The sequence below is a fragment of the Amblyomma mixtum genome, chromosome 3, assembly GCF_055824585.1.
Source record: "Amblyomma mixtum isolate Tamu chromosome 3, ASM5582458v1, whole genome shotgun sequence".
Classification (NCBI taxonomy): domain Eukaryota; kingdom Metazoa; phylum Arthropoda; class Arachnida; order Ixodida; family Ixodidae; genus Amblyomma; species Amblyomma mixtum.
In genome coordinates this window covers 250,644,927-250,789,105 of record NC_143014.1, presented here as the reverse complement: position 1 = coordinate 250,789,105, position 144,179 = coordinate 250,644,927, and the positions used below count along the sequence as shown (strand labels likewise).

The window sequence follows — 144,179 nt, the reverse complement described above, 5'->3', positions numbered from 1 at the left end:
GTGCTCCAGTAAAGCACTCCGGTTGGTCTTCTGTCATTGTAGATGCCTGCATTACAGAAATTCCAATAAACATCACATTTTTCATTTGTGTGAAACTCCAATACGTATAATTCATCACTAGAGAAAAAGAAAGATCTTATATCAATTAGGCTTGATTCCAAAGGTGCAATTTCATTAGCTTGTTGTGCGGAGTAATCAATGGCCGGGACAGGCGAATGCAGGCGTGGGGCAGGATCCTGATGACTTCCTGCAGCTTTCTTCTTTTGCCTTTCCATTTGCCTACGAACAGCATGCAAGAATAAAATCACAATGACCATTCACAGCCTGTCTTTAACTGGAAGGCACTTAACACTCTACGGTTTAGAGGCACACGCGTGTAGCTTTCAAATCGTCCGCTTGAGCCAGGAGTTTCTTCTTGTAAACTGACGGGAAGATTATTGGATGATATGAAGGAAAATGCTTAATGCATATCCTTGAGTTTTTCGTTGGAAGCCAACCCGTCCCATCTTCACTGCGCCGTACAAATGAAAAAAAAAAAACTGAGTAGAAAGGCGCAATGAAGGAGTTCATGCTAGCACAGCAGCACGCTGACAGTGCCTAAAAAGCAATAAACGCAGTTTCCAGAGCCCATAATATAACCTACAAACAAGTGCAGTAAGAACCCGAGTAACATGCAAATGCTGCCGCCGAAGCGTTTAACACGACATCTTCAAACGTTTAATGAGGTTAGGAATTTACGACAGAACAAGATCAACAGCATTTTAAAGATAATCGCTTTAAAAGGTCATAGTGGCGTGGAAACACGCATACAGTTCGCGATGCTAGCGTCGTTGTCAGAGCGCCGCGGTTTCCTGTAAACGACAAACGTGAATATCGTACTCGACCGCCTTGGTCTACTCGTGCGGGCACTTCTACATTTACGTTAGAGCTCGTTCACAGCACGACAATAGCAATCTGAGCTTCTTTCTTCATGCAGTTGCTTCAAAACGATATATAAAAACACCTCTGAGTGCCGACTTCTTAACTATATTGTCACTGATATTAAGAAGAAACGGAATCTTACTTTTGACGACGAACTAGCTGTATCCAACGCTGGGTAGGATTTCGTGAGTCGTACCCGTCGTCTGCTATGCCAGTGTTGCCAGACTGCGCAACTCCCAGTGTTGCCAGATTGTGAACTAAAACCCAGTGTGGCCAGACTATTTATACCCCTCTCCCATTTACGTTCTTCTCCGCCTACCACAACGCTATCGCGCCGGAACCGCCCAGCTCGTGAGAGCAGGCCTGCTCAGAGTGGCTGTCGCCTGTTCGCCAAGCGAAAGAGCACGCCCGTGGTGGTTGTGAAATTGGTTTTTATGCGAAGCATACTAGCCGCACAACCGAGCTCTTCCTTGCTGCGCCGCGCGCGGCCGCGTAGCTACCACTTGACCTACATCGGCGCACCACGTGATATGACGTCACAACAGATGTGAAAGCTGGGACTCAACTCGTGCGCTCGCTTGCGGACGCGCAGCCTCCACCGGCGGCCTAACTCCCGCTCCTTCCGCTAGGGGCGCTGACGTCACAACAGCTGTGACAGCTGGGGCTCAACTCGCGCGCTCGCTGGCGGACGCGCAGCCTAGAGCTGTGCACGGGCCGCAAATTTCAGCCCGCGCTTGGCCCGAGCCCTACACTACTGACGGAGGCCCGGCCCGGCCCGACACTGAAGAAACCTAAGCCCGCCCGGGCCCGGCCCGGGCCCGGCCCCACCTGCAAAACTGAAATTGAAGTGACGACGAAACAGAAAGAGATAATTTAAGGAAAATCAGTTTATTTCAATGCTTTTAAAATGCTCGGCTCTCATGGTCTAGATGAAAATTAGTGAGTATATGCAAACACGGCGCATGTAGAGAGTTATCACTCCAAGTTATTATGTAAACACAACAAATCGTCCATTGATGACGGCTTGAGGCAAGTGCGGCGCTCCTGCATAATGAACCCGGCAGCGCTGAAATTTCTCTCGCTGCTTGAACTGGTAGCCGGAATGGCTAACACTTTCTTGGCAAGAAGAGAAAGCTTTGGGTACGTCGCTGCCTTGCTTCTCCAAAACTGTGATAGCTCAAACTCTGAGGAAGGGGGCTGGAGCCACGCAGGAGCGATCGCGAAGCCCGGCCGGCCCGTCCGAGACAAATATACCGTGGCCCGAGCCCGGCCCGGGCCCGGGTGAATAGACTTCCGCAAGGCCCGAGCCCGGCCCGCGGGCCGGGCCGGGTACGGGCTTTCGGGCCGGCCCGAGCCCGTGCACAGCTCTAGCGCAGCCTCCGCCGGCGGTATGCTTCGCATCCTAGGCTTAAAGGGAAGCTGAAGAGTTTTTCGAATTCATTAAAATGCTCACGTGGGGATGTGGGAACTTTATAAATCATGCGGGTGAAATTTTTTTTACAGATTTTTAACTTAGGAGCGACATAATCGCCGTTTAAAATTACGCGGTAGCTCCGCCCCCCGCGGTCCGCCGAGCGCTGCTGATGACCCTGACGATGCGAGCCAAAACCGGAAACCGCGGAGTGGTGACGTAAACACTGACGATCCGTCGCTCCACAGACTGCGCGGCCGTGCTTGTTTCTGCGTGCGTGTCATCATAAGCTGCTTCGAGCTGCCGTGTGTTTATTTATTTGTGCGTTTTTATGTTTGTGGTGAGCTACAGAAAGGTGTGCAGCATCGAATGAAGCACTGGACCCATCATGCCGGCGTTCTGCGCAGCCCTCGGCTGCACGAACATCCGCGGCCGCGACGATGTGGTCTTTCATTATTTCCCTCAAAAAAAAAAGCTCTCCGCGAAGTGAGTCGCTGCTGTGAAGCGAAGGGATTTCAAACCGTCAAAGGCAACAGTGCTATGCTCTGGCCATTTTCGTGATTAGAACTATAACCAGAGCCTGTCGACAATGCATTCACTGGGCCTGTCAACAGTCAGCTCGACTGAAACCCGGTGCAATACCGTCTGTTTTCTGATAATTTCGTTAATTTCTTGGCAGCACAAGCAGTCTTCTTCATTCCCCTCTGGAATGCAGCGGACGGAGGAACACCTATTTTGGAAGTAGAGTGTTTACAATGACATCACTCAACTGCCAGGAATACATTTCTAATAACGCATGTAGTCGTAAAGAATTGCCGACTGCCGCATGGATTCATACATTAATAATAATATTATATAATTGTGCGCCAAGTGTGCTACAGCCAGCCTTGCGATTCGTCCTGCTCGGTTGCAGCACGAGTCCATCTAGTTATTGAAAAAAATCCCTTGCCGCTAGATCTGAGAACAAGCACGATAAAGGCGGCGCAAACGGATGAAAGTATTCTTACAAGGACTTGTAGCATGAACCAACTCGCCTAAACAAGGATTTTAATTTACTGCTAGCTCACATCTTGGCACGCAAAACGGAAGGCGCACGTTTGTCACCTAGACGAGTTTTGTCGCAAAGCGCTGCGAACTTGTATGTTATGAATCGAGCCGGCATGCAGCTACTATGAAGTGGTGCAAGCATAAAATTTGCGTGCAAAAAGAGCCTGATAACTTCTTGCTCATGCCAATGATCTTTGTGGATTACAAGCAGATTTGCGGCAGCACTGACAAGCGGCAAGACGAAAATGCCGACGTTCGCATCCCGCTTGCATTGCATTAGGAAAATTACGTCGGGCAGTGCTATACTGCATTTGCTCGCCTCAAAATTCATCCATTGTATCTCTGAATATAGTCTGGCAAGAAAAGTATGCTTACCAAAGTCATTTCCAACACGTGGAGATGCTGACACTTCGCTTTCGTTCGAGTCAAAATCACGGCTTGCGCCAGCATCGTTTCTTTCTTGGAGAGGTTTGCTCTTTGCAATCGGTTCTAACATGAAGGGGATGACGCCAAGATACTCCGGGTAATCTTCGATGTGTTCCATCGTCGTATAAGCAAAATAACAACCTCGAACCGCCGAGCGCCGCGGTTCATGTGCAGCGGCGGCGGCCGAGCCGACCGAGCCAGCGCCATTGTTGACGTCACGAGGCGCCCAACCAATCACAGGCGGCAACGAGGCGCGCGAGCTCGCCCGAGGCTGCTGCTGCACTTCTCGCCAAAATAAAATAGGTTTGCGCTTTCCTTTGCTTAATTTCGACAAGAAATTCGAATTCCGAGGGTGGAAAACTGTAGAGTGCATCTCTCCACTCAATTTTTCTGGGAAACCTTTCAGCATCCCTTTAACCATAAGCTAAGCCAGGCCATTTTTTTTGGCAACCGATGTCTCGCGCAGATGGGTACCACAGGCGAAATGTGCCGCTGCGTGGCCCCAGCGAGCGTATTAAGCCGAGCCAGACGCGTGCTATTCTTTAAATAAGCGTGTTTATGCACAAATTCACACAACTCAGTTGTCGTGTTAGAAAATGGAGTCTCGCGCAGATGGGTACCACAGGCGAAATCTGCTGCTGCGTGGCCCCTGCGAGCGTATTAATCCGAGACATGTAGACGCGTGCTATTCTTGAAGTTAGCGTGTTATGCACAGATTCACGCCACTGTGGAGGAAGAGGACAACACCGAGAACATTTATTTGAAATTTCAACAATTAATATATTTTCTATTTTCAGTCATTCTACTATTTTACTTTGTTTTTTTTTTTATCGCACATATACTTCCTTGGCATTCACCACCATAACTTCGGCAATCCCTCCGCGTGGGTATGTGCCATGTTTACTGAGGAGAAGAAGAAGAAGAAGAACATGGACCCTGACGAGGTGTACAGCTCACTGGTGCGCCGAACCACAGCCCAGATCCATCGGCTGGCGCTGGACCCTGTTCGGGGAGAGCTTGGCATGGACCTGGACTCCAGCCCCTCAGGCAGGGGTGCAGAGCTGCAGCTCCCACCACTGGGCAGTGGAGGCCTGAGGCAACAGCTGGCACCTCATAACCTGGAGGAACCCTGCAGCTATGAGCAGCAGCAGCGCCTGACGGGCAGCAGCGAGGCTTCGCCTGACAAGCGCATGGCCAGCTGGGAATACGAAAGGGAGACTAGTCTTCATCGGATCAGAACATCTCTAGACGGTGGTGTTGGCAAAAATGAAGACACCCTCAACAACGTCTTTGCCATCCTTCAAAACCCGAACAGCAGGACGGAGCATCGCAAGCAAGCATTGTCAGAGCTCATGCCTCTCACCAAGGATGGCTCACCAGAGCTCTGGGATGAGAACTTCAGAAATGTGCTGCGTTGCCTCGTGGAAAACCTCGAAGAGCAAGTGGTCCCTGTAAAAGTGACTGCTCTGCGAGCTTTGGCAGAGTTGCTGAAGAGGCAGCCTCAGCACTTCTACAACTATGCTGAGCTCACCTTGGTCAAGATCTTTGAAACACTGAAGCAACCTGAGAGAGAGGTGTGCCGTGCTGCTGAGATGTGCTCCATGGAGGCTGCTGCCGCACTGCCTCCCGAGCAGACAATGCGCTTGCTGCACTCGCTCATTGGGGAGTTTGATGAGCAAGAAGTAGTCATTGCTGCTATCAAGGTGATGTCCAGGCTTGCGGAGGTGCATCCGAAAAGGATAACTGTAGAGCTTTTGCCTCAGATGATGCCAGTTTTGCTGAAGGCGTACGATCACAATGAAAGTTCTGTTCGGAAGGCGGCAGTATTCTGCATGGTGACGCTGCATGGCGTGGTTGGCTCTGAATTGATGAGGCCACACTTGGCTTCCCTTACGGGATGCAAGTTGAGGCTTCTGAACTTGTACATCCAGAGAGCACAGGGCAACAGCAGCGGAAGCACCCTATGCTCCCCTTCGAACACGGCGTCTTCCTCAAGCAATCCCTGATGACATGAAACATCGCCTAACAAACCCACGCTCCCTGCTTTGCTGATTAACTATCGTGGCTGTGACCCTGTGACAAGTATGACTTGCTCTGTCGGTGGAAATTAACTTTCTGTCCATGGCCTCAGGCGCCTACTTTTTTTCTGTCTTTAGCAGACTCTGGCATTTGTTTTGTCTTTGCTGCAGTGTGCGTCTTCTTCATGACACAGTGCTCCACTTCCAGGTCTCATTGGCTAATTTCAGGGATTTCATTGTTGTCCTTCGTGTGTGCGTGCATGCGTGTACCTTCATCACTTCCAGCACCTGTGAAAGCTCGCTGGCCGATAACAGAAGTATTGATTTGCACGAGTAAGTGGGACAACGATCCAGGCTATGACGACAGCTCGCAACAAAACTGCGTGCTCGTATGCGAGATGTGCTCCAGCTGATTATGCTTGCACTCATGCCTTCCGTTATTGACTTAGGTGTTAAAAAGTGCAATATATTGTAATTTCTTCAAAAGAGATATTGGTAAAGGTGCTCCTTTGCTGGTTAACAAATAAGTTTTGCAATTTTACTGCTTGAATCTGCATAAACAAGCCTATTTCAAGAAGCACGCGTCTGTCTCGTCTTTATACGCTCGCTGGGGCCACGCAGCGGCACATTTCGCCTGTGGTACTCGCCTGCGCGAGACATTGGTTACTAAAAAACCAATTTCACAACCGCCAGGACGTGCTCTTTCGCTTGGCGAACAGGCGATGGCCACTCCGGGCAGGGCTGCTGTAATGAGCTGGGTGGTTCCGGCGCGATAGCGTAGCGGTAGGCGGAGGAGAATGTAAAAGGGAGAGGGGTATAATTAGTATGGCCACACTGGGTTTTAGTTCACAATCTGGCTACACTGGGAGTTGCGCAGTGTGGCAACACTGTATTATGGCAACACTGGCATAGCAGACGACGGGTACGACTCACGAAATCCGACTCAACGCTGGCGCCGTTGTCTCTCCCTGGGTCGTGATGGGAAGGAGAGAAACTTGATACCTGGTGAGTTGCTGTACTTGCTGTTACATCCTACAACACAGCGATTTTTGTTTTTGGTACGCGGACCCATGACACAAAAGCGCAAAAACAAAGCGTCTCGACAAAAGAGCGGCGTCTACGTCGCTCGGTCTGCGGGGCTTGCTCGGCTGCAGCCCCCCAGCGGACGCTCGGGCCGCCGTTAGGGGCGCCCTCGTCGGCGCCGGAGTTACATCTGCAGGGTAACAGCGGAAGTGACGCACTGCCCACACCACTGCTAGGCACTCTTGCTCTGTTGCGCCGCAATTTTTTTCAGCTGCATTCAGCTGCCTGCTCGCGTTAGCGACCGGGCATTCTACCATGAAGGAAAAAAAACTGAAGAGGGAGCGTCCGGCGACAACTTTGAAGCTCAGTCTTAACAAGTAAAGATATAGTAAAAAAAAAAGAGAGTTTGTCCCCCGTGATCACGCCACGTGATAGCGTGCGGTAAAATCTAGCCCCGCTGCGCGTGCGCATGCACCATGGAGGAAGGAAAAAGAGAGGAGAGGCCGTCACGTGACATTTTGTGAAGCCGCCCCGCAACCGGAAGTTGGCTTGGCTCTCCTCACTATCTGCTTTCTCCACCGAGCTACGGGGCGGGGATCGCGCGCGGCTCGCAAGCGCTTCGTAAAAGAAAGGTATAAAAAAAAAACCGCGCCGCTCGCCGCTACACTCCTACACCTCCCTCCCCGTAAACACGCACTTAGACACAGACCGGCGCACAGGTGCGGTGAACCTTTTCCGACGCCAGGCGAAGAAAGACGACATTGCGCGCCGCTCACCATCCTCCTCGGGCTACCGTACACCCGCCATGTGGCCTTCGAAACGCAGCTCAGCGTCGCCGAGAGCGGCTTCATGTTTCTCTGCTGTTTGGTGAGGTGCGAAAGTTCGCTGATCAAAACAATCAACGCTTCTTCGCGTGTCGAAGCGCTGTTCCGGAGTGCCACCTTTTCGCGAGATTCATTTCAATGCATCGATCGCTCCGCGTAACGACACCAAGTTTGACGAACAAAATATCAAATTAGCGGTTATTTGCTGCATTAAAAAGCAACCTTAGATGCGTGCGTAACGTCACGACGCCAGGCATGTAGACTTTAAAACGCAAGGCCGAACACACCGTGCCGAAAGCCCGTCCACCGCCACCGAGAAACACTCGGGCCCCTAGCAACAACGACGCTAACGACGCCGTACGCCGTTGCTAGTGGCCCGAGTTTTCTTAGCAACAACGACAACGTTGCTAGTGGCCCGACTTTTTAAGCCTAAATTTTGACGTCACTTCCGCCACATTCTCGCCAATGCATTGGGAATACGAAGGGCCTCTCTTAGTTTTCCTTCCTCCATGGCATGCACGGATTAGCACGGCAGACTGACTGTAGATCAACGTCCTTCCTTAGACGCTCCGCGCCACAAGCCGCGCATACGCGCGCAGTAAAACATACCAGAATCAAAACATAAAGGACTGACTGGGAGAGCGAAAACCTGAGGGAGAAAACGGCTTCATAAACACTCGGCTTGCGAACGCTGGCCGCGTGACGTCACGCTCCCTCCTTAGTTTTTTTCCTCCATGCATTCTACCCTGTCGTGGATCTGGGACAAGATGGTTCCGACTGCGTGCTTAGAAGCATCGGTCGCAACTGTGAAAGGTTGACCAAAGTCGGGGAACCGCAAAATGGGAGCTTCCGTTAGCTTTCTCTTCAACGCTTTGAAAGCGGCCTCTGCCTCTGGCGTCCATTCAAAGGGTACCTTGCTCGTTAGCCTTGTCAATGGTTTAGCTATCTCAGCGAAGTATGAGTTGTGGCGGCGGTAGTAAGTGATCAGCCCTAGAAATTGGCTGACTTCAGTTTTACTGGTAGGGGTTGGGAATTCCTCCACGCACTTTATCTTTCCGGGGTCGGTGGGCACACCGTTAGCTGAGACAATGTGTCCCAGGTATTTGACTTCCGGCTTCAGAAATTGGCATTTCGCTGGTTTTAACTTCAGGCAGGCTCCCCCTACTATCTTCAACACTCGTTCAATGTCCTGCAAGTGCTCCACGAAAGACTCGCTGTATATAATAGACACAGCTTTCCGAAGCAACCCTGCCGGTATTGCATCGGCTGTCTTTTGCCAGAACGCCGCGCTGTTCACGAGCCCCATTGGCATCCTGTTCCTCTCATAGTGGCCCGTGGTTAAACGCGGTTTTTCTTTATCTTTAGCGCCCATGTCTATCTTCCAATATCCACTAGGTGGTGGTGGTGGAAACTTTTATTGCCAATGATGTAAATAGTGGGGGCGAAGCCCCCTACATGGCACTTGGATGCCTCCTCAATGTGAGGAGGAGGCACCCTTACAACGCGAAGGATAACCCCTGGAGCGCAATCCTACTGTGAGCGCTGGAGATGATCCGGCGCTGGTCTTGAGCGGACGAGCTGGTCAGAAGAGACTCCCAGTAAGACTCCGCCGCGGTTGGTGATGGGGGATGAGGGAAGGTGGGGCATGTGAGGAGGGTGTGTAAGAAGTCTCCTGGTTTGCCGCAAAGTTTGCATGATGACGGGAATTGGTCTGGGTATCGGGCATGCAGCAGTATTGGGTATGGAGCAGTTCGGGTTTGTAGTTGTCGCCAATGTGCAGCCTGTGGTATGGTGAGGGATGGAGCTGGGGGTGCGTATTCCCTTCGTTTGTCTCGGTAGTACGAGAGAATATCACGGAAGGAGAGCAGGCGCTCCGAGGCTCGTAGAGGGGGCTCGACTCCTGCCCGGAATGTGAGACCTCGGGCTAGGGAATGAGCCTCCTCGTTGCCAGGGAGGACAGCATGTGCTGGCGTCCAGATGAGGGTGATGAGGCGCCGGGGCTGCCAGAAACGTAGTAAACGAGCAGCGGTGCTGGATATGTAGCCCTTCGCATAATTTAAAATTGCAGATTTGGAATCGGAGATAATTTTTGTGGCAGATGTAGAAATGAGAGCAAGCGCGATGGCTGCCTCTTCTGCCTCTGTGGTCGAATTGGTAATGACTGAGCTGGAGGTTAGAAGCTTTGCATTATTGTCGGCTACCGCCAGGGCCATACGGGAGCCTGTCGTATATTCCGCTGCGTCCACGTAGACCACCTCATGGTCCTCGCTATACTGTTTGTGAAGGGCCCGAGCCCTTGCTACTCTGCGTTTCCTGTCTCGCTCAGGGTGCATGTTCTTGGGGATGGGGGTTACGTTGAGGTTAGAGCGGAGGGTAGCAGAAAGGGGGACCCCCTCAACTGGGACAATAAAGTACGACCAGCCTCTGAGCTGGATAGACGGGATAGTTGTGCCTATAGTGAACTAGTTCACTATAGTTGTGCCATAAAGGTAGCTTCTTTTAGTTCCTCAAAGGTGTTGTGTACACCTAGTTTGAGAAGTCGGTCGTTGGATGTGCTGGGGGGAAGACGTAGAGCCGTTCTCGTGCAACTACGTAGGAGCGCATTAACTCGGTCTCTCTCCTTCTGTTTGAGGGGTAAGTATGGAAGGGCATATGTTGTGCGGCTTATGATGTAAGCCTGGGTGAGGCGAGTCGTGTTTCGCTCGCGTAGGCCAGCCCTGCGGTTCGCTATGCGGCGAATCAGTCGAGTGGTGTGTTGAGCGTGTGTTTGAAGTGTCTTTATGACTTCTCCGTGCGCACCGTGGGAGTGGAGAACCAGTCCTAGCACGCGGATTTTGTGTACTAGTGGGATGGGATGGGTACCTAGGGCGAGGGAGATGGGTGCATTGACTGAATCGTGTTGCTTGGGCCGGTAGAGAAAAAGCTCCGATTTTGAAGGGGAGCAGGTCAGGCCACGCTCCCGTACATATGCGTCAATGGTGGTTAGTGCCAATTGTAGGTGTTCTTCTATTTCGGCATCGCTGCCATGGTTTGCCCAGACAGTGATGTCGTCGGCGTAGAGGCTGAAATGGATGTCGGGAATTTGAGCTAGCTGTTGTGAAGTGCTATGTTGAATAAAATAGGGGAGAGGACGGCTCCCTGGGGCGTACCTCGTGCTCCAAGTGTGATCCCTGGTAGGCTGTGGTCGCCGAAGGTAAGCGTGGCTGTGCGGTGGCTGAGGAAGTCTCGGATGTAGTTGTACATCCTGGCGCCGACTCCCAGGGTCGTAAGGTTTTCTAGGATAGCTGAGTGTGTAACTGTCGTGTCCGGCAGCGAAAGACGCACACGGTACTTTTAGACTTCGTTTATTTAAAGCCGATGAGGGTGCGACCAGCGTCGACCGAGGCAGGAGCCGAACTGGCCGCCCGAAGAAAGGAGGGAGCTGAGAAGCGTCCACGGGAGGGAGTGGCTTCCCAGAACAGGAGGAGGGTGCGGGGGCGCACCGTGGGGGGGCCTCCGGCGACAGCGTGCGACGAGGGGCAAGCGGTCGTTGGTCGTTAGGAGGAGGATTGAGTGGTCGTTAGGAGGAGGATGCGAACTGTCGTTAGGAGGGGAATGCGAGTGGTCGTTAGGAGGGGGCGCACACACACAAAAGCAATATGGGAACACAACACTTCCTTCCCCCTTAGAAAGTTGCCTGGTATCGTGCAGGGGGTCGGCGCTCACGCGTGGAGGCGCGCTGGCTTTGTGCGCTCGGGGGAGAAACACTTGTAGGCTGGCTGTTGTTCGCTGTGTCTCCTGGGTCTGTCCTGGGCGAAGTCTCTTCTTCCGGGAAGAGGTGCCAGGCTATGTGGGAAAATGGTGCACGTGTTCTCTCCGCTGGCGGACAGCTCTCAGACGGCGTCGTAAATCTACGCAGCTGGTTGAGATGTCGGCGTGCTACTGTGCCATGTATGTTGACGAGCCAAGAGCGCAGGCCTATGCGTCTGACAATTGTAGCTTCCTCCCAGCGTGGCTTTTTCAGAAACTGTCGGGCGAGGACGCGCTGCCCCTCATTAAGCGTGCCGCAGCGCGGAATTGCTTTTTCTTCCCGGAACGTCTCTGCCTTTGGCTCGGGGAGGATGGCTGTGAGCTGGGTTCGCATTTCACGCTCGAACATCATTTTCGAGGGGGTCTCGCCTGTTGTGCTCTGAACCGTCGTGTGCTGCTTGAAGAGAAAGCGCGCAAGGCGGCGCTGCAGCGAGCCTGTCTGATCTCTTTCAAGGGCGCGTTTTAGCTCGGCTACGTAGCGCTCGGCGTGTCCGTTTGTCGCTGGGTGGTAGGGGGCCGATGTAACTGATGAGATCCCGTTGTCGCGATAAAACTTGAGGATCTCCGCAGACACAAACGGTGTTCCGTTGTCCGACACTACCTTGCACGGCAGGCCGAACGTTGCAAATAGTGATCGGAGGTTGTCAATGACTGCTGCCGAAGTCGTCTGTCCCATTTGCCTTATCTCAAGCCACTTTGTGTAGGCATCTACGACCACAAGGAAAGTGCAGCCCTCAATTGGTCCTGCAAAATCAATGTGCAGTGTGTGCCATGGTGTGTCTGGCTTTTCCCATTCTGGGACAGGAGCTTTCGGCGGGGCGCTCCGGCTGCTCTGGCAAGGCTTGCATTCTCGCACCACTGTTTCGATGTCGTTGTCAATGCCAGGCCACCACATGTAGCTTCTGGCACACTTTTTCATTGCAACGATGCCCCGATGTCCGGCGTGGATGAGAGACATAGCTTGTGCGCGTAGTTCTCTCGGCATCACAACTCGGGACCCAAATATGATGCAGCCGCGATGGGTGCTCAACTCTGTAGCTCGCCTGCGGTAAGCGTCGAAGTTGTCCCCTTTGAGTTTATGCACGTTGCCTTGTTGAACAGCTGTGTAAACTAGCCGGAGAGCTGCGCACTTCTGCGTAGATGCTGCAACTGTGCCTGCTGTAAGCGGAGGTTCTGGCAGTGCTTCGAACATCAGAACGTCTCCTGGTGGAAATGGTTCGTCAACAGTTGCGTCTAGTGGCAGACGGCTTAGCGCATCGGCGTTTTGATGTTTACTCCATTTCATCACGCCTAGTGGAGAAAACCAATTTCTCCCTAGAAGGCTTGATCCTGTGCCCTTCACAACAAGCAGAGGTAGCGTATGGGTCTGGCCGTTGTAGTTAACCTGCACGTTGGCAGAGCCCAATAGTGGCAGATTCTGTCCTGACCACGTTCGCAGGTGCGTGTCGTCTTGTTGCAGGGCGGGTGCGTCAGATGGCCATGAAGTTCGGAACGTGTCCTCACTGATCAGAGTACAGGCTGCGCCGGAGTCCACCTCGAACTTAATCAGCTGGTGATGTACGCTTACTTCTGTAAAAATCTTCGGTCGCGTGCCGAGATTCATGGTGTTCAGGTCGTACAACACAGATGGTGTTGCTGATGTTGTTCCATGGAGATCAGATAGCGGCGTATTCTCTGAGGCGTTGACGCTGTGATTAGGCTGGGAAGGTGACTTTATCTTGGCAAGTCTCCGTTTCGTAATGCATGCTCTTTCGATATGCCCTCGCTTGTGGCAAAAATTACACGTGGCTGACTGGAATCGACATCCCTGGGGGTTGTGTTGGTCGTCACACCGCCAGCAGCGTTGTGCCTTTTTGACCGATTTTACAACAACAGAAGGCTTGCGCACCTGGTTGCTTGTCTGGTGTACCGGCTCGGTGTTCCGGCGAATCCCTCTCTGCTGGTGACCGGCGCTCTCCGCTCGAACGGCGATGTCGTAAGCTTTGCTGAATGTGAGGTCCTTCTCAGCGAACAGGCGCTGCTGCAGTGACTCGTCACTCAGTCCGCACACAAATCTGTCGCGTAACATCACGTCCAAGGGAAGCATGGTGGTGTTAGCAGAAGAAGCTGCGTCTCCCTCCTGCCCGGTAGCTGTTGTCGACAGCGTTCCAAAATTGCAGTCGGCAGCGAGCTTCTTGAGCGCGGCTACGTAGGCGCTCACAGTTTCTCCTCCCAGTTGATCTCGTCGTTGGAAGCGAGCCCGGCTGTAGACCTCGGATGACCTTGGGTCGTAGTGCTTTTGCAGCGCTTTTACGATGTCGTCGTAAGACACTGCCGCTGGTGTGCTTGGCTGAATAAGGGCGCAGACAGTATCGTAGGTCTGCTCCCCGCACAGCGTCAGCAGGTTGGCCCTCTTCAAGGCTGGGTCTGTGATGTTGTTAGCTTCAAAGTAGAACTGAAGGCGTCCAACCCACGATGACCACGATGAGCCGTTGAATTCTGGTATCTGATTGGGAAACCCTCGCGTAGCCATGGCTTGTCAATAGCGTTGCGTAGCGCGGGTCGAATCCACTTTCTCGTCGCCACTGTCGTGGCCGGTCGCTGTGTTGAATGCAGCGAAAGACGCACACGGTACTTTTAGACTTCGTTTATTTAAAGCCGATGAGGGTGCGACCAGCGTCGACCGAGGCAGGAGCCGAACTGGCCGCCCGAAGAAAGGAGGGAGCTGAGAAGCGTCCACGGGAGGGAGTGGCTTCCCAGAACAGGAGGAGGGTGCGGGGGCGCACCGTGGGGGGGCCTCCGGCGACAGCGTGCGACGAGGGGCAAGCGGTCGTTGGTCGTTAGGAGGAGGATTGAGTGGTCGTTAGGAGGAGGATGCGAACTGTCGTTAGGAGGGGAATGCGAGTGGTCGTTAGGAGGGGGCGCACACACACAAAAGCAATATGGGAACACAACAGTAACGTTATCAAATGCCTTAGTGAGATCCACCCCCAGGATAGCTTTAGTGTCGGAGGTCTGCGAGTCGAGAATGTGATGTTTTAGCTGCAAGAAGACGTCCTGTGTGGAAAGCCCTGGTCGAAATCCAAACATGCTAGTGGGCATGAGATTGTTGCTTTCTAGGTATTGGCAAAGCCTGCGCTGGAGTACATGCTCCATGAGTTTGCCAACAGAAGATGTGAGGGAGATGGGTCTGAGGTTAGAAGTAAGCAGAGGTTTGCCAGGTTTGGGTATGAAAATGACTCTTGCCTCTTTCCATTGTGGTGGGAGGGTGCCCAGTCGCCAGCACTCATTAAAGTATTCTGTTAGTGCCGCAATGGATTGTGCGTCGAGATTCCTGAGAGCCTTGTTATGTACCCCGTCTGGGCCGGGGGCTGAGGACGTGTTAAGCGTCTGGAGTTCAGCCTGGACCTCTGCTTCTGTAATGGGTTGGTCAAGCTGGTCGTTAGGGGGGCCTGCATAATCAGGGTGGTGTGCAGGAGGGTATGTGGGGAAGTATTGATTTCGAAGGTCTTGGAGGAGGTCTGGTGGAGGTATATCTGAAGTATGTATGAGTTTGGTGAGGGCGTGTCTCTGGGCAGTCTTAGAGTGAGTGGAGTCTATTAAGTGCCGAAAAAGGTTCCAGGTCTGAGGCACACTCATATTGCCATCAAGCTTGTTGCAGATAGATTCCCAGTTCTGACGTGAAAGATTCGCTGCGTGTGTTTCTATCTCTTTGTTAAGGCGGGCGAGGCGACGCTTAAGTGTCCGGTTCCATCGCTGCCTTTGCCAGCGGCGCTCTAGGCCTGTTTTAGCCTCCCATAAATGTAGGAGGCGGGAGTCAATTGTGTCGCTTGGGCAGTCTTCGGGTAGAGTACAAGTTACGCATCGGACATCGCTTTTTAGCTGCTCGGTCCATGCAGTGATGTCCGTGATGGGGACGAAAGTGCGTGCTGTTCTACATGAGCGGAAAGAGTCCCACTTTGTAAGAGTGGAGCCTCTGAGAGGCCTGCGATGTAGTTGAATGTGTAAGAGAATCTCGATGATGAAATGGTCACTACCAAGATTCTCTTGTGTGTTGCACCATGTGGCGTGAGGGAGGCGATGTGCGAACGTGAGGTCTGGCGTAGTGTCTTTACAGACACTGTTTCCCGTGCGTGTAGGAGAGGTGGGGTCTGTGAGAAGGGAGAGACCGGCTTGTTGCGCGGCTAACCATACCCGACGTCCTTTCGGTGTGTCATGTGGGTAACCCCAGGCTGTATGTGGGGCGTTAAAGTCTCCCACGACGAGTAAGGGGCACTATCCACTAGCCATGTCTACAATCGTAAAGTACTTAGCTTTCCCAAGCTGGGTGAGGGTATCGTGGATATTGGGCAGGGGGTAAGGATCTACTCTTGTGACCTTGTTTAGGTCTCTGTAGTCCACCACTAACCGGTAGCTGCCGTCGGGCTTCTCTACTAATAAGGCCGGCGCTCCCCAAGACGAGGTTGAATGTTTAATGACACCCGCTTTCAGGAGGTCGCCGACCTGGTTTTCCATTTCTTCCCTCTTAGCAAAGGGGATCGGATATGCCCGGCGGTAGACAGGAGGGGCGTCTCCAATGTGTCTTGTGTTTAATGGCCTGACATTGCTCGAGATCGGTCCTGTGTGCAGAAAACACTGTGCTATTCCTCGCATGAGGGTTTCAATTCTGTACCTCTGCTCTCCGCTCACATGAGATAGGTCGAACATCTCAAGCAAGATTTCGGTGCTTACCCCGAGGGCAGCCGTGTCTACCTTTCTAACTGGTTCTGAAAGCTCTGCGTCACTCAGAGTGCCAATGACTTTGTTCTTGCCGTGAGGGATATCTTGCAGGGTTACGTGTGGCACCTTTGCGCATTGTTACCAATGTCGGTGCGCCTACCAGGCCGTTTGTTTCGAGGCGGTTCCCTTCCACTAGTTTATAGTTCGCCCAGATGTCAGATCTCGCAGTGACTTACACCACAGAACGCACTCACTCATTGCAGGGACTGTTGTTTCTTTGGTTAATGGACCAACACAGGACTGTTGCTCTCTGGATCGGGTACTGTGCTCTCTTTGTGGCACCAATTTATCCATTTATTATTTATTTATTTATTCAAATATCTCACGGGCTCCGACTGAAGTATTATGTGAGGGGGGTTACATAACTGGGGTGGGAAAAAGAAGCAAGAAGAAGATGGTTATTTTAACATCGTTATACAATAGCAAGAAACCAACCAGAAAAATAGAACTAAATTGAAAAACTAGATTTGAAAAACACATTATGGAACACACTTCTGAAAAAAACACACTTCAGAACAAAATGCTGCTTATTTTTTCTTTGAAATAACATAATCTGAGATGTGAACAATGTTATCAGGAAGACTATTCCAATAAATGATTGCACGGGGCAGGGCTGATGAGTTGAATGCAGTGGTCCTTCCCGAAAGGCGTTTAAAACTGAGGTATTTATGCAATCGGTGAGATGTGCGGGCCGGTTTTGTAAGGAATAGTGTGAAGGAATGATGGCTGTAAACAATTTTATGGAAGAGGAAGTTTATAGGCACGCAGTCATCGCCCATCCTCAGTATTCCCTGCGTTAGTATTAGGTCCACCCGCTCCCGCTCTAAGATATTCTGACCGATCAAGCAGTCAACCGGCAGCATTAGATCGTCCTCGCGCACAAAGAATCCCGCCACAAGTTCGCGTCTCCCAAGCACCAGTGGAATCTGAAATCGGCCTAGAGTGCGTAACGGGCTCCCGGTGATGCCCACCACTCTCGCGCCTCTTGAACGTCCGCTCCCACTCACTGCTCATCCGCGACAAAGCATCCAACCTGAAAAGGCTCACCTTGGACCCTGTATCTACCATACACTGCACCTTCACGCTTGCCAATCCGCCCTCCACAATGGGGCTTGTTTCTCTTCGTAGTCTTAGTACAGCCGTTGAAGGCCCCCTATCGCAGTGGTTCTCGACGGAGGCCACCTCTAGTTGCCCAAATTTAGGATACTCCTTGTTCTCAGCTGGAGTGCGGTCGCGTGGGCTATTCTCCGCATGGGGATTTCGGCTGGGCGCCTGCCGAAAGCGACATGCACGGGCGTAGTGACCCGACTTCCCGCACTGCTCGGCAATCTTTAAATTCTCCTCTAGCAGCCTCTCGAGGCGGTCCAGTCGCGTCCTCAACTCGTTTGCTTCGTCTGTTTCCACCTGTCTGACAGCCATGCCCCGAGGCCGCGGGACCTTTTCGATCTCCTCCTCTTTAGCTGCTACGACTACGGCCCCCTCGAACGTCTTGGGATCGCGTGAAAGGGTGAAACGCCTAACGGGATCGCACAGGCCGTTTAGAAAACGCGAAAGGAGCTGTTCTTTGAGGATTTCGCTTCTCGCTGCTTTCTTTGAGGCGTCCTCAGTGGCATTATTAAGGCGAAAGCCTTTAATGCCTCATCGTTGTCGACAGAAGGCTGTCAGCAGACGTGTCACTCTTTTGACGGGAGTCCACCAAGATATGTGAGACAGTGATGCGTAATTTCCTTTCCTCAAATACAATTTTCATTTTCTTCATTGCGGCCCCTCTTTCTGTTTCTCCTTTCACTCCCACTTCCTCCCTTCCTGTACGGTGCGGTTCAGGTGTCCACCGAGATGACAGAGAATTACTGCGCCATTTCCTTTCCTCAAAAAGCATTGCGTTCAAAGGGCAAGGCATCGCGCCGAATGGGTGGTGGCGTTCCGTGGACTCCCTGGCAGCGCTACAACATGCTGTCGCGTTCCACTCCTAAAGGCGAAGCTTAAAGGGGCATTGCGATATTTTCCTCCGTACCGATTGATATCATTAAATCGATTTATCATGCGTTCCTGAGACCAGTGCAAAAAAGAATTATTGAAATCGGAGCATGCAAACGAAAGTTATTGCACTTTGAAAATTCGAAATGAAAAGATGAAACGAAAACGCGTTTCACTCACCCATTTCACTCATTCGGTACTTACATTGGGCGCCACCAATCAGAACCGCGCCTAGCGCACACGCATAGGAAGCTTGCATGCAATAGACCTCTCCCTGATGTAAACAGTGTGACGTCAAAAAGGTGTGCCCCGATGGGCAAAATCGTCGGCTTTCGGTTCTGAACCGGTTTTTCTGGTGCTGAGCGCTCCCCCATCCCCTTTGTTCCCCGATTCGAAACGCCTCGCAGCCTTTCTTCTCCCGGTGTGAGCCTTCTCGGTACGGCACATGTTTTGCCCCTCGAACCAGAAACGCGTGCGTCTCCCCCTCCCCGTGTATGCGGCGCCGTAGGGCCGTAGACAGGGTAGGGGCAAGGGAAGCTCCCCGACGTTTCTTTGCTGTCCCCCCCTACCCACAAAACTCGTCTCCCTTCTCCTGTTCGGCCTTTCTCTTCACGTTTTTGGGCAAGCTATGTCGACTGCCTTTTTTTTCGCTGCCTCCTTGGTGTGGTTTGAACAGCCCTCGCCCCCACGAAGGTTTGAAGCAGAACGGAAAGTGTGGCCCCTAGCGTTATTCATATCAGTTTTCGTTCGCTGTCACTGCTTCTTTCTAGTTTTTATGGCATGCAAAAAGCTTCGAGTACTCTTGAGGCATAATATTTTGTGGATTCATATCGTGAGTATAAAGGAACAATACGCAGTTGGACGCACAACCAATCAGAGAGGCAGCGCCCAATCTGGATGCCACTTTATTTCCGCTTTATTTCTGCTTTAGGGACCGCGACGGCGTTTGTTAGCCGGGTCGAGCGTTTCTTCGAGACCGGTGGTGGGATCCACTGCCGCCGGAGGCAAGAGTACACCGCGTCAGCCATAGTGCGCGCACATACAATCTTAAAAAGCAACAAATAATGTTCATGGTGCATCAGAAAGGTTAGTTTAACGTTCTCGAAAATCATTATTTTAATGGCCTTCTAAAAATTATTGCATTGTTTGAGTTATGACCATGGGCGTCCGGAAGAAAGTGGTGGTTGCCCCCCCCCCCCCCGCCCCCCCCCCCCCCCCGTTCTCCAAGCCTAGCATGAATTTTCTGCTTCTAATTTCTTTCATGTGCGCAGTTTAGACCACAAATAGTTCCTTTTTGGTGCTAATCTACCATCGCCCCCATACCCGGCCATCGGGTGCACCCCCCTGGAAAAACTTCTGCGGACGCCCTTGGTTATGACTATGAAACAACATTTCAAATATATTTCAAGGACTTGTTCCTAAACATTTTACTACTGTTCTTAAAGTAAAGATGTTTTTAAACTAGCAGTACTTCGCATTACATCTCTTAGGTAGTACTCGTCATAGGCTGCATGCACAGATTCATTACTTTGTTATAAAACTGGTTATTACCCATTTGCCACTATCACTCATAGGCACCGGAATCGAACCCATATTTTTACTCGGAACCGGAATTGAATCGAACCCATATTTTTTTCGCCATCTTGGAACTGAACCCGAACAGGAACGATTCAAAGGAACCGTTCCGAACCGGTTGGGGACTCGGTTCAGCCCCTTTTTTCACAGCCCGGCATACTTTTTTTTTTTCAGACATACTCACCAAAAGATGTCCGCGCTTGACAGCTCAAAAATGCATATACGACAACAAAACTGAAGGGAGTTTGTTGTCTGGGAAGAAACTTAATTGTTGCTTCTGTAACGTGCTTTCGACAATTCTGAAGCATTGTACTCTAGATTGATGTGGAATCTTTAGTATTTTAGAGTGTCCCCCTATTGCGTGCTTGCGTATGGTTTATTCGAATTGTTAGCACTGTTAGCCTTTCTTTCTTTGTGTCATGTACCGTTAATATACACAACGACCCAACCATGTTGTGCAACATCTACTTTCGGAGACATTCGTTGTCTCAGACAGCAGATACAACAAGACCTCTAACGATGGCTCAGTGGCTGTGGCGGTTGGCTGCTGATCCGAAGGTCGAGGCTTCAAACCTGGCCGCACGGGCCGCATTTCGATGGCGGCGAAACGCAAAAACGCGCTTGTGCTGTACTGGCCTAAGTTGATCTGGAGTGCCCCACTACAGCGTCCCTGGTGTTCCCCCTCGTGTCGCTTCGACAAGGGAAAGCCCAGTATTGCTGCTGTTATTACAAAATAAAGTAAAAATTGGTGAGTCTTTTTTTTCAGAATCCGAACATTCTTTGTTGCACGTGACGGAAAAAAAAGCAAGGAAATGCAGGCTTGTAGCAGCGGTAGAGATGCTTAAGAAGAAAAAAAAAACAATTACGCAAAGGGGCAATGCGGAAATGCATGCACTCGCTGGCATGCGATAATTATTATTCTACTCCACTTAAATGTAACTGTGAGAGAATGGTTTTATACTATGCCGATGCGCTGGAATTCTCATTAAAAGAAAATAAATGCCAATCGTTAGCCGCAGGCTTCGTCACGCTGTTCGCGGACTGCTGGATTTTGAATTTTCCGACGGGTGGCTTATATCGCCTCTCTCTCGCTGTCGCACTTAGGGTTGTTGGTGTCTGAGACGAAGGACTTTTGCTTGTTGGCGTTCTTTCGCAGGATGCTTTGCGACGGCGTACATGAGGCATTCACAGCAATCCGAGTCGGCTACATCGGGGAGAGGTGAAGATGGATTTTTACCAGTGAGTGTCCGCATGCGCGTCCAGCGGAGTGGGCAGTGTACATCGAGGGATGAATCTGCGCGCGCACACACACACACGCGCACACGCACGCACACAGAGACACACGCACGCACGCACCCGCACACACGCTCACGCACACACACGCACGCACACAGAGACACACGCACGCACCCGCACACACGCTCACGCACACACACACACGCGCGCACGCACACGCACGCACGCACACACAGCATATACCTATACACACACAGCATATAGCATATACCTCCTGCGTTCACTGTTCTCTGAACAGTGACCTCGTTGAACGCGGCGGTTTGGCGTGTTTATTCATCATACGGCTGTTACACACTCTAAATAGTCCTATTAACACGAAAGCTTCACATGGAATTTCGGAGTCTTTCATCACAGGCAGAAATCTTGTGTAAGACGTGATCTCAATGTCTTTTCACTTTCTATACCTCGCCGTAGGCCATCGCCCATATAGTATGACCGACGTTTTGAACCTGCCGCCAAAAGTTCAAAACGGCGCTCTCGGACAAGCTACGTCTCTAGTTTGTTTCTACATCATTTCCTTGCCTTGGTTTCAGTTTTAAAGTGAAACTTTTACCGGACATAGTCCGCCGGTCGCCGGTCATGGCATCCGTTTCGCCGCGCGCTCCTCAAAGGAGCGTTGGTACGAGATGGCGGAGCGTTGGTACGAAATGCGTGTGAGCACACGCTCATGTTCCGGGCCTCTGAGACGAAGTCTCGCAGTCGAAACTGAAATCCGACCATTCGACGTGGTTGTGTAGCTCACCAGTACTACTCTAAAAAAAAAAAGACAGCATTGTAAACGACAGAATGGCGCTACAGGCACCACTGCTGAGAAGCCTTTCGGTTTTGGTTCCCCGTCGCCGCAGACGATGGGGATTTCCAAATAATTCTGACCGAATCAGGCAAGTACCCCACCTAAATGTGTTATAAAACAAAACTGACCGCCAAATGCAACCTCTGTGCGAAATTTGAGCCCAAAACAACATGCGGTTAGGCCGAGATAATTTTTTTTTCGATTTTCTCTGATTTACGCAACACGCGATAGTTAGCAAACTGCCCATCGCGGCAGGTGGCAGCTAAATTAATGATTGGTCGCTCGGGAAGAGCAACCTGGGTTGCCCTTAAGGCAGGGCTTAAGTGTCGCCTCTAATTTTTCGAAATGTTTCGCACACACAAAATCTGGCGTTTATTTTTTTGTTCGGAAGTATAATCAATAAGCTACAGTTTGATGTATTACGATGCGCAGTGCATTTACACTTATTGAAGAAATATTTTTTATTTTAAAATCTCAAAATCGGTCCTTTTTTCATGGTAAGGAAAGAGTTAAGAGACAGCTGTCCTATACGAACATACCATCACAACACAAATACTACTCAATGGTTTCTCGTTGCTCGAACAGGTAGCAGTTCACCGACTGGCACATACGTCCCCTTGGCGCGAAGGCATGTCCTCATGCGTAAGGACCGTCTACGTTTGAAGTCCGGAAAAGGTTTTTGCGACGCACTGAATGTACAGTCTTTGCCAAAAGTAATCGGGCACAGGTGGTTTGTTTCTTAGCCGCGTAGCGAAGCACTCATGGCAGCCCTTAAGCTCCGATTCTGTGTAAAGGGAAGGTGAGACCTTGTACTCATATTATGGCACCGTTCGGTCTTTAGGGCTGCTGTAAATGCTCCGTTATACGTTTGAGAAGCAAGAACCCGTTGCTCGGTTACTTTTGGCAAAGACTGTGCATCTGAACTCGCTTTACCATACCGTTGTCAAGAGAGGCTAGGTAAGGCCGCAGGTATATGGGTAGACTGAGTAATGACCGATCAGAAATTTTGTCATGTGCCTTCTGGACAGGCAGTACAGGTGTTTTAAGGAAAAGCGAAGAGTCAGGAAACCGAATGTATCAGCACAAAATTATACCACACCTATGTCCAGAAGACAGATGAGCACTCAGTCGCCTAATAAGCACAGCCGCCAAGAAGGGGTGGTTTGTGTTTTGAAAAATCAAAACCCTGAAACAAGTTGGAGGACAAAAAGTGCACGACACATTCAGCAGACTCCATATCAAGGTAGCGAAAAATTCGTTCGGCTGATAGGCTCCCTTTGATAGCGCCCCAGAAAAGCGCATTACGAGTGTCACAACGCAACGTCGAAACGAAGATGTCGCAAATTTGCGGTCATACATACACTATATGCTCCCAACCCATTCAAGCCGGCTTTTTTACCATACTCTTTTTATCAGAACACAAGATGGCGACGACATCATCATAGGCCAACATCTTAATTTTGCACTGTACTAGCGAGAAGCCACAATTAGCTGGGTTTTTCAAGATACTAAACTATAGTAGGTCAAGATATATAACGCGAGTTTTAAAGGTGATGCCGAACAGGTGATTTAAAAAATATATGTTTGGTAAGCTCTTGAGATGCATGTCGGAGGTGTGCCGGGGGGGAGGGGGGGGCGGGAGGTGACGTATCTGGGGCGACGGAAAGATGCCTTGTCTGTATGTACGTGCCGACACAGGACAGCTTCCTCTCTCAGTAGTGTGCGGCGCCCCTGATGGTGCCCGCGTAAGTCTCTGCGTAGAATATATTCCCAACCGTCACGAGCTTTAGGGAAGACCTATTACTCGCGCGACGGGGTCTCCGAAACTGCTGAAGCTGAATGATTTTGTAGATGCAAAATCCACCAGCTTTTTCTCCTTATGTACCTCATTAGATGGATTCTAACGTGTACACGACAGATATAGTAGAGTAATTTCGAGTTCACTGGATTGCACGGCTCTTCCCGTGAATTCCTATTATTTTTACCGCGGACAGTAAATTAAAGTGGGTAAAGTGGAAACATCTCGCACAGAGCAAATTTTGCTTTTTTTATTTTGTATGCTAGTGTCACATAGAAAAGTAAACAGTACAATAAAGTTGATTAAAACGCATCTAAGTTCGAAATTTTTTTCGGTCTGAACCCGTTTGAACCAGCTCGGTCCCTTCCGAACCGGTTCCAATCGGAACGGAATGTCGCTCTGGAGATGAACCCGGAGCTGAACCTGAAAGGCGTGAACCCGAACCGAATCCGAACCGAACCCGAAAAAATTCCCCTGCTCATGGGACATCCCTGAATAAAGGGTATATAAGTTGACAGCAAACATTATTCTAATGTCGCCTTTAAATGTTATTATAATTTTAAAATTAACAAATAATGCTTTATTTGTAACAAAGATTGTTTAATGTTGTATATAAACATGTTTCAATAGTCTTCTAAATGTTATTGCAATGTTTGAATTATAACTATAAAATAATATTTAAAATACATTTCAAGCACTGGTCCCCAAACCTTTTCCCATTGTTACAACTGTAAATATGTTTTTCAACTAGGACTACTTTGCAGTAACATCTCTTAGATAGTGGTCGCCACAGATTGCATGCATAGGCCCATTATTAGTGCGAAAGCATTATTCCTATGGGTGAACCCCGAGAAAGATCTTGCGATGTTTGCATGTTTGTGGTGTTTGTGGGTTTTTGCCTAATGAAAGAAATAAATGAAAATGAATATCCGCGACTGAGATTCGAACCCATGGCGGCGCAAACAGATCAGCTTCGCTGGCCACTTTTAAGAGCACTAGGCTATCGCCGCATTTTTTTCTTTATTGCATGGAAATCAAACCCGCTCAGCTACTAAATGGTTTACGTACACAAGTACTACTTCGCGATGCAGGCACACATTCCCATGTCTTCGTGCACTGCACTCCACCTGCCCATCGAAATTGCGGGAGGCATAGACGTGTGTCAAGAACCGGCAGCCATTGAGGCGGCCGATCCTGCGCGCCATAAACCCTCCGCACCAAGGCACACTGTTCACTGAACAGAGACTTAGATGAACGATGCGGTTGTGGTCCATCATGCGGCTCTTCCACAGGCTAAAAAGTCCAATCAGCATTAACAGATCGCACGGAATTCAGGAGTCTTTCAGGACAGGCAAGAACCTAATAGTGTAAGGCGTTATCTCAATGTCCTTTTGGATTGTCCGCTGAAGTATGTCCCAGAAAAACATTGTATCACAGCACCACACAAAGCAGTGATCGATCGTCTCGGGTTGGCCGCGCAGATGACAGTTCTCCGGCCATGGCACAAAAGTCCCCTTGGCGTGAAGCCAGGCCTAGACGGGTAGAGTTGAAGTATGGAGTTTAAAAAGAAAGATTTTGCAGCAGATTGAATATACATTCGCTGAACTCGCTTTAATACACTAAAATACATAAAACCTATTGGTAAGGTTGCAGAAGCGTAGCTTGTTGGTCCAGTTGGTGCATGGTACCGGGTAGAGAAACCAGAAGAACAGGACACTCCAGCGTCGTCCGTGTGAATTCCTTCTCTTGTATAAGCGTCTTGTTCTGCTCGTTTCTCTACACGGTACTATATAGGTAAAGCTGCCGATATACGGGCACAGTGATTAGAGATTCTATTAATACATTTGTCATTTGCCTTCTTGATAGGTCGAATAAATATTTTAACGAGAAGCGAACAGTCAGGAAATCAAAGGTATCAGCAACCCCCTTCAGGAAACCCCACAAAGCTCCCTCATGGCCATGACCAGTCGAAGCAAAAAGATAAAACAGACGAGAACTCACTCGTCTTCTAAGCAGCGCTAGCAGAAAGGGGTGGCTTGCAGCTTTGAAGAAGAAAAACCGTGAAACCAGCTGATAAGCAAACAAGTGAACAAGGCCAACTCCTAGGACTAGACTCAAGAGGAAGAAACAAATTGTCTCTACGCATACACTCCCATTGAGAGCGTCAAAGGTCGTGAATAGTTGTGCAGCTCTCGTACCTTCTTCCTCGCACACTGCACCACTTGCAAAGCATAGACAAGCTTTGCAACCGAGAAGATGTTGAAAACTTCTGCCCAAGCAAAAATCTAGAACTCCCGACCCATCCGCTCCTACATTTGGCGCCTTACTTCCAATAAGACCCATTATTCCGGACCTGATGAAGGTGTACCCCAATATATTGTAAGGAATCAGAGTCCCAGCTTATGCCACCAAAACGGTTAGGTCTCGTATGCCAGTAACAAAACCAGAATCCTTTACAGTTTACCAAATTTAAAGCCCCATCAAAGAGTCACAGAGCTACGTTGTTAAATGCAAAGATTCAAGCACACTCTTTGTATTAGAATAGAAAAGGTCCACGTCATCAGCATAGGCTAAAATCCTAATTTCCGATTGACCAAGTGAGAATGCTCGAGTAGCTTGGGACCTGATGATACTAAGGCACAAGGGTCGAGATATAAAGCAAATAGCTGAGGTGATGATGGACAACGCTGCCGGACAGACGAGATTAGTGGAATTGGTTTGGTAAGTTCATGATTTACGGTCAACCTTTTATGGGACTCTTTGTAGCATAGCCTAATGCCCTTAAGCAATATTTCCCCAATGTTTGCACGTTCCAAGACTGCAAACATCACTACGCACCTTATCGAAGGCCTTCTCAATATAAATCTGAATTACAGCAACCTGACTGGCCCCATCTGTTATCGACTTCTACACCGAACGTGCAATATGTATATGAGTTTGGATACTGCAGCCTCGAATGCCACATGCTTGACGTGAGCCAGTTAAACGCAGCCCCACAAGCTACAAGCTGGAAGAAAGGATTTCTGCAAATATTTTATAGTTTACATTACACAATGAAATGGGGCGGTACCTTCCGGTAGTCCTCAACCGGCTCTTATATATCCTTTTCGGAATGAGTATGGTATGACCAGCAAAAAAAGTGGGAGGCAAAAAGCCAAGATCGTAAGCAACTCTGAAGACTTCCAACAAGACAGGCGCCAAGCAAGGCGAAAACATTCTGTAAATTCGCTACTCGAGTCATCCGGGTCAGGAGATTTCTGCCCCTGCAGATCGGAAATAGCCACTTTGACTTCATCCAAGCAAAGAGGGCCCTCGATTACACATCGCTGCTCTTCGCCAAGTCGAGGAAACGCATCATAGAAGCAACTGAAGTCTCAACAAGTATGGCTACAACCGCCTCCAAAAATACGCACATAATAGTCTTAAAAAGCCGCGAGAATATTCGGGGTGTCACTGAATGCATTTCCCTCATGCTGCACCTCTAATACCTCCTTTGCAAGAGCGCCCTGCTGTTTATGACTTAATGCCCGTCGAGATGGTTGCTCTTTAAAGAACCTACGCGTCAGTTAGGCCCCTGATATTTTTTTCTGCGATAAACTGTTGTAACTGTGCTTTAATACGGTGAGGCCCCTTCCACGTGTTGGGGTTCTGGCCAGGTGTTTTTTTTTTATTGCTGAACCGACAGTTAGGTTTAATGTACCCTTAGGTCTCGAGCAATGTCTTGATATCTTCCCCGGAGTCCCCCCGGGGAGTCTTCTCCGAGGGTCCGGCTCCCTGGTTCGCCAGCCTGCCGGTCCAAAGTTTGCCCTTGGATTCTTTCAGATAGAATGGCGTCAGTGACTTCCAGTGGCGCTTGTACCCATCAGAGACGGGGCCCTAAAATTGAAAAATTCTAAAATGACCCAGGAGCAGCTGAAGGCTGCTACCGGCCGCCACCTGGAGGTCTCTTAAGTGCGCCCTTTCGGCCGTAGGGGCATTCTGGGCCGATCCTCACATGTGCAGTGCATGTCGGAGTTGCTGCATTGCACATCCTTCGCATTATTTCCAGTTAAGCCTTTCATTCCAGAGCAACTCGCCTGTTCAAAAGGTATCATCCGCGGCGTGGAATCATCGGCCTCTCCTCAGGAACTACTTGGCGGCTTTCAGGACGCCGGCGTTGGCTTGTTAACAGTTTACCGCTGTACCAGAGATGCTAATGGCTCACGCGTGCCGACAGTCTGTGACTGCAACATTTTCAGGATCTTCTTGCCCGTCTGAGCTTAAGGTTTGGACCATAGTGCACCGCGTCGACCCGCTACAACCTCGTCCTTTGCAATGCAGGAATTTCTGGCGCTTTGGTCATAGCAGCAAAACTTGCAAATCTGCGACGCGTTGCCGAATATGTGGAGAGAACCACTCCGCAGACCTCTGCACATCTGAGGGGCCCACTTGCAGTCCCTGTGGCGGCGTTCATCTGGCTGATGACGCTGGCTGTCTTAAATGTTGTGATGAGCAGAATGTTCGGGGCATCATCCAGCAGAGAAGCTGCTCTAGAGCTGATGCTTATGCACAATTAGACCGGAAGCGGCATTCTTATGCAGGTCTTGCTAGGTCATCTGGGTCTGAGGTAGAGGCGTTGCTGACAAAGAATGTGGTCTCAGCGGTCGAGAAGGCGCTTGCAGGCGTTGTGGACCGTATGTTGTCTACCTTCAGTGAAGCTTTATTCCAGGCCATTTCCAGTCAGGTTGCTCCTTCAACTGTTTGTCTCCTCCGTTCCATCACCTAGTCCATCCCATAGCCTCTCTGGTGTCTCTCCCCTGACTGACTCCTATTCCTGCTGCGTCCTCGTTTGTGCCTGTACATGGTGCGCCGAGGATACTAGCCTCTCTAACGTTTGCACTACGGAAGTCGAGTTGGCGAACCCTTCACACAAGCGTCGAGCTCCTTCCTCTGCGTCGAAGTCTGCCCTCCCAAACAACAAAAGCAAGAAAGGTTTCCCCCAGTAATCCGCATAAAACCGATGTGTTAAAAGAGGCTGTCACAGCCTCTCTGCTTTTACAGTAACCATGGCGGGGTTGAAAGTACCACAGTGGAATTGCGCTTCAGTTGCATCTTCTTTTCACGATTTACAGAACCTTGTTTCACAGTCCAACCCAGATGTAATTTTACTTCAAGAAACTTGGCTTAGTCCTATTAGGTCATTCTCTCTAAAAAATTCCCGGGTATTCCGAGTCGATCGCAACTGCGGCCGGGGTGCCGGCTTGTTAACATTAATTTCATCTAATTTTTTTTTCATCGGGCGCATGTGTCACACCAAATTCAAAGATCTGACTGCGAATTGTTGGCTGTTGATATCGCAATTCCACAGTGTGCTTCCCTTACCGTTGCTAATGTCTACTTTCCTTCAGGTGTTTACAGAACAGATTATTTAAATGTTCTTTTGAGTTCTAACAACAGAGTGGTGATTGCTGGTGATTTAAATTCTCATCACGTAATTTGGGGTTTTCGTATAGATGCATGTGGCCAGCTTCTGTGGTCATGGATATGGGCAAGTAACGTGCATTGCTGCAACAGTTCAGGAGTTACTTACATGCGTTCTGATTCTCGGTCTGCCCATGACTTAACGTTTGCAGCGAACGGGGTGCAGGTCTCTTCAAGGTCTACAGTGGGTTGTGATACATCCAGTGATCCCTTTCTGATAACTTTCAACACAGTATCGTGTCCCCTAAGGGTGACTACTTCTCCACAGAAATTCATCAACAACATACGCATAAAAAAAACGTGTGCATTCATCTTTCTCCTTCATTGCATCATCTGATAACTCGGACCGTACTCAACAAGTTCTCTTTTCCTTGTTATGTGCCACTGAGCATTCCGTGTTCACGGTGCATGCAATCTACGGTCAGTAACACACAGCCCTCCCAGCGGTGGAATGATGAGTGTGAGAGAGCTTATCGACTTAGAAAAGCTGCCTGGAAAAGTTCTCGTAACCCCTGCCCGCGGTTTTGGTTAAATTCCAAATTTTTCGCGGTTTCATTTAAAAGGACCATTGGTAAGGCGAAGGAGGAGCACAATGCGAATTTGAACAGTTATCAAGCCCCAATAACCGCAAAGCTTTGTACCGATTCATGGAACGCGGCCATAATTCGCTGTCCTTGTATGTTACACAGTCAGTGGTTTTACCCCAGGACACACAAAAAAAAAACTTGACCAGATAGCACAAGGCCTTGCTCTGCGCATTCAATCGCGGTTGGTGGTTCCATTCGTCCTACACCCTCCGCGCGCAGACTTCATGGCGGTTACACCCTATGAATTATTTTCCATAGTTACTGGCCTCAAACCTGAAGCTCCTGGATGCAATGGGGTCTCTATCGATATGTTGAATTCTCTTGTGGAAGACTTTACCTTTGATGTATTGCATATTGTGAATATGTCGCTTGAGACAGCTTGGCTCCCTCCTGAATAGAAAATTGCGAAAATAGCCTCCCTACTAAAAGATCCTAGGAAGGGTTTTGTAGTCGATAATATTCGGCCGATTTCCCTCTTGTCTAATTTAGTAAAACTTCTTGAACGCATAGTTCACAGCCCCCTTACAGATCACGTTGTCATCACAAGCCCTCTGTGCTTCTCAGATATGGTTTCGTCGTGGGCGCTCGATCTGGACTGCTCATTTAGCTTTGGAAAGAAGAATTAGGGTTGCAATGAAGAAGAAAGAGGTCGCGGTTTTAGTCACTTCGGATATCGCTAAAGCATATGACAGCGTAGTGAATTCTATACTACTGAACAAGCTTGACGAAATTCCGCCGCCTTTTTACATTCTTGCATGGGTGCAGGGTGTTACTTATGCGGCTTTCTGCCTTTGTGGACCGCAGATCTATTCTCAGCCCGTGTCAACTCGGCTTCCGGCCGCGATGTTCGATATGGCATGCACATGTAGATCTTGAGAGTCGTATTCTTCTAGCTCGTCGTCAACGCCTGTATGCTGCTTTGGTTACGCTCGACGTCTCTAAAGCTTATGACAGTGTAGAGCATTCCATCCTAATACATAGGCTACAGTCCCTCCAGTTTCCGGAATATTTAGTTGCTTGGATATCTGCGTTTCTCTATAACAGGGAATTCTGCGTCCATAATGGGGTAAAATCCGAGAGGTACAAACAGACGAGAGGTGTTCCGCAGGGAGCTGTCCTTTCGCCTGTGCTGTTCAATATTCTTCTGAGCTCCATTCCTCTCCACCACCATGTTCGCACTTACGTCTATGCGGACGACATAGCATTTTTTGCGGCTGCGCCTGATACATATTCCCTCTATGATCAGTTGCAATCATATTTGAGTTGTCTTGATCTCTGGTTGAGCAGCTTACACCTCACATTAAATGTTAACAAGTGTGCCGTCCTTGTTTTTCCTCTACAGGATCCTGTAGTGCTCTCTCTTTCAAGCAAATTTCAACCAATTCCTCAAGTTCAATCCCTAAAATACCTGGGCGTCATTTATGACGACAAACTCACCTGGCGGCCTCACATTGACCATGTTGCTGTAAAAGGGACTCGTGCCGCAGGCATGTTACGGAGGTTATGTAGTCACAGGTACGGCATGCGCAGGGATACGCTCCTAATGATTTACGTATTGTATGTTAGGCCAATTTTAGAATTTGGCTCTGTGTTGTTTTCAGGCTCGGCTTCATACAAACTTCGTCCTCTCATCCTTTTGGAGAGGGAGGTGCTTCGGATGTGCCTTGGCGTCCCCAAATTCGTGGCTACCATTGTGCTGTACCTTGAGGCCTGCATTCCTCCTCTGTTAACCCGATTTCACTTTCTAACTGTGCAGACTTTCCTCAAAACCTTTGAATCCCATTTTCACCGTTCGCAAAGCATTTTCTGTTGCCAGCCGACCTCCTTTTTTGGTGTCCACTGGCCTCGTTTTCATACCCCACAGGTTGTGTTCGTGCAAAGGCTGCTTGAGCCTTTAAACGTGCAGATTTACAACATCCTTCCAGCATTAAGCAGTGGGTCCTCTGTCCACATTGTTTTCGACAACATTTTTCCTCAAAACGCGAAACTTTTACCACCCCGTATTTTAAATGGTCTATTAGAGGATCATTTAAGGTCCCTACCTACAAAAATTGCAATAGCAACCGATGCCTCTCCGTGCAACGAAAAGGCAGGGACGGGGAATTTACTGTCCGAGTTTAGACTGGTCCTTTTCGCTGCGCCTTCCGGATTACACCCCTATTTTTCAAGCTGAGTTTCTGGCAGTAGTTCTTGCTCTGCGCAAGCTTGATCCTTCTATTTCTGCAGTGGCAGTCATTACCGATTCTTTATCTTTGTGTTCGTCCCTCGCGTCGCATGTTGACTGTCCCACTTTAAGCACTTTTTTATCGCTTCTTCCTTCGCATTTGAGCCTTGTTCACTTGATATGGGTACCCGGCCACAGCAGCGTGACTGTCAATGAGATTGCGGATAACCTTGCAAAGGCTTCACTAAGCGGCCCTGTGTTGCCCATCATCCCGGCTACAGCGTATATCACAGCATCTAGGTTCCGGCGACGAGCGTTATTAAGCGTGCAAGACACAACACTTTTTACATCGGTGGAATATCAGCATCTGAAATATTCATGGAGCAGGAAAATTTGTCCATCTCGGCAGCTAGAAGTATCTCTGACGAGGTTGCGCTGCCGCATCCCCCCTCTAAATTTCTATCTGCACAGATCTGGTTTGGCGGTATCTCCCCTCTGTGCATTTTGCCGTGAGCCTGAATCTATCGATCATTTTGGCTCCATTGTCGTCGTTTCACCTCTTTGAGGAGAAGACTGCTGGAGTTGCCCTTACAGCAACTTGGCCTCAGTTTGAGCAGCCCACACTTGCTATCATTTGGTGCCACCACACTTGGGTTCAGCCACAGGTCTGTTTGTGACGCTGTTCAAAATTTCTTGCTGGAATCTCATCGACTACCTTGCTAAAGCTTTCCGTATTTTCTTTTTATGCTTCATTTTTTTTTCGAATTATTCTCTTTTCTCTCTTTCTCTCTCTCTCCAATCCAAACTCCTTTATATATATATACATATTTTATGATTATTATTATTATTATTTGTTTTTAGTTTAGTTTTTTTTCATCCTCTCCGTGCCCTTCTTGTGGTAGACTCCCCCGGTGTTCCTCTCCCGTGTGCTTTCCTTTTGCCTTTACTACGTACAGGTGAATACCAACCTTTACCACCCGATTCTTGGCCGATCCCCCAGAGTGGGTATGTGCCATTCTGTCGTAGGCTACAACAACAACAACTTCCGAAACCTTTTCTCAGAATAGAGGTTTGCCTCAGGGATCGGTTCTGTCTCCTTTTCTGTTTAACATACTTATGTGGGACATTCCTATTCAGGGTGACATCAAAATGTATGTGTATACGGACGACATAGCCTTTTTTTTTGCTTCTGCTAGTGACATTTATTCACTTTACCAGCTATTGCAGGCCTACCTCAATGCCCTGGAAGTATGGCTGGGTAAGATACATTTAATTCTCAACGTGAACAAATCTTCCGTTCTCGTTTTTCCTCCAGCGTCCTCTCTTTATATCTGTCTACTGTATCGTGGCGCCCAAATATCACAAGTTGAGTCCTTTAAGTACCTAGGTGCAATATACGACCCCCATCTAGACTGGCGACCACATATCAGAAGTATAGTCCTCAAAGGTGAGCGAGCTTGACGCGAATCAGCAATAAGAAGTTTGGTATGCGCAGAGGCACTCTCTTATTTCTTATGACTTACGTAAGACCAATTTTGGAGTTCGGTTGTGTTTTGTACTCCGGTTTTCCTAGATACAAGATTCAACCTCTGGTTCTTTTGGAGAGGCACGCTCTACGGCTTTGTCTGGGTTTGCCAAAATCAGTGGCAAATTGTGTCCTCTTTCCGGAAGCTCGCGTACGGGACTTGAACTCTCGCGTCCAGCTTCTAACAGTGCGCACCTTCTTACGGGGACTTGAACCTATGCCTGGAGTGGCTCCTCCAATTTTTTTGACTAACCCAGCTTTGTTTCTATAAAAACATTGGCCGCTTTAGAAACTGCCTCAATTTGTGTTTACAGAGCATATGTTGTCAAGAGCTGCAGTCTCGCTTAGGTCCGTGCAATGTGCTAGCAATGTGCAGGCTACAGTAGCTGTTCTTAGACCACACGTTAGCGCTATATGCAAAGCACTTATCTGCCAACGTGCTAAACGGTCTGCTGGAGGAACATGTGTTCTAGTATCCGATCCATGCTGTTATTTTCACAGATGCCTCTCAACAAGGCGAAAAAGCAGCAGTAGGTGTTTATTCCCACACACTAGATCGGTGTTATTCTATCCGGGTCCCTGATTATACACTAATTTTCGCTGCTGAATTTCTCGCTATTGGTTTGGCCCTTCAAAAAGTTCCCCGCAATATTTCTCAAGTAATCATACTATCGGACTGTCTCTCAATCTTGGCAGCGCTTGAAAGTTCGGGAACTAGTCGCTTGTACCGATCCCTAATGTACTTTGGGCCACTTCATGTGCAAGAAGTGCGTTTTCAGTGGATCCCAGGGCACTGTGGCATTTTCTTCAAATTCGATGGCCGATTTCTTAGCGAAATCAGCCATCAATGGGCCTGTTGCCCATGTTGTTCCGAACCTCACCCTGCTAACCACGACCCGTTATGAACGTTACCAAATACACCAGTACCTGAACCATGAGCCCATCCTTGGTACAGCGGATTTCAAACATTTAAAATTCCCATAGAACATACGCTCTTGCGCATCAAGGCAATGTGAGATTTCCATGACGCTGTTGCGCTGCAGGATTCCTCGCCTTAATCTATATTTATGCCGTTCTGGGTTCACGCCGTCGAATCTATGTGCGTCATGCGGGGACATTGAAACGATTGACCATTTCATCCTCTACTTCCGGCGGTTTGCACGGCAGAGAATTCAGTTTTTACAAAATCCTCTCGCTCAATTGGGGCTGCTGTTTACTCTTCCCGTCCTCCTCTCCTTCGGTGCAACCGTCAAAGGGCATGCCCTTAAGCAGATGTGTCAGCTTCTTGACAAGCCGGGAGATTTTTGTGTTAACTTCTCGATGCCTTTACTTTCCTCTCAAAATTAATTTATTTCTTATTACTGCTTTAAAAGTTAGTTATTCAACCCACACCGCTTTGTTTCCTTGATTTTTATTCGGATTTCCTCAAGATCTGCACAGAACCCTGGCCAATCACCCAGCTTGGGTATGTGCCATCGTTTTAGAAGCAAGAACAGCAAGTCGCAGGTCTTCGGCGATTGGTGCTACCACATCTCATCTCTTTCCTTTACGCGTTGGAATCGCCATCTCATGCTTCTGTGGTTGTACAGCTTCTACGGTCCGCTACACCGCCATGGCGTTGATAGCAACTGTTATGGAACATCACACCTATGTATATGTGTCGCATTTCAGGACAAAAATTTCAGTTGCTAGTCGCGGCCTAGTCGCATCTCTTGCTGCTCCGTCCAATTTTTTTTTCTCTCTATGATAAAGTCCTCGGTTTGTTAAAGGCTAAATCTTTGTTGGGGCTCGCTATTAGAGGGTGGTGGTGTAAACTTAATTGGCCATGACAAATTACAGGTGGGGGGCAGAGCCCCCCTCATGGCCTGCGGGAGTGGCCCACACAGTGGGTTCCTCCCTTACAAATGGTGTGCCAGAACCTGGAGGGCCAGCCTGTTAGAGGCACTGGTGATGGCGAGTCGTTGGTCTTGGAGTGCTGAACTGGACATCAGCTGTTCCCAGTAAGTGAGTGCCACCTCTGGGGGAGGGGGGTGCGGGTAAGTGGAACAGGTGAGCAGAACATGCACAAAGTCGCCTGATTTGCCACATAGTCGACAGGAGGAGGAGAATAGGTCAGGGAAGCGTCCGTGCATGACTATCGGGTATGGGAGTGTGCGAGTTTGAAGCCTGCGCCAGAAAGTTGATTGCGTGGTTGATAGCGAAGGGTGAGGAGGTGCGTATATCTGTCTGTTGGAACGATAGTGTTGTAGGATGTCACTGAAATTTAACAGGCACTCCCCTTCGACGGAGGAGGCGGTGTGCTCACCCGCCCGGAGGGTAAGATCTCGGGCGAGGGCATGTGCCTCCTCGTTTCCGGGTAGTCCGGCATGTGCTGGCGCCCAGATGAGCGTCATGGTTCTGGAGGGATTCCAGCGTCGGAGTATGCTGCTGGCTTGCCGAGAGATACGACCAGTGCTATAATTTAGGATTGCTGTTTGCGAATCGGATATAATTTTGGTAGCGGCTGAAGAAGAGATGGCTAGAGCGATAGCCTCTTCCTCTGCCGTAGTTATGGATGAGGTAAGAATGGTTCCTGCCGTGATGGGGCGGCCGTCACTGCGAACAGCCACTATAGCTGCCTGTGCGCCTGATGCGTAGAGCGAGGCATCAGTATATGCTACATTGGGATCCTCTCCGTAAGCTCTGTGTAGTGCTAAGGCCCGGGCCTCTCTGCGCTTTTTATCGCGCTCCGGGTGCATGTGTTTAGGGAGGGGGGTATCGGAACTGCAGTTCTTATGGGAGTGGGGATTGTGTCAGTGCCGGGTATAACGCCGACAGGCGATATGCGAAGAGACTGCAGCAGAGCTCGTCCTGCAGGGGTGCGTGTGAGTCTGGCTAGTTGTGCCGTTTTGGTGGCCTCACAGAGTTCCTCGAAAATGTTATGTATTCCTAGTCGAAGAAGGCGCTCTGTGGAAGTGCATGGGGGAAGGCGTAAAGCTGTGCGCGTACTGCTCCGAATGAGGCCGTCTAGGCGTTCTCTATCTTTCGCTAAGAGGGGCAGATACGGTAGTGCATATGTTATTCTACTGGTGATGTAAGCCGCCCTAGTAGCACAGATTGCTGCTGGAACATTGCAGCAATGTTACCTATTTAGGCTGCATTAACGTGGCTAGTGTCCTCCTTTGGCAATATCAAGACAACATACGTGAAAAACATGGCTGCTACATTTCCCACGATGTTGTGTCCACATATGTACAACATTGCTGCAACGTTGCCACAATTTAACATCATATGTAACATGCTTGAAAATTTTAGCAACCCTGCACAAGCATGCAGGCCTGCGAATTGGTAATCTTCACAACATATCATAACGCTTTTCGAGGACCAACGAGAGCGACCGGCACTTGAGCTCCACAATACAGTACTCATACACTTACCTCCGAGCGGATAACATAGAGTCAAGCTTATATAGCCGTTCCTGAAGGGTGTCCCAAGGGTGACAGTGGCGAATAGGTAATAAACAAAGCTTTGCGACATATTAATCGAACTGTGCATGCAATTTATAGCAGGCGCAACAGAAGAGGTTCAGTTGCAAAGTACTGCTAGTTGAAAAAAATGTTTACTGTAGCAACAGTCGGAAAACTTCTGGAACTCTGTGCTTGAAATATATTTGTAATGTTGCTTTATTGTTATGATTCAGCATTATAATAACGTTCATCAGGCTGTATTGCCTCAACGTTGCTTCTCGGTGTTGTTCCAAAGATGGCAGATGGTATGTTATCCTAACGAATTTCTGAACATTTGGCTGCAATGTTAGCAGAGAGTGTCATCCTGACCGACTTATGGGCATGTTGCTGTAACGTTGGAGTATGTTGCACAACATTATAAAACATTGGCGACATTGTCATAACGTTCTGGCGACATTTTGTGTTACTAGGGCCTGTGTTAGTCGAAGCGTGTTTGGTTCCCGTAGGCCCGATTTTCTGTGTGCCACACGTTTGATGAGCCTAGTGGCTTGTTGTGTGTGCGTTTGTAGCGCTTGGATCGTGTCAGTGTGAGAGCCAGAAGTAGTGAGAAACATTCCCAGTATGCGAACCTTTGGCACTGTGGGAATCGGTTCCTTGCCCAAAACGAGCTGAATATTCGGTGGTGTGCCAGACATTCGGTGGGGTTTGTATATGAAAAGTTGCGATTTCGTGGGGGAGCATGAGAGCCCTCTATCATGGACGTACGTGCAAATGATATTTAGTGCTGTTTGTAAGCGGTGTTCTATCTCCGCGTCGCTACCTCGGCATGTCCATAGTGTAATGTCATCGGCATAGAAGGTGAAGTGTAGGTTGGGTATCGACTTGAGTAATTTAGGTAATCCCATCATGGCTATGTTAAAGAGAGTCGGGGAGAGGACTGCTCCCTGTGGGGTGCCTCGTGCTCCGATGTTGATGTCGTTTAAGGAATGCGGTCCGAATGAGAGATGGGCCGTGCGATTACTGAGGAAATCGCGAATGCAGTTGTACATGCGTTGTCCAACGTCGAGGGATTGTAGGTTCGTTAGGATAGCCGCGTGGGTAACGTGATCAAAGGCCTTATTGGGGTCTACTCCTAATATGGCTTTCGTATCCTTTGTTTTGGGTTCCAGTATGTGATGTTGTAGTTGGAGGAATACATCCTGCGCTGACAATCCTGGTCTAAAACCATGCTGTTAGGGAGGAGCTCATTATCCTCCAAGTAGTTGCTGAGTCGCGTCTGAATGACATGCTCGAAGAGCTTGCCTACACATGAAGTAAGAGAGATGGGTCGGAGATTAGTATGGTGAAGCGGCTTGCCTGGCTTGGGCAGAAATACAACTTTCGCTGTTTTCCACTGAGGAGGTAGGGAACCGTTTTGCCAGCACTCGTTGAAATATGCTGTTAAGACTTCGATAGAGGGGATGTCCAGATTTCGTAGTGCCCTGTTCGTGATCCCATCCGGTCCCGGAGCGGAGGATGTGTTCAGTTTGTGGAGTTCTGCCCTTACCTGCAGCTTCTGTAATAGGCTGGTCTAAGAGTGCGTTTGGGGCGCCTTCGTAGTCGGGGTGAGTTTGGGCAGGGAATGGTGGAAGGTAGAGGTCTTTAAGCTGTTGTAAGAGGTCCTGTGGTTGAACTGTGCTGCCATGAATGAGTTTAGTGAGGTTATGATTCTGGGTCGTTTTGGACTGCGTTGGGTCTAGAAGATGCCTAAATAGGCGCCATGTCTAAGAGAGACTCATGTTTCCATTGAGACGAGTGCATAAGGTCTCCCAATTTTGCCTCATCAGAGTGGTTGCGTGCTTCTCTATTTCTGCATTTAGTCTACAAAGTCTTCTTTTAAGAGTTCGGTTCCACCGTTGTTTATGCCAGCGGCGCTCAAGGCCCGTTTTTGCCTCCCACAAACGCAAGAGGCGTGTGTCTACCGCCTCACTGGGGCAATCCGGGGGGGTAGTGTGAGTAACTGCTCGTATATCCTGTTGTAGTTTTGTGGTCCACGCCTCTATGTCCGTTATGGACGTGTGCGTTCGATTGCTTCGGCATTTTCTGAGAGATTCCCAGTTCGTGATAGTTGGGTGTTTAGGGGAGGGTTTGCCAATTTGGCTATGGAGCGTAATCTCTATAATGTAGTGATCGCTGCCTACATTTTCATTAGTGTTGCACCATTTTGCATCAGGAATGGAGTGTGTGAATGTGAGATCTGGTGTGGTGTCCCTGCTCACACTTGTTCCCACACGAGTGGGGTGATCGGAATCAGTAAGAAGTGTGAAGCCTTCCTGCTGTGCGGACAGCCAGACTCGGCGGCCCTTTGGAGTGTCTGTAGGGTACCCCCATGCTGTGTGTGGGGCATTGAAGTCCCCTACAATTAGCAAGGGTCGCTTATGCGCAAGTTGTTTGGCAAGTGAGAAAAGCCGGTCGAAGTTTGGGAGAGCCCTTTTAGGGGGGCTATAAATGTTGAGAATAAAGAGACTGTGGAATTTTGGGTTATTGGGTACAAGCTCAATGCAGATATGGTCAATGTCGCAAACGGGGAGGCTGTGCACCAATACGGGACACGTACGTTTAACAAGAAATGCTACGTTGTGTGGTGCCTCCGATGAGGGTAAATAAGGCGTATATCCCGGCAGGGTAATGCGATTAATCGGTTCCTGTAGCGCCAAGACATCCGGGCCTGAAGCACGTTGTAGAAGTTGTTGGAGGATCCCTCTTTTTCTCCCAAAACCCCGGCAGTTCCACTGCCAGACCGTGCATAAAGGTTTAAAGGGCGCCATCATGTGGCAGCGATGGGAGTGCCTGTTGCGTTAAAGTGGGAGGAGTATGACTTATGTTCGGGGTAGTGGGGTCCTGATGCTCTGGTGTCTTTGGTTTGCGCTTACGATAGCGGTGACTGTCAAATCCAGCCAGATGCTCTTCTATTTCTTGAAATCTGCGGGCTGTGCGTTCTGCATGCTCTTCCAGCGCTTTATGGAAGGTTGTAGAGATTTGGACGAACATTTGATCGATTTTTTGCGAAAGCGCTGCTTCTAGCTTAGTTACTATGGTGTGTTCAATACGTTCGACCAGGCGAGCTTCTAGCCGAGCACAGAGAATGTTTTCAAGGCGATCTGCCACTGCTTGGAGGTCTGCATCCGAGAGAGCTACGCTTGTTCTAGCGCTATTGCTCGGGGAGGGTAGCGGTTCGAGATCTGGCTCTGGGTCCTCATGCATGGGTGCGGTGGGGGGATGGTCATTTCTTTGAGGGTTAGTGTCTTGTTGATTTGGTGAGACAGGATCGTGAGTGGGGTTAGAAGTGGGGGAAGGAAGTGAGGAAGAAGGGGATGGTCCCCCAGAGGTAGCACTTAGCTTGGCTTCCAGTAATGCGATGCGTTGGAGGAGCATGGCATTTTCTTCTTGCAGCCGCCGTTGTGCTGCATTCTCCGGCGTTGAGGTTGGCTGTATTGTGCTGTGCGCCGGCGGTGTAGAGCCTCGCGGTGAGTGCGCCACTTTCTGCGCCCATGTATCCTGCTTGCTTGCGGCGGACCCCGTGAGGTCTTGCTGCGGCTGGGTAAGTGCAGGCCAAGACGACGGATGCTGGTCTAGTTGTTGGAAGGCTTGCTTCGCAGGGTACTGAAGCCGTTTTGTGCCTGGGTTCCGTGCTTTGCAGGGTCCTGTGCCCGTGAGGTGCGGGCCGTTGCAGTGGATACATTTAGGTATGCACTGTGGGTCAGTACTGGGATGTTGTGTCCCACATCTGGGGCATAGATGAGTCTTTGGTAAGGGACAGACGTCGTAACGGTGGCCCGGTTGCCTACAGTTCGTGCAGGCGTCTGGGCTACCTCTGTAAGGCATGCATCTGTAGATGGTGCCCATATAGTTGATGGCGTAGGGGACCTTGTCCGCGTCGAATGTAATGAGGATTGAGTTGGTCTTCCCCATTCTGCGTGCAGCCAAGATGGTGTGGTCTGGATTCCCTTGCACGATATATTTGTAGATTTCCTCGGGCGTCTCTTGATAGTAGGCGTTCGTCAGTACTCCTCTAGTGGCGCCCGGGGGCGGTGCCGCATAAGCTGTGCACTCGTACCGTGTGTCGTCGATGGACAGATGGGTGACTCCTATCAGGTGTTGAACGGTTTTGGTGTGCGTTGTGGCTATGGTAAATGTATTGTTGGTTGGGTGGATACGGAGCACAGCGTCGGCTGGCAGAGGCTTTGTTAGTTGGGCTTGAACTGCAGCTCGTATTTTCATTCCGGGCATGGTAGAGAGCAGGAGCTCACCTCGCGGCCGGAAGACAACCCTGATTGCCTCTAACGGCAGGGGCGGTATTCGTCTGTTGCGCTGGGAGACGAGGAGTGAAGCACGTGTGATCGGCGGCGCCCGTTGCGGCGCCGCAACGGCGTTTGTCGCGGCGGAGAGCTGGGCGTTCCTGCCGTTTGGGTGAGCGTTGCCGGCGGTGCCAGGCGTTTGAAGCGGTTGATGGGTAATTGCTGCAATCGCTTGCCTTTCTGCCCGAGTCTTGTACGAACGGCCCAACGCGGTGATCCAGTCGCCGGACTGAAGTTCGTGTTCTGGGACGGTGCGTCCCTCCACCTGGGGAGGCCGGGCTCGCCGGCTTCGCGCGTTGGTGAGGCTGCCGTCAGGCTTATCTAGGTGGCGTTCCGCGGCTGCACAAAACCGGGCCGGAATCCAGGAAAGGAAGAGTTCAAATCACACACCTGGACTTGCGAATCCCTGGAGATGTTTGGCGCTTGCTTGGACAGTTGGTTGGCCGCTGTGATGAAAATTTCCGGAGAAACACACACATTTAGCCGGAGCCCATGTGCAGAGTGTCCGACCCGCATTGCCCCCTGGCGGCGATCTCGCTATTAGAGCGCATCTGTCCAGGAAGATAGCAGGACCTCGATTTTCCGGACTTCATTTGAGTAGTCTGTAAGACTGCCCGAGTGATGTAATTCGGAGTCGATAAGTTCACCAACGTCGTCCCTATAGGGTGGAGTGTCGGGGCCGGGAGATAGCACCGTTGCAGGTGCCCCAGGTAATTTTCGCCGTTCATGCCCGTTTGACTTAGTCGGAGATGAACGTCTGTAGAGCGATCTGCTGAGCACGAGTGTTCGGTCTGAATGAAATGACGCAGGAGGCCCCAAGTTCATGCAGAGCCAAGGTAGCTGCGAAGCTCGGCCCACATGGTATACTAGTCGTCACTAGTTGGTGTACGTGGGGTTTAACGTCCAGAAGATGCACATTACTTATGGGAGGCGCTGTAGAGGACGGTCTTCGATTAATTTCAACCCCCTCGGATTCTTTAACGTGCACTCACATGGTACACTGCACAGGCATTCCGCCTCCATCGAAATGCGGCCGCCGCGGCTAAGATTCGATCCCGCAACCATGCGGCCAGCAGGAGAACACAGCAGGAGAACGCCGGATAACCACTGGTTTTCCAATGGGTACAACCTCTTCCTATGCCATGGTGCTCAGCTTTTCTGGCGTGAAATGCTTGAGAAAAGGGTCTCGGACTGAACTGTTGCTCTGATGGGTCGGTTTTTCGTTCCGCCGTCACACTAAGTAAATCCGCTTCGTGCAGTACAGCCCACCGGTGCCCCGATGCGCAACACTGGCCGGGATTTGTCTCTCGCATCTTCGTTACCTTTATTATTGCAGCGGCCGCCCGTCGAAGTCATCAGGCAGGACCGCCGGCGAACGTGCTTGACATTGTCTGTGTGTTTTGACCTGTTATGATGATTCTCCCTTCTCACCCTTTGCCAATAACTCGTTTCGTTTCTTTCGAACGAAAACAAGAAGCAAATAAAGAGCATCACCTCGTGTTATATGATCAGGGCAGTTTGAGTCTCCAGCAAGCTTCAAACGAAAAACTTCCCGCTGTCTACAGCGCAGAAGCCTAATTAGGCTCTGCCGACGGTTATAAACGATGAGAACAGTTACGGCATGTCACAGGCAAGATGGACAAAGAAGTATGAAGGACGCCTGACGCGGAGTCTGCGCTGAGAAAAGCATGTGGCTACGACGCCCGCATGCGTACATCTGTGCGCGCGTGCGGGCTACCAGTGAAGACGGGTATCATCATCATCATCAGCAGCAGCAGCAGCAGCCCGATTACGCCCAATGCCCGACAAAGGCCTCTCCAATTAATCCTCCCTGTTCCAGCTGCAGCCGCCTTATCCCCGCAAACTTCTTAGCCTCAACCGCCCACCTAACTCTGCCGCCTCCTGCTACGCTTGCCTTCACTCGGAATCCATTCTGTTACCCTGCACAGCATGCCCTGCCCAAGCCAATTTATTCATGATTTCGTCTACGTAACGTCAACCCGCATTTGTTCCTTGATCCACTCTGCCCTCTTCCCGTCTCTTAACGTTACAGCAATCATTTTCCTTTCCATAGCTCGCTGCGTTGTCCTGTTTATGTAGAACCCTCTTCTTTAGCCTCCACGTTTCTTCCCTATAGGTGAGTACCTGTCAAGATATACTTTCCTCTTGAGGGATATTGGTAAACTGCCATTCTATAACGTTGTCCTATCGGAGAAGGGTATAGAAGCCACGAATTCTTTGCCTCGTCCACCAAGCAGCTCTGCAGCAGCGCTGCTGTTCTACGGGGCAAGCGAACGGGCATACTATAGGCTGCGCTCTCAAGTGCGTGCGTCTACGCAAGCGCCCTGCGTCTCTCGCTCCGACGACATGCGCGCGCTATGCGAGTGTGGCGTTGTGTGGCGACGAGGTCAAGAAGACAGTGAGGACAGCCGTGCGCGTAAGCCAAAGCTCCCAGGAAAGAGTAGTCTGAGCTGTCACATGTTAGCTCAGTTATGTCTCCTCAGTGTACACGCTGACGAACAGTTGTCGCTGGTATTCGAGTTACGAAGTGGTAACCAGCAGGGCAGGGCATGATACTTGAATAAAGTATGTTCGTTAGCGATGCCCTCAAAAAATGTATTTCCGATACCGATACAAGACACCGAACCAAAACTGATTTTCGATACAGGTACTCGATACTGTATCGTCTATACGTTGATACACCACTGAAATTGCCGATATTAAAAAACTTGGAGAGCACTGTAGTACTATAGTCTGATGCATTGGAGAAATGCGAAAGCATTTGCGTTTAAACGTCAGCAACTTTTTTTTGCAAGTCATCGTTGTCTAACATTAGTATCCATCCCCAACACGCTTTACAATCATACACACCACAACGCGTTGACTTCTTGCCCCCCAACAAGCTTGAACCAGTGACCTGTGTGTACGTCAAGCACTTGGTAGCTCAGCGGACTTGATTTCCATGCGACGAAGAAGAAGAGACCCTTCGTGGCATATGCGTTGCGTGCCCGCCTGTCATGCGAAGGGCCCAGGTTCGAACACCAATGCCGCCGATTTTCTTCTTTCAAATGTGGTCACTTGAGAGGTACGTAAACACATTTTGTGGACACGGTTAAATTTGCGGAAAACTTCGGAAAACATACGGTGGCGGGTTTTCCTGCGCGAGAGGCATGTAATGTTTCCGCCTTTATAAAGCCAGTAATATGATTTACTAAGTTAAGAAATTTCTCCGTGGTTTCTGTCATTTTTGGTGCATTTGATACAGCGCACTGTATTTGAAAGGGTGCGAATTCGGCTGCACGGATTTCTCCAAAGCTGCATTGTCGGTGCAGCTGGTTTCCTTAAAGCATTGGAATGAAGCCATGGTGACGTTAAAACGACCACTTCCACAAGCAGCCTGGCGAAACCTCTGTTTGAAGCTAATGTCCTTCATGCGAACCTGTCTCTCAGCGGTTGGCTGCATACAATAAACTTGAAACTGTTTCTGATGCTCTTCCGTTTGTTACCGCAGTGTTTACCAGTTGCCTCTGCTTGTGCACTGTGCTAAATGTGCAACTTTTCATGCCCTTGGGAAGGCTGAACAGTTATTTCCATAGCACTGTTTTTGAAGTTGGAACATTCTTTGTTAGTGGCTAGAAGGAAACAACGAAGAATAAAAAGGCTAAAAGTTTTTATTAGGCAAGACTTGTCTTTCTAATCTCTGTTGTTTAGAGCACATTTCCGAGTTGTATTTTACGAAGGTGCCCTTCAACGCGTTAGCCTTGAGGATACCTTCACCAGAGAAACCACCGTAGTGGGGTTGTCGAGAAAACCGGGACTGGTCGAGAGGCTCGTGAGATCACAACCACATGACCTCGTTTGGGTAATTAAAACAATCCACAACGATCACAAACTCAGTGATGCTACTGGTAAAATGCAATTTGGAGCAATTTTTAGAGCATTAAAAGTTTCAATTTGGAGCACTTTTGAGCAGAGTAACATCGATTTAGGAGCAGTCTGGAGCACTTGCCCAAAGTATTGGTTTCAAAGAACTCTGGAGTATGTGGCATTCAGTTTCTAAATCTGTTAGGTTGGCAAACAACGCTAGAAAAGTTTGAGTGCAACGTTATGATGCGCTTCTAGTAAGATTGTAATTATTGGCCCGTAGTCACACCTTAGAGGTCCTCAGTTCTAAGTTTTACGCTGCATTATTGAATAGACACATTTGTGAAATATGCCATGCAATGTTTAGTTGAACAGCCCATACATACAGTGCTCATACTTTCGAGCACAGCACGTAGTTCATCGCAACTTGAAATAACCGTGAAGGGGCGTTGTTTCTACCATAACTTTGAGCCTGTCTCCTCCTCCCTTCTGTGACCGAGTGTGCAGAAGCGCAACATATATGCTGTCTGCCTGCCCACATATATGCTAACATATATGCTGTCGCCCACTCGTCTTCTTTAAAGGTGAACTCGTCTGGAAGTAGTTCCGAAAGCCAAATGAAAAGGGTTGTCTATAAGCACAATTAACTACTTTGCATCACCTCTAGATTTTTATAGACTTTTACGGCCTGCGAAGTATTAAAACGACCGCACTGCAGCAGCAATTCCACGTTTACTTTTTTTAATGAACACAATTTCGCACCTTGAAGTCATGGTGCAATGGCCGCATTTTAATCAAGAAAAAAAGCAAAAGCGTCTGTTTATTGCGTAGTTTGTGTTAAAAGGTCCGAAGTAATCTAAACAAATATGCTCTTCACCAACGTCGTTATGCACAGCATACAGCTGTGCTTTTGGGAGGTGAAGGTACACAATAAAAGACTATCTTGGGACAAATGGCGACCCACTGAGCAGTCGAATGAAGGTCCTTCTCTAGCGGTTTCTGATGCTTCAAATGTCCAGCCACGAGCGGCAACACAAAACCGAGCAGACGTACCCGCAGCGTCTTTTGGTAGAATCAACGGCATATGCTAGCCACTAGCCGGAACAGGCAGTTTCAGCGGTGTTCTGTGCTTTAGGTGCATGCAATTGCACAAATGCGCCGTGTTAGGAGTTACAACTCTCTACTAAGAACACCGCAGTAGTGCAGCCCGCTGCTGGATTTTTGCGCTTCAGAACCAGCGATAGTGGACTTTCGCCACTGCTCTTAAATCACTAAAAAGTGCAGTTTAACTTATCTTGTAGTGTTCAATGTGACTGGACGTGTGCATCCAAAGTTACTTATAGACTGTACTGAGCGACACTAACTCTGTCTGCAAATAGTTAAGCCTCTTGTGCCCCGTCAATGAAGAACTTTACGGGGAGATTAATGCGTTGAGATTCCTTCATCTCCGAGATGTTCCAGACAGCAGGTCATTACAATTTTCCTTCCACGAGAAATACAAAAAAGTCAGCAAATAAGTGCTACCTTATTTCTCAGCTCACACCATGGCCGTTTCATCAGTGCCGCTGGCACAACGGCCGAGGTGTACTTCACCTTGTAATAACGAATCAAAAGCAGGACACACGTCCCTCTATGTGGGCCTGAGCCCGACCCTGCAACATCAAGCCCGAGCTTGGACCAGGCCCAACGTAGCAATGAATCTTCCGTCCTGGCCCGAGCCTGTGCAGTGCTGCAGAAAAGACCCATCAGCCACTTATGCTGTGGCACAAGCCGATGTAACAGCAACAACTTTGGGTTCATTGTGCAATTTTCCATTGAAATGATCGCTGCATTTTGCCAAGGGTCTGGACAAATTTACGACTGCTTTTAGTGTAGCAGTACTATCACTGTTCTGCTACTCTCTGAACGGTGCTCTCACTTCTGTTTACCTACTAGCTGGAGCGCGACTGCTATTGTGGTAGTGTATTCAAGTGCTCCTAGGAGTTTGCCCAGTGGTATGCACCACAATACTGCAACTCTCCGAGGAAGCAGTGGTGCAAGAACATGGTGGAATCTGAAGACACACAACTTTATAATATAGTGACGGAACTGTTTATTTGGATGCTGCCTGGGTACTTTGAAACTCGAGGCCAAGCAGGAACGATAATTTTGAAACAGTTCAGTAATGCTGCTTAGCACGGAACAGTGCTCTGCACTGCACTGCAGTCAAGAACAAAAAAAAACCTACAGTATGGCCGCTGCAGGAACAATAACATCAATACGAACCAATTTGAAGACGTGAACTACAGTGCTCAAAATAAGGGATTCCACACTTTGCTTAATGAAAAAAATAAAAAGCTCTCAACTATGTGATCACATGAGAGAAATGTGTAGAACAAAAAATTACAAGTACAACTTGCCTTACAACCTTCAGGACTGAACTGTAGAGCTTGTGCACACCTGCAAAGCTCACTAAGAATAATGCGCACCTTTTACATATAGGCAACACAATGCCCAAATAAACTAGGCAGAGACAAATAACACACAGTACAGAAGCCTGCTGACCAGACAACAAGGATTTTGCAAACAAGGCTGTTCCTACAGCGATGCTGCTTGTACAGAATAAATTGCAGTATGTCTGTACGTGCATGTGTGAAGGATCTCTCTGACCCAGTTCGAAAAAGAATGCAAACACCAAGTCTAAAAACAAACAAACAAAAAAACCAGCAAGTGCATGGAGATATGGCACAAAAACAATTTGCTGTTTGGCATACAAGATGTTTCCCTATATCTTCACTGAACCATGCCACTGTGCTTAAATGGCAAAGAATAGGGATGGAGACAGCACACCTGCTCCGTCAATTATGCTGCATGACAAGTGTTTCAATACACATGTATGCATAAAAAGTTCTAAGAAATGCAAAATCTACTTGCAGGAGACTCTTAGTGAACAAACCAAAGGGTGTGTCAGACATCTTGTTACAAAACCAGGCTTGCATTTTGCAAGCAATCATTTTTGGGAATGCTATTTTTTTTTTCATGACACAGCATCCCCTTAGGAGGGCATTCTGTGATACTGCCATGTTTCGCTCGAAATGTTCTATCCAACACAATGTGTCCAGTGTGCTTGATCAAACATTCCCAACACAACGTGTCCAGCCAGTTTAATCAAACACATGAAGTAGTCACTCCTGCATCAATAGTGGCATCACAGTGCTCTTCTAAGCGTGTCAAATGGGTTGCAGTTCCACTGGGAGAAACATTTTTGTCAATGGGGCCAAACACAAGTGCAACGAGTTGGCAGAAAGGCAGCCATTGGACAATTTTCGAAACTAGTTACAAGGGGCAGCTTTGTCCTCCAAACTGCCGATATGCCTGACAACTACACAACATTAACGTGATGCACACAGAATGTTAGAATATTTGCCCACCAACAGATTTTCTCCACCACATCTGGTCTAGCGCTTCCAGCCAATCAGCGTACAATAAAGGTGACAGCCCCGAAAACGATTGTTTCAGCATACAGTACTCCTTGCTCTCGTTTCCCTCCAGTGTTTCAAGTGAAAAAGACAGAGCTTCATAGTGGTGAGATTTGTACTGCTACGACAGCTGAACTGGCCTGCAGAAGCAAGCAGCAGTTGTTGCAGACCACAGGTTTACGTCGTAACCATTTCTCAGAGCAGCAGCTGTGCTCTGTCATGGAAGATTTTCACCTCCCTTCCTGCTTACCGTTTCTGCAGCCACAAATGGCGCGGGTCATAGAAATAATGAAAAGTACAGACAAAGCAGGACAAGGAAAGGGTGATGTGCTTACAACCAGTGGTGGTCCAGGTAGTTTGTGCTTTTCACCAAATTTCGGAAAAAGAAAAGGAATGTCTAAACAAGAACAAGTCCTATCAAACCCCATCTAGGGAAAAAAAAGCTGAATCGCCTGAAGCAGCAACAGTGGAAGTTAGCACTCCAAGCTAACAGTAAAAGTAATATCTAAAATAAAAACAGCCATGGTTACTTGGCATAAAATAAAACTAGCTTTCACAGCGTAAACTTAAAAACTTCCATAACCTGAGTACACTATAAAAAGCAAATGGAAGTGAGCAACTTAAACGACTGAAAGAGCGGTTTGCCCTTTGATCAGATAAAAAATAAAAAAGAAAAGGAAGCACCAAAAAAACTTGCAAATGGCAGGCTCAGCAGTCATTTCAAGTAGAGAGGTGGCTATGCTGCCACTGATTATAACACCATAAAAAGATTAGGAAACATTGCCAGATATTTCAAGTATTTCACAGTGACAACTACTTCTGAAACACAGCAAATTTAAATGTTGTGGACCTATTCCTTAGAAAAGAGCTTCTTTGTTTTGTAATATAGTAATGTGGCATACTGGCCGAACGCTTTCTTTTACTGCTAGAAAACGCTTTCGGTTACGTAGTTAACAAAGAACTACTGACAAACTAGCAAGCCATGGTGTGGATCCAGATCAAGGACCTGAATGGCCAACATGAGAACAACAGGCAAATACCTGATATAGTGAAGCAGGAGTAAGTCACTAAGGTGGAAATTAATTGTGTTCACACTTCCAGAGTTTCTATTTCCTTACAGATGCATCAGCAGAAAAGCTAGGGTGGCCAAAATTGCAAACCGAATTCAACTGAGCAAGCAAAATGATTCAGAACTAATGAGCTCTGCACAAAGCACACCGACTAAGAGGATCATGTGCAAGCACTAGTTTTTCTCCCAAGCTGCTCGTAGCCTCTAAATGTACAGTCACAAAAAGAAAAAGGGAACACTCAACCATCTTTAAAACTGCCAGAAAAAAAACCTGGCGTAATGAAGAGAGGCCCGTCTGAAGGAACTTAGCTGGAGCTGAAATATGTGGGATATCAGAATAGCATATCCCCAGCATTTTTACATTAACACTGCTGGGCCACAACTAGCAAGCAAGTCAGAAACAGAAAAGGCACAAATGAGACCAGGACCAGAAAGAACGTAAAGCAACAGGACAGGCACCAACTCGTGACTGGCAGGTGGATAAGCAATAAGGTTAGCACATATGATGACAGGGTTGGTGTGGAATCTTTGAAACAGAAAAGGGCCCAATGCAGAAGAAATAATATCACAAGTTGGCACCTGTCCTGTTGCTTATTTCTTCTGCATTGGGCCCTTTCCTGTCCTCGTATTCCCTGTCATCGTATGTGCTAACTTATTGCTGTATCCACCTGCCAGTCACGAGTTGGCACCTGTCCTGTTGCTTTACTTTCCTTCTTGTCCCCGTCCCATTCGTGTCTTTTCTGTTTCAAACATGGCCATGAACCAACTATCCCCAACCAAACGAAGTCAGACTGGCACTTCAGAACACACCCCAGTGCACCACTGCATGAAAAATGCCAACCTGCTCAAGAGGCTGTCTGAAAATGTGCACAGCCATGACCAGTTTGCCATCTTAGCACATCCAGGATGGGCTGGCAGGGTTCTTTGATACCAGCCTTTAACAGCGCAACTGGACCACCACTGCTGAAGCATAGTGCGAGACAAGATGACAACGAGCACAAACCACGTAAATTTCCTGCCATTTACGCATGTAGTTTTGGTGTCAACTGTGTTTTCAACTCTTCCCAGCACCCATGGGAATGTAAAATTTGAAAAAGGATATAGGAAAAAAGAAACCTAACAAACAAAACAAAAAATTAGAAATACCCATATCTCTCTTTCATTTGCGTGAGTAGCAGGCATTCTCCAGCACAAGAGCTGATGTTTAAGGAGCTACCCATGGGCCATGTTGCACGTGTACAAGCTTTTCGGGGAAGGGACAGAAACCCCAACAGAGCAACCATGACTGCTCCAGCTGGCCAGGAAGAACGCCCATCACTTGGAGCCAAACTTTCTCCCTGACCACTCTGCCTTGTACTTGATTGATTGAGAAGCATGTAGTGATCATAGCTGGCACGCTCCAGCCAGGCTCTGCTGAATCAGGTCAAGCCTGGACATCGTCCCCGCAAGCCGCCAAGGCTTTTTTTTTTTTTTTCCCGCAGCCAGGGGGACAGGTGTCTCAACGCTTGCTCAACGCCAGCCAGTGACTTTGTTCGCCACACTCTAAGGGCAAGTCAACATGCTGGAGACTCCAGTCAGCATGAGACTTGTCTCAAGTACGTGATCTGCTCCCCAGTTGGAAGGGGCGGAAAAGGAGCTTTCACTGTGCGGCACCATCTCTCCACAGCTTCTGCTGTTCAAGCAAACGCTCCAGCGGTGAGGGGCCGGGTCCTGACCACAGAGACTGCGTAAAACAAAAAGAAAACAATTTCAGCGCTTCAAATTGAAACTTGCCGAGATGCACAGCAGTGAATACAGGCCATAAACTATTGGCAGCTCTGCCTTCCAACATCTTGCCTACAAAAGCACTGTCCACATTTGAAGAAGTAGGGGCAACAAACTTTTGGATGAGTTTTCGTTTTTGGAATAGTTTGTAGGACAGTATACACCTTTGCAATAAGGGCTCCCTGGGCGCTGCCATATTGTTCACTGGACTGTCGTGAGCAACCCTCGCTAGCACGGTGGAAGCGGCAGCGGAACCGGTTTCCGACAGTCCAGAGAGGAGGCTTTTCGACAACTCCCTCGCCCGATGCAAAGGTCTATACATGGATCATCATCAGAAATTCGTCTAAGTCAGCTAAAAAACTTATACCGTGTAAATGCATGTAAGGCCCGCACTTTTTTTTCCAGATTCTAGGGCTAATTTTCGGGGTATGGCCCATACATGCAATGTGTGAAAATTTTTTTTTTTTTAAAGTAAAAAACACCGATCAGGCAATGAGCAGCATTTATTCTGCGTCCAATTGTCACTCGCGGAGTATTTCAACTCTCAGCTGGTGCTGTGCTCTGGTGCATGCTCATCCCAAAAGAAGCCGCGCAGCATATAAGCTGTCAATGTGTAGCCGTCGTTCTGCACTTACATCAAATAAAAGAGCAGCTCTTCCAGTTCAGGAAACTAGCATGGCTCGCCTCGGAAAGCAAGCTTGTGTTTCTCAATGCATCCTTTTGGTTGCACCATCATCGGAAGCACTCCTCGGCTACGTCGAATTTCCTGCCCGCCGCACGAGTGACATGTTCGAGAGCTAACTCCCAGCCGTATAGCTTTTAAGGTGCTTGTCCATCGTGCTAAAACTGCTATGCTCGGCGGCAGCACGCGGAAGCCACAATCACTACAACTACGGCGAACACGCTACAAAAGCAACAAAAGGCTGGAGCTGGCGATACTGATGCCAATGGGGATAGCGGGAGGTCGCGGCGGAGGGAAAAGTTGACAATGATGATGACTACAACCTCGGGTGCCATCCATGGACAGCACTTGGAAGCTCCTGTGCATGTGCGTGACCTCCGCGATCAAGCGCACCGTTGCTCGCAGCCGGAGCCGATCGCGGAGGCCACAGCGTGTGCATTTAGAAAGCTATTCCCGCCTGGGTCGTGCAAAGTTCGGGTGCGGCCTTTACACGGATTTATTTATTTAAAACATTTCCTTTGGGAAAACAGGGTGCGGCCCATACACGCGTTTATACGGTAATTAATTTTTTTCTCTCATTTATTTCAGCTTCAACAGCTGAATGATGGCTGTGACATCACAGGTGGGAACACTGAGGTCACTTGAGGCACACAAAAACTGCAATATAACTGTTCCTTCATCTTTTCATTTCACAGCAAAATTTCCCAGCATGCCCACGAAATGGACAAGTTTCAGTCAATACTGTTTTTGCATGCCTCACATCACCTCAAAGTTGTGTCAACTGGTCTGTGACAATATAGCCACTATTCGGCTGTTGAAAATGAAACCAAAAATTTGAGGGACACTTAAGGCTCGCCTTAAGGGTATGATGCAACAGTGTTCATGGGTGGAGTGCGCTCCCACTGCTCCTCACTGCCAGTGGCTGGTAGCGAAATGGCGACCTCACAGCCACGTAACAGTGACATCACGGCCATGCTACGTCATATGACCAGTCACGTGACAACTCCACTCAATAATTCCGCTTAATAAAAATCGATTCTGTGGCTCTTTCTGGGTATGCTGTTGCTTGCCTGGCAGAAAAAGATGCATCTACTGCTGAAAAAACACTTCATTTAAAACTTTTCCCGCCACTCAATTCAAATTCGTGATGACTACGCCGAAAAGGACTCAGTAATTGCTGCTTGAAGCGAATGGCCACATAGCCTAGCCTCTGGGATCTGGGCCTGAAAAAACCTGTCACTGCAACACCGTTTACCTGCGAAATCTGCAAAAATTACACCCCTGCTAACCATTCTCCGAGGCTCCTAGGATGTGAAAAGTGACCAGGATAGCAAGCGATGTATAGCCTGCCTCTAAAGTGAAGGTTTGGTTTGGTTTATTGGGGTTTAACGTCCCAAAGCAGCTCAGGCTATGAGAGACGCCATAGTGAAGGACTCCGGAAATTTAGGGAACACTTTCTTTCTCTCTGAGGGACCTGTGCTAGGCAGGTGAGCATGAGAATGTCCACCTGCTTGGCACAGTTCCCTCAGAGAGAAAAAAAAAGAAAATATTTACAATGCTTACCCACCTGACAAATCTATCCTAAAAGGACTGCTTGACCTCAAAATGGTGACATCATTAACTGATATATATGACCTGGTAACGGTGACGCGACTGAGTTTACCGTCGTCAAATACTACTACTAATATTGTCGCCATACTACTGCAAACCCCAGAAAACCTCCCTGCTAGGGCTATTTCTACAGAATCTGATGAAGCGTACACGACTGCAAGGTAGTTTGAAAAGGCCAGGCCTGCACAAAGGTCATTCCTCCCAGAAGTTGGGATGGACCCTCAACCCACTGCCTCACCTGGATCCTGGAATGCATCACCATGGGGTCAATTGCTCCAGCTGGTGACTTGCCACCTGCGAGAAGACACAAACCCCCTGAAAACAGCACACACAAGGGCCAGCACAGCACTTCATATTTTAAAGGCAGCCAAGCATTTGTCGCAAGCTTGGGAAGTAGCACCTCTGTATTCAGCTACGGTGTGCACAACACGGCAATCCACTCAGCTGCTGAAACGAACAGCAACGAGTCACGTGTCGAGACACGTTTTCAAATCATTAGATCAACTAAAAAAAAGCAAACAAAGAGTCCTACAAGTCAAGCAGTGACAAAGCTTAGGGTGAATAACGTTGCGGTTAGTTGTGAGAAATGCCATGCTAAAGTGCTCTTTACTGTTCATTTCTCCAGAGTAAATGAAAGTACCAAATCTTCCCACAGCGAGTTCACTCAGGCTTCAAACAGTGTGCAACCAAATCCCGGCCAAACACTGGCAATACATTTCTTATTTGCCACTGTTTGAAATGATAGCTGGCCTCACCATGGTTGCAAGTGCTTGCAGAAAATTGTCCACAAGCTCCCTGTGTAGCTCTTCCCCATCCTGTTTCCACACACTTAATGTGTTGTGTCATCTCTGCTCAGTCGATGGTGTGTGCTAACAGAATGCTTGAGAAATCGGCACCTCATCAACCAAAGTTGCGGTTTCTATGCGATGCATGCCAACTATACCCGAAATCTATTAATCTGGGAGATTACTTCTGCCAGTCTCCCGGAAACATCTCAGTGGTTTCATTTTTCTTTGCAATGAGCTATCCTCTCTCAATAAAGCATTTATTCACTTCTTCCTTCCTTTCACAATTGTCTCCGTGTTTGCTACTTTCCTGCAGTTTATCCTTCTAACAGCCAATTTTGAGGGCTTGCGACTGACAGTGTACATACAAGCAAGTGTAATTTGCTGGCTCACGTGCTACAGCTTGTATCAGGCACAGCAAGTTCCTAAAAATGGCATTTTCCAGAATCTTGAGAACTAGATTTCTTCAGTCCTTATTAACAACTGCTGTAAGCACAGAACTCATTACTGATCTTTATAATAAAACTGTGCTCACAAAGAAGCACTGAGACCAAGGCTGACCACAAAAACTTTTCAAGAACCTTGCTATCTTGTTTTAGCTGCATTCCTTCACTCTGTATCACACTTGCTGGCTGTAATATTTACATGCTCTACCTTTGATAATGCCTCAGTCAGGAGCATGCCATCTCATTATTCAAACCAATACTAGGCAATTATCAGAAAACATTCATACCTGTTCACTGCACTGCTGCACTACAATCAAATGCACATGCACAACTGAAAAATGAGTTGCGTGTACCCAAGGATTGCAACATGCAACATGGTGACTGCCAATCCTCAGGGTTGAATCTAGGGAGCTTCATTGGTAGCTTTCTAGCAGATCAGATGGTACTTCCCATGCCACTTATCTTCGAATGTATGATAGTTCTCCATAGCATCCTGCTTCTATTTCACATGTTACAAAATGATGCTGCATGCTTTTCTTCATTCAGTGACTTCATGTGAGCTTGTGTTTACTACCTTTAGAACCACCTGAAATAGCAAGCCACCAAGCCAGACATCTGGATGCCATGAGATAAATCAGAGGATATCCTTATGGCTTGCATTAGGCACTTGTGCAGAGGTTTGTGCAAGAGTTCATACACTACAGTTCTGGACATGTGTTGACTATAAAAGCTGGACAAGTGTACAGTGGTGTGCACAGACTTGTGCTCAGACCTATTCACAGGTGCTAACACTCCAGGGCCCGGTTACTTTGGCTTTCAGGCCTAGCAATGGTACTTTGGTTCCAGCAATTATTTTCAAGAACAGTGCAGATGACTCCAATAGGTGCCTTCAAACAGTGTTGAGACTATTTGTAGATGAAAGTTAACCTAGAGCTCAAAGTATGTGACAAATTAAAGAAAATGTGTGATTAATGGCTGACAATCACTCTGGAAAATTTAAAATTGAAAACAGGTTTTTGAGGAAAGGAAATGGTGCAGTAATTGTCTCACATCTCGGTGGACACCTGAACTGCACCGTGAGTGAAGGGAAGTGGATCTTTAACGTGCACTGACATTGCACAGCACATGGGAACCCTTTGCATTCCGCCTCCATGGAAACACAGCCGCCGCAGCCGGGCTCGAGCCCGGGAACTCTGGCTCAGTAGCCGAGCACCCTAACCACTGAGCCACCATGCTGGGTCCTCTGGAGGACCCCAACTTGGCCTTTCAGGGGCCATATATGAAATGGTAGGCTAGATTACCACGCTATCCGAGGTAAATCAGCCAGGCACTCCAAATGTTCCGATAAGGAATATGGGCTGAAGACTGAATAATCTGTTTTTTCCCTTCTGTGAGCAACACATCGTGCTTCTTAGTTTAGGCAATATTTGTTAGAAACTTTTCAGCTATCACTGCATGAAGTATTGCACATCTGGGAAACAGCTTGCTGCACAGGTTCTGGAGAGTGGCTTCAACCGTCAATAGTCTCTTGCTTTGTGTGTATCGCATGTGTGCACCTCATGACTTCTGTCTGCAATTCCTTGTGATGGCTGTGGCTAAATTGTCACAGACAATGCGTAGTAAAGTGTGGCCACAACCAATTAAGTGACCACAAAAAGCACTGACTGCACACGCTGGAAGCATCCCCTGGCTGAGCTTGAGCTGTCACTGTTGAGCAAAGAAGGCACCCGGAACAACAAAGTTCTGTGTGCATCAGAATGGCCTATTTAGTGTGCAAGTATTATGAAAATAGCCATCCTCTGCACTGTACCTGGGAATGAATTCTACAACCAAGTACCAATGCTGAGCCTGAAAGCCAATGTAATTGGGTCCTGGAGGGTTTGCACCTGTGAATATGTCTATGCATGCCACTGTGCACTTATCGAGCTTTTATAGTCAACACATGCTGCAGTCTGTGTGAAAAGTCTGCCAAGCTGAGGCCAAAGTACCATTCGTGAGTGAACCATGTGTGGGAAACTTACGTCTCAATTCACAGCAATGTCAAACTTGTGGGCAAATCAAAACATATGCCATGATACAGCAATTTGCAGCAGCAGAAGCAGGTGGTGCAGCTTGCATATGGTGTCGTATAGCATCTTTTTCAGCAAAACCATTCCTTCTTATTTCCAATAAAGATAATGCTGGAACTGCCTAATTTGGCTACTGGTTGAGTTTCCAAGCGCAATGCTCCTGGAATTAAAAGCTATTCCCTCTAGAGTTTCTTTACTGCATAACACACTGCAAGTCGCTTATATTCCAGTAAGCCAATAGCAGAAAAAAAAAAAAAAAAATGGACATTTGGAGTGAAATGTGTGGACCATGACTATCGACACACCTATCTTAGCATTGTGCGCAACTTTCAGCTTTCAAACTCAACTTATTTTCCACTAAGTGACACTGATTCAATTTGGTTCAAGCTAATGTGTCAGTACGTGCACAATGCCACAAGAGTTTTATAATACTCTATACAATTTTGTTACAAGGTTAAAAACCAATAACAGAAGATGTTCCATTCGGGGTTTATTTTTACAGTGATGTTCATGAAAGAGAATGGTTCTCTGCTCTGGAGATAAGCAAGTAGCGCCTTTTCAACATGCAGCACCCATCATGCACATGCACACACACACACGAAATAAAGAGTGCTAGTTTTGAAGAAACAAAGTGAGAATGGGTACTTCCTTTGCAAGAAATAAGCGGCTGGACTGCCTCCTCGGTGTCCCGAAAGAGTGAGCCATGACAGCCTGAAGTGCCTATGGAGCTTGCTTAGCATAAAGGGCAGCGACAGGAGACCTTTTCCTCCAGAAGTTCCGACATTTGTGAAGCCAACCTGTTTAGGTTTCTTGGCACACATCCGAGCCGCATGTCAAATGCTCAGTCATAGGTGGTGACTGGACAGCCGCAGCCTGTCAGGATCACTCTGTTTTTGAGGTGCCTTGGTGTGAAGTGTTACCCTCCTCGCGCAAATGCACTGAAAAGTGATAGAGCACAGCTTCCTCTGAGTGCACAGCTGCATGACTTGAGATGAAGCAGACACGGGTGACGGAACTGTGTCCCATGAGATTCCAGCAGAAATCTGCTGATTCCAGCCGAGCACGGCTCGTCGCTCAGCGGAGTGAAGTGGAACAAGCACCCTCTTCCGACATGCCATTGGAACCCAATTTGCATTCCCGGCATGTCATAGATGACAAAGCTACAAATATAGAGCAGTATAATTTGTCTTAACTGTAAACTCCAATAGTGTTTGCTTCTGCCTAAAAGCAGATGCCAAGAGTCTGCTGACTTAATATGTGCTAACAATTTGAAATTAGCAGTCTCTCTGGCCCCCAGAGTGCATTTGCAAAGCTAAGTGTCAAAGAGAAACTTTGAGGCTTGTTGAAATACCTAGCAAATTACTTGGCATATGGAAGTTTCACGTCATCAAAGTAGTGTAAACGTGTTGTACCCGTATAGCCCGTGCAGAAATGTTGTAAAATGAACACCAAAGATGTTTTCCTGCACTGTCCATGAAGATCAGAGTCTGCTGACCAAGCTGTCTGCTTTTCATGTGCGTTCGATACCTTCGTTCAAGGGAAAAGCGTTCTCAGTGTGGCAATCTGTATTTGCAGCACGCTTAATACAATCTGGTTTCAGCTGGTAGTCACAGTGATAGAAGCCATTAGCTTCATGACCTTGCTTGCCTTCTCTGAAGAATCACTGGCTAGACAAGCATACTCAAGCCATTAGGATGGTGATGAATTCTTATGGAGCAAGGGCAGCTTTGGCCAAAGAGTGTCAAGGCACAAGGCATAGTTTTTTACATGGGGTGAGGTAAAAACCCCAAATAAGCCGAGCAGCAAGCCAGGGGAAAGCTTGGACTCATTGTGTCACTGCTGGGTACTGGGCGGCACTGGAGTTCAAACTCGGCTTTTCCTGCATTGAGACAGATGCTCAAACCATCCCTGCAGTTCAAGCCAAAAGGACCAAAACAATATGCATGTTATCATTATGTCCAGCCCAGCAAAGTACTAGTTCATCAGTGACCAAACTGTCCCCAAGTGTTTTTTCAATTTCTGAGTTTTATGTAGCTTTGGAACCTGGCCAGAGGGTTTGAATGTGTCTCACACGGCTAATTCTATCACATATGCAATATCACAAACGAAACTAATTTTGGGGACTTATTTCCGTCAATGTGTGACAGCCCCAATTTTCATAGATTTCTTGGGAAAAAGGTGTGTCCACTAGGCGAGTACATAAGAGTAGTCTTTTAGTTCATCATTCGTACTGTTCAATGTTGCGTTACTTTGCTCTGTGCCCCAGCACTTATCCTTTGTCTAGCCTTTGAGAGCGTGTGCACACTGATGTGTCAAGCGCTAGCAATTATGTTACTGAGGCTAGAAACCTTCCACTTCGAGAGCACACCAGAAGCATAACCATCTGGATATAGAACAGAGAACTAGGTAGTGCTGGAGCACACTCCCTCAGGTACTTACTGGATATGTGACTCTTTTAACATGCTGGAAAGTATGCTTAGGCTCTCTTTCAGTATGGAAAGACCATATTAAAGCCCCGCTCAGTTTGTGCCCTTGTCTGGTTCGCTCTACGGTGTGATATCTGGGGTTCAACATACTAAAGCTGTACGTGGGAAGACACTGTAATGGAGGGCTCCAGATTAATTTTTAATCCACTGTGGTCTTTTGATGTGAGCTGACATCACAACACACAGGTGTTTTTGTAGTTTGCCTCTATCGTAATGCAGCTTCCACCGCTGGGATTAGGGTTAAAGAAGAGCAGCCTCTAACAACTGCATAGCATAAATAGCCAAAGCTTCTGAACAAGCAAAGTGCAAGCAAGGTGTAAACAAGGTGCAAGCAAGGTGAATGCGAAGTGCAATCATGCACAGCAGTAGGTGGTGTTTTGCAACACTAGAGAAGCCGTCATAGGAGCCATTGTTGTACCTTATCCATTTCAAATGCAGCATGTTTCCGATGCTCTGCTCATAAACACAGGACATAAGCGTGTGCCGAACAGGCATCCATCGTGCAGTGAAAGAAAAAGAAACAGGCAGGAGACAGGATAGGGTGTCAAAACTGTTGATGATCGGAAGGGAAAGGCATCAGCGGCATGACGATGCCACACTGCAACGGATAAGAAAGCGGTGCCGATTCAAGCAGACCTTCTTTGGACATGTGGTGCAGACCGGAGGGCCAAGGGGAGTTGAACAGCGAGTAAGTGTTCGTGGGCAAGTCGGACCCCGAGGGCTGAGCTGCACCACCGGGGGGCACCACTTGGCAGCCGTTGACCTGCACCAGCAAAGGGCCATTCCACTCAGCATCCCGGGGAGCTCCCTCCTGCAGATAAGCCTCTTTCATTAATGTTTTTTTTTTATATAATTTAATTAGCAACAAGTTCCTAGAAAGCGCTTTTATACTCAACTAGTAAGACTGAAACATTTTAAAGAGCAATCTTTACTGCTTTATCGCTACCAGTTTAGTAGTGGTAGAATAATGAGTGCTCAATAAAGTTTCAGAATTTTCTCAGAGGTGCAACTTCAGCCCATGAACCAGATATATATTTTTGCCTAAACAGAGGAGTTCACTAATAATTGTAACATATGTGCAACGTAACAGCAACTTGAGCCCATGAACCAGATATATATTTTTGCCTAAACAGAGGAGTTCACTAATAACTGTAACATATGTACAACGTAACAACCACTCTCAGGCTTGGTTTTGGAACAAGATCATAAGAGCTAGTTCACACATCAGTGAGTGCGGGTCATTTCTACGCATTTTGGAAATGGGCTTTTGTCTCACATGCAGGGTCACGTACACAAGCCCTTCCTCTACATTTGCATGGGCAGGTTGGGAAAAGGTATAACACCCAGGAACTCATACTTTTTTCCCCATTTCCTCACTTCATGAATATACTTAACACACGCATCCACTGAGCTGTGAAATGAGTCATTCAGTACACAAAACATTTCAAGGCACTCCTGACATCTGCACAAAGGTTCTGAATAGTTCTTTTTTCTGTTAATAAAGAGCTTTCACGACTGTTTACAGGAGATACCCTGCTTATTTCTTAGCTGGAAGGCTTTCTTTCTTTCTCAAACTTCTGTCGGTGCTGCACTTGTGCAATTTTCCTCTTTTTTTTTTACCAAGCACGATAATATCATTCTCTACACTCAACTCCAAACAGCTTCTCACATTAAACACTAAGCAATATGAAACTGCCATTAACTCTTTCCTTACCACGCCCACTGAGCACCGTTAGCCTGATAACGATGATTTCACGCACCGATTTCGGAATCTGCGCTGCTTGCGGGCACACTGCACATCTGACTTCGTTTCCGAAGTAGTTTTCTTTTTTCCCATGCGCCTTTCGGAGTCAGCAGGTAGGGTTCATGATACAACTTTCTCTTCAGTTGCTACCCTTTTCTTGACGCTTGAGCCATCCACCATACCCCAGTCACAAGCTCGGATTGACCAGTTCGCCGCTTCCGTTGATGCCCTTTGGACGTCCCGTCATGGCCAGCGCGGATCCTCCCCACGCCCTAGCTGCCATTCCTGTTCCCAGAGCGGCACCCGCACACGCTATCTCACAACTTTCCTCTCTGCCGGTATCACCACACCTTCCAGCACTGCGCTCACAAGTGCACTTCACCATGCAGCTAGCCGGGAAACACGACGTGAGGTCACTGACGGCGCCATGTGACCTCGTTCCTCAACCCGGCCTCCTTTTCTTGGTCACGGACCGCATTTCTAGCCTACACTTAACACAGGTGCCGAGGCCAGCGTGCTATCGTCCACCAAGGCTGACTGCAGTTCCAGGTCACCATGACCTACGCTCCGTGTGGCGAATTCCACCACCATCACCACATATAGTCTTCGTTCCCTCACTCTTGACCTAAGACTGTGGCACACCTTCCGGTGGATTCTCCTCATTGCCAACGTCCATCAGCCGATCTTTGGCTCAGACTTTCTGACCCACTTCGACCTGGACGTTAGCATGCGGCGACATTGCCTCACTGACGTCTTGACGCGCCTTTCCATCAATGGCGTGATGTCGGCTGTTGGCTCCACTGAAATCCACACTTTGATTCTGCCCTGCCTGTATGCCAATGTCCTAGAGGACTTTCCAGAGGTCCCAAAGCCCTGCAAGTTCAGCCAGCAACCTTGTTGTATGACCCACCACATTGTCGTGTCTGGTCCACCCACTGCAGCTCATCGGCGCCACCTCTTCGATGAGCGTCTGGCGAATGCGAAGTGCACATTCAACCACATAGTACTTCAGGTGAGTGTCATACGTGCTGCCTCCAGCACAAGGGCCTCACCTCTGCATCTTGTGCCCAAGAAATAACCGGGTGACTGGTGGCTGCATGGTGACTACCGGGTACTCAATGCTCACATGGTCCACAACAGTTATCCCCTTCCCCTAATCCAAGATTTCACCGCTAACTTGAAAGGCTGCAATATCTTTAGTAAAGTGGACCTTGTGAAGGCGTACCATCAAATCCCCATCAAGCCTGGAGATATCCCGAAGATGGCCATCACTACGCCATTTGGACTGTGAGTATGTGCGAATGCCTTTCGGGCTACTCAACAAAGCTCAGACTTTCCAAAGATTTATCGCAGGGGTAACGCACGGACTCCCGGCTGTTTTTGCCTACATCGACGACTTCCATGTCGCGAGTCCTACTCCGCAATATCACGACCGTTCCTTCTGGGAACTGTTCTAGCACCTTCAACAATTCAGCCTGGTTTCTCGGCTACCACATCTGGGCATTGGAAATTCGTCCTTTGTCTTCACACATACAGGCCGTAAAAGAATTCCCGGCACCCACTACCCTACGCAAGCTTCGAGAGTTCCTGGGCCAAGTGAATTTCTCCCGCACTGTGCCGAGCTCTTGCACCCGTTAACCGACCTTCTCCACACGACAAAGAGCTCGTCACCCACATCTGCCTGATCTCCTGAAGCACAAGCCGCTTTCTCGGCTGCTAAACAAGTCACTGCACATGCGGTCCTCCTCATCCATCCGAGGACTTATGTGCGAACTCGCATCTAGGTGGATGCCTCCAGTGTGGCCACTGGTGCGGTTCTCTAGCAGCAAGTCGACTCCTGAGTGGCACCCACTGGGTTTCTACTCATGGAAACTCCAACCTGCCGAGACCTGCATAGCGTTTTTGGCAATCTACTCCACTATCCAGCACTTCCGGCAATTCTTGGAGGGCCAGCAATTTTACGCCCTCACAGATCACAAGCCAAATGCGTATGTGTTCTACACGAACTCTTCCAAGTACATCGCAGGAGAGCTGCGTCGCACAGATATCTGCCATGTCAAAGGCCCCAACAATGAGGCTGCTGATGACCTTTCTCGAATTGCCACCACCGGCACTTCTCCATCTGCCGCAGACCGAATATGTCCGGCCCAAGTGCAGCTTGAAAACCCTCAGCTGCAAGTGCTGTGCGACCATCCCCATTCCCTCTGTCTGCAGCTTGTGCCTCACTCGTTTGTGTCTGGATCACTCAGGTATAACACATCAATGGCTTTACCTGGCCCCTTCATTTTGGATGCTTTTCGTCGTGCTATTTTCCACTCCCTTTACAACATCTGCCATTCCAGCATCCAAGTCACGCAGCACCTCATTACGCAATGATATGTTTCGCCGAGCACTAACACCGATGTTCACCAGTAGACCTGCTCGTGCCTTGCTTGCCAATCAACCAAAGTGACCCGCCACACGAAGACTCCCGCAGAGCTTTCCTGCCACCTAGCTGTGACTTTGACCACGTCCATCTCGACCTGGATGGGCCACTTCTGCCGTCCCATGACTGCCGGTACAGCCTTACCATAACTGACCACTTCACCCGTTGGCCCAAAGCCGTGCCCATTCCAGACATCAATGCGGAAACAGTTGCACAGGCCTACGTCTCAACATGGGTTTCGTGCTTCGGCTGCCCTTGAATAGCCACAATGCACTGCGGCTGGCAGTTTGAGTGTGCCCTCTTCACCACCCTCAGTCATCTGCTTGGCACCAAGCACTCCCATACCACTGCATACCATCCATGTGCCAATGGAATGGTCAAGCGCCCCCATCGCCAGTTCAAAGCTGCCCTCCCTGCATGACTAGACAGAGAGCACTACATCAACCACCTTCCTATGCTGGTTCTTGGTCTACGAGCCATCCTGCGTTGAGACCTTGGCTGTTCCACAGCTGAACTTGTCTTCGGAGCACCCCTACGGCTTCTGGGAGACTCGCTCCTTACTTCAGCTCCGTCACCCCAGCTCCAGCAGTAACTCCATCGCCTACACAGCAAATACAGCACCTCTCTCTGGTCCCACTTCAAACTTCTGACCAGTGCATTTTCGAGCATCCTGACCTTGCACCTTTGACGCACATTCGTCTAGGGCGAGATGCTGTAGAAGCACCTCTTACACAAGCCTATGATGGCCCGTACTGTGTACTCCCCAAGACGACCAAGTCTGCGACCATAACCCTTAATGGCCGCAAAGAGGTTGTCACAGTGGACCTTCTCAAACCGGCACACCTTGAGATGCCTCCCAAGGAGCTCCCCATGTATGTCACTGGAGTATCGGTTATCTGTCTACCTCCAAGGCCTCTTCGGCATGCCCACTTTGTCGTTCCATCTGGGCGGGGGACACTGTAGTGCCCACTTACACCACACCGCAGAGGCACTGAGACCAGCACTCATAGCAAAAAGACTCGCATAAAGATGAGTGGTGCATGCTGTGTGCGCAAGCGTGGCACGGACAATTCAGTTCCGAATGACTGCCATGCTGGTTCCCTTTTCCTCGTGCTCTGCAGCGACAATTTTATCGATGACCTGAGCAGCAGCGAGTCTGAAGATGCTGCCTTTTCGTAGGGATTCAGTTGCGACATCGGCGACGACGCAAACCAGCCTGGAAGACAGGTGCCCGCACTCCAGCGCAGAACTGTAGCGTTACTGTTTTGCACATAGAAGTTCGATTTCTTCAAAGACAGTGGCCAATAGAATGCGAAACATTTTGCATATTTCAGAAAATTCGTAACATTTTTTTTTTTCATTTTCAGATACAAGCGCGTCTTTACAAGCTTTGCTCAATTTTTTCCTAAAATCGTTTTTGGCAAATAAGATTATCTGTTGCAATGTGCAATCTATTACTCAACCTTATATTCGTAAAAGGCACATTTACTTAGATTTGCTTTCGTGTAATAGATTAAATCTTAAGTGCATTAGTTTTTACAGAACAAAAAAAAAAAAGCTACAGAAACCTACAAAAAGTCATTTTCCCCACAGTAAGGAAAGGGTTAAAAATGATGCAAGTGCCTCTAAATTTCATTGCAAATGCCACACTTTGATGCAGGGATCTACGAATGTAAAATGGAGAATGACCAATTCTGCATATATATGGGCATTAACTCATTTTGGAATCTTAACTAAACTTTCAACTTCAACGCTATCGCATCATACCCTTAAGGCAAAGCTTAAGTGCCCCTTCCAATTCTTGTTTATTTCAGTAGCTAAGACCATACACTATTTAAACAAAATAAGAGCAATAACTTTTGCCAATTTATCCTTTTCTAAGTTTCTTTTGATACTGAACATATATTCAATACTCAAAATTTTTCCTTCATAGTTATATTTGGTTTGTATACCATAATTTGAGTATCCGCACACCCCTAGTATTTTCACTTTTCACCGCCACCAAAATGCAGTCTCCGTGGCCACAAGTCTAGCCTACAGCTTCCCTACAGAGGAGCAGAATGCATCAGCCGTTGAATGAATGTGCCAGTGCTTTTGATTTCCATCCCACAGGGGGTCGAACTCTTTCAGAGGACTGAAACCCCCATGAGCACTGCGTAATTAGGTGTGCCCACCTCCATCATGTGCGGTGGCGCCCATGGGGGCTGTGAAGATGGTGCAGCCATGGCTGAGACCGAGTTGCCCTGGAAGAGGTCTGGGCCACTCGCCACATTGTTGGATTCCAGACTGGCCTGCTGCTCCTGCAGCTGCTGCTGCTCCTGCAGCTCCTGCAGCTGCTGCAACTGCTGCTGCTGCTGCAACTGCTGCTGCTGCTGCAGCTGTTGTTGTTGCTGCAGCTGTTGCTGCTGCTGCTGAAGCTGCTGTTGTTGCTGCAGCTGCTGCTGCTGCTGCTGTTGCTGCTGCTGGCGCAGTAGGTTTTCCAGCTGGTGGCTGGCCATTGACTGGCCAGTGCCCAAGTACAGCAGGGGTGGAGGCTGAGGGGCCCCTGGTGTAGCCATGGGCTGGGGCATATAGTAGTTCCACAGGTAGGATGGCCCCACAGCAGGTGCAGCCAGGCCTGCCAGCCCACCGGGCACAAAGGACAGGTTCTGCTGGCCAGCTGCCTGCTGGCCACCCCCTTCAATCTGCTGCTGGGGACAAAGGAGCACTGCTCAGTGGCTGCCCTGGCAGCAGCACAAGCAGGGACTAGAATGAACAGCTCAACCTGAGAGGTGTGCATCCCAGGCTGTTCTGTTGTACACCAGACGGGCCCAACACAGCACTGTCCTAGCCTATGCTGTTAAATCGTGAAAAATGGCACAGCAGCTGTGGCAAAAATGAGCAGCAAATAAAAAAAATCATGCAGTCGCACACAAAGACATGTTTTGGCATTACTGATGCAAGCAGATGGAGGTCCTGCACATGACAGAGTGCCACCTACACCACAACACATTACTACCACAATCATTATTACCCACGAGGTTACTCTTTTTCTACTTGGTTACAATAGCCCAAGGCTGAAGTATGCAATCGCTAGCATTTTTTTTATGCCGCCTGCACTTTCAGAGCCAGCAGGTTGCACATTTTGGTCAGTATCACAGGAATACTAAAGATGATTCATTTTTATGGCCCAAGGGCCACTTAGCCGAAGAGAGCCAGGGCACAAGGGGTTTGCCATGGGATGAAATGCGCGGAAAAGGTGTTTGATTTTGTGTGAAATGCTTGGCAAACAGGTCTCTTACCACTCCACAAAGTCGCAGAACAATTTCCCAAACATTTCGCCTCTACAAAGACGAGCACCAGAGCAGGGGAAAGCTTCCATCCATTGGAAAACCAGTGGGTGCCCTGCAGCACTGGAGATAATAGCCAAGTGATTTCTGACATGCAACTCACAAGGTGCCGATATCCAACAGTAAACTTGCCCAAAAATTCAGAGCCACTGCTAACTACTGCTCAGTCACCCACCGGCTCACCATGGAATGAGAGTGTATGCCTCATAAAGGCATAGATGTTGGTGCCTACTGGCAGTCTCGTATCTATAGCTTATTACAGTAGCAACTGAAATCGCCCCCATATGATGTGCACTGTCATGATGGTCAAATTGACCGTTGGTAAACTCAAATTAGGGCTGCTATCAACCATTTTCAATGATTCAAACTCTGTTTGAATATTTCACAACTTCTGTGTTTCCCTGGCTATACTAACGGAGTTCTAGACCATTCATGCGAATGTTAGCATGCTTCTGCTGAGTGGTAGCCCCTCACAGGTTCCTTTGTCTATTATATTAAACTAACATAAACACACTATGAAGCCTGAAGAAGCAAAGAAAGTAAAGACGTCAATCTTGTGAGAATGATTTAAATTTTGTTACTGAACCCATCCATTGTGCACATGTATTTATAGGTCACAGGCCATGAGTCAGTTACTGAAAAGCGGACCATCTCACATTTACAGAGTACCTACAGTCGAACCTCGTTACAGTAAACTCTCAGTTGTACGAACGCCGGTTTATCGAATATTTCAGAATAACGAACTTTTTAAAAATCCCCGGCAGTTTTCTTATAGATTCTATGCACAAATGTTTCACTTAAACGAATTTCGGAATAGTGAATATTTCAGTTTAACGAACTTGCTCAGAGGACCCAGGCTTATTTTTCCGATCAGTTCAATGAAGTTTTGAGCCCTCCACTGCAGGCGCAACCGATGCCCGCCCTCATCGAACCGCCGCTTCTGCGGCAGTGTAACGTCGCTCGTGCTACAGCGCCCATGGGGCAAAGCGGCGGTGCGGAAGAAAAACGGCAAGGAGGCATGGCCTCCGAGATTAATAGTAAAACGTGTAAGTGATCTCAGAGGCAATGAACAAAATAACATCGCTGGCGTTTACAGCGCCGCCGAAGCAACGCGGCAATGTGTCACACCACAAACCACGTGGTGTGCCTGTTCTTTTCCGATCAGCTAGTCGTGAACATCGCTTTTTTCTTTCCGGTCTCGTCGCTTCCGCGTGTCCACACAAACGACTCACGTGGTGTGTGTTTTTCATCGGCTCCGTTCAGCCTAAACATTGACTCTTTCGACAGTTTTGTTACTTCCTGTGCTTTAAATGTACAAGTGCAGAAGAAAATTACTGAATTTTTTAAGTGAGAAAGGCAGCGTTTTAACTGCTATGCACCTTGTATAAGGTGATATGTATAAATTTCACACTTTTGACACTATGGATGCCATGTCTTATGCTCCTTGAATTGCACTTCAAACTTTTGACTCTGTATGCCATGTCTTATGTTAGTCTAGTGAATATTCAGTTTAGTGAACTTTCAGTTAAGTGAACTATTTCCTTCGGTCTCTCGAAGTTCACTCAAGTGAGAGTTCACTGTATTACAAAATGGCTTATAACGAAATAATGGATATAACGAAGAAATGACCATCCCCCAAGGAAGCTCAGTCAACACGAACTAAAACGAAGCTACGGCTATAACTAGCTAATCGCCGGGCCCGTTCGATTTTGTTATAACAAGGTTCAACTGTAGTAGAATATTATAAAATGAGATTAGGACACAACAGGATAACCTGGCCCCAATTTTGTAATACTAGCTGCCAGAAGCGGCAATTCTTTAGCAGACTCCATGCAGCAACTACAGCTAGGGGTACCCTATCTGCTTAAAGATAATTAAGTACTGCTTTTTTTTTTTCTTTTGCAGGGTTGTGCATTAGAAAAAAAAAATCCACTGAAATGTGACATTCCTTGTGCACCCAGAAAAGCAACTAAAAAAGGCACCAGCTATGTGCTCACTGTACACTTATCTGGCACTTGAAAGAGATGTCGGCACTTTCCCCAAGGCAGCAGCATGCCTGAGCATAGTGGTGACGTGATGGGAATCACCGGAACACCATGGCACATGCTCGAACCATATTCACAAGCACTGAACACAACTGCATCATTTATCTGGGGCTTGACAAGTTTATTACCCAAAGTGAGAAGCACGGATTATGTAAACACAATAAAATTTCCTCACAAGGGATGTGAAAAGATGAAGCCTGATTTAATGCAGCTTGTAACTTTATGCCTTGCATGATTATATGACAGCGTAGTATTCTGGATCTCACAGAATACACTTTTAAATTAATAATTGCTGCAAAGAAATGCAGACGTGTGCACTGTAGTTCCATGTCCCTGAAGTGCAAATATGGAACAATATTACACTGATGAATGCATGACAGCTGGGTAAACTGCTTTTAATGACGCCACAGCATAAAAGTGTTATCCCTCTTCATCCTGGTGCATTTTGTTATTCCCACTGCTGATGAGCTACAACTTTACCGATATACTACAACCCCATTTTATAAAATGGTGTGACCACCAGGGATGGTGCACCAGAGGTTCGTTACAAAACACTAAGTTTAGCAGTTGGTAAGCCAAGTATGCTGCCAAAGAATCTTTGCAAAACCCATGTGACCAACAGCCTTTGTGTCAGATCTAGATGAACAGAGGACAAACGAGCTACCTTGGACGTATAAAACTGTTTGCTGCAGAAAGTTTGCAAAATTCTCGCAAATAAACTGACAATATATCATATAGTCAGTCACTAACAGTCAGTCACTTCCACCTTCAATACTTCACCATAACTTCAGGCACCCAAATTACTCAACAGTCAATGTTTAGAGGTCCAGTTATTAATGCGAAAACATTATATAGCTCATGAGGCGGAAAACAGGCCTTGTTGTTGTCCACACTAGACTGCCCGAAAAATCATGTGACCTCATGACATCATCGGCACTGCTTACGTCATCAGAAAAGAAAGAAAAAACTTCTCCCAAAGCGTGAACAAATCAGCTTCGCTGGCCACTTCATTAGGGCACAAAGACATCACTGCATTACAGCACCCTGCACATTAAACTGCTAGTCGTGTGCGCTGGGTTTGGGTATCGTCGTCTTCATCAACTTCCATATGGGCAGCGCGAAGAGATCACCTTCCCCGGCCACTGGATTAGAGCAGTAAGCCATCGCCACAGCCAAACACCTTGTGTGTGTGCTTTCACATTCACAGCATGTAAATAGTCTAGTAAGTGCCCTGCACAATTTTAGTCTTTTTACAGGTTGCATATACAGCACTTTTCTTTTCAAAGCATGCACACATAGAACATGCTGGTCTATTTTTCTTGTTTAGCAAATGCTTTCACATTACAGATAAAGAAAACAATATGTTAACTGCATCAGGAAGGTTTCCTGGCAGGTCTCTAACACAAGAACGTTCACACTTGCCCTCAACACAGAAGTTTGATGAGTTCAGTAGCTCTGACCGACTTGAAATACTCCTCGAATCTGTTCCTTTTCTTTTTTTCTTTCGTGTTCAAAGGCACTAAAGAAAAAAACTCCTGCTTCTGAACACGCAACACAACCTTAGCAACTTGATAACTGTGGAACAAGAACTACAAACCCCCTGATCAAATCATGCCTACCAGCCCGAAGTGCTGCTGCTGTGATTGTGGAGGTGGCATCGGAGCCACTCCAGGGTCGAAGGTCAGGGGAGCTGTGGGCCCATTCAGGGGCTGCTGCCCATTGGTCGGGTGGGGAAGGCGGAAGTTCCCTCGGCTGCTGCTGCTGCTGCTGCTGCTGGCCATGCTGTGGCTGCAGGGGAGAAAGAACACTCGAGATAAGCAGGCTCCACACACGAGGTTAAGTCAGAGCCCAGACTCAAAGAGACACAGTTGGCATATCAGCGAATCCAAAAACAAAAATGGGCGATGGAGGATAGACAATTTCAAAAAACTGCTAATGTGCTTGTAACAAAAAAAGGACCAGTCCGCAAGCTGACCACTGAAAAAAAGCTTCCAACAATCCTCAGCCAGAGTTCCAACTCACTACAGTGCTATCTGGTGCACACAAAAGGTACTGACACAGTTAACAGATTGTTTTCTGCCACAAAGTTGCCTGTGACAGCACTGCAAGGTTAAACGAGTCATTTGTAAATGTCTTTTGCGGACATGCTACACATGTTTCAAAATAAACCCGGATCTCTATCTACTGGGCACGGGAAAAATGGTAGTATAGAACATGCTAAAGTTACAGAATGAGAGTTTGCTCCATGCAGCACGTTCAAAAGCCTCAAACTGGGCGCACGAGACACATGTACACCAATTCTGCATTGAACGAAAAACCAGGAGTACTAACAGCTTCAAAGCAGAGCAACAGAAATGAAGAACAGACGAGACACGGGACAAGTGCTCCGCTCACAACACAAATTCTCATGGGGAAAATGATGGAATGATGAGATCACATGCACTATTACAGCTGGTCACTGTAAGGTGTGTCACACCCAACTTGAGCCAAGCTTTAAAAATACACCAGGAATTTTATAGGAGAATGCAAAACTGAAGCATATACTCGCGCCTGAGAAGTGCTGGGGCAGCAACGAAAGCGCTGGTGGGATCTATGCCAGCCATCGGCTGCAATCCCACCATAGCTCTTAGACATTATGAGACTGCTTATAGTTACTGCAACTGCAAACTGCCACGTCTGCTGATCCAGTTAGTGCATGTGATGACAGGCGTGAATTTCGCTGCCAGCTTAACTGTCACTGCTCTGTCACCATACAATGCCTGGAGTGGACTTCATTCACAAGTTGCTTCTCTGTAAGCATTGGTACCATAGCATGCGTTAGCTGAAAACAGGATGCTAATCCATTTTAAATTCTTCCTTCTCCAACGAGGACGGCAGCTGGCAACCCTGTGGCTGCAGCTCACAACCTAAATCAACACGGCATACCCTCAGAGACTGCACCCCCATAATGGTAAATCAGTTCATAAGGTGCCAGAAGCTCTCAGCCACCTTCATAAACTTCTCCACGACTGGCTGACCTTTAATTGATATTCATTTCATCAACATAGCATACATTAATGTGATAAAACTATAAAATAATAATATTTTATCTTTCAGGAGTTTCCTGAACGTTTAGTTACAAGGGTTTTGCCATTTTATAATGGCAGGTGTACTCTTATGCAATTGCTTCCTTTGGCGAGTAATGGCACTTGCGTGCTTTAAGTAATGTTATGCTCAACATCCGAGTGCCTTTTTTACGCAGTGTTGCTGTCCTTCATGAAGTAGCTTGATGCAGCAAGCTAGTGCAGGTTTGCATGCAATCTACAAAAAAATGTGCGTCTACGAATGTCTAACACACACACACACATGTCTGCATGCACCTTTGCGATGTGATATTAATTTACAGCGCAAATAACGCCTGCTGAAATAAGCAAAAGCATTTGCTGAACAGAATGTCCTTTGTACTTTACGAGGTCTGTTGTTAGGTGCTACATCTACGTGCCATACTGCCAGTTGGACCACCAAAGAAAAGAACTCACTGCGTGTTTTCTAATGCCATACGTAGCAAGTGAATTTGCTACACATGCCACATATACATCGAGCACACACTAAGCGTCGTTAGCTCTGAATTGCTATTTCCACTTTCCCAGCAACTGGAGATGCAGATAGTATCCAACACTATTTCCAGGCAGCTGCCTGGAACTCACGTCAACACGGCTCCAATGAAAATGCAAGCTACACTGCAGGCATCTAATAAAGGTGACGCTGGCTTAACTAAATAATTTGTTCAAGCAATGTCTGACAAAGTGCTACTCGCTCAGTGACGCCACTAAACCTAAATGTCAAGACAGGAGAGCAGAGCACAAGCATGTGTAAAATAAATCTGCCCCGCAACGACGACAAAAAGTAAAAGTTGAATCTCACGCAAGCAGCTGTGGCTGGTGATACCAAGGTTTTTCGTCAGGCTTGTGGTTGCCCCGCGAATGCATCTGCAACGGCATAGAAACAGGATGGTGAGTAAGGTTAGTGTTATACAAGCGAATTTTTGCACACTTTCTTCACAGTGATTATGATCAAGGCAGGGCGATAGGTGGAACCACACATGCAAGAAGAAACTGAAACCATGATTTAATTAAAGAGTAGTTTGAAACAGACACTTTGGCCACCTGCAGATGAGTTGCGCTGAGCAAGCGCAACAGGCACACAGAAGGGCACACGTGCAGCGAATGCCACAGCAGACAGGCAACCAGCGTAGGCAGAAAAAAGCATCCAATTTTAAATCCGAGAGAAGCAGCAGAAATATATTGGTTTTGCGCAAATGTGCGCATGCTCACACTGGACAGCCATAAAGCAGAAGAGAAGGCACAAGGAAGCAAATGAAATCTTGGACAGAAATCTTGCACAGCCAGGCAACAGTTGTGCACACACAACCCACTTCTGCACGAGCATCTTCATTTTGCCATGCGATGACAGGCAGGGGCAGGCTTGAGTAGCCCCTTGGCAAGGTGCTCAAAATCACACCACTACTTGACCGTTTCTTGCACTCATGCAAGCCTTGTAGCACTATCCGAGATTCCTTTGATAATGGGAAGCTTAAAAATATTAAAATAAACATTGCAAACTTCCGAACTCCATTCCGAATTCAAATCAAGGAGAACGTTTCGATATTTCAATATGAACTCTTAGTGAGGAATCCAATGATCAGTTTGAATTTGTAGATGAGAATGCATGGTACAACATTATATACTGAGAAAATGAAGAGAACATCGTTCACGGTACACAGAATAAAACAAAGATATTTAAAGCAATAGTGCAAGTAATCACGCAATTTACGATACTGCTAACCTTGGCAAAATACAGTCGGGGGTTGAGAAATAAAAGTTTTTTCCGTTTGTTTGCAACAATCACTACGTATCGCTTTTTTCTTTTCTTCCAGCCACAATGCATACTTCTTCATGCATTATGCATGCAATTATTTTTCACTGTCACATATTCTCAGGTGGCCAGAAAGAAAATACAAATAATATAATCACAATAAATGAGAGACTTCTACTTTTGCTCGATGATTTGAAGCCAAAATGTATGCAGACCTAATAAAACCACAGTGGCTATGCTTTTCTTACTACCCCCTGTTGCATACAAAAATAGCTAAGATATACGCATAAGCACATACACTGTTCATACATTCAACGTAACTACCACACTGCCTTGTAGTTTCTGACTAGTCCAGGCCACCAGTGTCCTAACTTGAACCAACCAAGTGACAATTATTAAGATAAAAACAGTGTGCAGGGAGCATGCCGAGGTTTGAGTGAAAAGTGTTTGCAAAGCAGAAGTAAGGAATGTTCACAGCCAAGCCATGTGTTCACTTGTTAAAGTGCGTACGAAAAAGAAGGATTGTGTCAAAAGCAACTTCGTTCACAAGCATGACAGGGCCAAAACTGGCAAGCCATGCACACATGAAGGCATTGTCTCACCAAGACTCAGCTTGCTGCAAATCTCAGGATCATCTGGCGAGCGGCAGAGCTATGGCAAGTGACTATATGACGAGCGCTACTTAGCCTATTTCCTGTGCAGCTCTCAGTGACAACAAATACACAGCACTGACTTGCAAATAGGCGCCCATGCAAAAAAAGCTTGAAAGTACTTTGAATAAATCTACTTGGCAAGAGCAAGATAAAAACTTGTTCCAGTTGCCTTAGCCTTCTTTATTTTACTAGAACTATAGATGGGTATTACAGTAAAAGCTCGTTAATTTTACCCACGTTAATTCGAAAACCTGAATAATCCGAACTGCTGGATTGGTCCTGGCCAACACCCATGCAAGTCTACAGCATCAAGACGCTTGCTAATATGGACGCTGCAGGTCTCGCATCATTTAATTTGAACGGACTGCCGAGGGGAAGCCGTGTCCAGGTATGACCGGCGTGGCAAAAGATGGTGAAAATAAGCCTGCTCAAAACCTGAGCTCCTTGCTGCAGAGTTGCCCGCACTCATCTGATGTGCGCGCGACGGCAGGTGTCACGATGAACGGACAGCCCCATCTCCCGGGAACTACGACCACTTAGTCTCAGTTTCGCTTTTACGGGCTTAGCGAGCGCCTGCAGTGATGGTGGCTTGACCAGCCAACCTAACCTAGCAGAACACCGTTTTGGACGGCAACTGGCGTGTTGCTGGTGTTTTCTCCCCTCCTTTTCTTGACGCTTTAGTGCCGCTATTCCTTCCACATCACTCTGTTCTTCAAGTACGCCAAAACTGCACTCGTCATGTGCCGTTCACTGTTTGTGGGGTGAAGCTTCCTCACACGAGACAGGGACACTTATGATGGCCGCGGGGCATCTTGACTGCATTGCATCGTGAAGGATGTGGGAGGCACTAACCTAATGAAGCAGATCTGCTTCGATGCTCCCAACAGTAAGCATGCAATAAAGCACTGACGAAAACGTGCAAAACCGTCACTGCCAGGCTGTTCTCACCTCGAAATCAAGTAACTGTTCCCTAGTCTTTCACCAAAAAAACTTACCATTATGCAAGCACTTCTAGATAGTTTTTGCGGAGTCATTTCATAATTTGAACTTTTGGATAATTATAGTCCAATAAAATGCCCCTCAAAGCCAATGGCATCGATAGATTTTTATGACTCCATATTTAATCCGATTAAGCCGTGGTTAGCGGATCAGTCAAGGGGGAGAGGGGGAAAGTCGGTCAACGCCACTGGCTGGAGGGGCTCCTTTGAGGGGCATTCGCCACTTCTTTCTCAAGTTGTATCTGGCTAGAGAATTTTTTTTCGGACCCTTAAGTTCCAATTAACGAGCTTTTACTGTACTAAGAACTCATTAGGAGATGTTAAAGATGTCCATATAATTAATACATGTACGCATTGTACCACAAATGACACAAAGAAGAAAAACAACACTACCAACTGTCACAGTGCAGACAATAGTGAACATATTGTTGAAATCACCCCATTCTCTTCATGTATGTCTGTTCTGTGGCACTTATAATGCAGTAATACCAACTTAACGTAACAAACCACTGTTCTCAATTTGGATGTCGATTTGTACTCAAGTCAAATGGTATAACATACAGTGGACTCCCTTTCAAGCAAACCCTGTAATCCAAATTCTCTGATAAGCTCAGCCGTTCAGGTTCTATTCCGATGGATAGACGAGAGAGAGAGAAAAAAAAGGAGCACACAAACGATTACACTCATTCACATTGGTTAACACGAAATCTTGTGTCACGCTTTCTAGTATCCCACAGCACCAACAGCCAATTGGTTCATGTCACTGTTGCACTGTGCGAGGAACGGGGACACAACTAAGACAACAATAATGCAATGAAAGCTGGGGGTGTGGCTGAATAGGCCTGTAGGCTACTCTTCCAGCTGGCAAGAGTAACAGCAAATAGAAACTTATGTAGCATAACCAAAAACTATCTGCTCTTGAACACATCAAGTTTTTCCCCCAGCATGAAAGTGGTCCCCAGCAAACATATAGCTGATGTCACATGTGACAAAAGGAAAACATGTAGAAAAAAAAAAAACAGACTGAAAACTCACAACTAATGTTTGAATGCAGGAGCTCTGAGATTCTTTAAAATACTGACAGTACTCAATCTGTTTTCCTCGAAAGCCCCTCCTCATTTGTGCTGGTCTCATCCCCAATTAACCAAGAGCACCTGTGTGCTCCAATGCTAAAGAACGTTTAACAAACTTCTGCTAACTTCAGTTTCCAACAAGTTAAATGCATTTAAAAGGACCTGTCATGTTTGCCTTAAAGGGAGCCTACTGTATATCTTATAAGTGTGTGGTTCATTGCGAAACTTATACTGACCTTTCTATAAAACGAAATTGGTTAGAACTGAAAATATTTCTTGCACCTCTCAACATCATGTCAGAGTAAAACTATACCATGGAATCCATTATAATCACAAATTGTACGCATGTGCAACAACATTTACCAGAAACCAGACTTTACTAACTGAAATTTGCGGTTTATAGCTAGAGGTTGGGGTTTTCACCCGGGAAAAAAAAAAGTTAAACGAATGCTGAATTCATTTTTTGAAATTCAGCTGTAACGAAAAACGGTCAGTATCCTTCAGAGGTACGCCACAGCTTGCTGGACATTGAGTACTGGTTACAATCAGTTGCACGAGAGAATTAACAAAGTGTAGAAGCGATGAGAGCGGTACTGCCCTGCTAATTAAGACACGCCAAGTGCATACTGAGAGGCTCCACCACTTCATCAAGCTTCTTCTACTAGCGTAATCCCTTTTGCTCATATACTGTCGTCACCTCATCAGGGCCGTTACTTGTTTACGGAATTTTTTTTCACAGCATGTAAAGACACTGATAATGTTTGTAACCACAAGAAGCCATTGTCAACGTGACACCATGCATAAGCGTCTCAAAAAAGTGTGATGTTCTGACTTCCACGACCATTCAGTGGCTCTTCAATCACTGCCGTCATCACACAAACTAAGTGATTCGAGACCACATGGCTATTTCTGAATCTCTGCTGCAATCACTTTATCTTTCTTTCAATTCAGAAGCTTTGTTCTTGTGAAGCGTTATCTACTTTCACAGTGAGTGAATGTAGAAAACTCCCCCAACACAGCCAGGTAGTTATTCCAAAATGAAGGTGACTAGACAGAAAGCCCTGGCTCCACTTTTTGCTTAAAAGCAAGACTTATTGGTTTAAGCAGCAGTGTCTCATAACTATGCTGCTTAATCTAATAATACCACCATCACACCTCGACCCTGGACTCTGCACTTTGATAATTTTCTCCGGCGGCCAAGTGCAACTCCTACTAAATAGCCAGCTAGCTGCAGCAAGCTTGTCAACTCAATGACACTGACCGTATCCGTAATAGAAGTGAGAATCGAACTGCGAAAAATGGATCTGGCATACCTGTATATACCTTTTCTTACCTGAACTGAAAAATCCAACCTCTAATTATATCAGTTAGATTTAAACTAGCACATAAAAATAACCAGAACGCATTAATTCTAAGAAAGTAAAAACTTTTGAGCTGCAAGACTGTCAACAGTTTGTAAGTTTTCATACATTGTTTAAAAGTAAAAGTAATAAACATAATACAGAACTGGGCCTGCTGAGTCTTATTTTGCTGTCCTATTTTTTTCTTTAAATACACATTACACAATACACAACATTTGGGCATTTTGAGTTGGCATCACCAAGTTTCATACACACTGAACACGCTTACCCATAAGTTTCCACTCAACAGTCAATGTAAGTACCAGTCTGTTGTCTCCCTGCTTGTTCTACTCCTTGCAGACCTCGTAGCACATTCCCTCACCCCCCCTCCCTTTGTTTTTTCAAAGCAGTGGCTTGTTCCCCTCGAGTTTAGGTGTGGTTTCACAGTAGTGGCACAAAGGTGACCCCTCACATTATGCACAGTGGATGTTGGCACAGCATCAGCAGACGCATCCCTCCGCCCAATATGGCTGTCAGCCAGGCTTGCACTGCGCTGCTCCCGCTGCTGAAAGATGGCCTGACGACGGGAATGGTTTGCAGAGGGATGGGATGGAGCCAAGAAGTTTACACTGACAGCAATAATGGCAATGCACGCAAAATTAAAAAAAAAAAAGCGCATGAAACAACAGCTCCAATGAAGAAGAGCCAAATTCATTGGTTTTGCACTCAACAACATGCACTGCTCTTCAATCAAAAACAGCACCTAGAGAGTTACCAGACGGTGCTCCAACAGTGTGTTCAAGTGCCCCTTGATGGCAGCTGAAGTAGACTTCAGTGCCATACAACAGTGATCAATCACAACAGCTCTTTGCTCACTGATGCTCACTTGTATGGTCAAGTACACTCAGGCACATTTACTGGCTATGGCCCATTCTTAAGTCTTGGCATGTACAGGCGCGGACATAAGTAAACGGAGCACGCTATTCCGTTCAAAGTGCAATCACGCCTTCTCCATTGGAAATGAAGAAGCGCTGTTTGTCTACAAGGAAGCCCACCAACCTCCGCTACCAGCATGCGCATACCACTGCTGGAAGTTTCGATTTGGTGACGCATGGAAAATATTCAAAGACAGTTCCGTGCTCCGTTTACTTTTGTCCGCATCTGTACACCATTGTTTCATCTTCCTTGGCAGATATACCGAGAAAAGTACTGCACCCTTAGTGTGCCAAGCTTGATTGACTGGCAGACAGCAAGCCCAACCTACCTAGCATTCCTGTGTATGTGAGCTTGCCGAGCCTTCAATACCAACATGCTGCAAGTAAGACTGCTTATCATCCCTCGGCACAATTCTGGGCACACATTCTCTGCTTGTATTTGTTCTAAAGAAGCAACTCTTGTCAAACTGTCCCCTCTGAGTTCTTAAGGCTGGCTCTCTCAACTCAGCATTGCTGCCAAACTGGAAGCTACAGAAGTACGCCTGACGAAGCATGTGCAATGCTACAAGTGTGCCATGTGCAATGCTTCCAATGCTCAGCCACTCTTCACACAACTCTAGACGAGACACGTGGTAATACCTTTGCAAGCTGCACCGTGCACCACTGCCTTTAACTCATTGGTCTTATATATAAAATACACACGGTCACCACATGAGTGACATCACCTCATGATCAATGTCGGTCTTGCCCCTTTCTCCTTCAACCCTCCCTGCCTTCTCTCCTCAACCACCACAGCTGAGGCAGCAACCATGTCGGCAACTTGTAGTGTACACTGACTTATTGGCTCATGATGAAGTACAGTATTAAAAAGTGCTATACAAAGGCATCAACCCTGTAAAACCTTATCTGGGGCACTCAATTCCCAGAATATGAAGTGAATTTTGTGTGGTTCATTATACATTCAAAACAAGTTTGATTACTTACTTGTACGCACTCTCCTTCCTAAACTATTTATCGACTAGTCACCATAAAGTAGCTTTATAAGAGTTTACAAAGCCAGTCAACTGCAGTGATGTGCCACCTATTGTTAACGCTAACCTTTACAGGGTCCTTCGCAGCGTGGCAAGACAGGCAGTGATCATGCAACTTGCCCATGACTGCTTGGAATTAAAGTAAGGTGAAAAGGTTTTCAGTACGTTTTAAACCGTGGGTACAAAAATCAAGAACCCGCACACAAAAGTAGAAAAGAAACTGAATTAAGCTATCAGTCCAGAGTAATCTTTTAAATCCGCAATATCCAAACGACAGATGGAAGCCTTATCACTCCAACTGAAATCCCAGCATGACAGTGTGCTCACCTCCATGTTTACACAAAAAAAAAACCTTATGAGGCTGGAACCCAATGCCTAAACTTTTGCAAAACTGAAAACATGGACATGTCTCCAATGAAGTAGGAAGTTGTTTTGTAGTGAATAAGTCAGTTATTAGGCTTATGTGCAGCTCACAAGCAAGAACAAGCAACTGCACACGCTATGCACACTATACAGCAATGACATTTTTTGCTACTCCTCCTTGGCAGACCAAATTGCTTTGGGAAAGTGGAAGAGGACATCCCTGACTCAGTACCAACTCTGGTGTTGTGCCTCAGGAGGTGGACAGCATCACCACTTTGCTAGCTGTCAGCAAAAATTTAAGGCGCCATCCAAATAGTCATCTTCTGACGCCTGTCCCTCAGTGGAAACAAGTTTCAGAACGTTTCCACCATCACCAAAGTTCATAGCACCTGATGGGGCTACATAAGTCAGCAAAGCGGCTGCCGCTGCATGGAAGCAGCTTATCCAGGCTACAGAAGTCCTAGTTTCATCATGTAAAGCTCCGCGCCAGACATGTTTGCAGAAATCCCCGACAACCAATTCCTTCATTTCTTTGTGCACTCCAGCCACCACCTTGATAGCTACGATAGTCTTGGTTGGATGTACCATCAGTTGCAAAAGTTTACAATCCACCCCAGCGTTCATTTCAATGGCACGATGGACTGTATACTTTTGCAACAGACGGTACATCTGCATGTACGAGTCTCAGGCTGGTGACCATGCATGGCTGTAAACATTTAAGCTAGCAAACTGGGCTAGCCATGATCCGATTCTGTTTGACTTTAGCAAGCCCGCATGTTTATTTTCTTTGGAAAAGTGTCATAAAATTAGGTTTGGTGGACAAATATCTTTAGTTCATAACGATGAGACTACAAATACAATAAATCAAAAGACCAAGAATCAGGGAATCAAAATTTGAATATAATTTGGTTTCAACACACTGCAAGCATCAATATAACACTACCTCTATGAAAATCAAGAATTCTTCACACCCTGATCAATCAGAATCAAGTGTAGCACCATCTGGCACACCATTTAATTGAGTGGCACGATGCCTGAAGATGCAGGACAATTATATGAACTCATCATGCGTGCACAATAGCTCAAAACTAGCACACACGGTTCGAATATAGCCAGTTTATTTTCCCCTTTCAAATAGTACCCACAGGTGTATTTGCTGCCTTACTAGTATCTCCTGCTCTTTGACATGTGCTTGCTGCTTCTGTTCGTTCATGTTTGTTTAGACTGCAGTTTACCTTCGCAGTTCCAGGCATAAACTGCAGTCTAAACAAACATGGGGCACAGATACAACAAACCGAAGGAGACAATAAGGCAGCAAACAACACACCTGCAAATACTAGTCGAAAGGAGAAAATAAACTGACTATTTCTGAACCAGGAGACACAAAACAGTGCAGCCACCCCATCCCTACAATCACAAGGGAGGTCCTGCATTAGCTACATGGCCACTGCGCAACTGATACGCCCTGTAGACACACTCTTCTCCCAGATTACATGCTCGATGCCCATACCAGTCAGAAGCATTCCTCTGTTATTGGGGCATACATAATGTACAATGAAAGGTTGGAAAGTAGTGTGTGCTTTTGTAACCAACCCACAAATTGCTCCCATCACTGGCACCATCTAAGCTGCACTTGTCATTTCCATGCAGCTGCACTGTTAGGTGCTTTTTCTCTCAGTACACCAGAGGACAGGTCTCCTGCTCATTACAGCCATTTCCCTGCTACACTCTTATGGAAGCTGTCATACCTGCATGGCCACGTTGCGGCCTGGACGTCTCTCCTTCCCTGCTGCCAGTCCCTTCGGGCCCCTCTTGTCGGGCTCCCCAGTCTTGTCGCCATCCAACTTGAACCGCACCTCCAGTGCAGGCCCCTCTGACGAGCCACCCTTGTCTGGGGTGATGCCAACGATGGCAGTTGAGCAAAACCAATTCACAAACAAGCACACTCCTTTTCCAATCAGAATGACAGAAGCGACATGCACAACACAAAAATTCCCATTATTATGCACATGGCTCAACCGAGCAGTAAATCCTACAAGGCCGTTTTTCTCTACATGCTATATAGATAAAAATCCTGCATATATAATGCTACTGCAAGGAACCCAGCAGGCAAAAGAAAAGCCTGCTCAATCAAAGCCGCTAGACGGTCTTAAAGGCCAACTGAAATGATAATTCACTCTGGTTTGGTTTGTTTCATGGGGTTTTAACGTCCCAAAGCGATTCAGGCTATCAGGGATTGAGGGTTTTCACGACGACGAGAAACGAAGTGCTGTCACTTTGAAGGTGCCTCTTTGCAGTGTGGCTGATTCAAGCAACTAGCATTCCTATCACTCACAGTACAGGTGCCCAAAAAAGTTTTCGGGACATGAAAATTGCAACAAAGCCTAACTACCAGGCAGCCTAAGCAAGCAGCCTAAGCATGTGCTTTGTAGTTCCCAGCGTGACCTGCACAATGCACCCCACAGTGCCAGGTTGTGCTTATAGTCAGCGAGGAAATTGATCTCCTTCGTGATTTCGGTATTCCGAAAACTTTTGTGGTCACCTGTACAGGCAACATGTGCCCCCTAACAGTGGCTGCTTGAGTTGCTGAACCGACACAACTACGGGGTGGAGTGCTTTCGAATGTTTTCCGTTGCTTCCAGTGCTTGGCAATAGCTGTCTTATTCTAGTTTTGGTTTGAAAAACGATTCTGTTCAGGCGATCCTTGACACACTCACTTCAACTGTAAATGCCGCCCCTTGTTTTTAGCACTCTCTCTTGATATGCTACTAGAGAATAGCCTTCTTTAACAGGGTGCAATATTTCGCTTCAGTTGGCCTCCAAGTCACCTGGTAGCTTAAAAATAATGTTTCACTAGAACTCGTTATTTTAACGGAAAAAAAAAAATAAAAAGGAAAAGAAGGAAACGCCACCTGAGCCCTGGCTCTTGTAGACTGCTCCCATGCTTTTACAAGATGTCAATTGATCAAGGTAACAGCCACATCCTAATACACCACCAGCAACATACACAAAACAAACACACACAAACACACACACACACACAACCAAAAAACATAAAAGTCCACCACTTCGGCATGCATACGTAAAAGGAGGCTGATGCAAGCACACACAAAGCAAAGCAACCAGCACATTTCACAGATATTTTTACCCAGCCCTCTATGTTGCCCTGGCTTCTGGGCTATGTTGATGCAGCGACAAGAGAACTGGGTGCCCGGCCCCTTACCAACTCCAGGTTCCTCACTTTTGTGACCTGCAGTAACTCAAGAAAAGCATCCTCCTCTGCCCCACTCAACTTACTCGCTTCCAAGTACTATGTGCCCCTTGTAAAAGTCAGATACTAATCCAGTATATTACACCACCTGCCGATAGTTCTGGCATCGAAACAGCTAAAAACAGAACTGCCTCTCACGTCCCCTAGAAAAAGATTAACAACGTAGACAACATAAAAAAAAGCACGGTGCAGTGAATTTACACAAATCTGAGGTGAATTTTTAACTGAATACTTTTAAGCAGTGGCAGAAACAAAAATGTCGAAACTGTGAATTTAACATGAATGCAAAAACTTTACCATGGTTGCACAGGTGTAAACAAAGTAAGTGTTTGTGCTAGCAGTGCAAAAGAATGCTTACTCATGTCCCTTTTCTGCAGAGCACCACGTCTTAGATCGATTGCTGCAAACAATGATGGATGTCCAGAATTAATACGTGAGCAACTGGACTGAGCTTCTCTTGATACGAAACCTAAGAAATGATGGGGCATGACACTGCAACTGTTAACTGCCTCAGCTTGGGCACACTTCTGTGGTTACCTGCAGCATGTGCTCAATAGATCTCAGTAACTTGCCTGCAAAATGGTCTCAGTAAAGACGAGGCGCAAACTGCAATGTTGGAAGCTATAAAATGTTATGCAGAAGCCTTGAACTATCAGCAATCAAACATTTATCTTAGTGACCACAAAGAGAACAGTACAGTCTAATACAGTAGAGCCCTGCTATAGTAAAGTGAAACTGCAGAGCCATTTTGCCGTCCATAGACGACTATCTTTTTTTCATTTAAAGTGAAGATTTTTTTACAAGAAACGGCTATAGTAACGATGTCTAGTCATGGCGACATACTTCCTCTGGAATGATGACATTGCGGCACATGCGAAGTCTAGGATCACGAGGCCAGCATTTAGAGGCAAGTGGATACCAAAGATGATAAAGCAGCGCTTTTTTTTAGACTGCTTCACCACCATGCTCGAGAGAGCGAGGAGAAGCCAATTTTTCGGCCTTGGTGCGATGAGGCAAAGCGCGCAGCGCGGACAAAAAAAAAAAGTAAAGCTGGCTATGAACGTAGAAAGAAGGCGGCACAGGTCGCTGAAAAAGGAAAGCTAGCAAAAGCACAGTGAGGAGTATGGAAAGGAAAAAAAGGACGAACGTTCGTAGCACGACAACGCGAAGCATGGGGAAGCGGCGGCAAGAAGCGGAAGAACAGTGGCACTGCGTGGGTGATTTCGCCGCGCTCGACTGTGTCACGCACGTTTCTTAACTACTGCCTCTTAACTCTTTCCCTACCATGGGGAAAATGACCATTTTCTGAAGGTTTCAGTACATTTTTTTTTTTTCTGTAAAAACTATTGCATTCAATATTGATTGCAATACCCAGAAACAGAGTTGAATAAAGGTGCTTTCTATTAATATACGTTTAAACAATAAATTGCATGTTGCAAAAAAAATTTTATTTGCTAAAAACGAGATTTTAGAAAATTCAAAAAAACTTGCAAAAATACGCTTGTATTTAAAAAGAAAAAAAATGTTAAAAAATTTCTGAAATATGCAAATTGTTTGTTACTCTATTGGCCACTCTCTGCAAACAAAAGATCATTTCTATCTTGAATAGTATTGTTGCTACAAAACAATAACTGGAAACCCTATAGTTGTGCTTCAGAGCGCGGCCGCCTGTGTTTCAGGCTGGTTTCCATCATCACCGATGTGAAAATTGAATCATCTTTAGCGCCTTGCAACATTTTCAGGCTCGTTGTTGCACAGGACGTTGATTAAATCACTCGCAGACGAAACGGAGTCCTGAGATTTGCTATGTCTTAGAGCGCGTGCCGCGCATGCGGAGGCTGCCAAGCGACTTTGATGGTACCGCATCTTCGGAGTGCGTTCAAAAAATGACGTTTTATAGGGGAAAAAAAAACTATGTATCGGAAACAAAACTTCTGTTCTCCAGCTACAAGCCACGTGCGCATCGTGCCTGTAAGCAACGCGGAAGGCTCCGAAGTCGAGCGGCGAAGGCGTCATCTGCGGGCAACATGGCGGGCAATGAGCGCAGGTCTGCGTCTTCATTTTTTCGCAGCGCGTGAGAAAGCGCCCCCTCGCGGGACAAAAGAAAACTACATCGGAAACAAAACTTTGGTTCCTGGCCTACAAACTACATCTGCAGCGTGGTCATTAGCAACGCAGAAGGTTCCGAAATCAGGGCATGAAATGATCGTTAGCGGGCTAACGATGCTCAATGGGCGCGGTAGGGAAAGAGTTAAATGACTCTAAGGAAGACGACGCCACGTCCACGCAAAGCTTTGGTTTTTGCATGGAATCAAACTGGCATTATATTTGTAGCCACACTGTATTCATGCAAATGCGGTACTTCCACAGGGCTATTAATAAAACAGTGCAAAAGCTGACGGAGCAGAAAAACGAGAACACAGGATGAGTGCTCGTCCTGTGTTCTTCTTTCTTTGGGCCGTCATCTTTTGCACTGTTTTATTATGAGTCCATATCAACTAGCCCGACTCAATGTTTTGCTGCTCCACAAGACGCAAACGAGATCGAAAATATAACAAAATATGAGAACTGAAAATAAGTAACTATCACATAAAGAGTTGAAACAGCAGGATGGCAGGAATTCCTGTTTCTTTTATAAACGCTTTGTGTTTAGTAAGTAGCCATCCTAAGAGCCATGCAGTCACCAACTACTGTTACAGTAAAGACCCATATAAAGTAAAGATTTTTGCTGGTCCGAGCTACTTTTCTATAGAGGGGCTCTACTGTACAAGAACTATTACCAACTATCCTTCAAGAGTAAATGGTGACAGCACCCTTCGACTAACAGAACACTGCAGGCAAACCTCCACAATTTTGCTAGACAGACTCAATAATAAAGAACCACTAAATTCATCTAGGTAGCTTTGAAGACTGACACTTCTCTGCTAGCATATATTAGGTTATATATGAGGCAAACCTCACTGCATGGTACCTTAGCTTGAGCAAGCATTTGTTTGAATCGGGTGAGTGCAGAAGTGATCAATGTATAGTACTGCTGCATTGTCTTTATGGCATGCATATACTCCTCAGGAATTAACTCTCTGCATTCTTATGAATGGTAGATTAAGTGGTGCTGTTGCAACTTCACCGTATTTACATGATTGTAAGTTGTCAAGCTTTATGATCAAGTTGTCAAGCTTGTATGATGTCAAGCTTTGGTTTCGACTAAGTCGACCCCCCCAACTTCGGATTTTCAAATAAAAAAAAATTGGTCAACTTGCAATTGTGTAAATACGGTATTCACTCACATAATGGACGCACCACACGATGGATGCACCCCCTAATTTGCCAGTAAACAGGTAGAATTTTTTGTCCGCTGCACAGGATGCATCTATTTCCACTCCACAAGTGTATGCATGAAAATCGTGCTGACAGAAGAGGCATTTTGGAATCAAAGAGGTGCATGTGCTGTCACATCACTACATGTTAGGCAGGAGAGACATGCATGTCAGAATCATCCAACGGACGTGGATGATGTGCTGGAAACATAGCTGCACTATCTTTTCTCCGATATTTTTCTTCCAGTTAATGCGTTCCTGCATATCAAGATTTGCTGGCTACTATGTATATTTCATCAAATTTTGTTCGTACAGTATGTCTGGCCTGCACATGTGTGTCTGGTATGTCTGACCTGCACATGTGCACCCATACGACTGGGCCAAAACCGGGGGTACCCAGCAAAAAAAAAAGCTGCAATGCAGCAGCAGTCATTTGCCATTGTGGCTTTTCTGCAGTGCCTCAGTGCAAACAGCAAAGCATTAAAAATAAAATAATAAACAGTATGCTACCATACGAGCGGGCTGTTCCCTAGGGAATGGAACATGACAACGAAAAACGCAGCGGCTTCTCTGCAGCGCCCGAGGGCAAGGGGGCAAATTATCTCAGAACTATACAACGATGCGCCTACATACGACCAAGTCTCGTCTGGTGAACGAACCATGAAGAGCAAAAACGCTGCAGTGGCTTCCCGGCAATGTACTGCTGCAAAGGGGCGAAGCATCTAAAACCAATGCAGAAGAGATCCCTTCTACTTTCGCCGTTACCATTGACAGACCGAATGTGTTGTGGAGTTTCTCCCTCACTTAAGGGGGGACGTGGCATTCGGGATCAACTTTTCTATTTCTTCATGGATTCTGACAAAAATTGGCAGAGTTACTGGTAATACTTCTGTGATATCACTATAAAAATTTCAAACTGATATCTCAACAACTTTTTTATTTATAAAATTTTCCTCCTTTTCATCTTGTACCAAGCTTGAGCGACTTACAAAATAAGATAGAAGACTTGTTCAAAGTGTGTTGCATTCCAAAATGAATGGATGAGGTCGTGACATTCTTAGATTTTTTTATTTACAATGCAAAAGTTTTTAGTTTTCATATTTTATAAGCAGACTGTACAACAGCCATCTAGACTCTGAACAACTAGTCGAATCAGTAAGTCAGCATACGGTGTGCTGGAAAACCGAGAATGTCACGACCTGAACCATTTCTCAAGGAATGCAGCAAAAAAAAACTGCATCAAAATAGCCTTAGCGGTCACGAAGAAGTCAGCGGAACAATCAGAGCAGGTGACAAAAAAAACAGTTTTGAGAAAATGTCTTCCAAAGTTTCACCTTTAACTTCACTCATCAAAAGGCACCGGGGTTATAGTCTTTTGTGTCCTTTGCAACACGGGTCTTTTTGGATGCCTTGCCTCGAGACTGAAGTTGTTTTGCTGCCTTTCTTTTCCGCAAGACATCCTTTTCAGCTGCTCTGCGAAGGGCATGTTGGCCAGTTTGAAGCCCAAGTGTCGCACAGTACTCTGTGTAAGCACGGCGGGTCCCTGAATTGTATTTGCAAACTGCCTCGTTGACAGCAGTCTCTGTTGCAATCAGAGATGCATTTTTATCTTTTGGCAGCAGCGACCAAATCACCGAATGTAGGCTTTCAGCAGCATTTTGTGTTTTTTTCCCGAGACATCGGCTGAGGAGCTGGGCATCAGAAAGCCGCTGATAAATAGGCAGCAATGCATCTGCCACATGCCTTGCAAGCTGGTACTTGTGGGAGGGCGGAGGTTTGCCCTCTGCTTCTGCAACCTGGTGTCGGCACCAACTTTGCGGTCCTTGGGGGCAAAGTTCGTGGTGTGGGTCCTCATTGGTGGATGTAATATGGTGAAACGTTGCCATCACAGCTTTCTGCATCTCCTCAACGTTGTCATTATCGTGCAGGGCCTTGCCATAGTAATTTGTCAACTTCTTAATTAAATCTTGAGTGAGGCCACCTTTTCCGCCAATAGGCCGACCTTTTTTACTTTTTGTGACAAGAGCACGCAGGGCTGTACCCATCCTCTTCTTTACGTGATTCACACAGTCTTCCTTTGTGAAGGGAATAAAACCGTATGTCTCATCTTCGCAGAGTGCCAAGAACGTTCTGCTGTCTCCATCACAAACAATGTTTGTGTATCGCAAGCCATGCTTTTGAAATGACCTTCTGAATAGGAGCAAGGCAGCCTCAACTTCCATTCTGCCAGATTTAACATCTGTGTTTTTTTGGCAGATGTGGGATGCTTTCCACTCTTGAAAACCATCATCTTCTTCTTTGGGGCCCACCGTGCATCCATGGCACCGATTGGAAAGTACGACACAGTCGAGCACCAGTCCTGTGTAGAACTCGATGACAGTGCCAACACCTATGTGAGAAGTGTGGCCACGTGTCAACCATGTCCCATCATAGACAACTGTGATATTATTGTTAAAGGCAGGGTCCATTTCGCTGTAAACAGTGCGCACAGCTGCTGCAGCATCAGAAAAAATATTGGCAGCAGCTGCCTCACTGGCCGGTCGGAATTCAGATTTAAGATGTTTCTGAAATGTCTTGTGGTACAACCCTCTATGGGAGACATTCATTATTGACCAGAAATCATTTAAAGCTGTTGCCCCTTTTCCAATGCTTTTTATAGCTTGTATTGCCCTCAAGTTAACATCAAAAATTTTACGGCCTTCTTTCCGCGGTGATGACCACTCTTTTGCAATACGGCCGCAGAAAGTGCATGTCAGCTCCAATTGTGCTGCCAATCCAAACCTTGATCCCAGTTGAACTGAAAGTCCTGGTTGAGAGCAATGCTGGCACTTGGAATTCCCGAGAAGCGCATTTAGGGCCGTGACGTGAACAACCACAAACTCATCTGTTTGCTCTGTACTAGCAGGCCCCTCACTGTCACCTGTCAGTTCCATTTTTCGCGCGGTCGCGGGCACGGAACTCAGCCTCGCTCGCACTTTCGCGGCGGCTTCCTCCGATGCTTGTGGCGACACAAAACGCGGTTCCAGGTGCGCCTGAATGGTGCGCCCGGTGCTCGTGGACGGCGTGGCGTCGTCGCATGAAGTGCCGAGAGAACCCGCGACAAGCGCGGTGCCTTGGTCACTCGATGCTTCCGGCGATGCAGAGCGCGGCGCGGAAAGTTCGGAAGTGCTCCCCGTGCTCGCACACGATGATTCGTCCGCACGTGAAGTGCTCGGCAGCGGCTCTTGAACGGCGTCACCAACACTCGTAGCCGCGCACAAAGTACTCGCCTGCGCGCCCGTAACTTCGTCAGTGTGCTGCACATCAGAAGTACGTGAAGCAGACGACTTCTTCACCATCGGTGATTTTCGCTTACGGGTGCCATAGGCACGCGCCGTCTTGTACTTCAGAGGGCGCCGACCCATGATCGCCAGCGGAAGCCGTTTCCGGAACTATGCTCCGCGCGTACTGACGAACATGGCGGCCACGTAATCCGTGTTGTAAACTATGCTCAGCGCAAGAGGCAGACACGGCGAGATGATAATCTCTGCGCAAATGACGAACCCCACGGAGAGGGCGAGCAGCGGAGTCGCGGAGTCGAGAGGCGCACGGAGCCACCGCGGAGCAGACGACGCGCCCGCCGAGGCCCGCCGAGGAGACCAATTGCGCAGCGCGCTGCTGTCACGTGGCGCGCGCCGCCAATCGGAAATTATCTCGCGACCTTGGAGCTTTTGCTTTTTATGCGTTTGTTTCCGCTCAGAGGAGACCGCCGAAGCGCGCAATTTGAAGCCGGAGGAACGCGCGTTCCGTAGAGACCAAGATGGCCGCGCTACGTTGGGCGGTTGCAGAGAGCTCGCGGCTTGAAAAACGCCGTTTTTTCGGGAATTGGAAGAAATTTTTCGCCACCTCTGATCATCAAAACAATGATTTGGTGTACTTCTTGATAGTTTTCGACAATGAAAATTTGTAATTAGACAAAATAGGACTTGTAAAAGCAGAAAATATATATTTCAAAAAATCGCTTTTTTGACCATTTTCCGCGAGTTGAAAGCCGCGTCCCCCCTTAAGACAATGCAAATGTTGACTAATTCTACAAGCACTAGAAAAGGAGCATTGAGGCCTTGTGCCAAGAAATATTGATCGACACTTTTATGATGTGAAATGATCAATTAACGCATGTGTACCTTGTTCTACAGCTACACTCCTAAAAATGAGGCGGTTTGGATCGCATTTTTTTACCGGATATTAGGTTTTCCAGCAAATTTTTTTAAAAAAAGAAGCGAGGTGTTACTATGCATTGTTACTATAAATATGGCACTTCAATCATCACCTGCATGCTGTAGAAGTGTCTCCTGTGTGATTAAATGCTTTGGGACGCAGCGCTATAGTATTCAATTTTAATGCCAGAGAACCATTAAAATAAGTTAAAGTAATGAAAAAAAAAAAAAAACACTCACTACTAGATGAACTCTCCAGCACCTAAGTGGGTAGTAGACACTGACCCTCTAATAAAAAACACAATTGTACATAACTGCCTAGGCTTATTAACCTTTCTATTTTAATTTCTGCGAGGGACACAAATCACACCTTTGAAAACATGCCTGAACATACCAACATACAGGCATGCAGCACCAGATACGCTGAAAAAGCCATGATGCACATGCAATGAAGACCCAATGCAGCAAAGCATCGACATGCAACTCGATGGTGCACCGATCAACAAGCGAGACTGCTGCCAAAACAACAAAATAAAACTGAGGAAAATGCATGCTAAAGCAACAAAAAGTAAAACAGAGGAAAATGCAAAGAAAGCACAGGGGTCAGGAGGCTTCAAGCAAAAAAAAAAGGCTGGCATAATCAAGACCTTGGCACTCATGCACTGAGAGCAATCAGCGTGCCTCCCAGCTCACCAGACTTCCTGGAGTCACCTTCAGGCTCAATGGAGAGCTGCTGAATCTGCTTCATCACCTGGTTACGCATGGCCTCTGTGTAGTGGTTCGCTACATACCGGGCTGGCGTTTCCGTATTCAGCGAGATCACATTTTTCCTGCGTAGCATATATTCTCATTAAAGGAAAGCTTCAAGTAACTCTACTTTGTCACATGAACCCCAGTGGGTCCATTAAAAACACCCACTCAGATAGAAGCAACAGTACAATTCATTGATTACAACATGAAGAAAGAGCAAAACTTTCTGGTACAATCATGTTACCGTTATTTACTTTTCTACAAATATCCAAAACACAGTCAAACCTCGTTAATTTGGACCCCGTTAATTTGAAAAATCGGACAATTCGGCCTCCTCGCTCCCCCCTGTCAAAAATGTACATAAGTCAATGGCACCACACGCTTGTTAATTCGGAGTGAAAGTGAGCAAGTGCCAGTTAATTCGGACTGGAGACATGCCAGGAACAGCGCTGAAGTCAGTTTTCGAGACACGCATCACTACTGCCATCACCCGGAAACCAGTGCCAGACCGGATACCGCCCTCCATTCCGAAACCGAAAACGTACAAGGGGCAGCGCTGCTACAGTAAAACCTCGTTTAATCGGCCCCTCGTTTAATTGGTCCTGCCAAACAGCCACGCCAGTCTGTGGCGTCAGAAGCTTGTTTATTCGGACGCCGCGGGGCTCCCATCAGTTAATTCGGATGGGCCCCCAAGGTGTGCTGTGTCAAGATATGATGTGCTCGACAGGAGATCGTCTTAGACATTCGTCCACAGGTCTGAACTGTGTATTACATTTCCTCCCACACCCCTCTGATGTGCGATAGTCCCGCCGATAGGCCTAGAGGGAGTTCGGCTGAACAGTTTTGTTTTCGGAACTTCGCTGCCATCCCGCAGTGAAGCGGCGGCTAACGGCTGCGCATATCAGTGAGCCAGCCAAGCCGCACACTGTTTGTACGATGATTTCCTCGTTGTTATCTTTTTTGTTTGTTTTTCGAAGGCGTCTTGCCCCTTTGGCAGCAATGCACGCTTCCGTCCGCGTGGTATTTCTGTTCGTCCAGTGTGTCGAAACTTCTTGCTCGTCACGTGCAATTCACAGTTTGTGCAGAGCAGGCTACTCACATGCCATGCCACACTCGAAGAAGCTCCAGCGCTACAGTTTTGGACACTGAAAGAAGCCGCGGAGACTCTTGCTACTGCGGAGCAGTTGTGCTTCCGTCACTCCCAATAGCGTGCACAAATTAAAACATTTGATGTAACTGCAAGAAATCGCTGTTGCCGCGCAGCTTTTGTATTAAAAGAAGACAACTCCCCAGTTTCCCACAAAATAAATTTCGCTTTCACACAAACGGTTTTTGGAATTTTTTTTTTTTGGGGGGGGGGGGCAGTCAATAATTCGACACTAGGATAATTCGGACGTTTTTTTCCACTCCTTGAAGTCTGAATTAACGAGCTTTTACAGTAGTAATCACTAATGCAGGGGTTCAAGATTTCGCAATTTCACTGACCCTAGGGTCCAACTACATGCAGCAGTTTAAAGTTACCGCCAATGCATTCAGTAAAGCTCTCTCACTGACATTTCCCAATTCAGAAAGTACTGCTAAAGAACGAGCTTGAGTTCATTTTATCACCATCATCAATGCTTACCAGAATCTTGGGTGCGTCAGTTTCAAAACTTGCACAGCATGTACACACATCCCTGACATACTTTAATAGTCAACAAAGCTCACTGCCCCTAATCAGCACAGCTTGCTTCTAGATTCACCACCATCTGCATGATGGCATATGCTGCACTAAAGAGTTCGATGGAAATGCAGCTCAGAGAGTTGCAGGTTTGTACACGCTGACCTCTTTGTTTAATTAGGCACACCTTCAGATGCACCTACTCATTTATAATAGGACCGTACATGTTACTAGAAACTTTTATTTTGTCAGTGAAAAATGGCAGGAAGATAAGTGCATGCCTGACTGCAAAGATGCAAGTGGAGTTTAATGCCACAAAGTCGCATGTGAGCTATGAAAGACGCTGTAGTGGACCACCTGGCATCCGTAATGTGCACGGACAGCACAGCAGACAGCCACGTATGCATTTTGGCTCCAATGAAATTAGGCCGCAGTGGTTAGGATTTGGCCGTCACCTTGGGTTTGGCACGTGAATGCCACAGGCACTGAGCCACCAAGCAACTACAGTCAAAACTCGATTTAACGAAACCCGATTTAACGAAAATCTCGATTTAACGAAGGTATCCTAATTCCCCCTCAGACGCCCATAGGGTTCAATGCTTTGACTAACCCGAAATAACGAAACCGATTCCGTGATCTGTCCCGATTTAACGAACCTTTTTTCGAGAAATAAAGGTGAAAAAGTGTTAATTTTTGGTCTATTTTGTAGACAGCACCCCAAAATTTATTGACTGCGAGTCAGCGGTAACAGCACGGAGCATCTTCAGCCCGTCGCTTTTTTCAAACTGCGCGGCGCAAAACTAGTTTTAATTTTGAGTCGAGCTCACGAGATGGCGCCAGCAGTAAAAAAGTTTCGTGCCACATTTCATAGATGGCGCTGTTGCAGTTCGCGTGTTTTTTTTTGTGTGTGTGTTTGTGTGTTGTGCTCTGTGTTCGCTCTTGTGCGGATATTTCCCCGTGCCTCTGAACGCACGTCTTTGTCAAGCTTAGCTTGTTAGGCCTCCATCAGTCTAGCCTTGCTATCGTGAACGCGGACGTGGTGTGTGCGAGCAAGCGCGCCGCTAACCCTCCTGACTAGCAGATGGAGCCCTGCAAGAAACAAAAAAGGCTTACCCTGGACGAGAAAGCGGACATAATTCGTGCTGTGACAAGTGGACAGAAGAAATGTGACGTGGCTGCATCACATGGCATTCCAGCGAGTACTCTCTCAACAATATTGAAAGGGAAAGATGACATCCTCCGCGCCACTTCGTCGGGGAATCTCTCGCGCAAAAAAACGCTGAAGACCACTCCTCAAAGCAAAATGGAAGAGGCCCTCTTCGCCTGGTTTATGGATTTGCGGGCGAAGAATATTCCCGTGAGTGGAGACCTGCTCCAACAAAAAGCTCGCTCTTTCGCGTGCTTGCTGGGCGACAACGAGTTCAAGGCAAGTCCCGGCTGGCTGTCGTGCTTCAAAGAACGACACGGCATCGTCGGGAAAGTGCTTAGCGGTGAAGCGAGCAGCGTAAGCATGGCTGTAGTCGGCGACTGGCAGTCTGAAAACGTGCCCGACATTCTGGGAAAATATGCCCCCAGCGACGTCTACAACGCCGACGAGAGCGGTCTATTCTACCAAATGCTGCCTAAAAAAACACTCACCCTGAAGGGGCAGGCATGCCACGGCGGCAAACACAGCAAACAAAGGCTGACTCTTTTGCTGTGCGTCAACATGGACGGCACCGACAAACGAGACCCGCTTGTCATCGGAAAGAGTGCGAGGCCGCGCTGTTTTAAAGGCACCAAAAAGCTTCCTGTGAAGTACGTTGCCAATTCAAAGGCGTGGATGTCGCGTGCCATTTTCGCTACATGGCTGAAGGAATTCGACAGCGACATGTGTCGCCAGAAAAGGAAAGTGCGCATGTTGCTGGATAACTGCACAGCCCACTACGTTGCAGAGGTCGAGCTGACCAGCGTGGAGCTCCGCTACTTCCCCCCAAACGCAACGTCCGTGGTTCAGCCCTTGGATCAAGGGATAATTAATAGCGTGAAGTGCGCATACAAGCGTCGAGTCGTCGACAGAGTTCTCCTCAACCTGGAGCTGAAGCGCGAGACAAAAATAGATATTTTTATGGCGGTTGAGATGGTGGCGGCGGCTTGGAGAGCATTGAGGCAGTCGATAATTGTCAACTGCTTCAGGACTGCCGGTTTCAGTACACTAGGCCCTGAAACTGCCGAAGCTGGTCCGGACTGCGCGAGCGCCGTGCACGAGGATGAAGATGCCTGGGAACACCTTCGCTCAGTGGACGAAGTGCCCACAGGCATAAGTTTCTCAGACTACGTGAACGCCGACGCAAACGCAGTCACAACGGAAGTTTTGACTGATGCCGATATGTTGCGGCTTGTAGGAAGCGTGGAGGGAGTGACGGCTGAAGACGCTGCCGACGACCCTGCAGGTGCCGAAGCTCCCGTGCCGACACCAGGTCAGGTGATGGATGCTCTCGATCTGCTGCGACATTTTGCCGGCGCACACGAGGGGATGGAAGACGCGCTGGACGCACTTCAGACCTACGAGAAATCTGTGCGGCTGTTGCTCACAAAGCGCACGCAGGCAAAGATCACCGACTTCTTTGGCGGAAAATAAATTTGTAGTCCCCTCGGGCCTTTCTTGTCGAGTAAGAATTTTTGTTGTTTCTTTTCATACGCGCTAGCGGCGCCGGTCGTGGTGTTGGCGCTACCCACTCGAAAGTAGCGCGGGGAGGAGGTGAAGCGAGCGCGGCTTTGACCGCTTATCTGTTCTTTCAGCCAGCTTCGCGGTTGTTGCTGCGACACGCGTCTTATCTTTTCTCTTTATCTTTCCTCTGATCTTTTAACTCTCCTCTATCTGCACTAGGCAGCGGTGGTGGCTGGGCTGAGCCAGTAGGCAGGGTGCAATTTCCTTTCACCCTTCTCTCAGTCGCAACAAAACAGCAACAAGCAGCGCACGACTGCTGCGACACAACAAAGCACAAAAAAAAAGACGCCAGCTGCTTCGGCCGCCGCTAACCTCGCTTCCCTCGCCCTTTCTCACGCTGCTGATGACGATGACCATACGGATCGCCTATGAGCAGTACAGTAGCGCCGCTCGTGGCAGTATTTTTTTCTTTTTGCTCTCGGCGCACCGGCTTTGCGGGCTGCGGAGTGAAGTCGAATTAACCGACGCACGACCAAATTTGTTCGAATTAACGAGAGTTTCGCCCCATAGAGTCTTATGTATAATTGTAGGGACCTCGCGTGCGCGTCGAGTTATCCAATTTTCCGAATTAACGGGGGTCGAATTAACGAGCTTTCACTTACCACTGCGGTAGTTTATGGCCTCCGCGATCGGCTCCGGCGGCTTGCCGTCGCGGAGGCCACGGGTAGTTATTGCTGCTGCGGCAAAAAAACCCCCAAAGATGGCACTAGTTGTATGATTACCAACTTTGGCGCCAATTTGTCATTAGCTGTGTGGCTTGCCGTCCCGTCGGCGGTATTTAGGGAAGATTGTTGCGCCGCTAGCCGAACCGTCCTTTGGGTCGGTGCTACCGGCGTGAATTCGTCACGCACGAGTGCGACGAAAAGTGAAAATGGTACGTGCTAACCGATACGACCGCGATAAGCTGGTACGGTTTATGCGGATGCAAAATGCATTATGTTCAATGGGTGCTCAGTCGGGGACTTGACTTTACTACTTTTAAAACGAAAGTACTGTTTAAGCAGGTACGTTTTAACGAGGTTTTACTGTAATCGAATGTACTGAATTATGTGCCCAAGAAATGCCTCATTCAATTTAACGAAGTTCTCGATTTAACGAAATAATTCACGGCTCCCCTCAACTTCGTTAAATCGAGTTTTAACTGTATCCCAAAAAAAAAGGCAAAGCAGGAGTTCAGATGTGCAAGAGGAGCATAGACTGAAATGAGGCGAGGCACACAGGGGAACAAAACTATGAGTTAAGGTTGTCAACTTGTGGGCAGAGCCAGCACTGCCAGTGTGACATTTACCTGCATCAAAATCTCGGAGGTCATAAATGAAAGTGATGAACTGACTGGAAAGAGGGGCACTGGCTACTCAAATTTTGAATCACTGAGGTCCTACTGTATCTGCTTGGCATAGTGCTTTATCTTCGTTTCTGCCCATATATATATATATATATATATAGGTTGCGAAAGCGTGAAGTACTAGACTGCTTATAAGAATATATAGCGAAGTATACGCTTCGTTAAAGGGGTGGAGACACCAAATTTGTGGTTCGCGCGTTCTTAGTTTCAAACGTTTCTTATGGCTCCAGGAAGCATGATACACACTCAAAGATTCATATATTCACAGTGAATAATTTATTATAGCATTTTTAGGTGAACGATTTTCGGTTTCGGTTTCGGAACGCCGAGTTGTACAGTGACGTCACAGAGGGGGAAGATCAACTGCTTCGCTTCGTCACGTGGGCCCACAAAAGTTGTGACACACCTACTGCTGCATCGTCTGCTTTCTCACACACGTGCTGACCAGCGCATATGAAAACAAACAACTGCACGTCTAGTCCCAGCAGCTCGGATTCTGACAGATCTGATTCCAACGAGTGAGGACATCGATTTTTTTTTTGTTCGCACGCTAATATCGCCTTCGCGGGTTCGCGTGAGGATGCGAAACACTTTGCAAAATGCCAGTAAGCATCGCTGCGCCGCTCTACCCAAGCAGCGCCCACAACCGGTGTCACACTTCGCTGCCGTGCAGCAGTACCTGAGCGCTGCTTGGGATGGTGTACAAATATCACAAGAAAAGACAAGATCGCCTTGTTATCAGAACTGCCAGCTATACTCGAGCAGCGACAAAGCATGTCTGCTCATGTTGGGAGCTTTCGGCAACGGCACCGCTCGCGGGCGCTCCGGACGACGAGCTCTGCTGCTGCCTGGCTGCCGTGGTCGTCGCTAGGCCTATAGCCTGTTTAGCAAGCAGCCGGCGCTTCGGAAGTCGCCTGCGCTATAATAAAAGGCCTACTTTTCACAAATAGCTGTAGTGTTAACAGAATCATCTCACAATAAAATAATAGTATGGTCAATCTCCTCGACGCCTTCGGCAGCGGAGCTAGCGGGCGCCAGGCGAGCCGGACCCCGATGTCGCGCCAGCGGCAGCTGCTATAGCGCGGTTGTGAGAAATTTGCTCATATCACAGTTGTTACCTCTACTAGCAGCTCAGTATTGGTCAGCGATCCTCAAAAATGACACTTTTTTCACATTTCTTGTCCCATCGTTTATTATTTACGTCAAGAACACTCTTTAGCTCGCTTTTATGACGTCGGCAGACGGTATCCAGGCTGACCTACCGGCCGGCAGACTCGGCGTACTTCACGTCCGCACAAGAAAATACAAAACAGCCATGCTACCAGAAAGGATGCTTTCTAGATTCGAGATACGACAGCATGACTGTGCTAAAAGTGGATCTTTCGGCAGCGACACTGCCTGCAGCAACGCCGGCCGACGACCTGCGCGCTGGTCCCAGACTGCCCTAGTCGTCGCTAGGCCTAGCTGCTTTCGCATATCGACTCCGCAGCTGAGGGCGCTTCGGGACTGGCCAGCGCTCAGAAACGTGCTCCGCTCGGCACCCCTTTACTGTGAACTCGTCCCATAATAAAAGATATGCTCGATTTCCACGACGGCTTCAGCAACAGAGCTAGCAGACGGCAGGCGAACCGCACCAGGTAGCAGCAGCACAAAACCGGCTATGGGATGAAATTTGCTTGCATCGCAGTTAGCACTTCTACCAGGAACTCGGTATTTGCCAACGATCGTCAGAAACGATGCATTTTTGATATTCATATATCCCAGGGTTTGCTATGAACGTGAACAAACAATACTATCGCGTTCTTCAGATGCCGGCGTTTGCACGAAGACTGGCGCAGGCCGCCCGGCTCCAAGGAGTGCACCCTATGTCATCATGACGCTGCCGCTCTCCGCGCTCGCATTGGCTGCCGCTTCCCGTCGTTGTTGCCGCGAGCGGCCCGCCGTTGACATCTAGCAGGCCGGACGTTGCGACGCTGTTCGCAACGGCGCGCCGAAAACCGAGCGAGTGGCGGTTAGCAGCAAACGCGGCTCGCTGGTGCGTCGACTGCGCTCACGCGGCTGTGCCCGCTCATCGTACGTCACTGTATTTTGGTATGACGTCACTAAAACTTTTCCTACACCCCTTGTGACGTCATGGTTGATGGCGCTAGCGATGGGTCTAGATCGTGAGAGTGAGCATTTAGGTAATCTTTGGAACCGAATTAAAATACAGTAGAACCCCGCTGTTACGTTCCTCACTGCTGCGTTTTCCCGGCTGTTACGCCGTTTTCTTCGGGTCCCGGCATAGCTTCCATAGGATCCAATGTATTGGGAACCCCGCTGTTACGTCGTAGCCGAGGAAACGATCCCGCATGATACGTCGCAGCCGGGCTCCCCGAACCCGCCCGGGCAATGCGCGCCAACCACCATTTTGATTTTTGACGAGTCTTGGCCAGGCTTGGCTACAGAACTGGCTGCAAGAAGCCGCACGCGAGTTGGAGAGGCCGCCACTAGATGGTTATCTGCCTCGTGAACGCCAAGCCCGAATGCCGCGATCTTTATCGTGGGAGGTGGTGACGAGGAGGCGCGGGGCTGCGGTCGCTTATCTGTTTTTCTCAGCCAGAGTCCGCCGACGCGCCTCTTTTCTTTTCTTTTTCTCTTTCCTCTTATCTTTCACCTCTCCTTATCTGCAAGTGACAGCGGTGGTGGCTCGGCTGGAACCAGTAGGCAGGCCCGTGCAATTTCCTTTTCATCCTTCTCTCAGTCGCAACATATTTATCGTGCTTTGATGGCGTGATAGCGTTGCCTAAGCGGAAGGCGCTTCCCCTTGAGGAAAAGCTGGATGTACTAAACGCAGTCGACAGGCAGTCAGGGCGGCCTACGCTGAGCAGCGCGGCGAGCAGCCTACGAACATTTCAGTGCTTGACGCTGAGCACAACGTCGCTTCAGCATGGACTGCACAGCACTGCTGCGTGCGGTGTGGCCGCACCGCAAAGCGACGCTGACAGCAATGTGGCCTTTGCTATTGAGAAACGCGTTGTTCTTTCCAGCGAGCGAAAGAAACTGCAATCCACCGTTCTCGATTTTTTAAAGTCCAATTTGCGGAAATAAATTGTTTCAAGTCAAAGCTGCACTGTTTTCATTAATTTTCGGTGCTTTCCTCACTGTTGCATTTTCCCGGCTGTTACGTTTTTTTTTCCCGGTCCGGTGGAAAACGTATGAACGGGGTTCTACTGTATATTTTAAACGTTTGTTGCGTCCAACACCTGGCTGTGACTGCCCTTGCATACATAGGAATCCCATAGCAGGCTTTTTATAGCTTCAAAATTTGGTGTCTCCACCCCTTTAAAGGAAACATATTTATTCAACTCGACGTTTCGATCGGAAGACCGATCTTCTTCACGAGTGATTTTACATTGTGAATGCATCCCCTTTTATAGGGGCGGGCACAGAACAGGTAAGTGGGAAACACAAAGCACATAGCAGAAAAATACGCATAAAAAATTATTAGAGGCAGTGCGACCCACACACACATACACCAAAAAAAAAAAGAGTGCGAGGAACTGGTACTCAGTCAGAAAATACAACGTCCAGATGCGGCCTCTGCTTTGTTAAGCACCACAGGCTTGCTTATTGACAGTCGTGTCCAGCTGGGAGGTGCTCGACAAGTGCGTGGCCGTGCAACAACTTTCAAATAATACATTACAAAAAATAAAGCCCTCACAACGGTCCCCCAAGTAACATATAGGAGACCAAAAAATCTGCAAAACCATGTTGTCCATTCGACAGTCAATAAACCGAGAGCTGTAGGTTGCACACCATGCAAAAAAAGCCGATGCCAAGTCTGCAAACACATGGAAACCACGGCACTGGCTAAAAGCACCCATTCAAATTTCAAGCATTCTATCCGGGAAGACCTGAATTGCGATTCCAGCAACGTGGTTTACATGCTCGAGTGTGGCGACTGTCAAATGCAATACATAGGCCAAACAGACAATTCCTTCCGTTTCAGATTTAATAACCACTGCTCACATACCCAATCCCTCCCCAACCTCCCTCTTTCGAAACACCTCCGCGAGAAAAGTCACGAGTTTGACAAACTTAAAGTAACAATACTACAGAGTGGCTTCAAAAACACTCATGAGCGCGAGCAACGAGAATCATATTTTATTTTTAAATTTAACACAGTGCAAAATGGCATTAATGAAACTTATGGCACCCTCACCTCTCTTCCGAGGTCAGGGGCCTACGAAATTAAACAAAGCACCGCTGACTAAGTCGTCTGAGGTCATACCCCTTTCTGCATGCCACACCTGTGCCACACCTGTGCCGTTCCCCCCCCCCCCCCCCCCAGGTGTGCTCACCTTGTGGTCACGCGAATGCTGCACAATTTCTTTTTTTATTTTTTTTTATTTTTTTCCTTTTTAATTTTACTATGTAAGCTCACATTTTTTTCATATTTTTTCTTATATTCTTTCTTTTTTTACATTCCTTCCAATACTTCCCCTCAACCAGGGGTGGGTGCACTATAGCTGGGTGCGAAGAAAAAGCACTATTTTAAAGGTTTTCTTTTACCTATTTCACTTTTTTTCGAGGTTTCTTCCTTGCTCTGTTCATTTTCCTTTTTTTTTCTTTTTTTTTCTGTTGTCTGCTCTCTCTGTTGGAGGGCTTTATTTTTTTGCTCTTGCGGCCAGGAGAAGGAACAAGTTTTCGCATTTTTCTACGAAAGTTGTTGCACGGCCACGCACCTGTCGAGCACCTCCCAGCTGGACACGACTGTCAATAAGCAAGCCTGTGGTGCTTAACAAAGCAGAGGCCGCATCTGGACGTTGTATTTTCTGACTGAGTACCAGTTCCTCGCACTCTTTTTTTTTTTGGTGTATGTGTGTGTGGGTCGCACTGCCTCTAATAATTTTTTATGCGTATTTTTCTGCTATGTGCTTTGTGTTTCCCACTTACCTGTTCTGTGCCCGCCCCTATAAAAGGGGATGCATTCACAATGTAAAATCACTCCTGAAGAAGATCGGTCTTCCGATCGAAACGTCGAGTTGAATAAATATGTTTCCTTTAACGAAGCGTATACTTCGCTATATATATATGTGCCCTGAAATAAGTGAGCTGTTCTAACAATACTATTCAAGCACAAGACAATACCATGTTGCGCATCCCCTGCGATATTTGCAGTGCAATCTGACTGAAACCATGACGACCACTGAGGGACACTGGCTCAATAATGGATAATAATGAATGAAACAGGGTGGGTCAAACTATAAGCTGCACTTATTCAGCTGCAGACATCCGAACGGTACTTGCACCTGCAATGGGCTCTGAAACACCTCCCGAGGACAGCACATCGGCTCGCTCAATCACTGCATTGTGTTGTCACGAACACCTGAGCCAAATAATACACTCCTACACGCAGCAGTGAACACACAATCACGCGTGAAAGGTGGCGACCCCTTTCTGGCAACTTTTCATGCCCGCACCCTCCTCCATCACACACTCCTGCATACACCGGTTCAGAGATGGCTATTGGTTAGATTCTTTCAGTGTCAGGCAGCTACCATGGCCGCGGCCAGTAAGCCGCATTGCTCCGGCGAGTCACAAAGCTCTGCCCCTGGCAGTGGGGCCGGAGCGCCGACCTTCCAGAGTGCACAAAGTGCAGAGAAAGAGGAAAATGCGCGAAGACGCTGAAATCCAAATTTTGACAACAGTTAACTCAGCTTCTACAAAGCGCATTAAAGAAAATTCTTGCTGGAGAATATTCGTGAAGCGACACCCTTTAACATCCCAGGCATACCACAACTTTATTAGAGCACCTTTCAGAGCCCCTTTCATCCTCTTCAGGAGCAAAGAAGTAGCAGCAAACACCTGCACTACATACCACCCTCTACTCCGATGACTGCACCCAGACACAGTTGGCCCACTTGAACACAGGTTGTACATTCTCGAGACATGCCTTCACAGGCCCATATGTCCCTTATGGCCTATGCCAACTTAGCCAATAGCCAGCATGTGAATGCAGAAATTTTTTTGGTTACGCCATACTACAATACCGACACTAGCAGCAAGAAAGCCTCTAGTACAGCTAAAGCTGTGAGAAAACGTAAGAAGAAACTCGGCTACCAATGCTCACCCATTCATGACGACTTGGCTCAAGATTTCAGCAATGTCAAGAAGCCTGCTCGCCCTCAAGTCAGCAGCCTCTTTCTTCATCAGTGTCGGGGCACTCTCAAACTGGAGCTCGCTGAAAAGGAAAGCAAACAATGACGTTGGTCACAGAGCAGAGAGTCTCCCCCGGGGAGCTTCACTAAGCTGACTTCCTGTTCCCGAGTTCCTATATCAGGTTGGGAATCATGGAAGAAAACACCTAACACATTCGCCCAAAACTGGTGCCATGCACTTATCCTGTTGCCATATGCAAATCCCCATTTGCTACCCTCTGAAGGTGCAGATGTGTAAGCTGCCTTGGAACAGCAGCATCAGTCACCACTGACTAAATATGTATACTTCTGGGAGACACTACGAACAGCAAAAATGTCTCCCCATGTGATTTCAGTTCAAAGCAGCCCTACCTGTGGGCATCAAAAAGCGGCATGAAGCACTGCAGCTCCCAATCTTCTGGCAGAGGAATGGTGAAATCTGCGAATGTATTCAACACAGGGTCAATGAAATGGAGTACAGCACAAGCTCACAGCCACAACCCACATTCTACAATTAAAATACTCACATTTGTCCTTGGGAAACTCAGCAGGAAGCACGACGAGTAAGGAATTCAACAGCTTGCAGAATCCATGCCAGATCCTTCAAATAAAAAGAAGGCTGTTAAATACAAAAGCACTGCAAAAACCTGCGTCTAATACATTTTTCCAGATTTTAGCGCGTCGAATTTCAGCCTCACATTATATGCAGATCCAAACAATTTTCAGCCCAAATTCACAGTTCTCGTATCACTACTATTCAGCGCAACCACCATCAATCAGGCTTCCAGCGAGAGGAGGTACTATGTAGCAGTAGCGTCCGTTAGCTGTTCTGATGGTTTCGATTCCTATGGCATTTCATGACCGCTGGCCTTAAAACGCCAACACTATCGAAAGCAGGACGATCGCAGTACTTGGCTGCTTTCAAGAGGAGAGTAATCATAGCTGCCAGACACATTGGCACCATGTCAAGAGCTGCTACATGGACTGAATGAGATTGGGAGAGCCCGTGGTTACTGTACTATGTCAAGAGCTGCTACATGGACTGAATGAGATTGGGAGAGCCCGTGGTTACTGTACTATGTCAAGAGCTGCTACATGGACTGAATGAGATTGGGAGAGCCCGTGGTTACTACTGCAAGACAGCTGAAACGGGCATTTCCAGCCATGCTCCGCAGGTGGATCGCAGGACTCTTGGGCCAGTATTCACGAGGAGCTCGTCGATCGCGCTTTCAAGAAATGTGGGACATCGAACATCCTCAACAGTACCGAAAATGAGCTTCTATCAGAAGACATCTCTGATAAGAGACTCTCAGAAGACAGCACATGCGACAATGATCAATAGAGCCCCGACTCTAAGGACACTTCTAGTCTGAGCATGAGATGTAAGCACGTGTGCATGTGCCTGAAGCAGCCCACCAGCTTACAACAATTGGAGGATCACATGGCTTCAGCGAGCGCAGCGGTGTGGGTGAGTTGCTCTTTTCTTCACGGAGTGAAATTGTCCGATTGTGTCAGTTTGGGGAGGGGGGGGGGGGGGGGGGGGTAGGGCAAGCCAGCACCAGAAGCGTGCAGCAGATGTGTGCCCCTTTTAGACAGCTAGTGCGGGGTGGCGCTGCATGTACGACTCTTGCAAGCGTGAAATAAAGCGCAAATAAATGTTCTGCGGTGAGCTTTCCTCAATCGCATTACACGCGGAAGAAAAGTTTTTTCCATTTTTGCTATCCCCAAATTACACCTATTATATGCGGGTCTGTACTATACGCATGTTTTTGTGTTACTTGCTTCTTCTAACATATCATCCCTACCAAGACGCTGATAGCATGGTAGCATCCATTTTACGTCATGCCATATTTAGAAAATGAACAGTGGCAGTTTTTACTTTCAACTGGATCACGAGCGAGAAGTTGCTAACCTTCTCAAATTGTACACTTGATTAGCATACCAAAAGAAGATAAGCCAACCATTTCATGCTACTAAGAGAGAACGATACCACCACTGCCAAGTTGTCCCTGCGTGCGCGAAACAACCCCCCCCCCCCCCTTTCCACTACCCGAGACACAATAAGGAAGGTTTTTAGCTGGAACAGCTGCATTTCTTTTGAGCTAAATTTGCTGTGCAACCAGCATACAGTGGTACAAAAAGAACATGCTAGAAAAGCGATAAGGAATAATGCATTTGTAGTCATGTACAAAAATTACCACTGAGAAAAACATGTTCTCTTTTCTGAACAAAGCATTCTCTCAAATCAAATGTTTGTAGCATACTCGCATATGACAAAGAATTTTTCGTAATGAATAAACGCCTTCCTCCCTGATATAGTACGTTGGCTAGTATAGTATGTTTGGAGCGAGATGATGCGTAAGGCATTATTACACATGAATCGCCATCATATTTATAATCGAATTTCATTATCGCGCTGTTTCAGTTTTAAAAAAAATTGAGGGGGCACTTTGGCTCTTTAAAGTGCATCAAGGGGAAAGCGTTTCCTGGCCACTGTTTGTTTTTATTTACTTTTTTATTTTTCATATTTTGTTCCTTATTTTTTGCTCCTTTTCTTAATTTTATTGTTTTTTATTTTTATTTTCACATCTTATTTTTATTTTGTTTTTATTCCTGTTTATTTTCTTATTTTTATTTTCCTTTTCTTGACTTTACTCCTTTTATTTTATTTATGAAGCCCATGCATTCACTAGATGCGCCTTTATTCATGCTGGAACCTTGAGCCTTTTAAGCAGTGACGCCGAAAGGCGGACGAACCTGCCGACGCGTCTGCTAACGACAGTATGAGGCATTAAAGGCTTTCGCCTTAAAAGCTGACCGATGACTGTGAAGTCAAAGTGTGGTTAGAGCTCATGTGTCAGAGGTTAGAGGCCATGTGAGGTCACAAAGAGGTCAGAGGTCAAAATGCTCGCCTTTTCACGATGTGACGAAGCAAGGAAATTCATCCGCACAAGACTGCAAAAACTTCTGCAAATATCTTTTCTCTCGCTCTGATAGTGTCATCACAACAAGCACACAAGAATTCCAACTTTCCACTGTGCGCCGGACACAGACGGCGCAGCTGCAAGCAGCAGCAACAGCATGCACGCAACAGTATTATGCATGCTTTGCCTTTGGCTTGATTCGGCTTTGATCGGCTGCTTAGCCGATGATGCCGATGGTGCTAGCGTGGCCATTGATGGTGATGCTGGTGATTACAATGCGGCTGCAGATGCTGCGCTGCTGGTTAAAAAGTAAACAACCTGCCCCAGTACAGTCCTGAGATGAAAACAATTGCAGCAGCAAATGTGATGGGACAGTCTCACTAGTACGCGGCACCACTACAGGTGCACTTTTTCGGCACAACCTAGTCCCTACCAGTCCAGAGAAGCAGAGAGAGATGCCAGGACTCACTGTGGCTTTCGGACAAAAGGCTCACTGTGCAGCAGCTCCTGCTTGTGCACCAGCCAGTCCAGGACCGGCTTCACAACAGGCACGCTGCAACAGTCACGCATGTCTCGAGGCTCCTGGAGCGCATGCATGGGCAGCAGAAAGGCGTGCAACATGCTTGCTGGAAGAGAAGACAGGGACGCAAAAAATAATTTGACCACATCCGGTTACACACCACACTTGGTTAGATCAAATCCCACAAAACAATTTCTGAACACTTGAAACCTACAAAACTTGAATGCACAGCAAAAAGTACGACGACATCGTACAAAAACTTAACAGCCAATAGACTGAACTCCAAGCAGCAGTTAAGTAGTACAGACACCGAATTTTGGTTGCATGTTTTCTTCTTTGTAATGATGAATAAGAAATTACTATCCATGAATCACCATATGGTATTCACCTACGACCAATAAATAAATTATAATTGAATTTCTTATCTCACCTATTTTGGCTTCAACAGTCGAGTGATGGCCATGACATCAAAGTTTCATATAGGTCACATGAGGCACAAAGAAAACTGCAATATGATCGATGCTTCTTTACTCATTGTGATTCCGGCTATAGAGGCAGGTTGGCTTTAGCGTTGTAGTGAATTAAAATGTGGAAGCAGCGATTATATTGCAGTTGTTTTCATGTCTCATTTGACATATACCGACTTTTTACATTCTACCCATCGCTCAGGTGTTGAAACTGAAACAGGTAAGAGAACAAATTCAATTGTACATTATTTTGCAGTTGTAGGCACTAAAAAGAAGAAAACACGTGACCAAAAGTTTCGCGTCTATCGTGCTTTAACCTGAGAAGCATGCTTTCCCCCAACATATCTCTGAGACTAGCTTTCCCACAAACACTCCTCCACAGCACACGCAAAAACCAATGATGACAGAAATTTTTCATGACACAGCCAACCAGACCTGGCATTTCTGATGCACTGTGCCAACTGCATCAGTGTAAGCATGTCACGGTGCCATCAGCAAAATTCTTTACAGTTCTGTCGCCTATGTGTGTGCACAATAGGGGATATTCAAAATTCTGCAAGTGCGCTTTCCCGCATAACAATGTTGCCCCCAACAAGATGGCGGACCATGCGTTTCCAGCTGAAACAAAGCAAGAAAGACTGGTTTTTTGTTTGATTCTTCCAAAATACGTTTCTTACATTCTATCCACACCTTTAGCGCCTGTCCTGAAGCCCATGAGTTCCTTTATAGCGAAGTCGGCCATCTTGTTAGGGGCAACATTGTTATGCGGGAAAGCGCACTTGCGGAATTTTGAATATCCCCTATTCGCTTCTGCTAAACAGAAGAATCTTGCTTTTCTGCAAAGCTGAGAACTGTCAACAAAATCGAGCAAAACACTTCGAAATTCAAATCTGTGCAGTCAACAAGACCGCATGAGCCATGCTGAGTACCATCTCAAAGACGGCTGATGATAGGACTAAGTCAGAGAAGCAGCCCAGCAGTTCTGGCACCAGACATGTATGCACAAATGCGCGTGCAGATGTTGAAGCAGTTGCACACAAGTGGTTCCTCAATGCCTGACTACTGCAAATTCTTTTTCCTGGTTCCATGACTGAGCAGAAAACAAGAGTCTGCAATTATTCTCAAAGGGGCCATGACACCATTTTTCACTCAAGCTCATTATTGCATGTTGTTCACTATCCATCTGGGAACAACAGGATAAAATATGAACTCGTATGGTGCAGCGAGTAATTTGTAACTGAATTTTTAAAAGTTGTCCTCAACCGCGCGGAAGTCGGGCAACACTGGCACACTCGCGGTTCGTAATGACATGGACAGTCACGTACTTGCTCGCGACTGAACAACTGAGCTGCAGGTAATAAGTGTAGGGGAGTGAGTTATTCTTTGTTCAGGCTTGGGGTGCGGTAGGGCGAAGGAGGGAAGCTGGAGGGGGACAAAGGCAACAAAGACCTATGTCCTTCCTTTTTCTGTGCAGCTTCTGCCTGGTCTCTGCTAATTCGCAAAGTGCCATGGCCGGACTCGAGTAGGCGTGTGCACTCAAGTTTTGTAGCAGACGACACTGCCAGTCTATGACGTCACTCAGGCTGCTTCAAAATGGCCGCCGCTGCCAGGGGGAACAGCTCAGAGCCGATAACTTCAAATTACAATTCCTAGATAAAATGTACGCATAGAGCCTTACTTCTTTTCTAAATGCACATAATAACATCGCAGCCAGTAGCTGCAGCGGAAAAGCACGATTTGTTGCTGGACCATGTCATGACCCCTTTAACAGACCACCTTGCCACAGTGGCTGCAGCTGGCTGCAACACTTCAAAAAATGCCACATGTCTGTTTCCAAGGCGGTCACTGGTGAGAGACATGGCATGGACGCTGACACTGTGAACAAGTGGATTGAATATGCCTAGGACAACATCACAACACAGTATTGCCTCCACGATACCTTCAATGAAGATGAAACTGCTGTTTTGGCAGTTGCCTCCAAGGAATATTCTGGGCGTGTCATGACGACAAGCCCCACAGTGGAAAGTGAACGAGGCTAGAATAGCAATGTTGCTTGCCACTAACCTGAATGAATAGCCAAAACTACAACCATTTATGATCAGAAAATGCAAGTCTCCAAGGTGGTTGAAGAACGTGATTTGGTTCTCGTGACATAGAGGCACAAGTGAAAAGCGTGGATAACCAGTCAACTGGAAAGTGGCTGAAATATTGGGGCAACGACCTAGTAGAACAAAACTGCAAATGTTTACCTGCTCATTGACAACTATTCTGTCCACCACCGCACTGTCAGCTTCCCTAGCACAGACCTCAGCTTCCCACCGCTGAATGCTGTCAGTGCTCCAGCTTTTGCACCAAGGAATTACTCACACACTTAGGGTCAGTTACAGAAATCACCTGTTAGAGAAGCTTCTGCAGAATCTGAGAACTGGACGAGAGTTGAATGCCCAACTGCTAGGCAACCCCTCTATGTTCAGTGTATCATCAAACAACGCCAAAAAAGGAACATGAAACTATTTCTTACGTTCTGTTTTCTGAGCTCCCAGAAAAGATGGTGCAAGTTCTTTATATGGTGAGCTCGACAAAACTGACACAGGACTTGATCTGTGGAACCACTAGGGTGAATTACCAGGTGCTATTTGAATGGGACTGCACTTCTACAGATGACAACGTTGAGAGCATGGGGGAGCTGGAGGACAAGGACATCACTGCCAATACCATGGATGATCAGTACACTAGTGCTGCTGACTACAACAAGGACCTGACTGAACTTGTGACCACACAGTTCAATGTGCTCCGCATTTAACATGGTTTGTCATAACTGTGCTGCTACAGAATGCTGTAGCCTCGGCTATTTGGAGTTCACTGACAGCGTAAAGGAATGTTTTCTATCCGAAGCACAAAAATATCCATTATTACACTCGGCAAGTGCATGTCCACAGTAAGTGGCTGTCAAACAGAAACTGTGTGCCTCAATGTGCTTGTATGTAGTAAAATTTATGGAAACTTAAAATGAATTGCACAATACATCAAACTCATAGGCACTTTTTTGGGATTATTATAAAAAAAATGTTCGTCTGTATAAAAATGCTGACTGAAGATTTCATTAAAACCTGTGAGGATGCTACAAAATTCTCAGATCCAAGGCCCAGAAAGATAAAGCGCATCTGCACACGCACTTGTCACTCCACCCAACACCCACATAAGCGTTCAATGTACCTTCCTGATGAGCAAGGTACGACACAAGCAAGATTTCATTCACAGAAGTAATTGCTCATCCCCGAAATCTATCTATAAAATCTACTCCATCTTGGAGGACTACTATGTATAAACTAGACTTAACTGTATTCCCATTTTGATCCATTTTGATCTGTTGATCAAAGCAGCCTTGTCCTGCTATCTGCTAGCAGTCCTGATCAGTTTACAGTCGAATCCCGCTTCAACGAAATTCACGGGACCCGCGAAAAATTTCGTTGTAGCGGAAGCTTCGTTGCCATGAAATCGGGCCAGAACACCGACAGATTGGACTGGATAATTCATGAACAACGCTTATTTTACAAAAATATGTCACTTCTGGTCTTTCGCCGTTTCGAAATGGGCATCATGGCAATTTTCTTGGCACTCTGAAAATCTTGGAATCACGAAATAAACTTAACCCTTTGAAGGTTTTTGCGGTATATGTATGGCGGCGGTTTTCTGTCCCGCAAGGTCTTTGCTGTACGGGTACGGTTTCGATCTTCCGTTTGAAATTTTGCGCCAAAAGAACAATGTGTGCTCACTGGGGGGTGCTGCCACCTCTTAGGACTTACAAGAAGTGTTTGAATTTTGTGCTGCCTTCTTACGGAGATAAGCAGAACTTATGTCTAGCTTTAGCGCGGCGGCACAGCCTGCGGCAACACCCCTTTTGTAGTTTTGGTTTCGCCGCGTAATCGCAACGGAGTCGCGCGAAATTTGAGTTTTCTTTTTGTCAGCACTATCTTGCAGGGGCTGCCGAAGTTGATTTCTATCTTTATTGGCGCTGCTCTTAGCTTGCTTATCACTGTTGCTCGCGAGGTATTCTCGCCCTCTGTGGCAACGCGCCTACGCGGTTTCGATTCCGCCGCGGGATCGCAACGGAGTCGCGCGAAACGTGTTTTCTCTTTGTGGGCACTGTTTTGCAGAGGTGGCGAAAGTTGATTTCTATCTTTATTGGTGCTGCTCTTAGCTTGCTTATCACCGTTGCTATTCTATTCTATTGAACATTTTCCAGTTGTGAGTGATGCTGTCACCAAAGTACGGTTCCTAATTTTTTTCTTACTATTTATTCTCGATTATATACATTTTGTAGATTCAAGATCCGCAATAAAGTAATTTGACCACCTGGGAAAGTTTTCTTCAAAATAATTCGACCCTCAAAGGATTAACCGCTACATTTGCTATCAAAACTGATATTTTTTCTGCACGCACTTTAAAAATGACCCTGCTTTCATAGTGCGAGAACCCATACTTAGACCACGCTGCTTAGACGCATTTCGGCGTGGACTATGCCCGTGTGCGCCCGTGTCACTGCGCGTTTAGTAGCTGAGTAGATGACATGGCAGAAATGCGGTTGCTCCAATTTTTTCAAAGACATCGGCGCGCGATACAAACATACAGGCAGAGTGTGGTTCTGTTGGGGCATCGGCCAAGAACCACAGACACTAGCAGTGGCTGTATTTGGTCAGTGCTGGAGCGCCCCACACAGGTAAAAAAAAAAAGGTATCACGATGCTCGCCTGCGGCGCATAAACGAGACTATAGAGTGCACCCTAGCCAATGCCAGGCTTCTTGTAACGACGTGCCGCCCACTGGCATGCCGGGCGGGCGACAGCGGATCGTTGCATACCGCTTGCTCGCTGTTGCTTGCACCAACGACCGCGGTTCGCAAGTATGGAGTACAGGCTGTCGCCAAAACCATTGCAGGCAGTCGTGCGCCGCACCGCATCTTTATGCGCAAATGACTGCACATTAATTGCGATTCTCCCTGGAATGTCAGCTGCACTATTGAAAGTGCAAACTGTCTTTGGCGGACATTTTTGGTGAAACTTAACAAGATACGAGCATGTGTGGACATGCAAAAACAAAAAACGTCCACTTACTCAGAAATTTCATTGAAGTGGAAACTCGCTTCAAAAACTGGTCGTTGTGGGGGAAATAATTGCACTGTCTTGTATGGTACGCTGACGGGGAATTGGAAATACTTTGTTGTGGCGAAAATTTCGCTGTCGCAGCGTTCATTTCGGCGGGGTCTGACTGTAGTTGATCCTGATCATAGTGATGAGCATGCCACTGGCTGCATCACCTGCGGTAGTACTGGCAAGGCTGGCACAAGCGCTGATGCAGCCTACCAGGCCAGCCCACAGTGCTGGTGTCAAATGCGGCACACTACCCATGCTCAAAGGTGGCGCGCCATATTTATTTATTATGTTTATAACTGAGGCTTGGTAAAAGACAAAGGGTCAGTGCTGCTGGCACATCAATTGGCTGTGAAACCCAACTTCCACGCCACATCTGACAACCTTGCTTCCCACTCAGACGATGCATGCACCCAATAAAAAAATAAAGCATATATACTTGCGCTTGCGCTGGAAAAGCGATGAGATGCAGGGTGGGCCTGATTTAATTTCATTGGGTGTTGACTGAGGACACTCTTCCCTTTTTCCCCGACATGGAGAAAGGAAAGAGGGGCGGGGGGGGGGGGGGGGGAGCCGGCATGGTCTGCCACTAGGACGGCCACACCGGCCGTCCTGAAAATTGCAGAAGAAATTTGCAATTTTCCCAGAAGAGCAGCTGGGAATTGTTTTTATCGTGGCAAGGAAAGGGTTGGCCCCCAGTGACAGTTGTGCCTGCATCTCCGGATGCTCCTCCAACAAAGCCCCAAAGCGCACAACATATGGCAAATGCACGCACCGACTAGGTCGAGCAACAGGTGCCGGGCCTTCTTTTGCAGGGGTGCAGCGTTGGGATCTGCCGATGCCTGGGTGCAGTGCTCCTGGTTGAACATGCAGATGGCCACCATCTGCAGCAGCTGCCACGTCTCCAGCTTCTCCACCATCACCAGGGCGGGCAGGCAGCTGGTGAGCGAGCCCAGGACCCCTTCCGCCCGGCCCAGGTCTGCATGCCCCATGACAGACAGACACCAGGACGTGACAACAATACGCAAACTGAGTCACAGGAGGCCGTTTCCCCTTACTGCACTTCATGTTTTGGTCCAATTCGTTGGGTGCTAAGAGCCTGCACGCTACAAAAGATGCATCGTACAACTAAGAGCCAGGAAACTAACACCTGCAGAAACATGCGTTCTGAGCAAGAAGCTCACTGCCTAAAACTAGACATAACAGACCAGAAAAGAGCTTAGCCACAGGGGGAAGCCAAAATCATGACACAACATACACAAGTTACCCTGCAACCAGATCAGGCTACAGGAAATCTGCAGTAAAATAAAGAAATAGAAAAAACATGTCAACAAAACTGAAAAACCAATCAAGAAACCAGTCACAACAATTGTCCAGCAAACACAACGAAAAACAACAGTGTTTCAGTACTTCCCACGAAGTACTATATGAAGTCCCAGCAGAAGTATATGACTCAGCACTTAAGAGCCTTTTCACAAACCACGCAATGACTCGGAAGCTGTCCTTTATACTGCTACTTCATGCCTTCATTATGACTCCACATGGCACAAAGGTTCTCCATGGCTGCACCGGGAGCTACATTGATAGCCAAGCCATTTATGCTTAAGTTTATTTACTGCATAGGCTCTCATTATTCACATACACATGCTTATACGCAGGATAAGCAACATCTTGAAAAAGTAACTGTAGAAAAAATAGCCATGGCAGAACAATGTCATAAACATGCAACTGCATGAGGCCTTAATGCAGTAGCATATTTAAGGCAGTGATGAAGGCTGCATAATCAGCGACAGACACAGCTTCCCTGGGAAGGCTGTTATTCTCAGAGGTGGCAAGCAGCAGCAGAGAATAACTAGACAATATTTGCATATTACACATGGTTGGCTTTACAAAGATGGTCCAAGTAAAATGACACATGATGACCTGTTTGCAAAAAGCAGACTCCATAAAGGGTTGACCTGTGGTGAGGCTTGTGGATGAAGAGAGAAAGTGCACTATGACTTTTTAAATGAAAGAGTAGTGAACTTAAATGGTGCTTTAAAGTAGTTAACACTAGTGAAATGGGAGTATTCACAGGCTAAGAATCTAATGGCTTTACTCTGAAGAGGTTGAACAAAATCAGTAAAATAGGCCTAGTGAAGGTGCCAAATTATATAACAGCGCACTCCATGATTTCACCAGAGTTGCATAAACTATAAGCGCTTTTTCCAGGACCCGAAATGGTCTACTTTAAACTGATATACACAGAAACAAAACACAACATGGCTGGGTTTTTTCACAAATGATCATGGTGAAGAGAACCTACAATAAAAATTTGCTAAAAAACATGGGCCTCAAGAAGTTGGCCTCTCAGCAACCAAGTATAAGGTGATCACACAAACTTACCTGCGAGAAGATAGATATGGGCATGAAACTGAAGGAATGCCGTTGTGTACTCATAAGGAGTCATTTTGCTTTTGCCAATGGATGTAGAACTGCAATAAAGCAAAACACCAATTAAGTCTCCATGTTACCATTAGCACACCAGCTTCGGCAACAACTTTTCCCACCATTATTACCCTAAAAGGTACTCCACATTATATAAAGCACCTTAATTTGGAGATGACCAACCGGAAGTTGACATTTATGCTTTAAATATGGCTGCTTACTACTGGAATATGAAAAAAGAAAAGAAGAAAAACAGCTACATTCCTGACTTCAAATCATCCTAATGTTATCCTGTGTCTGCAGGGAATGAAGTTTTGCATGCCAAAGCAACACTGCGGTCAATGAGGCATGTTGTTCTGGAGGGCGCCGGATTAATTCTGATGACTTGGGATTACCTACCATAGTTACTCACATAATGAACGCACTCACATACTGAAAGCAACCCTCTTTTTAGTGTGCAGTCTACTGATAACAGTAGTGCATGATAGGAAGTTATATTTCCTAGCCCTTATATGAGCATTGTTAAGACAAAATTTGCCAACTACGTACTTGTGCGCAGAAACCGTGGTGAAGACAGTGTTTTATTTTACTTAGAAGGCAAATCATTGCAGATGAAGTATTTATTCCGCCAGTCTGCTTTCTGTCCCATTTTCAGCGCTTCAATATTTTCTGAACATTTTACCCGCCGTAATGAACCCACCCCCAAAATTTCCCGAGATTTTTGGGAAAAATAAGAGCATTCATTATGCAAGTGAATACGGTAATGCACACTATTATTTCGTACACGGTCACTTTTACATTTCGCCTCCATTAAGATACAGCTGCTGGAGTCGAGACACATCTTGCTAACACTTCTACCAGCCCCATTTACTACGCTATTCGAAAGTACCATTCTTTCACGTAACTTTCACATAAAGCTTGAATATCCAGCAAGCAGCTAGGGCTAGAGACATGTACAGAGAGAGCAGGGTCCTCGAATACCGCCCATTCACCTGTCGGACACCATTTTTGAGAAGAGCTTGGACAGGTTGGTGGCAGCAGCTGGGAAAGGGTGCTGCAGTGCCAGACTGCGCACATGAAAGAACACTGCCGAGAGTTTCTCCCCACTAGCTGCCTCCAGGAGAGCAAGTTGGTTGTAGGGGTGCCCTGCAAAGCACAGAGGGGGCTCAGTGGCAAAGTAAGAGAGCACCAATGCGTACCTCAAGGAACGCACGCGGAATAGTGCTACACAGGGCTGCTCCAGAACAAGCGTTCTAAAACATCAAGGTTTTCTTTCGAGTGCGGCAAGTAGAAGAGGCGATTTCAAGAATCCAGGCACCACTGGCAAGGCTAAAAAAGTTGGCTATTTTCTGTTGATAGCACCAACAACAAAATGAAAGCCAACCTTTTCTGTTCAGATGAAAAACCTGACAAAGTAAGCCGGGCACTGTAATACTAAATTCTTAGCTACATACAAGGCGACAACAGAAGTTCCCTGGTTACTAAAAAGAAGACCGGTGGTGGTGTTTTATGTACAGGCAGGATTAGCCTCACAGTGGCCTATCAGCAATTGCTTTGCCTGAGTCACTTATTTGAACGAATGTGCATCTAAAACTGTGCTATAAGGCCACTGTCCTCTAAGAGTGTTTCTGCCACTGTTCAGTGCTCAGTTCATGAGCCCTAAGGGTACAGCATGTCGGACAAGTCACCCAACAGAATGCTCATTTTAATCGGTTGCACAGGAGTGTCACGATCGTCACAAAAAGTTGGGCACACTGAAAGGAAATGATTCACATCACCCCCGACAGCACAATTGACGCAACTAACAAAAACCTGTGTGCATGCAGCTATTCATGCCTTTCATTCCGATGTTTCCTTGCATTCAGTGTCCACCTAATTTTCATTACAATACCTAACTGTTGTAACAGAAGCACCGCAATAACTTTGTAACCCTCACATTTGGAATCAATCCTCTAGCAGTTTTAAGGGCCTCTCAAGGTACCATTTCCTTATTTTCCCAAAGTTACTTCCTCAAAATTCATTAACAGTACCTTATTCTTCACGGATCAATACAAGCTTTACATGGAATGGCATTCTTACATATGCAACTCCTGATTGCATGCATATAATAAGTATGCAGGTTCTTTCGTCACCTACACTTCGTAGAGTGTTACAAAAGCTACAGTTACACATATCAATCAACACATTTTTCCAGAGCCAAAAGACTGACCACTAAAGTAGCAAAACAAACTAGACAGTGGTGCATTCTTACACAGAGCATGTTTGAGCATGACATGTCATGCTCAAACATGTCCTAGTGCAGTCTCGAAACTCATCCAAAATAACAAAAATTTCATTGTTAGAGGCTTTTTTTCTTTTCTGCAGCATTCAGCTATGTTAAACATCAATACAAAACAGCAGATAGAACTGCACGTGAAAAAGTGCAAGTGATATGCATCTTTTTATTGCACTCTTATCCCAATTCACAACTGATGGGAATGAATTCAAATTTCTTCACTAGGTTGAAACGGGCCTTTACTAATAAAGCCTTACACAGCAGCATGCAGAATGGTGAGCCCTTAACTGACCACGGGCGTATGGTGAAGAGCACAATAAAAGGCGAACACAACAGGTGTGCTTATGAGGCGTTTTGTGTTTACTTCATTAATTCAAAGTGCCAGAGCAACAAAATTTTTCTTTTTTTATTTGAAAAGTCAAGAAGGAAATGCTCCCAGTAAAAAAAAAAAATGCAGTTTCAAAAACATGAATGCATCCAGATAATGCATAACCATCTTTGAATTGGTAATGAGAAAAGTACAAAAAAGTGAACTACCATTTCGTGGTCCCATTTCAACAGCATGGCGGTAGAAGTTTTCGGCCTGCAGTGACTGACCGCGGTAGCGCGCTGCATAATAAGAACAAGCTTTCAATCAATACACAAAAAGATAATTAAAAAATTTCCCTGCAATGTATGAAATGCCTTGAGCAGGGGTTGTGGCTTCAGAAAATAAAAATTCACTATTTAAAGAGAAGCCAATGGAATGAGAAAACTACAAATAATCTAAATCTCACAAAGGTAATGCAGGGAACAGTGCGTCTACCAACAGTATTCAAAAAAGAAACTTCGCAAACTGCCAACAGGGAACATACTGTTGTGCTAACCACTGAACACCACTGAACTATCACCGTATTGCAAACATCTGTGATTCATCTAGGAGGAGCAGCATCTGTAGCCTATCCTTAACAGCATACATATGCCTTACAGACAATAAATAGAACCAAACCGCGTGATCCAAACCGCCTAATTTTGAAAAATATACCGTATTTACTCGCATAATAGGCGCACTCGCATAATAGGCACACCCCCAGTTTGGTCGAGAAAAATCATTTTTTTATTTCCACGCATAATAGGTGCACCCCGAACTTGGCACTGTGATCTATACTGTATTTACACGATTGCAAGCAAACGCCCCCCCAACCCCCAATCTTTGTTTTAACAAAGTTTTTGCTGAACTCACTACTAGTCCTCACTAGTGCTGCTGACGTCGCAGCTGCTGCGGACCCACAGCAGGTACGACATCGCATGGCACAGCCGCACAAAGTTTTCAGGGATGCTCACTTTAAACGTCTGTTACGAAAGCGTCATCTCCAGCCAGTAGCCTTCCTGACTTACTCACGAAAACCTCGGCGCTAGGGTGTCACATACGAAAATTTAGGCATGCCGCAGTCACAACTGCTGCACTTCTCAGCCACATCAAATTTCCGGCCTGCCGCATGCTTGCTGTGTACGAAAGCAAACTCCCAGCCGTGTAGCTATTAAGGTGCTTGCCTGTTGTGCTAAACTAGCAACGCTCGGTGACAGCACACGAAAGCCACAACTACGATGAACTAACAAGCTACCACACATCCCAGGCCTTTGACAGCCACAAAAAAACTGAAGCTGGTAATACTGATGCTGATGTAGACAGTGAAATCTCGGGGCGGAGGAAAAAGTTGATGATGATGATGAGCTTAGCCTTGGGCATCATCCGTGGGCGGAACCTGGAAGCTCCTGTGCGTGTGTGGCCTTTGCGATCAAGCAACGTTGCTCGCAGCAGGAGCCATATGCAGAGGCCACGGCGCATGTATTTCGAAGGCTATTCCCGCGTGAGTAGTGGAAAGTTTGGGTGTGGCCCTTTTTTTTTCCATATTTCCTTTGGGAAAACAGGGTGTGGCCCTTACACGGGTGCATTTATGCAGCATGTTCAATTTTGCGAGTCGAAAAATTTCCGGAAATTTTACCCCGCTTAATAAGCGCACCCCGAACTTTGAGCAAGGTTTTCTGAAAAAAGAAAAAAGTGCGCCTATTATGCGAGTAAATGCGGTAACTGTTAAGTGAGGTCCAAAGGTATTAACTGACAATTTCACTTCACAGAAATGTCGATTAGCATTTCCTGCAACAAAGTTCGAACAGTCTTTCTTTTAGAGCTTGCAGAATTGAGTCCACCTCTGCGTTGCCCTTAGTACGTATGGCGGAAGTAGCCAGGATCTCTTCCTTGGTCAGATGCTTCGCCACCGCGTACCAATGCACTGCCGGGAAGCCGCGGGGGCATGAGACTATCGCAGTGCCTTCACTTTTCAAGCTGCACTCCTCAGACCCAATCCACTCATATGTAATTGCAACAATTTAGTTCTCAGACGCTTTGCTCCCTTGCCCTTGGCCCTGCGAAGAAGCAGCTGCCTTCTCTTCACGTCACGTCTCCAAGGCAACGGCCGGTGGTAGTGTACTGTTTTTCTTTTCAATTCTTCACCCTTTTGCACTTAGGTACTGCGGAGCAACTACAGTACCATAGCAGGCGAATGCCACTGTGTTCGTGCTATTCATGTCACGTGCCCCCAGGTTGCACACGAGCGGTTGGTCGCTAAACATATCATACGCCCAGAATCTCTCGAAATTTTGAATGTAGCAGCTTTGAAAACATGTCATCCGTGATTTGGTACATATGAACCGGGAACAGATCAATGAGGTTCTAGGGTATCAGGCAGCAAGCACACAGACCCCGAAGGTGTGATATCGCACGCTGCCTGTGACAAAGCTGAGGTTTACTACAATGATAGCATACATTTGCCCGATACAGCCAGGAAAGACAGCCCAGGGGGTGCTTGTGCTCAGTGGTGCCAGAAGAATAAGTGCAATGACTACATTTAGCACTGGAGATGAAAGTAATGATAGCCGTGTCGGGGCTGTCAGTGACGACAATGAACATGACGCTCATTACACAGTGATCAGCCATTTATCCTGTCACCTTCCAAGTTTTTTCTCGAATACTGCCAGTTGGAATGCACTCAACGTGCAGAAGTGCACCATATTATGAAGCCTATTTCCCATACTAATGCATTATCATTATTTGCTTAGTCCAAGTTGTCGAAATAAGAGGCTCCCATTGCCTGCAAGGCTGGGCCCTTGGAAGAGCAAGGTCAGAAAGAGGAGTGGACCAACACTGCCATGTACAGTTGCCCACGTACCTGTCTAGACCATTTCGATGCTGTGCACTTCCGTGCATTTATGACAAGTGTTGCTGCTTGGTGAACCCGATAGTACTGCTTTTAAAAACATGAGCTAAACACAATCCATGGGGATGTGCATGAACAATCAGATAAGGCTCCAAGCCCTAGGCCACTTGCAAATGACACAAGTGTACTCCCCGGTGTGTCGTTAGAGCGTTCTAGACAGGTGTGTGGATGACTGCACCAGGTAAGTGTTATGCTGCTAGTTTTCATGGGTGCTATCCTTTACTGCTGGCAATGTCAGTACAGTCATGAAATTTATGAGCGTAAACATGGCAGCGCGTGGCAAATAGCCTCCAGCCCTACTTGTGGCGATACACGGCGGCGCTTTCCGCAACGTGGTGGAAAGGGTTACGCCGCGTTGCCAGCTTCCGGCAAGCCGAAGGACAGACCTCCCTTTCCACTTTGTTTACGAAAGCGGCCGCCGCGTATCGCCAAGAGTAGGGCTCGAGGCTATCTTCCACGCACTGCCGTGTTCACGCTCATAAATTTCATGACTGTACATTCAGCTGCCTAACCTTGCCCCTTTAAGGGCTGTTCTGGAAAACAATTTTTCACTTCCAGAGCAAGTATGGATGCCAAATGTACCACTGTACAAATCAGGCCTTAACATGCAATCTATAAGTGAAATTTGTAAACAAACAGAAAGAATTTTGAAAAGAGGTCAAAGTAAGAACTCTATAGTCCCCTTTCAACATGCTCGGCGGCACAGCACCATGGCTACTGAGCCACTGTAACAAGTAATATCAAGGCTTTTAGAAACACTGTCAACAAGAAAACAAAAGTCCACGAATTCTGTATATTGCCTGATTTCAACCACACTAAGATAAGTTTATTACAAATAGCAATCTGGGTACAAATGCATTTTTACACATACATGCTGCAATGGTTTACTGAGAATGGTATCCTGCTACCAAGTGTGAGCCAAAAGGTTTGGTTCAAACCGTGGCAACAGCATTCTGACGGAGGTGAAATGCAAAAGCTTTCATGTATTGAGACTTCAGTGCATGTTCAAAGCTGCAAGCAGTTAAAATTGATCAGAAGCTATCTTCTACTAAGGCATGCCTTATTGTTCAGGTGTGGCTTTCGCACCCAAAAGATACATTATCTTTGTGGAAATTTTTGTATTTCCCTTCCCACTAATTTCATCAAAACAGGGCTAACACAATAACAAAGGAACAACCTTGTGCATCCAAAGCCAACAACCTACCGTGCCCTAACTCTTATGCTCCTAAGAATGATGCTGAGGAATTTCATAGTAGTAAAAGCCGACGGTTGTGCATGCAAAAGGCAGCTACAGAGTACAGACTTGACAACTCTACTGTTTAGGGCCAGTACAACTGAAAAATCACAGCCCACTCATGCCCATCAGTGCTGCAAATAAAAAGAACGACATTGAGAATTACACTCACCTATGTCTCCAAGGTGAACCAGGCAATGCTGACAAATGTACAGGACAGATGACTTCTTTGGTTTTTCAACATTAGCGTCATCCTGCTTTTCAACTGCAGAGGGAATGCAATAAGAGGAAAAATTTTCACCACCTGACAAAGTATCCTTGTGCGTGCATAACAAAAAAACAGTATATTTTGAGTTAACTCACAGTGCAAGATGCCATAACTTAAGTCATTTAAATGGCATTTGAAGCTGATATCATACATGAAGCAGAGCTTTCGGAAAAGCTGAAATGAACAGAAGATACAAAGGTCACTCCCAAATCAGAAGGGGCCTCCCCACATCTGCAGACATGAGGCAGGTAAAAGGAATTAACAAATCACTATAAAAAAGGAACAGGAAGCTGTACCTGAAGGTAAAAGCCACTAGCTGTTTCCAGCAGAGATGCGAGCATTGTCTGTGACTCGCCATTTGCTCTTTCCTGCAAAAAAATAAACATTGCACACAAATAAAGCAATCGCAAACAACGCCCACAGCCATTCACACAGCAGGCTCATGTGGCAAACGCGGTGATCTGAATAGCCAGTTCAAGAAAAAGGCAACACTGTTAACATACACGCGATCCCAACACTTGCATGTTTTTGCTGGCAAAATGCAGTCACTAACTTGGAGCAATTTTATAATGGTTAGCCCCTAAAGTACAAATGACTGCAGAATACAGAAGAACATCCTACCCGAGGACAACCCTTAGAACATACGAAATGATACTAGAAAATTAATCTATGAAAGCACATCTACTAAGACAAGAACAGACTTCTGGACAAAAAGCGCAGTAGTGCATGCAAATTCAGCAGCATAACCCTTGACCCAAACTCAAAAGGTCGTCTTGCATACCTTCTTGTCGGATGTTTTGGCCTGGAATGCTGCAATAGGATTCCTAAAAGCACTGTTCCAGAGTTCCTGCTCCACTTTCTTGTCCAGTGCAAACTCCAGGTCGGTCAGAAGTAACCCTTCTAGCAGCCAGCAAAGCCGTGTGCGAAGGTGAAAGGCCCTGGCATTTCGCGGATTGTCTTCTGCACACGTGACAGGAAACAACGCTTTGGGCACAGCAAAAGAAACCAAAGATAAAGAAAGGGGGAAATAAGCCGACCAGTTGAATGCATGTGAAGGCACAATTTACACATGCCTGCATTTTGCCATGCAAGGATGCAGCTTCCGTACCTTGTACAGTTGGATAAAACATCCAGCAAGTTAGTGTTGCAAGTAAGAAAACAAAAGAGCCGATTTTCTGTCCACCATACAGGCTGCCAGCTGTTACACTTGCATATGCTCATATTTCCTTCAAATTCCATTGACTCAAGCACTAAAAATAAAGCTGAACCTGGTAGGAAACTATGATAGGATGAATGGTAGACCACTATGCTGGTAGATCAGCATACATTTGAAGCAACTGCTAGAAATGACTGCCAAAGACAGATCAGTCATATTAGTTGCTATTTGCCCAGTAGGAAGCCTATGATACTGCTCTGAAAATACTTGCTGTATGCCGCCTCACATTTGAAATCCGTGCCATTTTTCATCACTCTGTCAACTGCATTATCACTAATCATGCGCCGCCGCGGTGGCTCAGTGGTTACGGTGCTCGGCTGCTGACCAAAAGACGCGGGTTCGATCCCGGCCGCCGCAGTTGAATTTCTTTGGAGGTGAAATTCTAGAGGCCCGTGTACTGTCCAATGTCAGTGCACATTAAAGAACCCCAGGAGGTCGAAATTTCCGGAGCCCTTCACCACGGCGTTCCTCATAGCCTGAGTCGCTTCGGGACGTTAAACCCCTATAAACCAAACTAATCATGCTCCGTGGAGCAGTTGCTAATGGCTGCATGCTTTCAGCATCATCGGCAGACCAGCAGAGGAAGCCATAGTGCTCTCAAAAAAACAAAAAGAGAGACTTTCACCACAGAGGTGGTTCAGAAACGTTGAACCAACATATACGGCACACATACTGTCTTGCACAAGAATATGTGACTTCTGCATTCCAAACCTTGAGTCAGCCTAAGCCAGTCAGTCTGGGTGTGGCGCGTGTGACAGCAAGAGCAATGTCACAACCAAGAAAGCTGCTTCACTTTGTTAATTTGGAATGCAGTCATATGGGTCCCTTATTTTTTTCCTTTTTGCTACTGCTGTCACTGGCCATGGAAATAAACACACATCCTAGCATATGCAAGAACCACATGAAACAGTATTGGCTGCAGCAACGGCTGTGCCGCCAAGGCAAAAACCAAAGAAGTGGGCATATCTTATCACTATCTCGTGTCCACACGCTACATTCACTCATGCAGGCAACTGGTGCGACTCACATTTCACTGTGAAAAACCCTTCTCACCTAATGCACACTATGCACTGCTTACACCTTAAAGTCACATCATGAATTTGCAGTGATCGTGAATGGTGATGTTTGTGCATTATTGATCATAATGTCCTTCATGCATCGTGAATAGTAACGCACATGTACTTATATTTCACTCTGATCATACTTCACTGCGCCCTTACAATACACCCAATTTCACCTATTTCAGCAACATCACCACCTTTGCCTCAATGGAATATGCAAGCATACACAATGAACCCCAAGCAGGGCTTATAGCCAGCTGGCAGCTATTTCAAAAGTGAAAAGCACGAAGCATGGAACAGAATGGAAAGGACAAAAGCTGAGCAAGTACTTGTCATAAACCCTTGCCATGTAGTCTAAGTCTCTTGTGCTTTGTGTTTCGTTTTGCACTTTTCACTTTCAAAATATGGATCACCAAGCATATAATACACTACAGATACTTGTAGCTTTAGACTTTGAAAAATTGCTGCATTTCTTAGCAACTTCTCTTCCAAACTCTGTGTTACCATTGCTTGAGATATGCTTTTTGAAAAAAAGGTATCTTCATTACATCAATAGGGGACATTCAAAATTCCGCAAGTGCGCTTTCCCGCATTACAATTTTGCCCCATACAAGATGGCTGATCATGCGTGTCCAGCTGAAATAAAGCAAGAAGGGCTGGTTTTTGTTTGATTCTTTTAAAATATGTTTCTTACATTCTATACACACCCTTAGCATATGTCCTGTAGCCCTTGCAGTTTTTTTAGAGGAGTCGACCGTCTTGTCTTTGGCAACATAGTTATGTGGGAAAGCGCACTTGCGGAATTTTGAATATCCCCTATTGGCAACAAATATAATGACAAAATTAATTAGTTAACAATATTTAATTGGCACATAACCTTAATACAGCCCATGAGTTTAGTACAATTTCTGTTTAGGAACAGGATGAGAAAATAAAACAGCATGTACAGCAGAACACAAATGAAAACAAACAAAAAAATTCAGAAACTGTAAAGAAGCTGACAAACTACACAGCTTGCCCCCCCCAGCGGACCACCACAGGGAAGCTTTTAAAATGAAAATAAATATACTCAAAACAAGAACAATAGCCTCCAAGGCAAGTAATTCACATGTAAACAAGTCTTGAATATTGAAATATGGCAAAGGAACTCAGGCTATGAGGGACGCTGTAATGAAGGGCTCGGGATAATTTCAATCAACTGGGGTCCTTTAATGCGCACTGACATCGCACAGTACGAAACCTCCGGCATTTCACCGTTATCAAAATGCGACCACCATATCCGAGACCAAACCCGCGTCTTTTGGGTCAGCAGCCAAGCCCCATAATCACTGAGCCACCACAGTGGCTGAATACTGAAATATGGATGTAACTATCTATTCATTTACAATGCTACCTGACATGAACATTATGGGCCTCCATTGCAGTGGTTTCTAACCTGTTTACCCACATTCATCCACATAGTGCACCACCAATATGTGGGTAACACTTGGGTCATTGGAAGACCTAGTTGAGTCCCATGGAAATGACCATTTTACGCCACGTGGTAACTCGGAGCCGATATTTTTGTCAGAGAATAAAATCACCAATGCAGAATGCTCATTGTGGTTCGCACAGACTTCCAGCCCAACGAGTTGGTTGCAGTGCACTTTGAGCTGTGTGTAAAACAGATTACAACAAAAAGGAACAGAAAGGCAGCCCTGCTGGGGCTTAAAACTGTCATGTTTGCAGCAGCAGCTTGTCCATCAACCTTCACAAGCCATTCTCGGAGCATGCTTCACATGCAATGTATGAGCAGCGAGCGCTTATTTGTTTAAGATTGTTGTTACAGAAGCCTCAGTACTACCGTGGAGTCAATAAGCAAAGACACGTTCACTGCTAAGAACTGCAGAAACTGAATGAAGATGGCAGAAATACCGCTGCAGGGCAGGTAAATGTTGTGTACTTGACAATGCTATTGCAAACACAGAGTCAGAGCCTATTAACAACACCAGAGCAACACCTTCAGAGCATTAGTAAAAGCTGAAAACTTCATTTCACGTCACATGGAAACTTCCACCTAGCTACACTTCACAATGCTTCGCCGTTTGTATCGCCATTGGAAGCATATACACCTTAGTAGCCGCTTCGAAATAATAATAATAATACATGGTTAAAGACAATTCTTGAGAACTGTTACGTGGCGGAACAGTATATATATACCGACGGCTCGATCACAAAGGCTCACGACAGCTGCTTGGAAGTGGTGCCGGGTGGCACTGGAAAGCGCGCGCGGCGCAGCGTTCGAAGCCTTGCTTTAACCCCGAGTGCATTCGAGGATACTACATATCCCCCCCTTTTTTACCTCTGTAAAACCTTGTACCTTTGTAAAACAGAACAGAAATAAGAAAAGGTATGCAGCAATTCTACGCGACAGCACTTTTTGGAACACTTTGACGACCGAACGCATGCTCACTACGAACTCGGCGCGTATTCGAGCGCTACCAGCGACGCGCGTCCTGTCACTAACACCTGACGCAATGATCGACCGTAGGACACAAGATGCAGAACTGATATCGACAGGCAATAAAGAAAAAGGCATACAGAATACATGCATGCTGCCAACGGCACTCTTGCATGCTGCTTTCATAGAAACGCAAACTTTACGCCAGCTGCGCAATTTCCAGCGGCTCAGCTGGCAAGATAAGACTTACCGGCCAGGGCTGACTTGACACTTTCAGCCTCCCTGGAGAAAAATGCATGCCACAATTAGCATGATTAACATGGCGGTTAACATGCCACAGTGGAACAACGAGAACCACACAACAAATAAAGAAAGAAGTAACTATGGCCAAGAAGAACGCAGACGCGCTCTTCGTAGCCACAGAGTAAGCAATGCTCGCACAGACAGCTTTTAGTTACCTTGCCAACCAGTTCATAATAATGTGCACGCACGAATCACTTGAATGGATTACGGTTTATGTAAGGCGGTGAGCGCTCAACGTAGGTTCCAGCGCTAGTTGGCGCTCACCGTTTTACATCACGTTTGGAACACGGCAAGCGGCAGGTAATCACTCGAACGGATGAAACGTTGCTCTAAACGCGTGCACCCCCTGCCCCTCGAAATAAATGTTCCGCGTTCATCTCCTTTCACAAACCACAGCGAAAGAAACACGCGGTCATCGTACGTATACTACATGCAACGTTCGAAACAGAAAAAAGCGCGACCCTCAACGAACGTATACTACACCGGTAACCTAAATAATGATTACTTACTTCAATATTTCTGAAACGGATGCCTTCATTTCTACGGCGTTAAAAAAGGCGGACAGCACGTGGTACAGATTGGTTCAGGCGCAGTTTACAGCCCTATACAAAAGACTACAAACACTAGTACCCATCTTGCGACCGTCCGAACGTTTACAAACACACTCGACAACCGTAGACTTTTTCTGAACCGCCAAGTACAAAAACCCAATATGGCACCCTAGAGGGCGCTAAATACTTTACGCAGTGAAGCAAAATCAATAATATAAAGCACTCAAGTTAAATAGGTATAAATAATAAAATGAAGCAGTGTTTCATTTAAGTTCAAGAGCTGTATATTAATGTATAACTGATATGTAAATTGAGAATACGTAATTTTGCGTGTCGCCATATTCAAAAGACGAAGATCCATCTGCTTGTACCACGTCGAGCTTTTTCTGAATTGACTCCACGAAGGAGGAGGTTGCCTGCGCCTGTGGCATTTTGCTTTTCTCGTCAGAGCCTTTCATTTGTTGTTTTCACTTTGTCGCCCAAATAAACGCGCGCCGCAGAATGCTTCTCCCAGATAAACGGGAGCATTGTTCGAGCTCAAATTTCGCACACAAATGGCATTTGGTCGGAAGAATTGTTTTATACCCATTTGTTTGGGGTAGTTACTTGATTCTATCAGAAGAAGTCGGGTATTCACATCATCTGCGGCGACGACGAAGAAAATTAAGCCGATCTGTCAGCCATCGTATGGTGGCGCCATCTCGTTTGTCGGCCGTGGAGATTCGGCAAGGGCGGGGGATTGGTTTGTTTTGCATGAGGTTTGAAGACGCTTTTTCAGCTGCTTTATCGATGGTCACAATAAACGTAGTTTGGCCAGAACTCCACAAAATTTCAAGTCTTTGGTGAATTGATTCTAAAACAATTTGGTTTTTTAACGTCCCAAAGCGACTCAGGCTATGACAGACGTCGTAGTGAAGGGCTCCGAAAATTTCGACCTGAGAGCCCATTCTGCAAGACATGGCATCCCAAGAGTTCTGGTCACAGATAATGGCCCACAGTTCTCCAGCGAAGAATTCAGCAGGTTTGCAGCAGAATGGAATTTCGAGCACGTCACATCAAGCCCAGGCTATCCAAGATCAAATGGCATGGCAGAATCCGCAGTTAAGACTGTGAAGATGCTTCTAAAGAAAGCACATGAAAGCAATAGTGATCCACAGATGGCGTTTCTCAACTATAGGAACACGCCACTACAGCACTTGAAAGCGAGTCCTCCAGCTTTTAATGGGCAGGCGCACGCGAACCACAGTCCCAATGACAACAAAGCTACTGCAGCCGAAATCAATCAACGTCGATAAACAGCGGAAAGAGACGGACAATGGTGTTCTACCACGACAGGCAAGCAAAGGATCTGCCACCTTTAACAGAAGGACAACATGTCACAGTTCGGCCAAGCCCACAGGCCACTTGGGAAAAGGGAATAGTGACCGAGCAGTGCGGCGACAGGTCCTACAAGGTACAGACAGGTGACAGCGTTCTGGGCCGAAACAGAACACACATAAGGGGCACAGCAGGCCACATGGAAGCACGGTCTGACGTTCATGACGGCACCCGGGTCATCTCGAACTGAAGATTTCCAGTCTCCAGTGGCCACGCCGTCGTCCTCTTCACCTCAGCCAGTCAACTGGCCCTCACAAGCACCTGCCTGGCCCAAGAAGTGTACTGCAATATACCAAGGAGGCTCCACGACTACGTTGTAGGGTAGTCGACTCACAAAAGGGAGGATGTTACAATATACGCCACGAGATGGCGACACCATACCGTGGCTCTTAGGGCAAAAGGACGAAGAGACGCCGGGATAATGAAACATAGGGCATTATGGGGGTACAACAAATATGAAGTACTAAGAGGTATTTGGAAAGGAATAATGGTGCCGGGACTTACTTTCGGCAATGCGGTTCTGTGCTTAAAGGGCCCCTGCCCACCCCATAATCCCAAACACTCTCTACCTCACTTTGAGCGAGCCTCCTCTCCTTCCATTCCCTCCTCGAAATTTTTCTCTCCCGCTCCTCGTCGAGTAGGCTCGGCAAGGCAAAATCACCCCTTCCTTCTCCGGTGTAAGCCGGAGGCGTGGTGTCTGTGGAGTGCGTCACAGGGCGACGTCATTGCCCCGTCTTCAATAGAATTCTTTTCTTGGTTTTTGCTTTTTCTCCGCACACTGAACGATCGAGAGGCTCGATCGGCTCGACCACCTAGACTTGTTAGCGAGCGCATCCTTTCATACATCTGTTTGTCATTCCCAGTTAACGAGCCACCTTTTCATTTTCTTTTAGGCCTCCCCACCGTTTCACGAGCGGAGGGGCGGAAGTCGGTTGTGTTCGAAACACACGGCGAAGCGCGGACCCGGCAACCGCCCGTTTGCTTTTCTCCATGCGTGTTTGTGTTCTGTGTGTTTGTGTCTTTTCTCCGCTCCAAAGCATATGTCATTCATTGGAGTCAAGGCGTACGCAAGATGCGCGAAAGATAAGCGGTGTGTGTGCGGAGCGGTCAAGTGGGCGAGCGAGGGAAAGGCTCTGCTGCACTAGTACCTAATTAAAACCTTGTTTTGGAGGGCTTGCATAGAAGAAAAAAATCTGAGAAGGGAGCGCGTACGCAGAGCGTCTCGTGAGGTGATCACGGCGGGGGGAGGGGGGGGGGGCGAACCAACTCCCTCAGTTTCACTATTTTTTACTTTTTATGGCTAGGGTTCAAGGCTGTCGCCGCACGCTCCCTCCGCAGTTTTTTTTTTGTTCCTTCATGCGGGTTTGTAGGCATGAGCCAGAACAGAAGGCGCTGCGGAAAGCCTCGTGCAGACGACGCGACGCCAAGGCTACGCCCAACCTTCTCCCGTCAGTCAGAACGATGCACCAATGGAGTGCCTTTAGCGAAAGTAGCCCCCCTTGACGTCAGCGGGGTTCAGAGTAGTGGGCCGGGCCCGTTTTTGTTGAAGGAAAGAACGAGCGGGCTTTGATTTGAATTTTCGCAGCTTTTCGGGGCGCGCATGGCTCTAGTATTTTGCAGAGGTTATCTTCGATGCCTCATCTATGCAGTGGGCTTGTTTTTCAAAAATGTCCGGACCCTGGGCAGTGGCCCTTTAAGGACAGAAGTTCAGTCGAGATTAGACGTAAATCAGAGAGCTGTTGGAAGATTAGCACTAGGTGCCCACGGCAAAACCACAAACGAGGCAGTACAAGGGGATATGGGCTGGGCATCGTTCTGGGCACGGGAAGCTAAGAGTAAAATACTATACACCATTTTACGAGGAGCGGGCAGGAGAGGGAGAAATACCCTCAAACACGTGCGCTGCGCGACACCCCACTGTTGCCGTCCTCCCCTGGGCTGATAATCCGGCGCGCGGAGCAACGTCCGCGGCTGCTTAGCTACCGGTCAAGCGCGTGTTTGCGTCTGTACAACAAAAGCAGCAATGTTGTACGAAACACCAACGTCTTCTAAACATCATTGTTTTATTGTCGGTTGCGGAAATAGTCGACGAAAGTAGAAAAAAACAAACGCCCCCAGTATTTACGTGCACCATGTTATGTGAAGGTCTCAGCACGTCTGCGGTGTCCATTTCTTCACCGTTTTTCCGCCGGTCCCGAGTTGCATTGGCAGTGGGCGTAGTTGAACAAAAAATACTTGCGCCAACAAAAAGCTTAAACGTTAGCGCACTTTGTGAACGAAATGCAGACAGAAACAAACCCACTGCCTGTGCCTAATATCGGGCGCGGAACGAAGCGCAACGCCTGGGTTACCAAACTGTAATCTGTGCATAATTTTAAGAGATCAAGTAATTGGACGGCCTTGGCAAAGTTCTTTTAATTCAGCAGTACACTATGTGAGGACTTCACAAATTCGGCCACTTCGTTTCGGCGCCCCACATGATCGTCAATATCGGGAGGGTGTGGGGATCGCCACCTGAAAAAATAAACATGTCGTTAGTGCAAAAATACTAATTTAATTTGCACAGCATGGCATGAATAGAAGCGGCGACATGAACTTTTACCCAACTGCAAAGTGAGGAAAAATGCAGCCATGGCAACGTAAGATGAAAAAATACACGGCATGCACAGGACGGTAAACTCTGCCACGCAATGTAATAAATTATTCGACTGAAATCGCATCGAATGCACTGTAAAAAAATCCACACTATGCATAACCGTGCCAGAGATACAACAAACGCAGCGACTTGAGCAGTGCCCCGACCCGGTTGAGATTGGAATTCTCAACACAGGTGCGGCGATTCTACCTGTCAGTGTAAGTGGTAATAGCGTTCCATTAGCGTGCCAACCTATTAGATCGTGTAACTGCACATTTTCTGGTATTTGTGTACCAGTGAGTACTGGCGGGAGCGGAGAAGGCGAGAATGCGAATTGCTTTCAGTCAACTGGCTTGTATCGCTCGTAGTACGAACAGCCCTACGCAAGCGGCAGGAGGGGCCGAATTTCAATTTCATCGCTCGTATCTCCGCAAACAAACATTCTAATCATCAGAAGTGGATTCGTTTCGGTCATGTACTCGCTGTTTCAAAAATGTTCAGTTTGTAAACGGGGTACTCTGTCGCAAGCTCAGCATCTAAACTGTCACACTCGCCATGTCCAAGCAGGCAGCGAGAGAGTTCATGAAAAACTGCGCTCCACGAAAAACTAGATATTCATTGCTCTCCTGCGATCTTGTGTTTCAACACATTTTGCTTTCGTTTTTTCTAACATGCAACACCGTGCCGTATTCGCCCTACAGGCAACCGGCGACAAAAAAGCACGCGTGAACTGCGAGCATGGCACTCACCGATGCTGATCGTTCGCTGCGTTGAGGAATGGTCGCTTGCTCCCAGTTGGTTATTGCAGGAGCTAATGGCATAGCACAAACGAGGATGGACACGAGGCGAACGCCCACCCAAAATTTCTAGGCTTGGCAAGAATAAAACGGGCGAATGACACTTCCAGAGATCGCACGCTGCTTCGGCTGCAGCCCACCGGCTGCAAATTATCAGTCCAAGATGGCGTCGGCGGTAGGCGGCGCTCGAGTAAAACAAACATGGCGGCGCCCAGGTATCGAAACTAAAATCATGTATATGAAGAACGCCTGAGGAAATAGACCCTTTAGAAAATTCAGTCTGGCAACTCGGCAGGCATCATCATCAGCAACTTTCGTCGGCGCTGGGCGCCATATTTTGGGCACCTTTGGCTGGAAGACGCGCAGCTATAGCGCTCTGCACAGCCTTTGCACTAGTTTCCACCTTGTGGCATGTCTGGTTGCGTTTGCGAAAGCGATGGCGGAAAATTTGCAGTGGTCGAGGGACCTGACTGTCATCCCGGGCGGATTTTCGGAAAGGCTTTTGGACTCCTCAGTGTGTTCAACACACATGGTAGGAGGCCTTAAGAAGTTAATGTAATTGCCATGGAAAAGTATCAATGACAGTTATTGCAGGTGTAATGGGTTTTTCGGGCACAGAACACAAAACACAGCACGGCACAAAGAAATAAGCGCGGAATGGCATTCACCGACAGTCAGCGGTTCCAACAGCACCCACAGGAAGCATGCGCTCGCCGAGAGCAGTCCCGCTGCCGCGTGGGCACTTCTTCGTCATTACACAGGGAACTTTTTTTCTCGGACCTCCTATCCGAACCTCAAAAACATAAGTGCATACTGAACTCTTACCCCGAAACGTACAGTTCCTACTGCAAGCATAGTCGGAAAGAAGCCAACAGCCATCGAAACCCAGGAAAAAAAGAGGGAAATGTTTTTTTTTAGTTTGATTGGGAAAGTAACTGTATAATTATATTACGGTTTCAAAATAATTAGAAAATACTCTCGAGCCGTAACATTACGAGACTTAATTTCCCATTTATCAAACCCATAAAAAAATGGCAACATTCCCCTATGCTTCCCTGGTCTCCGATGGCGGCTGGCTTTGACATGTGTGCTATTTTCACAATCTGCTGTTCTTACTAGCGGTCTTGTGCACATGCCCCGCGCCAAACAAACAGGTCACAAGTTGTCGCATTTTCCAGCTTTTGACGGGAAAATTGCCACTAATACACTGTTAATATCGTGAGGGTACGATGTGCGAAGAATTGCACAAAATATCTTACCATTTCGGCGTTCACTTCATTGCCTTCGCACTGCCCGTTGATTGAGCGGTGAGTCGGCTGTCGTACGCTGTCCAAGAACCTCAGTGTTCGGAAAAACCTCCACTTTCCAGTGTAGGCCTCGTCGGCTGCCTGGCCACTTTTTGCGGCGAGCATTTTTTTCCTCTCCAGGCGGTAGGTGTGCCTTTTATAATTAAAAAAACGTCTTCAGCGATTCTGCGTGAAATCAAAAAACAATCATTACCCATTTCAAATAAATGCTCGCTGGATTTCATGCAGTATACGTACTGCGTGAAAGTACAGCGTGTCAATCATGCTGCATGTTTTACGCAGTAGTTACTTGATCGTCACTTCGAGAATTATGGCGAAATACATAAGGCTACAAAAAAATACGAAAAAAATTATGCGAGGTACATTTGGAAATTTACGAAACATCACATACCTGTATTGTGGGCGCGTAGGCTGGCCAGTGTTGTCATTTCTTCACTTATCTTTTTCCACAACGCCTGCTTCAACTCCGTATTTGAATAGTCATTGCGAGCAACGTCCCAAAGTGTTGGGAACGGCTCAACAAGATTGATTTAAAAAGGCGCCGCGTCGTCACACAAAGTCATGGCGCGCACGTGGGGGCAGCAGTACAACGGCCAACGACCACCAGTACACAAATGCACGTGTGCACGCATGCACACATGGAGGAATTTTCCTTCCTCCAAGTTTCGCTTGTAAACAGTGATGCTTACTCCGATGCGACTGTCGCAAAAATTTGCGCAAAAAGTAGCAGGGTGGCCAGACAACGCGGTGTTTCAGTCTGAATTCGTGTTGGTTCCCCGCCAGAATCTGAAAGCGAAAAAGCGCCTTGCATTTTCCGTCCGCGTCGTCCGCGGACATGAGTTGGTTGGCCTGAATCCGTGACGTCAAGTCACGTGATGTGCGATTCGTCCGCGAGATCTGCGATTCGGTCAGTCGTGTGAATCCATCTTTAGCTATGCGGCGGATTAATCGCGCCACCGCTTCTATCGTGTGTTTCAGCTTAGTGAGTGTGTCATTATTCTTTCCATTTGTTTGTAAATACAACCTCAGTATTCTCATGGTTTGTACCTCTTTGATGGATCGTCCATTGACATAGACGTTTATTTGCAGGGGGAAGTCGTAGTTCTCCTACCTCTTTGTTTATGTCGTATCATGAAGGGTGCAGATTTTTGCTGTGAACAAGCGAGGCTGGATTCCCATGCGCATGCCTCAGTGATGTGCACGTGTTTTCTACGTAGCCTTTGCATCCTTTGGTTACCCAAAGTGTGATGTCATCTGCATAGAACGTGCGATGTAGGTTTGGTATTTGTGCCAATTGGGGGGAATTTTGATGAGGGAGAGGAAAAAGAAAGGGGACAAGACGGAGCCTTGTGGTGTTCTTTTGGTTCCTGGTGTGATTGGGGCAGACTCTACTGTCTATTGTTCCGACTGTTATCACTGCTGCTCTGTTAGTGAGGAAGGATCGGATTAAAGGGACACTGAGGAGAGCTCTATTGATATTTTTTTATAGCAAAATCCGATAGTTCGGCATTTCATGGCTTTGTTGCCACTTGGCCGGCAGCGAAAGATGCATTTATTTCTAAGAGATTTGGATTCGAAGTTAAAATAGTTTTTCCCACCGCTCTGATTCAAACTTGGGATTCTGCTATGACGACACAGAACTAAGTGACGTGAAACATGACATTCACATGACGTAACGCAGACTCCGTGATTTCTGGCCGCCAGCAGTGCGGCTCACATGGAGGAAGGCGGCCCAGCAGCAGCCGAAAAGAAAGCTACCGCCGGCCGCACGTTGAAGGCATCTATCGGCTATTGCGGCCGTCGCTTCGTTTACATTTGCACCGGCGTTTTGCCAGCGTTACAATGGATCCCGTTCTCGAAGTCGTCAACGAAGTTCTCGCAAATAGACGCCTTTAGCATACCGTGTACCTTGTTACCGTTAGCGGAATACCGGGAGCCCCCATACCGCTGAGAGCAAGCGCTGATTGGTCCCGGCGCTGCAGGAGCGCGCGTAGCTATCGGGTACGTGGCGCCATCTGGCGACGTCAAGGAGATTTGCGCATGCATTTGCTGCGCCTCAGTGATTCGTAGCTTCTCGTGTCCTAGTGTTGCTATAATTATTGGTTCTAGCAACACTGTTTTGTCCTATGACGCCATGAAGCTTGTACTTGCGAGTTTGGCCTGTGGCGGCGATACCTGTATTTTGGTTCTTGCTCTTTTCTATGTTACAGGAGCTTTGTTGTCAGTATGAATGACGTTTTTGTAATCAGGAGCTGGTATTCTGTCGATGCAAGTCAACTTCAATTTCTCCTCAGTGTCCCTTTAAGTTGTACGTCCTTTCTTCGGGGTTGATTTCTGACAAGTTTGTCAAAGTGGCCTTGCGGGTGATGTTGTCGAAAGCTTTAATAAGGTCTAAACCCAATATTGCCTTCGTTCCGGTTCCCTCGTAAGCTTCAATTATATAGTTGGGCCATGAATCCTAACATTATTTCAGGTAGGATAGGTTCGTTTCCTCCGCATAGTTTTGGAGCCTCTCGAGGATGACATACTCCATTAGTTTGCCTAGGCATGATGTTAATGAAATGGGGCGTAGATTCTCAGTGCTGAGTTTCTTACCCGCTTTAGGAATAAAGTTGATTTTCGTTTGTTTTTACTCTTGTGGTATGTTGCCTGCATGCCAGTATTTGTTCATAAGGTCTGTAACCGCCACGATTGACGTTGTGTCTAAGATCCTGAGAGTCTCATTTGTTACTTTGTCTGGTCCTGGCGCAGATGCCCGCAGTTTTCCAGTTGCGTATCAGACCTCTGCGTCTGTGATGTCTGCATCTAAATTTGAATTAGGAGTCCCCCGGTAGTCTGCTTGTATGGTATACCCTCATCCGTGTTTGGATAGCGTTCTGCTAGCTCTTTGATTAAGTCTTCAGTTGTACCTTCACAATTATGTATGAGTCTGAAGAGCTGACTTTGTTGCACGGGACGTGTTTGTTCTGGGTCAAGCAGGTGTCTTAGAAGATGTCATGTCTTCTTATTTCCGAGCTGTCCATTGATATGCTTTCACATATTTGGTTCCATTGTTGTGTTTGGAGTGTAAATGTGTGTGTTCCTCGATTCGCCTCTCGATTTCAGTGATCTTTTTGCGCAGTACCTTGTTGTGTATTTTGGTTTTTCCAGCGTTTCTGGGGGTCTTCTTGTGCCTGTCACAGGTGTAAGGGTTTTGAGTCTGCAGTCTGTTCCATTTTCTCAACTGGCACCACAACGCTAGTGGAGCCGACATCCTCATTCAGGGAGATAACCCAGTCGCTAAGGTTAGAGATCTCCTTTGGAGCACTTTTGTTGCGAAGTTCCCTGAACTTGTCCCAATCCGTGGTTTGTATTTTTCAGCTTTGTTTTTGAGTTTTGTTGTGGGGAAGGTGATGCCAAGGATGAAGTAATCACTACCAAGATTTTGCCCGGTGTTGATCCACTTTGTGGCCTTGACGTTTTTAGTGAGGGACAAGTCTGGAGGTGTGTCTACACAAACACAGCTGTTACCCATGCGTGTCTTTAGTGGTCTTCAAACCAAGATTCAAACATCGCGCAAAACAACCTCCCTCTCCTCTCGGCCAAATCTTCACGGACGACAAACGAGATGGCGCCACCAGTGCAATCAGTGACAGAACGGCTTGATTTCCGTCGTCGTCGCCGCAGACGATGCGAATATGCGATTTTTTTAATCGATTCAGGCAAGTAACCCAAAAAAATGTACCATGAAACAATTCTGCCGACCAATTTCCACTTCTGTGCTAAATTTGAGCTCGACCAATGTACCCGTCAAGCTGAGAGAACCATTCTACTGCGCGCGTTTATTTCCGCAACGGTCGGTACATATGGCCAGAATGCAAGGCATGCTTTTCAACGACTGCGGGTGAAAAACTGGGGGGCTAGAATAGAAAACTAAGGTTCGGCTAGGAGTACCGTGCTGTTGTTCACTCATTTCAGTATCGAATTTTCCCCGCCGCAAACAGCTTCGGTACTCTGGAAGTCTATTTTGAGTGACAATGCATACCTCGGCACTATGAGTGCTATTTTTCTTACCCGCCCGTTCACTCACACTCATATTCACCCGCGCTCACATCCACTCTGATCCACACTCATAGATGTGAGTGAAATGAGTGCACGTGTGTGCGTGCGTGCGTGCGCGGGGAGGCCGAGAATGCTCCTCCTCCTCCCTCTTATTTTGGAGCCACGGGTCTGTTGTCCTTGCGACGTGTTTTGCCGGGAGTAATATATCAAAGGGCTGGAACACGCGTTCATGTACCGTCACCCGCAAACCTAACGCGAATGTTCAAACGCGTGGCTTGGACTGACATTAGTGAAACTGAGCGTCATCGGCGTCCGGAAGGGGGGGCAAGGGGTCTGGGACCCCTTGCCCCCCCCCCCCCCCCCCCTTGGTCTGGGACTGGGACCCAGCGACCAGTGCTCTGCGGTGATATCTGTGTAAGCCACGCGCTCAAGCATGATGAAACAAAAACTGAATATACCTCTCTCTTCTCTTTGTTCCCACGGTTCGCGGACGGTGGTACTTGAAATAATTATGATTTGTTGGTCATGTGATCCACTTGATGTCCGAGAAATTAAATAAAATGAAGAAGCTACGTTTTCTTTTATTGGACGTTAGAGATATTCAGTGTATTTTCAAAATTTAAATGCGGGTCTTGGACGTCTTTCGGTTAACCCCAGCCTGGTCGGTCCGATATACCGGGTGTTTTTTTTAGAAGGTCCAAAATTTTTTAAAAAAGGTAAATTGCTTTAGATTTATTTCAGCACTGGGGCTATATTGGAGGCTACGGCGGGCGCCAGGCAAGAGGAAAACTGCTTCAATTAGTTCGCTGGTTAACCAAATATGTTAATTAACTTTTCTAATTTTTGTTTTAGAGGATATGTTGTATTCGAAGAATTGGAGTCCTCTAAACAGTCCAACCGAGAAAAAACAATTTTAATTAAAATTTTTCACGCACGTTACGAGGCGCGAAAAATTCACCCTGGTAGGCATCTTCACACCGTAAAGCAGCGGCGGGAGCGCCTCTGACGTAGTTCACTCCGCCCTGCTTTTGCGTCACGCGTCCCGGACTGGCGGCCTGCGCTATCGCTGCTTATCTCGCTTCGCTCCGCGGCCTCACGGAATGCCGCGCTGGAACAAAAACGCATTGACACAAAGTGCAGGGCGGAGCGAGCTACGTCACAGGCGCTCACAGACGCTTTGTTACAGTGTGAAGCTGCCTACCAGGGTGACTTTTTCTCGCTTCGTTACGCACGCAAAAATTTTTTTCATGAAAATCTTTTTTCTTGGCTGGACTGTTTGGAAGACGATCTCCAATTCTGCTAATACAACATATCCCCTAAAATAAAAATGATAAAAGTTAATTAACGTATCAGTTAATCAGCGAACTAATTAAAGTAGTTTGCCTCTTACCTGGTGTCCGCCGTAGCCCTCAGTATAGCCCCAGGGTTAAAATAAATCTAAAGGAATTTACCTTTCTTTAAAAATTTTGGACCTTCTAAAAAAAAACACCCGGTATTCTCTTCATATATAATGGCAAAGCGCCGGTGTGGCAAAGCAGTGCAAGATGCTTATTTCAGCCGTGTGCAGCAGTGTTATGGAGTAGAGGTCTCAAATAAATTTAATTCAAAAGTCCATATTGCATAGACTCGAGTCCGCAATTGGTGACCGGTTGGGGGATAAATTGTGGCCGGAGCCTCGCACACGAAGCGCACAACGCGCACAGCTCCACTCGAGCTGCACGCACATCCTGATTGCGCCCAGATGAGGAACACATGAGCACCTCATGGCTCCCGGCGTCTTTGTTGGCGGCGGCATCGTCGCTTCTCATCGGGCTCTTTCGGGAGCGTGATTCGTGCTGTCAGGTCACCGCGCTTGGGGCGATGTAGTCAAGCTTCGCTCGCCAGCGATCGCGGGCCCGTTTCTTTGTCAAGGCGACCTTCGTGTCCCGGGATCTAGCATACTGCTACGGTGGCTCCGTTATCTCTCTGCAAGGCCGCACACGACTTTTTGGTATCGTGCGCGGGTCTGTGTCTGCATGGTGGACCGATTAGGCACCAGAGGGCAACGGTGCAGTCTCTCATGCAGTATGTCAACTGGTCGGTAATCCCGTTCAGGATGGTCGGTGCATCTCATGCCAGGCGCAGTCCTCCTTGGATGGCCTGAAGCACCGTGCCGACGGGCGGGGTCGATGCTGAGTGTGAAGGCCCGGGTGCCCTTTCCTCCGATGGGATCAACCAACGCAGCCAGCGCTACTCTGCCAGCCTCGGGTCGCCATGACGCGTCAGCACATGCCTGAAATATTATGTTGGCTTGCTGGGAGCTGTTTTCACCTCTCGCTTGCGTAATCCGCTGCGCCGCGTGCCCCTGGCGCTGTGTCTTGACAAGTGCTCAGGTACCTCGATGCCCGCCGCCCCTCCGTTATGGCGGTGGAGACATCCTTTGACGCGCCACTCGCGGCGCCATCTTGGTTTGGCCGCCGGTCGCGTACTACAGACAGTTGCGCAAATCAGAGAAAATCGAAGAAAAATTCTCTCGGCTTAACCGCGCGTTTGTTCGGGCTCAAATTTCGCACAGAGGTTGCATTTAGTGGTCAGTTTTGTTTTATACTACATTTAGGTGGGGTACTTGCCTGATTCGAGCAGAATTATTTGGAAATCCCCATCGTCTGTGGCGACGGAGAACCAAAATCGAAAGACTTCGCAGCAATGGTACCCGTAGCGCCATCTCGCAGCCATCGGAGAAACGAGCTCTCCACTTAGCACAGCTGGGTTTCTCCGGTGGGTGCGAGATGGCGCTACGGGTACCATTGCTGCGATGTCTTTCAGTTTTGGATCGTCGTCGCCACATACGATGGGGATTTCCAAATAATTCTGCTCGAATCAGGCAAGTACCCCACCTAAATGTAGTATAAAACAAAACTGACCACCAAATGCAACCTCTGTGCAAAATTTGAGCCCAAACAAACGCGCGGTTAAGCCGAGAGAATTTTTCTTCGATTTTCTCTGATTTGCGCAACTGTCTGTATACGCGGGTGTGGACTCTGCGCGGTGGCGTGGCCAATGAAATAACGTGACTTAACTAGAAAGAGGGATTACATAGTCGAGACCATTTATAACCTCCGCAGTTATAACTAACGCTCGCTTATTACGAACGAGGGGGAGCTATAGCCGTCAAAATATGTATTAGGGCTATGGTAAAGCGTCTCAGATAAAGTGAACAACCATGGCCGCACCACCCGGTTATAACGAACGAAGAGGCGCCATAAACTCGTCCCCGCATCGAAAAAGCAGCGCTTCACGCCAGGGCGGTGGCGAAAGCGCGTTTTCCAATCCCGTGTCGAAGAAGGTGCTGACTCCCCCCCCCCCCCCCCCCCCCCCCCAGAAAACAATAAAAACGGCGGACCCGAGAGGTTACAAGTTTAATCGGTTCGAGCGTGCTTGTGTGGTGACTGGACAAAGCGCCTTAATTGGAAGCAGAGCACATGATAAGCGTGAGAGCGGCAACTTCGAAAGCGAAACTATACTGCCCACGGCCGGTGCTCAACCGATTGCAGTGATTTGAGAAGACTGAATACCAGTCAAGAGGCATGTCGCGCTGGCACAATCGAAACTCCGCTTTAGGCGCTGGTGCCGCGAGCAGGCAGAGCGCAGGTGGCAGACAGTCTGCGTCCCACTATAGTGTATAGCGGTGGGGCAGTGCGCACCAATCTGAGAACTAAAATCATGCTGCAGCCGATGGTTTTCGAGTAAATTGCTAGTTCCCACCTGATTTGTAAATCTATGGGGCTTCCCTTCTCCGCGAAGGCTGCTTCGCCGCTCGAGCAACGCACTGGGCTCCAAATAAATTTATTTGGAGCCCAATGCGCTGCTCAAACAGAATTTACACAAGCGTAACGCATACTGTACTTACGTTCTGCGCGCACATGCACTGCGGGGGTTTCACCACTGCATTCTTACAACTTTCTCTACTATCGAAGACGAGGACGCCGGCCTAACACTGGCAGGTGTGAACGTCTCAATCGCTATTTGTCTCAGCCAGGAGCACGTGACTATGCTGGAGAACTTAGAAAGTTGGTAAGGTCTGCTTTGAAGAAACATGCATGCACAATGGGCTTCTTTAAAGAAATAAACGCCTCTTTTGTCTGACTATTTTTCGGCTGAAATCGGACAAGTCCATTTATTACGAACTCGGATAAAACGAACGGAATCCGCGTGGGCTCGACTGGACTTATTTTGCTTGTGGCAGTAACCATCTCTCTGATTACAGTGTTTGATGCAGACGCTGTGGCTGCATGCAAGGCGATCGACAAAGTTGTGACGGGCTTTTGCGATCTTAACTACACTTGCTGCGCTCGAAAGGGACAGTGGATACTCCGTTTTTATTAGTGGTAATTTAGAGTATCTGGGTCACAGAATTGCGAAGGATTATGCTGCTTTCGTTGTTCGAACGTAACGGCCTCGAGTTTCTCGGGAAGCAAGGATGATGAATTGCCAAATAATAACTATTTTTGCGCAGTTAACGGCCGCTTTTTCAGCATTCCCTGAAATCTCTCTGTCTTATTATAGCTCCGAATGTACATAATTTCACGCATTAACGGCAGATTTCTCTTCGAAACAGTCCGCTGCCAGAGATGACGACGCGTCTCAAAACAAATGCATGACATCTTACTGATTGCTTCCGTTCAGTGGCATGCTCAACACCAAAATCAGGCAGACAGTTGCGTTTCCGTCTGGGTGATGTTGAGTGGACGTGACTGATGATACAGGCGCGATGGCGTATTCCTATAGTTGCTAAGTCACGTTATTCGAAGACAAAGTTCATCAGTAGGTTAATTGTTTATTTATAGCAGACAAATAAACAAGCCAAGAGAAAATTATTGAAATGACTTATTCGCAAAAAAAAAAAACGCCAAAATGATAACAACCCCGTGGTACTTTCAATATCGTGCGTTTCCGCCTTCAGAACTGGCTAACAGCCATTTCGATCTGATGCGGTTTAGAACTCAGCCGATCAATCACTACGGAAAAAAAAAAATTCCTCCAAACGAATAAGGTGCGATGATTTCTTCTCAGGGGTTTTAAAATGATCGTCATCTATCTTTCTTTGGAGGTACGCATTCAGGCTATATACAAGAGAACTCAGGTCCCGCGTGGCAAAAATATTGCCGGACGCGGCGTATATGTCTATTTTGTTTACTGACTGAAATACAAGCTCTTCGCGAGGCAAACTCATTATCAACGCCTGAGATGTCATCATCTGCAATTCCAAGCCGGTCTCGTACAGAAGCATTCAGTGACGTTTTTTAATGCATTCATCATCCACACCCCTGCGAGAAAACAGCCTCTCGTCCCGATAGCAAGTGCCGTAAAATGGGTATGGACCGCGGACTCCCTCCCACGAGCAGCATAATACGTAACTCGCTCCCCGTTTTCCTTCCCCTCCCTGTCCTCTCTCTGTACCTTTTATTCCCCCGAGCCGCAGCTCAGGTGCTTCAGGCTTCGATGGCAGATGGCATGGCAACATCTTTTCCTTGCGTCTTTTTTTTTATTTTGTACTGAATAAACCCCTAATAGTAATACAAGAGCCCGACAACTTCTGGTGGCTTATTACTGCATCTGTGCAGTGTCTTTTAACGCTCTGGGCGAAACTATTAAAGGGGAGTCGGAGGAAAAAATGTCGTCTTCCTTCCACGGGAACACCTGGTCCGGTCGTCCATAGAGGTCGTCTTGCCGCCACGGCCCCGAGAGTCGTCGGTCACGGACAAAATCTCTCATTCCCGCTCCTGTGAGCTAGAGGTAGAGAGAAAAAAAAAAGATGGTGGAACATGCCGGCACAAAACATGCGCGACGGATTTCAACTGTGCTGTGTTTACATTACGCAAACGAAAGGAACCCCTTTCCCTCACTTTCCGATATTTCTTTCAAACTGGAGGGAGTGGGCCTGGTGCGGCTCAGAATAAAGGACTCATGGCTGATGGAAAAGTATTCGTAATTTAAGGTGTGCGGGTCAATGGATTGCGTAGGAACTCTACATCAGTTGTCCGAAAGTAACGACTGTTAAAAGGCCTTGAGTTTCTCGGAAGATGGGGTGTGAAACACTAAAATTCACTATTTGATTCTCTGGTAGAACTCTATTGGTTAGAGTATAAAATGAGCAGAATTTTCAAAATAAATCGCAAATTTCTCTTCCAAAGGGCCCGCCGCCGCACTGCGCTAAGTGCAACCAAACGGGAAAGTAAAACCAAAATGGCGCCGACGGGATGGTGTCTCCAACCTGGAGAGCGACGCTTGCCCATCGAGGCACCCTAGCAGATGCTGGCC

The 144,179-nt window shown here is 47.2% G+C and overlaps 2 protein-coding genes and 1 pseudogene across 7 annotated transcripts; all 3 read right to left on the bottom strand.

The window, feature by feature from the left end:
• Positions 1-37, bottom strand: part of LOC149354323 (uncharacterized) — a 9,071-nt pseudogene extending 9,034 nt beyond the window's left edge.
• Positions 38-47,114: 47,077 nt separating this feature from the next.
• Positions 47,115-127,830, bottom strand: LOC149354321 (uncharacterized). Of its 6 annotated transcripts, none has more exons than XM_089583275.1 (24): positions 127,681-127,830; positions 127,119-127,150; positions 122,933-123,111; positions 122,448-122,519; positions 122,247-122,325; positions 122,056-122,148; positions 117,930-118,001; positions 116,110-116,263; positions 115,076-115,164; positions 113,466-113,669; positions 107,024-107,180; positions 104,158-104,231; positions 104,003-104,069; positions 103,564-103,674; positions 91,677-91,813; positions 83,829-83,870; positions 81,948-82,090; positions 78,343-78,447; positions 72,856-72,920; positions 70,572-70,740; positions 65,753-66,268; positions 60,046-60,220; positions 53,862-53,917; positions 47,115-51,289 (listed from the first exon to the last, which is right to left on the bottom strand). In XM_089583275.1, the coding sequence occupies exons 1-24, from the start codon at positions 127,707-127,709 to the stop codon at positions 51,206-51,208; spliced, it is 2,904 nt and encodes a 967-aa protein (XP_089439401.1). In that variant the 5' UTR covers positions 127,710-127,830; the 3' UTR covers positions 47,115-51,205. The 6 variants fall into 6 exon arrangements, with proteins under 6 accessions (XP_089439401.1, XP_089439405.1, XP_089439402.1 ...); XM_089583279.1 differs by having other exon boundaries at positions 60,046-60,172; XM_089583276.1 differs by having other exon boundaries at positions 65,753-66,265.
• Positions 87,644-90,564, bottom strand: LOC149354322 (uncharacterized). The gene has a single exon (XM_089583281.1). The coding sequence runs from the start codon at positions 90,189-90,191 to the stop codon at positions 88,137-88,139; it is 2,055 nt and encodes a 684-aa protein (XP_089439407.1). The 5' UTR covers positions 90,192-90,564; the 3' UTR covers positions 87,644-88,136.
• Positions 127,831-144,179: the final 16,349 nt, after the last annotated feature.

Coding starts and splice junctions, on each gene's coding strand:
- LOC149354322 (XM_089583281.1), bottom strand. CDS start 90,191: ATGGGTCGGCGCCCTCTGAAGTACAAGACGGCGCGTGCCTATGGCACC.
- LOC149354321 (XM_089583275.1), bottom strand. CDS start 127,709: ATGAAGGCATCCGTTTCAGAAATATTGAA. Junction 118,002..122,055: donor GGTTCACCTTGGAGACATAG/GTGAGTGTAATT, acceptor CTTATTATGCAG/CGCGCTACCGCGGTCAGTCA. Junction 82,091..83,828: donor TCTGCAGAAAAGGGACATGA/GTAAGCATTCTT, acceptor GCATCACCCCAG/ACAAGGGTGGCTCGTCAGAG.